The sequence below is a fragment of the Rhinopithecus roxellana genome, chromosome 10 (assembly GCF_007565055.1).
Source record: "Rhinopithecus roxellana isolate Shanxi Qingling chromosome 10, ASM756505v1, whole genome shotgun sequence".
NCBI classification, from domain to species: domain Eukaryota; kingdom Metazoa; phylum Chordata; class Mammalia; order Primates; family Cercopithecidae; genus Rhinopithecus; species Rhinopithecus roxellana.
This window is the reverse complement of record NC_044558.1, coordinates 59,058,261-59,198,800: the sequence shown is the minus strand read 5'-3', so window position 1 is coordinate 59,198,800 and position 140,540 is coordinate 59,058,261. Positions and strand designations below refer to the sequence as shown.

General features: G+C 49.8%; 3 protein-coding genes and 1 non-coding gene across 9 annotated transcripts; all 4 read left to right on the top strand.

Moving 5' to 3' along the window:
• Nucleotides 1-28,391: 28,391 nt before the first annotated feature.
• ACVR1B (activin A receptor type 1B) lies at nt 28,392-75,046 on the top strand. Its single transcript, XM_030939419.1, has 9 exons — nt 28,392-28,580; nt 52,616-52,855; nt 53,653-53,901; nt 58,315-58,545; nt 61,150-61,317; nt 62,653-62,809; nt 64,245-64,369; nt 69,840-69,970; nt 71,957-75,046. The coding sequence occupies exons 1-9, from the start codon at nt 28,490-28,492 to the stop codon at nt 72,080-72,082; spliced, it is 1,518 nt and encodes a 505-aa protein (XP_030795279.1). The 5' UTR covers nt 28,392-28,489; the 3' UTR covers nt 72,083-75,046.
• On the top strand, nt 65,087-65,193 carry LOC115900259. Its single transcript, XR_004059914.1, has one exon. It is a non-coding gene; the product is annotated as a U6 spliceosomal RNA (small nuclear RNA).
• A 10,156-nt stretch (nt 75,047-85,202) lies between the features above and the next one.
• Nucleotides 85,203-93,875, top strand: GRASP (general receptor for phosphoinositides 1 associated scaffold protein). Of its 2 annotated transcripts, XM_010373995.2 has the most exons (8): nt 85,203-85,521; nt 87,448-87,497; nt 89,139-89,193; nt 89,296-89,398; nt 91,667-91,760; nt 91,859-91,925; nt 92,117-92,183; nt 92,681-93,875. In XM_010373995.2, exons 1-8 carry the CDS (start codon nt 85,276-85,278, stop codon nt 93,184-93,186), a joined length of 1,188 nt encoding a protein of 395 aa, XP_010372297.1. In that variant the 5' UTR covers nt 85,203-85,275; the 3' UTR covers nt 93,187-93,875. The 2 variants fall into 2 exon arrangements, with proteins under 2 accessions (XP_010372297.1, XP_030795704.1); XM_030939844.1 differs by lacking the exon at nt 87,448-87,497 and having other exon boundaries at nt 85,410-85,521.
• A 21,426-nt stretch (nt 93,876-115,301) lies between these two features.
• Nucleotides 115,302-139,799, top strand: NR4A1 (nuclear receptor subfamily 4 group A member 1). Of its 5 annotated transcripts, none has more exons than XM_010373991.2 (8): nt 115,302-115,549; nt 120,198-120,317; nt 134,305-135,182; nt 136,002-136,131; nt 136,466-136,617; nt 137,029-137,231; nt 137,324-137,502; nt 138,985-139,799. In XM_010373991.2, exons 1-8 carry the CDS (start codon nt 115,456-115,458, stop codon nt 139,239-139,241), a joined length of 2,013 nt encoding a protein of 670 aa, XP_010372293.2. In that variant the 5' UTR covers nt 115,302-115,455; the 3' UTR covers nt 139,242-139,799. The 5 variants fall into 5 exon arrangements, with proteins under 5 accessions (XP_010372293.2, XP_030795054.1, XP_010372295.1 ...); XM_030939194.1 differs by lacking the exon at nt 115,302-115,549 and adding an exon at nt 122,178-122,287 and having other exon boundaries at nt 120,208-120,317; XM_010373993.2 differs by lacking the exons at nt 115,302-115,549; nt 120,198-120,317 and adding an exon at nt 121,807-122,287.
• The last annotated feature ends 741 nt before the right edge of the window (nt 139,800-140,540 follow it).

Here is a 140,540-nt window from a genome sequence, read left to right as displayed (position 1 = left end):
CCCCAAAGGCTGGAAAATCCCTAAGAGAAGGCCTGGGGCAGGAAGTGGAGTGACAGGAGACAGGTAGAGAGAAGGGGGCCCAATGGCCAGGGAGCGAAGGAGGTGGTGTTGCTGAGAGCAGTCTGTACATGCTTCTGTCTGAGTGCAGGAAGGTGTGGCAGGGTCGAAATTACACTTCTCCTACCTGGAGACACTGTTTGTGGGAGCACTGGGCTCATGCCTGGCACACAGTAGGTCTGCAATAAACCATGGTTAAATCCTGAGCTCCAGAGTCTTCCCAGGCCAATGCCTCTGCAGTGGCCCGTCCCAGAGGTCCAGATAGAACCAAAGGGATCGGGGGAGGAGAGGGGCCCAGGATACATGCCCAGCTTTGCCCTTACACAGGTCACAGTTTCCTCACGCCCCTGCTCAGACCCCCGCGGGGGCCCAAATCTCAGTTCCTACCCCAGATTGAGAGCAGCCTGATCGCCGCGCCTGCCACGTCGCCCTCTGCTGGCGGAGGGCTGCCCAGCGGCCGCCGCGGGTCTCCACACAGGGACAGCGGGCCTTTCCCGGCCGGGTGGGACAGCCTTCCCCGCCCCCGGGCGCCAGCATCCGTGTGCTCGCTGACCTGCTGTTCTGCAGGGACTGTCCCCCGAACAACACACCTAGCAAAGAGCTTTCTGCTTCCAAACCGGCAACTTGGACGCCCCCTCAATTCCTTGTTCTCACTTCCCTTCTCAAATGGGGTCCCCATCTTGCCAGGAGTCAGTCCCCATTCCCAGCATGGGAAGATCCCCTTCCCTGGGGACCTACCTTGTCCTGGGATCAGAAAGCACTTCACACACATCCCATTCTCACCCCCGGAAAATCGGGGCGGGGACATGCCGTGGGGGAGGCAGGTACTAAAAGAAGCTGAGAGGGTCCTGGCCTGTGGGACTGCCCAGCCTAGAAAATCTGTGCCTTTGTGCTGGATGTCCTCTTCAGGAAACACGGGGAGGGTACACCTTACACCACAGATGACCTTGTAGCCCCTTGCACCCCCAAGGCAGCCTCATGCCTGGAACCTCCTACCCTGGGTTCATGGATCCCCACACAACACAGTGTCTTCCCAGAGGATTGGGGCACCCGGCCTCAGACCAGCTTTGAGGAAATAGGAGCCTTGCTAGCATCCGGCAAAGGCAGCCTTTCCCCTCCCCCTGTGCCTGCCAGACTCTGTCCTTATGTCCTCCCCATGGTGTACAGACTATGGTTGGAGAGTTGGGAGAAGGGCAGTGGGGAAATTGCAGAGAAAGGGGTATGTGAACGCTGAGCAGGATCTGTGGCAATATTGGCTCACTGCTCTCCAGTTCTTGCGAAGAGCCCTTGGGAAGTCACCCTGTCTGAGCCCCTGCCTACAAGTAGACCTCAGGGAACCTGCCTGCCTTTGGAGGAAAAAAACCCACTGCTCCCTTTGCTTCTCTACAGCTTTGCCCTGACTTCCTCGGGGACCCCAGGCCCCAGTTTCCCTATCTAGACAAAGAGGGAGAGGACCATCTGTGTGGTATCACTCTGAGGGGTGATAGGTGCCATAGCATGCCACAGTGGGGCTGAGGGTAGCTCCTGGAGCATGAGCCTTGATGTGGAGGGCCACCCCTTCCCCTGCCAAGGCCTCACCAACAGTTCTCCTCTCCACCCTCCAAGACACCATCCTCCCTCAGTCCTGCCTTGCACCAGCCTCCAAGGAGGGTGCTGTTTCCTCCATATCCTCACCAACATTATGATCAACAGCCCAAGAGATGGCAAAGTCCTCACACCTAGAAGTCCCTGTCCTGGGGGTGGAGTAGGGGGTGCACGTCCTGTGTCCAGTCTCCCAGGGCTGGGACTGATGCTAGCTGTGCAATCGTCACTCTGGGTGGGCGACTCTTGGAATGAGCTGCTTCCACCAGGGCCACATTCAGTTTGCTCGAAATAGAGACAGAGGGCTTCTTGACTTTGCATATGATTTGCATAATGTCATAGACACACAGTCTATTTTCAGGCAGTTTTCAGGTTAAAGTGTTGTCACTGCTGCCCTGCAGGGTGTCATGTCTGGATGAGTCTCTTCTCTGTTCTTTCTCACCCACCCACTCTTACTGACCTACATCCCCAGCTGCAGGAGCGAATGGTGAGGCAGGGGGAGAGTGGGGTTGTCCAGGGAGACACATGGGTAGGGAAATAAAGGGAATTTCCTTATTACCAGCATCACCAGAAACAGAATCTGGTTGCTCAAGGGCAACTAATAGGCAGAGGGTAAGGAACAGGAAGCCAGGTAACCCATCTTCTGTTCTGCACAAACCCTTCCCACCTCTCCTACCAGGAGAACAGCCAGTTCCTGTTTCTCTATTCAGTCTTCTGCTGGTTTGAAGAAAGATGTCTAGATAGATAAACCTGTTTCTTTCAGCCACCCATAAAGCCTTGCTTGGCCCAGACATCCCTCATGGGCATTTATTTTCAGTGCTAAGATGAGATCTTCACCTCTTGGGAAATCTGACCTGCAGTCTATTCCTCTCCTGGGAGCCTTATCTCAAAGATAAGGATCCTAGTCTCATGATCAATATTTTTGGAGCACCTGGCACACAGTAGGAGGTCAGTCAGTGCTGCAGTCCCCTCCTCTTCTTCATCTAGAGGTCTGTACCAAGTACCTCATTGTCCCAGACCTGGATGCTCGATCACACACCAGCCTCTGAAGGCTCAGATGCAGAAACAGACTTACAAGGGCCAGTTGAGGTGACTGTCACTAAGTTATCTGGGACCTTGGCCAGTTGCGTGGCCTCTTCATCTGGAAAGGAGGGGGACTGGTGATTGGTGGAGACTAGGGGCAAAGACAATTCCCATATTATAGCTTGAGCTGTTTGGCGACCTTCCTTGATCACAGAGGGTCAGGGCTGGAGCCCCACCCAGGGCTCCCTCCTGTAGACCCTCTGGCTTTGGGGTATGTCTGGTGTGCTGTCTTCCTGTGTATATCAAAGGATCCACCAGATGCCATGGCAAGGAGCCTGAGAACCTTATTGGGTCCTGGGAAAGGAGAGACCACTCAGTCTGGCTGCCTAGCCACCACGCATTACCCAGAATTCCCTGTCCCATGTCCAGCCCCCAGGACCTGCCTCATCCCCTCAGGCAGGCGTTTCCTGTTGATAAGAAGCTTAGTCACAAACACTGATAAAGACATGAAAAAAGGAAATCGACAGGCTTGGGTATAATGGGCATTTTGTCTGCCTTTTCTACCCCTCTTCCTTCTCCCAGCACTGCCCACTCCACACCCCCACCTCATACTGCTTCCCAGAACTGAAGAGAAGGCATTCCCCTACCTCCATGTGGGCCCTATTTTATAGTCTCCAGGAATTTGGCCTGAAGGCTTACACAGGTCTCAGAAGGGGGGCCCAGCTTGGCTTGGGTCGGGATGGGAGCCCTGAGGCAGGAAGCACTGGGTGCTGGGAGGCCTCAGGCCAGGGAAATGGGCAGCAGCACCTAGAGGAAGGACAGTCCAGCACAGGTCTCATCGAGGACTGTCCTCTTCCCTCCTCCTCTCCTCCCAGAGGCTTGGATCCAAGTGGTGGTTAGGTGGCTAGATAGTCTATAATTAGTGCACTTTCCATAATTTTAGTCTCAAGCTTGTTACTGGAAAATCTCATTAATTTTGAGTCTACTAATTTGGAATCTATGATCCTTCAGGCCAAGAGGCTGAACCGATGTTTAGAAAAATAAACAAAGCAAACAAGTTTTTGAGGCAGGCCCTACCACCCTTCTTGGGTTCCAATTTCTAAGTTCAGCTTGACAAAGGTAGTAGTCCGAAAGCACTGGGCCTGCAGTTGAGATAACCTGCCACCAGGTGGGTGATGAGGCTTTGCCTACCACTGGTGTTTTAAGTAGTCATTGCTCACGGACAGATGTTTTAAAGATTTTATGTTCAATGATTCTTCCCCCTCTTCTCTAGAGACGCAACTCCTTAATAAAACAGTAAGGCAAACATAGAAAAAAGTGGAATAGATGGTTCTAAGTGGCCAGTGTTTAAAAGAAAACCAACAGCCAGCATATACAACTTGGAGATTTTCTTGATTTAACTGTTTTCCAGTCCTGGTTGCCACCCAACTAGGGCCTTATCCTGGCTTCAGGCCCTCATATCTCTCATTGCATTTTTGACACTTGATGGAAGGAGCAGAGGAGTCAAGAGCAAAGAGTTTTATCCAAGTCAAAATTCTAGCTGTTGTAGCCGAGCCCAGTGGTTCACTCCTGTAATCCCAGCACTTTGGGAGGCTAAGGTGGGCAGATCACTTGAGGTCAGGAGTTTGAGACCAGCCTGGCCAACATGGTGAAACCTCATGTCTACTAAAGATATAAAAAATTAGCCGGGCGTGGTGGTGGGCACTTGTCATCCCAGCTACTCTGGAGGCTGGGGCAGGAGAATCGCTTGAACCCGGGAGGCGGAGGTTGCAGTGAGCTGAGATCATGCCACTGTACTCTAGCCTGGGAGACAGGGTGAGATTCTGTCTCAAAAAATAAAACAAAACAAAACAAAAACAAAATTCCAGCTGTTTTGTTGGATTTTACTTATTTATTTTGAGGTGGGGTCCTGCTATATCACCTTGACTGGTCACAGACTCCTAGGCTCAAGCAATCCTCCTGAGACAGCCTCCTGGGTAGCTGAGACTACAGGTGCATGTCACCATCCTGGCTAATTTTTTTACTTTTAATTTTTTTTAGAGATAGAAGTCTTACTCAGATGTTGCTCAGACTGGCCTCAAACTCCCAGCCTCAACTCATCCTCCCACCTGGGCCTCCCGAGTAGCTGGGATTACAGGTGCAAGCTACCACACCTAGCCCACCTGTTGTTTTAGTAATTCAACAAATTTATTCTAAATTTATATGGAAGAGTATAAGTTCATGAATAGCTAAGTCAATTTTCTTTATTTTAAGTTATTTTCTGACTATGTTATGCATTCACATGATTCAAAAGCCAATGCATCTACATTGTAGTAGTGTGGGAACAAAAAAAATAAAAAAGAACTAAAGGCCGGGTGTGGTAGCTCACGCCTATAATCCCAGCCCTTTGGGATTGGGAGGCCGAGGTGTTTGAGTCCAACCTGGGCAACAAAGAAAGAATTAGTCTCTACAGAAAATTAAAACAGTGTAGTATTCCACTCTTTGAATGTACCAGTCCCCTATTTTTGGAAGTTTTGTTTTTTTCCAGTTTGGGGCCATTACAACCAAGGCTGCAGTGAATAAACTTGTGTATACATCACTTTTCTTTATTCAAGTATTTCTGTAAGGTACATTCTAAAAAGTGGAATTCCTAGGTCAAAGTATATGTGAATTTGGCCAAGTCAGTTGTGAAGAAGTGCAAAGGGGGAGACTTACCCCAGAAGACAATAAGACAAGTTACAGAAAAATAGAATAGTACCAGACAAGTAGACAAATAGACAAGTAGAACATGATAAACCACCCAGGAACAGACCAGGCCTGGTGGCTCACGCCTGTAATCCTAGCACTTTGGGAGGCCGAGGCAGGTGGATCACCTGAGGTCAGGAGTTTGAGACCAGCCTGGCCAACATGGTGAAACCTTGTCTCTACTAAAAATACAAAAATTAGCCAGGCATGGAGGCGAGTGCCTATAATCCCAGCTACTCGGGAGGCTGAGGCAGGAGAATCGCTTGAACCTGGAGGGTGGAGGTTGCAGTGAGCCGAGATCACGCTACTTCACTTCAGCCTGGGTGAAAGAGTGAAACTCCCTCTGAAAAACCAAAAAAAAAAACAAAAAAAAAAAACCAGAACCCAGGAACAGCCAGGCACAGTGGCTCATGCCTGTAATCTCAGTACTTTGGGAGACTGAGGCAGGAGGATTGCTTGAGCTCAGGAGTTCGAGACCAGCCTGGGTAACATCACAAGACCCTGTCTCTACAAAAAATAAAAAATTACCCAGGCATGGTGGCACATGCCTGTGGTCCCAGCTTCTCAGGAGGCTGAAACGGGAGGATTGCTTGAGCCCGCTGGTCTATGGGTGGGAGTCTAGGGCTCCAGTTAGCCGTGATCACACCACTTCACTCCAGCCTGAGTGACAGTGAGATCCTATTTTAAAAACAAAACAAAACAAAAACCCAAAAAACAAAGAACTCAAAAACAAATCCATATGCATCTGAAAACTGATATGTGATAAAGGTTGCATCAGAAATTAGTGAAGGCTGGGGGCGGTGGCTCACACCTGTAATCCCAGCACTTTGGGAGGCTAAGGCACGCAGATCACCTGAGGTCAGGAGTTTGAGACCAGCCTGGTCAACATGGTGAAACCCTGTCTCTACTGAAAATGTAAAAATTAGCCAGGCGTGGTGGCGCACACCTGTAACCCTAGCTACTCAGGAGGCTGAGGCACAAGAATTGCCTGAACCTGGGAGGCAGAAGTTGCAGAGAGCTGAGATCACACCACTGTACTCCAGCCTGGGCTATGGAGTGAGACCCTGTCTCAAAAAAAAAGAAAAAAAAAGTGAAGATGATGGCTAAAAAATACAGGGTTTTGTGAGGGGTGATGAAAATGTTCTAAAATGGACTGTGATAATGGTTTTACAGTTCTGTTAATACATTGAAAATCATTGAATTATGTGCTTTAAATGGATGAATTGTATGGTATGTAAATTATATCTCAATAAAGCTGTTAAAATATGAGTGAAGAAAGGCTAGATTGTTTAGATAGTGTTGGAAATACTGGATCACTGTTCAGATAGAAAATGCAGTTGGGACTCTCCCTTACATCATCTACAAAGATGGACTCCACATGGATTAAGGACCAAAGTGTAAAAGGCCACACTATAAGGCTAGTAAAAGAAAATGTAAGAGAACATCCATGTGACCTAGGGTTGGGGAAAGACTTAAAGAAGACCCTTGGCTAGGCGCGGTGGCTCACGCCTGTAATCCCAGCACTTTAGGAGGCTGAGGCGGGTGGATCATGAGGTCAGGAGATGGAGACCATCCTGGCTAACACAGTGAAACCTCGTCTCTACTAAAAATACAAAAAATTAACCGGGCGTGGTGGCGGGTGCCTGTAGTCCCAGCTACTCGGGAGCCTGAGGCAGGAGAATCGCTTGAACCCAGGAGGCAGAGGTTGCAGTGAGCCGAGATCACGCCACTGCCCTCCAGCCTGGGAGACACAGCAGGACTCTGTCTCAAAAAAAAAAAAAAAAAGACCCTTGAAGTGCAAACTGTAAAACAAAATATGAATATTACTATATCAGTTCACTCTTCAATTATACACTATAGATATATTTAACATTGAAAAATTAATAAAACTCATAGATAGATGGTAGACTGGAAGGAGATATTTACAGTCCTTAAAACTGTTGAGGCATTGGCCGGGCGCGGTGGCTCAAGCCTGTAATCCCAGCACTTTGGGAGGCCGAGACGGGCGGATCACGAGGTCAGGAGATCGAGACCATCCTGGCTAACACGGTGAAACCCCGTCTCTACTAAAAATACAAAAAACTAGCCGGGCGTGGTGGCGGGCGCCTGTAGTCCCAGCTACTCGGGAGGCTGAGGCAGGAGAATGGCGGGAACCCGGGAGATGGAGCTTGCAGTGAGCCGAGATTGCGCCACTGCACTCCAGCCTGGGCAACAGAGCCAGACTCCGTCTCAAAAAAAAAAAAAAAAACTGTTGAGGCATTAATATCTACAATATATAAAAAAAACTCCTGCAAATCAGTAAGACCCAAGAGAAAAACAGGCGAAAGACATGCAGGGTTAATTTACAAAAGAGGAAGCCCAAATGGCTAACTAGTATAGAAAGGAATGCTCAAACTCGCTAGTAATCAGAGAAATGTACATATAAATGACATACCAACTAACATCCATCACAATGGCAAAATGAGAAAAGTGGATAATGCTAAGAGTTGTCAAGGGTGTGGGGAAATAAGAACTCTTGTGCAGTTCTTGTAGAAGTATAAACTGACATAGACTTTTTAGCATTACTTAGTAAAAATGGGTATTCCTATGCCATTTGACCTCATGATACCATTCCTGGGTATACAGTTGACCCTTGAACAACACAAGTTTGAACTACATGCATCCACTTACATGCAGATTTCCATCCTCCTTTGTCACTACTGAGACAGCAAGACTAACCCCTTCTCTTCCTCTTTCTTCTCAGCTTACTCAACATGAAGACAAGATGAAGATTATTATAATCCACTTCCACCTACTGGATAGTAAATATATTTTCTCTTCTGGCCAGGCACGGTGGCTCATGACTGTAATCCCAGCGCTTTGGGAGGCCGAGGTGGGTGGATTGCCTGAGGTCAGGAGTTCAAGACCAGTCTGGCCAACATGGTGAAAACCCGTCTCTACTAAAAATACAAAAAAAATTAGCCAGGCGTGGTGGCATGTGCCTGTAATCCTGGCTACTCAGGAAGCTGAGGCAGGGGAATTGCTTGAACCAGGGAAGTGGAGGTTGCAATTAGCCGAGATTGTGCCACTGCACTCCAGCCTGGGTGACAGAGCGAGACTCCATCTCAAAAAAAAATATATATATATACACATATATACACACACACACACATATATATATATATATTCTCTTCCTTATGATTTTCTTAACATTTTCTTTTCTCCAGTTTACTTTAAGAATACAGTACATAATGCATATAACATACATATGTGTTAATTGACTGTTATCAGTAAGATTTCCAGCCAACAATAGACTATTATTAGTTAAATTGTGGGGGAGTCAAAAGTCATACACAGATTTTTGATCTCATGGGAGATCAGCACCCCAAACCTCACCTTGTTCAAGGGTCAACCATATATCTCCTAGAAATTCTCATACAAGTCCACAAATAGAGATACACGAGGAAGTTCAACACACTGTTGCTTGTGGTAGCAGGGAACTGGAACCAACCTTGGTGTCCATTCCCAGGGGAACAGAGAAGCAAAATGTTCAGAATACGATGTCATCCATTGGAAGCAATTAACCAGACATATATGCAGCAACATAGATAGACCTTAAAAATATGGAATTGATTGGCAAATAAAGAGAATGAGGGTTATAACACAATGCCTTTTATATAAGTTTAGGATGCATACATATTCAAAACAACATTATATCCTTAGCAAGGATATGCATACATTTTAGGACATGGAGCAAGCTCACTAGAGTGCCTGGGGATGACGGGAACAAGATAGATGGAGATGGAAAGGGGGATTGGAGAAGGAGCTGGAAAATAAAATCTAAGAGAGGCCTTGCTACCTTGCACAGGATAAGGATGATAACATGTTACTCCGCGAATAACCTAAAGACCATAGAGGGAGAAAAAAGAAAAAAAAGAATTAACAACTGCAGAGCCCGAGATCCTGGGCATGAAACATAACAGAACCTCCAGGGACTCAGTTTCCTCCTATTCAGAATGGGGATAATATGTAAGGTGGTTGTGAGGACTGTGATCATGTTGGGCAAGAGGCCTGGCCAGAATTGTTGTTCAATAATAAAAATAATGCTGATGATAGTACGCTATCCTTGCCGATAGTGTTCGCAGGTTCAGTTGTGCAGAGCTGCAGACCAGCTTGGTGTCAACACCTCTTGGTTTGCTCCCCAGCTCCTGGCTCTCTTATCTCCCTGGCCTCCTCATCTGGGCTGCAGCTTAATAGGAGAGATTTGCAAGGCAAGGTGAAAAGGTGAAAACCTGTGATGACATATATGTATATTTCTATGTTTATATTTATTTATTTCAATTAGAAAAAGGCTCTTCATCCTGTATTCACTGGCTGCTCCCTTTGGATCAATACTTTAGTTAGGTCTTTAGAGAAATGAAATTTATATTCATGCCCCGCTGTTCCCTTAGTAACAATCTCCGGCAATCAGATCTGCTCTCTGGTGGAAATGGCCTTTGGAAAGCGCTTATGCAGTGTGCAGTTGCACAATCTTACCTTTGCCAGAAACTGTTTTCTGATGTAGCCAGTATCTTTTCCAGAAAAAAAAATTAACTACATTTAAGCAGACTTAACAAGGTCTTAAAATAGATATAAAGTGGTTTCACCCCACAAGGGGAATTCTTAAAATACTAAAGTACTGTTTTTAAGCATAGTCAAGTACTTCAGAAACACTCATTTACATTGCAAACAATTTCTATGCTAATTACAAATGATTCTTTCCCAACCACTAGGTAATATTTTGTATTACTGTATGTACCTGAAACGAATAATATTACTTCTCTTTCTTCTTCTTTTATTTTTTTGATCAATATTCATTATTCAAACTGGTATTTCCACAATTCTTCCAGATTTGCACTTTTATTGTATTTCAGGTGTGAATTTGAGAATCTAATCCCCATAGTATTGAGGTAACACCACAAAAACAGATTTATCACAATCACTCCTCTAAAAAGAGACTTATTGGAGAATCAGAGAGTCTCAACCCTCTTTGTGGCTCTCAGATCCTCCAGTAAGTCTCTTTCAAACATTCTATACTTCTCCAACAACTGAAACTCTCCATGCTGACTTTGCTTCTTCATAAAGAAAATGGAAGCCCTAGGCTGGGCGCGGTAGCTCACACCTGTAATCCCAGCACTTTGGGAGGCCGAGGCAGGCGGGTCATCTGAGGCCAGGAGTTCAAGACCAGCCTGGACAACATTGTGAAACCCTGTCTCTACTAAAAATAGAAAAATTAGCCAGGTGGGGTGGCGGGTGCCTGTAATCCTAGCTACTTGGGAGGCTGAGGCATGAGAATCGCTTGAACCCGGGAGGTGGAGGCTGCAGTGAGCTGAGATCGTGCCATTGCACTCCAGCCTGGGTGACAGAGCAAGACTCCATCAGAAAAGAAAAAAAGAAAAGAGAAGAGAAGCCCTAAGATGCTCTCAATGGCAGACACTAAACTTATGAACTCATCTGCGTCTCTATTGCTTCCTCCTTCTACCTTTCCAGCCCCCTACCTTTCCAGCCCCCGTTTCAGGTTCCTCACTCTTTTTTTTTTGAGATGGAGTTTCGCTCTTATTGCCCAGGCTAGAGTGCAATGGTGCAATCTCAGCTCACTGCAACCTCCGCCCCCGGGGTTCAAGCAATTCTCCTACCTCAGCCTCCCAAGTAGCTGGGATTACAGGCATGTGCCACCACACCTGGCTAATTTTGTATTTTTAGTAGAGCTAGGGTTTCTCCATGTTGGTCAGGCTAGTCTTGAACTTCTGACCTCAGGTGATCCATCCACGTTGGCCTCCCAAAGTGCTGGGATTACAGGCGTGAGCCACCATGCCCAGCCTCAGTTTCTTCACTCTTAATGACCTTTCACTCTTCTGAATGAATTCTCAACTTGCTCTTCTCCATCAGGTCCTTCCCACAAGGCATCAATTGGCTGCCAAGAGAAACCCTCAAGCCCACACTCCTCCAGCCACTCTGGACTCCCTCCTCCTCCCCTTCTTGCTCACATTTATTGGAAAATCCAGCTTCTCATCTCCCACTCACTCCTTAGCCCAGCCCCCTGACTTTGCCATGGAAACGGATCATTTGGAGGTCACCACTGGTCTTGTTGCTAAATCCAGTGGACCCTCCCAGTCATTCCTTATTCCAGTGACCACTCTGCCTCTTGGTTTTCCTACCCTACTCAGCTCATCTCCCTCCTACCTCTCTGCAGGATTCCTCAGATTTCTTTGTAGGTTTCTCTTTGCTTCTCCTTTAAATGCTGGTGTTCCTAGCCCCCAGGTCCTCTGCTCCCTCTGCTTACATCTCCTGGGTGAGCACATCATGCCTTACCTTTAGTGCTCATTGATCACTTTGAGATCTGTGTCTGCAGCTCATGCCTCCCTCCTGAGCTCCAGACCTCAAGGCCCAGCTCCTTCTGGATGGCTCCTTGCATGGCTCCCAGGCCTCTCAAACTCACAGAACTCCCTAAACCTCTTCTGTCCTCAATATTCCGAGACTCGTATAACTAGCCAATAAACACATGAGATTTGTTAGGGTTTCCTTCTCTCTTATCACCAAAGGCCCCATCCCCAGTCAATCAATGAACACAAAGTCTTGTCCATCCTACCTTCTGTTATATCTTAACTCCGTCCACCTCTCTTCATCCCTACCCTGGTCCTAGCTGCCATCATTCTCATCTAGGGTGGGGGGACCTCCTCCTGGTTTCCTGCATCCATCCTGACCCCTCCAGTCCGTCTTTCACACTGTAGCTGGAGAAGTTCCTCTAAAATACACATTGTTGGCCAGGCGTGGTGGCTCATGCCTGTAATCCCAGAATTTTGGGAGCCTGAGGCAGGTGGATTGCCTGAGCTCAGGAGTTTGAGACCAGCCTGAGCAACATGGTGAAACCCCATCTCTACTAAAACACAAAAAATTAGATGGGCATGGTGGCGCATGCCTGAGGTCCCAGCTACTCAGGAGGCTAAGGCATGAGAATTGCTTGAACCAGGGAGGCAGAGGTTGAAGTGAGACAAGATCGTGCCACTGCACTCCAGCCTGGACAACAGAGTGAGATTCTGTCTCTAAAATAAAATAAAATAAAATGCAAATTGTTATTCCGTAATGCTCTCTGCTGAGTGTCACTGCCTTCAGGTTAAAGTGCAAACTCCCTATTAATAAGCCCTTATTGCTCGATCTGACCTGGCCTACAGCTCTGGCCACATCTCCCTGCATAGTCCTCTTCTCTCTTCATGTCCCTTTCAGTTCCTTAGACCCACAGTTTCTTTTTGCCATCAGGCCTCTACACATACTATCCCCTCTTGGACGTTCTTAGCCTGGCCAACTTGCATTTATCAGCACATGTGTGGATGGTGTGATGGAGTGGACTGTGGAGAGAGGCAGGCATGGGTTTGAATTCCAGCTCTGTTCTTTTCAAGCTGTAAAAACTTAAGGATGTCAGCCAACCTCTCTGAGCCTCAGAGTCCTCATCTGCAGACAGAGGCATCATAATATTCACCACGTCTCCATATGTTGATTTCTCTTTTCAATTATCTGACCCATCTCCACCCACCCACTCTCACGTGCTTTTTCTGGGAACTGACCCTTCTTCCCTATGCACACAGAGACCATGGTGGTTCCTGGCTGCCATATTAGTCCAAAAGGATGCAGCCCACTCCCCACAGATGATTGGGCCAGAGGTTGGCACCATCAGCTGCTACATTCCCAGTTAGGAATTGGAACCCAGAGAGAGTCACACTGGACTCTTTTCTCATAAGGCTAGACTGTCTGTAGACCCAATGGCTCTATATCAGTAGCCATAAGTTCCCGTGTGGCTGGGAAGCAGAAAAAGCTGGTCTACATAAGAGTACATGGAAGCCAATGCGCAAAGAAAGCAAAGGCCCAGAAAGGAAGAGAGGGTGGAAACAGAGAAAGGGTCTTGTACATTTAATGTCCTGGTTTCACTGACCGATTGAGGCCAGCTGCACTGAGCCTGTGAGAAACTCGCACCCTTAAAACAAAACAAAACAAAAAAAATCTCCTTAAGGCCAGGCGTGGTGGCTCACTCCTGTAATCCCAGCACTTTGGGAGTTCAGAGGCTGGCTAATCACTTGAGCCCAGCAGTTCAAGACCAGGCTGGGCAACATGGGAAACCCTGTCTCTACAAAAAATACAAAAAAGTAGCCAGGTGCAGTGGCTGATGCCTATAATCCCAGCACTTTGGGAGGTTCAGGCGGGTGGATCACGAGGTCAGGAGTTAGAGACCAGCCTGACCAACATGGTGAAACCCCCTCTCTACTAAAAATACAAAAATTAGCCAGGTGTGGTGGCGGGCGCCTGTAATCCCAGCTACTCAGGAGGCTGAGACAGGAGAATCTCTTGAACCCGGGAGACAGAGGTTGCAGTGAGCCCAGATGGTGCCACTGCACTCCAGCCTGGGTGACAGAGTGAGACTCCATCTCAAATAATAATAATACTAAAATAAAAATAAAAATAATTAGGAGGGTGTGGTAGAGCATGCTTATAGTTCCAGATACTCTGGAACTGAGGTGGGAGCCCAGAAGGCAGAGGTTGCAGCGAGCCAAGATTGCACCACTGCACTCTGCATCCAGCATGGGTGACAGAGTAAGACCCTGTATCAAAAAAAAAAAAAAAAAAAAAAACCTTAAAATAGCTAGCATGGACTTTTATTACATGAAACCAACAAAGTCCTAATTTACCTATTTTGTGAAACAATTATTGTGAAAATTAGAAATTTCACATACACATACACATGTACGTACACATACAGTAGATTTCAATAAAAATATTAGTCTTAATATGTACTCAATGCATGAATGAGGCAAGGACTGAGGGAGGGATGTTGGAACTCTCTGCGCCCATTTCTTTACAATAGTTCCAGAAACAGGGGCCAGTGCTTATCATCCCATATCATCCCATGAGATTTTTGTTTTGTTTTGTTTTACTTGAAAAGGCAAATTATTATATTTTGGTAACTTTGAAAAGAGGAAAAAATTACACATAATCTCACCCCATCAAATTGAAGCAGATATTTTTATTGCATACATACTTTGCATACTTATAATCATGGTGCACATTCCATTTTGTGTCTAGTATTTTTTACTTGACGTATAAACATTTTAATATCTCTACACAGACTTTGCAATCATTTTAATGACTGTATAATATTTAATAGTATATTATCTAATTTATTAAGCTATCCCCTACAGAGATGTGATTTCTGTTTTTTTCTATCATAAATCATGCTGCAATGTACATCTCTATGGATAGGTCATTTTTTTTTTTTTTTTTTTTTTTGAGGTGGAGATCCCAGGCATTTGGGGGTAATGACAAAGATCCAAACACTTGGGTTCCAGGTCTTGGTTCCACATTTCACCAGCTAAATGACTCAGGTGGTTACTTGGGTACCTGAGACCTCAGTGTCCCCATCGGTTAATGAAGCGAATTGTCTCTGCTCTGGAGATGCACATTTGTCTTGAAGGTGAAGAGGAGCAGTAAATCAATTCTAAAGCTCTATTCTAAGCCATGATTCTGTTTAGCCCTATAAGGAAACAATAATGCTCAGTACCGGCTCCATTTTTGCAAAGGAGCTAGAGGAATGGTGGCGGAGAGTGTTGAATCATAGGGTCTTACCCACTCAGCCGGTGCTAAATGATTAGGGACCCACTCAACATCAGATGAGGCCAAGGCAGGAGTGAGCCTCCAGATAAAATCGCCTTCTGGCCCCCCACCATCTGGCTCTATTCTGGAGGGCTAGAATGGTGGCTATCCCACTATTGCAGTGGCTGCAATAGTAGTGGCAGGATTCTTTGGCTTTAATCCACAACCCCTTTCTCCCCTAAACCCAGGCGGCCTCTGTAGGTTCCCATGACAACAGCATGCCTGGGAAGGACCAGCTTGAGGAAAAACCAGATTTTACTGTAAGAAAAAACTGGCCAGAAGCCACAGGCCGGGCAGGCTGGGACAGGGGCTCTGCAGTGGGGCTGGGTCCTGGGACACGAACCAGAGAGAGGAGTGAGCACCAGCTCTGTGCTAGGAGCTGACACTTTTTGAGCACTTACAATAGCCAGATACTATTAAATGTGCTGTGTATGTATTGACTTATTTGATCCTCGTGACAATGAAGTAGGCACCATAGCTGTTATCCCTGTTTTACAGGTGAGGTGACAGAGGTATGGTGAGGTTCAAACCTGGCAGTCTGATGTCAGTGCCTGCATATGGACCCCTTGGAAATCAACTCTCATCTCTACAGCCTCCAGCAATTGATAAATGACAGTTTCATTCTATCCTCACAACATTTTTCCAAGATTAAAGATTATTATTCCCATGAGGAACCCATCTGTCAGAGAGGTTAAGCAATGTGTCCCAAATCACACAGCTAGCAAGTAATAGAGCTGGGATTTGAACTCAGATGTGTCTGAACCCAAAGCCCATGGTTGCTACTAAGATGCCAGGAAATAGATCTGAGCCTTCCTATCCTCCCATAAGCCTGGGAAAAGGGTCACGTAGCGTAGGCTAGCTTTAGAGATATGAGTGGGGTACATTTCTGTGTCCTCAGTGCCGTGCCAACCCTCTCCCAACACATACACACTCACACATGCACACACATATGCATGCACGCATGGGCGTGAACACAGGCCCTGGCAGGTAGACGCTGCCCTCCTCTCAGCCAGGAATGGGCCCGCCTACTCACAACAGGCTTCCCAGGCTGGTGAGCCTGCCCACACCTGATTGCCTCACCTGGGAGAGGCTGCCGGAAGGCATGGAAGGCGTATCTCCCCATCCCAACTCATTCTGTGTAACCAGGCTGGGGCTTCCCAAGGAAGTGAGAGAATTCCTGAAGTCTCTGAGACCCCTGGGATGTTTTGGGTTTTTTATTTCTAAACCAAGTGGGAGCCTAAACTTCAGAGCCTGGAGGACTCTTCCTATTGTTCTTCCAGTGTTTTTTTTTTTTTTTTTTTTTTGAGAGAATCCCGCTCTGTCACCCAGGCTGGAGTACAGTGACGTGATCACAGCTCACTGCAGCCTCAAATTCCTTGGCTCAAGTGATCCTCCTGCCTCAGCCTCCTGAGTAGCTGGGACTACAGGCACACAGCACCATGCCTGGCTAAGTTTTCAATGTTTTTTGGTAGGGTCAGGATCTCACTATGTTGCTCAGGCTCCACTGTTAATTTTTTACTTAATGTATTGCATTACCTTTCCCCTGACTTGATTATTTTCTAGGCGGTGGCCTTTGAGGTTTTTTTTTTTTTTTTTTTTTTTTTGAGACGGAGTCTTGCTCCGTCGCCTAGGCTGGAGTGCAGTGGAGCGATCTCGGCTCACTGCCACCTCTGCCTCCTGATGTTCAAGTGATTCTCCTGCCTCAGCCTCCCAAGTAGCTGGGATTACAGGTGCCCGCCACCATGTCCGGCTAATTTTTGTATTTTTAGTACAGACGGGGTTTCACCATGTTGGCCAGGCTGGTCTCGAACCCCTGACCTCAAGTGATCTGCCCACCTCGGCCTCCCAAAGTGTTTGGATTACAGATGTGAGCCACTGCGCCCAGCCACCTTTGATTTTTAAAAGTCCCCCATTTCCTGTGGTAAGTGCAGTGGCCCTCTGTCTATGTCTTTCTATCTTATCTCTGATAGACTAGTCCATATTTTCCACTGGGAGCTTACCTCTAAAATCACATTTGCATAAGATCAGTCATTCCACAGATATTGATCATATGACTGCCCCTCAAAGGTAGGATGTACATGGGAAACTAAAGACACATTCAGATCCACCCCTTCCCACCCCTACTGAATGAAAGAGAGGCAACAGAAGCCTCAAGTCCTGCCAGGTTCTCCTGGAGATGGTGGGTTAGATAAGGGGAAGAGACCTGTTGACCTGTCTTGCTGCAGAAAGCTCTACACATTTGATTCCTGGAAGCAGAGCAAAGGTTCTATCCCCAACATCATCAGTCTGACCAGACTGGGGACCATCTAGTTTCCAGTGAAGCATCCACCTAAAGTCCTTGGGGGGAGGAAATGGAAATTATCTTAAGAGGCTTGGACACCCCAGCTTTCTCCAGCCTCCGCAGACCCTGCCACGCCTGCACATAAACCCCATTTCTTCTCCATGCCAGACTGCAAAGAATTGGAGTAGCATACCGAGCACACTACAGTTTCTCCCTGGTGTAGATGTTACCCTTGAAACCCTTCTTTGGAAGACCCACACATCCATCCACAGGACAGCATGGACTCCAACGTGGGGTGGGTAAGAGAGAGAGAGGCTACAGACTCAGAGAGAAGGAGAGCAAGGAAGTGAGGAGATGGGGCTGCTGGGAGAGAGAGCAGGGAGGTCAGAGTTGGGGACCATGCCCAAAATATGTCAATACCGTGTCTGGTTTTTTTACTCTGGGGAGAGGAGACATCCCTGCTGCCTGCAGTACTGAGCACCTGCGCTCCCCACAAGCCCCCTCCACCTGGCCCAGGCACGCAGTGGGCATTTAGTAAGTGCACACTAGAGCTGGTGGTTATGTTGATAAGATGACGGCACACCACTCAGTCTGCAAAGTCCAGACTTCTGTCTCTCTCACCCCCTGGGAATTTCATAAATAAATCCCTGGACCTGTTCCAAGAAGAATTTCAAGGCTTCTCTGTGTGTGTATGTGTTTCCAGAAACACAACAATTTTACATGATGCCTGGTGTGCAAACTCCTAAGCAAACCATGGAGAGGAATGAGGACTTGGGCATGGCAAAGAGGAGGTGGACGGATCGGGTCAGGCTGGGCTGGCGCGGGCCAGGAAACCAGCAGTCGACGGCGGTGGTTTGAGCCCAGGCTTTGCAGCTGGCAGCTGCTAACCTGGCTCCCCAGACGCCCAGTCTGCCCCAGGCTCAGATTGCCCAGCCTCCCCTCCCCCACCCTTGGGCTTTGGCAGGATTCTCCATCAGGTTTTTGCAAAGTGCTGGGGTCTTAAAATAGCATAAAGGCCCGCGCGCGCACACACACACACACACATGCATGCACACGCACACACACATTTAGACTATAGTGTCAATTCCCATACCACAGAATGAGGATCAAAAAGGAGGGAGAGTAGAGGGTGGAGCGAGGACTTCAGGGCATCTTCCAGAGCTGAGAGCAGTGAGAGACCAGGCAGGAAACAGGGGTGGCACTCAGTGTGAAGAAGGGGAACAGGGAGGAGAAAACAAGATAGAGCCTGTTTTTGGGTGTGTGTGACAACGTGACAAGGCTAATAGTCATGTCTGGAGTATGTGTTTATGTGTAGCTGGGATCATGAAAGCAAAGGCTATGTTGGTGTGACCAGTTTGGCAAGGGGAAGGTGGATTTCCCTCCTGGACTGTGAACTCCTATGGTCCAAAAACTAAGAACTTTATCCTCATCATTCCCAGGGCCTAGCCCACTGCCTGACACAGACACTAAATACATGTTCCAAGAATAAATAGATGATGGATGGATACATGGATTTGCTAGAACATTAAGTGGTAACCATAAGGACAGTACAATTTCAAAGGGCAAAATTGGAAACGGGCACTGCAAACTTAGAAGATGTGGCCAATCCACAAGTACGTGCTGGATGTTGAGAAGGAAAGGGAAGTGACCGCCGCTGTGGTAGGGTTTGGGATCTCTCTGGGGAAGATGAGACGAACACAGAGAGGTAGGCAGAAGGCTTCCCAGAGGAGTCAGGCCCTGAGCTGGTCGAATTACTTGAGCTGATGTTGTAGCCAGGGCTCACAGGCTATGAGGACAAACATGCTCAAACCAGTGGAAGCGAAAACAGGATTTCCTGGGAAGATAGATGGGAATCTCAGCAAACTCAGCAGTGGAAAATACAGTCAGATCTCATGGGATCTGAGAAGATGCTGGGCTGGTTGTATGTTGGGGACTCTGTTAGAGTGGGCGAGGCCAGAGGGTGTGTGTGCATGGACACATTCCCAGCACACTTGGGGTAAACACCAGGGGTCTCTGGTCTCTCCTTTCCCTGGGCCTCTGCTCCACTCTCCTCTCCTAGCTCACCCTGGCCCACGGTAGCGTCCAGCTAGTCTCCATTGCCCGCCACCACCTAAGTAACTTGGTTTTCATAACTCCTTAGTTCAAATGCTCATGAGAAAGGACTTGCATGGCTCAACCAGTTTATTTCTTGCTTTCCCTTGGTTCAATGCCCAGCCCTGGTGCGATCACCTATGGCCAGAGGGCAGACCATGCAAACTCCCCTAGGAGAAGTGGGTGTAGCAGGTGACAGCGACAGACTCTGGTGATCCAGATAGGAGGAAAACTACATGAGGCACTTGGTTGTGTAGTGTGTGTGTGTGAAGGGGTGGATGGGGGAAGCCAGGGCAAAAGAGGAGCTGTCAGGACGGAGGTGAGCCAGGTGACCTTGGGCAAATTACTTAATCCCTCTATGCCTCAGTTCCTTGTCTCTACTATGGGGTGAATAATACTACTCTCATGTGGTTGCTGTGAAGATTGAGTAAATAATCTGTGTCAAGTTCTCAGGAGTCAATGTTCTCTACAGCCTTTAGCAATTGATAAACAACAGTTTCATTCTATCCTCACAACATTTTCCCCAAATTAAAGATTATTATTCCCATGTTATACAGATGAGGAACCCAAATGTCAGAGAAGTTAAGCATGCACATGCAGTCTGTGCATGTATTGTGATGTGCAGGAGAGTTAGGATGGATAGTAAGTTCTCATCACGTAGAGGCCTCACTACAGTTTTGGCTCCGTCCTGGGCAAGTCATGTATCTTTTCTGAGAGTCAGATTCTTCATCTGTGAAACAAGGGAGTCCAGCTGAATCATTTCTCAGATCCCCTCTTAGTTTAGAAAGCCATGCTTTTGGCTTGGCCATAAGGAGCCTGTGGATTCTGAAGAAGGCAGATGACAGACAAAATGAAGGAGGCTTTCTTAGAATATAGTTATGTCGCAGGGTGCCTTGTAGACTGGAAGGAGGGTGACCAGGAGGCAGGGAGGTTACAGCACCAGTAGTCCCAGAGATGTGTTGTGTAAGGTTCTGGACTGTAGCATCGCAGGAGGGGACCAGCCAGATAGGCAAAAGCTGTGAGGTCCACAACAAAAGGAAAATGATCAGGAGAGCAATCCTGTTTGGCCACTGGGCATTCCAGATAGATAGAAACTGATGTATTAATCATCAAGGCTGAGGGCACAGGGCCTATTTCCAAGGAGGCACTGGGGGATGGATGGGGTAGGGAGAGAATGAGGTCAGTGTGAGGGTTAAAAGAACAAAAGAAGGCTTGCTTCTAAAAATCATGCAGTTGCCTCTGGAGTAGAAAGTGAGCAATACCTTAAAGCCTGGGAGGGTTTTCTCCAAGTACATCACAGCTCCGCACCATCTCATGGGACTGCTAAGCACAGACTACAGGCTGCTGACCACAGCAAGACCCTAACATTGACTCTGGCCTCTGGGCTTCTCGGGCCCAGAGCAATCCCTCTAATTAGCCCCCATCCTCAGCCACCAGGCATATCCCATCCAAGTTCTTTCCATTGCCTAACCTGCCCTCCCTCTGCTTCCCTCACCATCCTGGCTCATTTGTCCCTTCACCAGCTGCTATGGCCCCACCCCTACACCTTCAACCTCCAAATGGCCCCTCTTCTGCTCCCAGCCTGGACTGCTAAGCATTTCCCAAGGAAATGGTAGAGGCTTGTTATGACCTTAACTTTATGTTCTGTAATCCTGCCTGGGCCCCAGTACCACTCTGACAATCCCTTTCTGCTTTTCTATGTTCCTGGACACCACACCCATTCTCCACAGTGGCTTTTTATAAATCCTTACCACCTTCCTCAAGCACATCTACCATCATATGCCACCATGCCCCCTTAGCATACTGTACCAAAACAGAGGGCCTGACTGAGAACATCAGGATGACCCTTCACGCCTATAAACTTTCTCTTGGTTTACCTCATTCCTTCAGCTCTAGCAATCTCCTCCAGGCCAAGGCTAATCACTGTACCTCTGGATCTTTATCCTGTGCTTCTCATCTACCCTGGGTACTGGCTCGATTACTTACTACTTCTTCTTCCTGTATCTTTGAACTCTTCTTGGCTCTTTTATTGCAGTCTAAGCTGCAGTCTTTCTGTTCTTACTAAAACAACAAAAGGGAGTAAACACTCCCTTCACCTTGTGTATCCTTCTGAAATCCTTTGAAATCCAATAAATTGGATTATTTAGTCCATTTACATTTATTGTTATCACAGATATATTTGGATTTATTTTTACCATCTTATTTTCTTCTTTCTATTTATCCCACTTTACCATAGATTCAGTATCACTTGTCTTGAGACCAGAGTGTTTGGATTTCAGAGTTTTTAAGATTTTGAAATATTTGCATGGTACTCACCTGTTAAGCATTCATAATCCAAAAATAAAAAATCTGAAATGCTGCAATGAGCATTTCCTTTGAGCATCATGTCAGTGCTCAGAAGGTTTCAGATTTTGGAGCATTTTGGATTGTGGATTTTTGGATTAGGAATGCTCAACCTATATTGTCCTTTTTATTTCCTTTATCAGTTCCTTTTGGATTATTTTGTATAATTCTATTTCTTTATTCTCTTAACCTATAAGTTATACACTCTGTTTCTCTTCTATTAGTGAATACCTGTTAGTAAAGTATGCATGAATTCATACATAACATATATTTTTTATTTAGCCCTTGATCTTTAAAGCCATTTCTTTGAGTATACAATTTTAAGTTGACTGTTATTTTTCTCTTGGGCCTATTTTGGACTTTTGTCTATGTAGATTATTTCTCTTAAAATTTGGTCTGTGAGAATTCCCTGTAGCCTGAATTGAATTTGGGTTCCTCTATAGATGATTTGCTCTTATTTCTTCCACGTACTACCAGGAAGTACAACGGGCCTCAGACCACTTGAATCTAAATAGTGTGTAGTTTTTCAGACAGCCTAGATTGGGTGAATTTTGAATAAAATCATATCATGAAGGCCAGCTTGCCGTTATGAATTCTCAGGGGATATTTTCTCCCATTCTCACTCAGAGCCAAGGTTTTGTTTTTTGTTTTCTTTTGAGACAGAGTCTCACTCTGTCGCCCAGGCTGGAGTGCAGTGGTGCGATCTCAAGAGCCAAGGTTTAAGTCAGACAGTTTTCCTTGCAGTCTCCTGGAGGAGTGAATTATTTCTTTTTCTTTTTCTTTTTTCTTTTCTTTTTTTTTTTGAGACAGAGTTTTGCTCTTGTTGCCCAGGCTGGAGTGCAATGGTGCGATTTCAGCTCACTGCAACTTCCACCTCCCAGGTTCAAGTGATTCTCCTGCCTCAGTTTCCCCAGCAGCTGGGACTACAGCCACACGCCACCACGCCTGGCCAATTTTTGTATTTTTTTTTTTTTTTTTTTTTTTTTGGTAGAGACGGGGTTTCGTCATGTTGGCCACGCTGGTGTCGAACTCCTGACCTCAGGTGATCCACCTGCCTTGGCCTCCCACAGTGCTGAGATTACAGGTGTGAGCCACCATGCCCAATCTGAGGAGTGAATTATTTCTAGTACTTCCTTAGATGAAGTGTATTACCCTTTGTGGGTCACAGCCTTGTGCACAGGATCTGTTATTAGACACCCCACTTTGGATGAGCTTGAGCTCTGTCTCCTGTCCCCTATATCCTGCTTGCCTGTGAAAACCAAAGTTCAAGCTCGCCCGTATGCAAAGGCTCTGAACAGAAAAGCCAGCTTTGGTGATCAGCTTTCCTCTTTGATTTTTAGTTTTTCACTTGAGTATTCACTTTCTTGCTAGTTTACTGAGCATTTTGAGTTGTTTTCAGCAGAAGATTTGCTCAAGGAACCTGGTTTACCATTCCAAAGGAAATCCAAATTTCCCCCTCCCATCACAGCCAAGTTATTTGAAATAATCGATGATACTCAGTGTTTCTAAGCCTTCACCCCCACTTGTAGCCTCCTGAAGTTAGGCCTTCACCCCATCCTCCACTGAGCCTGCTCAGGCAAACGTCACCAATCAGAAGTTACCAAAACCCTAAGAGACTTGTTCCTCATCTTACTTGACCTCTTCTCAACATTACAAACTATGGACCTCTTGAAAGCTTCTCTTGCCTTGGTTTCTATTATTCTATTTTTCCCAGGTTCTCTTCCTACTTCCATCACTGTTCCTTCTGTCTTCCTTTTTCCTGGTATTGCTGTATTTCCAGATTCTCTTGCTCCCTTGAGCTGTTTGAATAATTATGATATGCTGCTAACTTCCAAATCCACATCTCTGTGGCTCCAGGTACCTTCAAACTCAGTATGCCTGACAAGGAACTCATTTTTTACATTTTTAAATTTTTTAATTTTTTGGAGACGGAGTCTTTGTTGCCTAGGCTGGAGTGCAGTGGTGCAATCTCAGCTCACTGCAACCTCTGCATCCTGAGTTCAAGTGATTCTCCCGCCTCAGCCTCCCGAGTAGCTGGGATTATAGGTGCCCACGACCATGCCCAGCTAATTTTTGTATTTTTAGGGGTTTCGCCATGTTGGCCAGGCTGGTCTTGAACTCCTGACCTCAGATGATCCACCTGCCTTGGCCTCCCAAAGCGCTGGGGTTACAGGTGCGAGTCACCGTGCCCAGCCAAGGAACTCATTTTCTTTTTCCCAAACCTGCCCATTCTAGTCTGCTGAATGAAACTGCCAGGCAGCTAGTCACCTAAGATTATCCTGGAGTCATATGGGGCCATCCCCTTTCCTCATTTCCCGTATCTAATCAATCTTGTCATTTCTACCTCTTTGAACTCTTGAATCTGTTTCTCTTTTCCACCTTCACATTGTGGCTGCCTGGGGTCGGGTCCACCTCCTATCTTGCCCGGGCTATGGGCTTTGCCTCCTCTTTGGTTTCCTTACAACCATTCTTGTCCTCCTCCAACCAGCCTCTATAAAAAGTTCAAATTCACTTGGTTCAGCAAAGTGATCTTCCTAAAACACAATATGATCAGTTTACAAATATGATCAGTTTAGCCTTTCCTAAAACACAAACATTATCAATTTACACTTAGAGGTTCAAGTGTACTGAAGAAGGTCTCTTATTAGACTCCCGATCCAGTGTGCTCCATTTCCAAGTAGACTTCCACGTCTGCCTAGCTCACCAACATTACCTTTCCACTCTCTACCATCTTCAACCTGCATCTTCCTGGGTGTGCCGCTAGGCTGCTCACAGTTCTAAACGCCAGGCAAAACAGTCTCCTGCCATCTCCTGCCCTCCCGACACAGGCCTATCTGGGGAGGACTCTTTGATCTTCCAAGAATCAGCGTAGCCTCTTTGTGAAACCTTTCTCAACTCCTCAGCCTGTCCCCTCACAGCTGAATCATTCGTGTCCCCTGAGTGGCCTCCATTGGCTCTTTACAGGCTTGTGTCCTCGCAGAGATAACCTGTTGCTGCTCTTTTTATCATGCTTTTCTCTATTAGATTTTAAGTTCCATGAAGGCAAGGACTATGACTTATCCATGTCCATAGGTTGTGACTGGTATACTGTAGGTGCTCAGTAAGTGCTTGTGGTATGGATGAGTGAAGATGAGCTATTGCCTTCTTGGAATGAATGACCCTGATGCTCAGCAAGGCAAATGATCCCCTAGGTAGTGGTGTTTCTGTGCGTTGTGACCAATGTGGCAGCTGTCACACTGACTTGTCACTCTAGTCAGTGGGACTAAGGTGTAAGACTTTCTCCTAGAGAAGTGGCTCCTGCTAGCTCTAGGGACTCTCATGACAAAGAGAGCAGAGGGGAAAAGCAATTCATACTATGATGTGGCTCCAGCCCTAAGATTAAGAAGGTTTACAAGGCCAGGCACGGTGCCTCACGCCTGTAATCCCAACACTTTGAGAGGCTGAGGCAGGCGGATCACAAGATCAGGAGTTCGAGACCAGCCTGGCCAATGCGGTGAAACCCTGTCTCTACTAAAAATACAAAAATTAGCCAGGCATGGTGGCAAGTGCCTGTAGTCCCAGCTACTTGGGAGGCTGAGGCAGAAGAATTGCTTGAGCCCAGGAGGCGGAGGTTGCAGTGAGCTGAGATCATGCCGCTATACTCCAGCCAGGGTGACCCAGTGAGACTCCATCTCAAAAAAAAAAAAAAGAAAAGAAAAGAAATTAAAAAAAAGAAAAAGAAAAAGAAAAAAAAAAAAGGAGGCTTATAAAAATGGACACTTACTGAGGCCTTCAGGGATGGTGAGGAGAGCTAGGAGGAAGCATCCTTGGGCCAGGCTGTGGGAAGGAGCGAAGGGCACAGGTAGGAATTAGGCAGTCTCTATGTAGCGCAGGACCTAAAAGGAAGGTAGACACATCACCTAGGAAAGCTCTAGTTTGGAGATGCCCCAAACTCTCACAAATGGGGTGTGAGGCATATTATTCACCCCTCCCCCGCTCCACCTCATTTCCCACCTTCAGCTGGGTCCTGAAGACTAGTCCCTAGAAAAGCAGGAGATGCTATGGTGTTGAAGAAAGCACAGGACCAGTAGGCCGGGGCTTTAATGATGGATTGTATGTGAGCCTGGGTAAATCACTTACCTTCTCTAAGTCTCAGTTGCTTCATCAGGGCACACTCTGACATGCCTCAACCACTTCCTAGGATTGTAGTGAAGGTCAACTCATAATGATGATGATAGCTATTCTTTTTAGATCACTTCCTATGTGTCAGAGATTATGCTAAACGCTTTACCATATTTTATCAATACTAACAACATCTCTATGATATAGAACTATTATTAGCTGCATTTCACAAGATGTGTAAATTGAGGTTTAGCGAGGTAAAGTATCTTGCCCAAAGTCCAATGCTATCAAGTGAGTTGATGGAGCTGACAGAGGCGGCATTTTGTCTGTAGAGACAGCATTCTGGTTCCCTGATCTGTATATTTAGCTGTGTGGCTGACTCTATTGTCTAGGAGTGAAGCAACCACAGGTCCCCCCTGGGACCCCTGGCCTCGCAGCCACAGTGGCAGCACTTAGCAAAGAATAAGGAAAGACACTTCTTCCCCCTTGGCTTCAGAGATGTGCTCCTGAGGAGCTGACTTTCCCTTCCTAACTTCAGGGGTTGGTGACTGTACTGGGTTGAATAGTGTCCACCCAAAATTCGTATCTACCAGGAACCTGTGCATGTAATCTTACTTGGAAGGAGGATCTTAGCAGATGTAACCAATTAAGATCATTTGCACTCATACTGGATTAGGGTGGGCCCTAATCCAATGACTGGTATCCTTATAAGAAGAGAGAAATGTGGACTGAGATGTAGACATAGAGGAAAGATAACCATGTGAAGACATGGGGTTATGCTTCCACAAACCAAACACCACCAAGGATCCTGGGAATCACCAGAAGCTACAAGAGGCAAGGAAGGATTCTTCCCTAGAGCATTCAGAGAGCACATGGCCCTGCCAACACCATGGTTTCAGATTTCTAGCCTCCAGAACAGTGAGAGAATACATTTGTTATTTTAAGCTACCCAGTTTGGTAGTAGGAAACTAACACAGTAACCTAGCACTGTGTGCACCACAGCTGGGTGGATAGAGCATGGATTGGAAACCATGTAGATGGACTAGGTGGGGTGTGCCTATTTGTGGCAGATGAGGGAGAGGAGAATAAGTTATTTACTCTTTCAGCTACACTGACCAACTTGTAGACAATGCCTCCCCATGACTTTATGTGATTGTGTGTACACTGTGTCTGGCAAGTGTGTTTTCAGCTTTATTTTTTCCGGATATGATAATGGGAGTTCTTCAGGTTGGTGAAACTTAGAAGGTGAGAATTCCATTTAATAAACTGTTCCCCCTACCTCTTGGCTGTCCTTACCACCCCTAGATCTCAGATGGTGAAATTGTGCTTAAAGAGGTTCAAACCTTGCCCAAGTTTTCAGTTAGTTAGTAAGAAGCAGAATTCAGATCCAGAATTACCTGACTGCAAAAATTCTGCCCTTTCCATTATATCAAGTTCTTTCTCAAGCTAAAGAAACTGACCTCTTTTCAGAAAGATATGGAGTGATTTGTTTACTTTCTTAAGCATTTTTTTTCTAGATTTGAAAGTAACATTTATTTGAAAAATATTTAAAAATTATTGAAATGGTAAAATAAAAAGTAAAAAAAAATGGCAATAACTACTGTTACTATTGGGTAAATATACTTCCAGTCTTTTTTTCCGATAAATACATATTATCAATACAATTTGAATAATACTGTGAACAGTTTTGCATTTTATTTTAATTTAACATTATCTTGTAAGCATTTTCTCATGTCATAAGTTTTTGTAGACAGGATTTTAAATTACTAAATAATGTTTCATCATATGGATGGGCCATAATTTAACATTTTCTATGATTGTCTACTTAGTTTCCACCTTTTTACAATAATAAATATACAAGTTAACATTTTTAATAAACATCTGTCCCCTTATTATTTCTTGAAGACAGGGGATCATACTGGGTAAATGGATATGAATATTCTAAGGCATTTGATGCATAATGACAATTGTTTACCAAAAGGGTTCTACCTACCCGCCCAATCAGAGTGCCTGACACGGCACCCTTACCCATACTGTCATCAGTAAAGAGCTTTGCTATGTTCTGAAAAGGAGCATGCCGCAATTCCATCACACAGGCTGCCGCGTCCAGAGGATGGCAGGGGGCAAGACCAAGCAGGGAAACCAGTTAGGAGACCGCGGCGATGATCCCAGGGGACGCGCTGGGGGCTTGAAGCTAGGCGCAGGGATGGAGGAACTGGAACACGCACGGGATTCGTAGAATATTCGACGGGGGCGGGGGATCGACTCTGATAAGATAATTCTGCGTTGCGTGGGGTGCAGGAGAGGGAGGAGACTGCACGTTCGGCTCCGGCCTCCTCCGCGCCGGTCTCAGCACCGATCCGCGAGGTTGGCCGAGGCGTGAGCCCCGCCCACTCCTTTAACAGGGACACTCCCCTTTAAGGCGGGCGCCCGCGCGCGCCCCGGCCCCGCCCTTCGGGGGCGCGCGCGGCGGCCTCGGCGCCGGCTCCGCCGGGAGTGCACGTGCCGGCGCCGGGCGGAGGAGAGGGAGGCGGGAGCCGGGCAGCGGGAGGAGGGGAGGCGCCGGGGGCGCGCGCGCGCGCTGGGCGCTGCTGGGCTGCGGCGGCGGCGGCGGCGGCGGCGGCGGTTACTATGGCGGAGTCGGCCGGAGCCTCCTCCTTCTTCCCCCTTGTTGTCCTCCTGCTCGCCGGCAGCGGCGGGTCCGGGCCCCGGGGGATCCAGGGTGAGTCCTGGGGCGGGGGGCGGGGGCCGGGATGGAGAGGGCTGGGCGAGGGCGAGGCCTCGAGCCGCGGCCGCTGGGATACAGCGCGCCCCCTCCCCACGCGCACAATATGGCCGGGTGGGGGGCGCGGAGGAGTCGGGGTGATCCCCAGTCAGCTTCCCAGACCTCGGAGGCGCGGCTGCCCTTCGGCGGCGGAGCTCACGCCGGGCCCCTTGGGACCTGAGCCCTGTTCCAGGCGGAACTGGATTCGGGCAGCTCTCGGGGGTCGCGCTCCCAGCGCCCTCATGTTCCATAGAAGGGAGCCTGAGCCCCCAGCCTCAAGATTTGGAGGTCCATGGTTTCTGTCCTTCACCGTGTCCAGGGGCGGGGGGCTTTCTTCCCTCCCTTCAGATGCTCCTGGGGGGCGTCTTTCTCCCGCCAAGATTGTGGGGTTCGGGCGGTGGGGTCTTAGCCTCTCCGAGGGATCCTGATGTTGAGAGCCCGCGCACCTCAAGACTGCAGGGGAAGGGGTCTCTAACCTTTCCTTCAGGTCCTGCACTTGGCGTGTTTCTTCCCCTCCCTCCCCTGCCTCCCTAATGTTCTGGGAAAGGGAGTCACATTTCCCCTTCACTCAATCCCCTGAGTTCAGTGGGGCAATCCTCCCCTCCGCCCTCCGGCACACATGCCCCGTGGAGGCTATTTGGAGGAAGTGGGACGAACAGGCCCCTAAACCTTTTTGGAGCCTAGCTTTGGAATCCCTAACCCTATGGAACCGAGTTCCCCAAGGGTTGATCTGAATCTAGGTGTATTTGCTTTCCTCCTCGCTTCCCCCACCCTACTCCGGGGGGCCCATTCAGTTAATCACTTTGTGGATGCCTTTCAGGTGAAATCTTAGAACGTGTCTCCAACCCCCCAAGATTATTTAAAGATCCCACCACCGGACTGTATCCCCGGCCCTTGGTCAGTACTTATTTACCTTCCTACACGATGCCTCTTCCCAGCCCGCCCACCCTCACACACCCCTTACCTTCCGATCCCCACAGTCTGCGCCTCGCCTTATACCACCCCCACTCTCCCCTCTGTAGAAGCGGGTACCTTTTTGCGGGACACTCCGCTGGCTGTGTTGTTTTTGAGGCTTTGGGGGCTGAGAAAAGCAGATGAAACCCTAAAATATTTCATTTAAGACAGTCCTGACGAATGTGTTTTGGCCTTGAGGTAGTAGATGAAGGTTATATTTGGCAGTTATATTGAAGCGATTATTGACCGACAGATGGATCTGGGAGAGATGATCGGGATTGTATTCGCTCCCAATGTACAAAGCCTGCTGCTTTGACTTCTCAGCAGCCCCTAACCTTCCAGCAATGGGAGATCAAGTGTGTTCTGTGGCTCTCTTCTCCCCTAAAAATAATGATTCTCAGGTGGGTTCAGTCGTCTTTAATAAACCAGACAGTCAAGAAAAGACACCATGCCACTTTGGAGTCTCAAAAACAAGTTCATTATCTCCGGCTTTGGTATTTGTTCCCAGTGGTGGAGCCTGTGCAGCGGGGTCTTTGTTCACGGGCTGATGCTTCTGCTAAGCACCTCGTGTGTGTTCTTCGGCCTCACTGCTCTGTGGCTGAGGGGTTTGAGAAACATGGTGAAGGTGTATGAACCGAGCTTGACATTTGTGGTGAGATAATGATTTGCATGAATAAGGATGTTCATCGGGCCTTATTAAGGACCGTTTTTTGGAATGTGTAACATAATGTTCTCTACTGGGTAGTAAAAAAAAAAAAAAGGGGGGAGATTGAACCTCTAGGTTTGTCATGTTATTTGTGTATGTATAAATCTTTAAATTCCTCATATAGGAATTTTTATCCTGCCCCTAATATATCCAGGATTTTTAACAGTCATTTCCCTGCTGATTTGATACGGTGTTTGTGGGGTTTTTCTGGTTGTGAGCCTGGTTAAGAATGTTTGATAATCCAATTGGTTCTGATTGGGACAGAGTTCATTTTTTTGTAATCTTCCTAAAATGGATGTTTGTGGGGGTTAAGGTGGGTGGGTAAAATACGGAGTTCGTTTCTTTTTTTGGTAAATTGGAAATTAGGTTGTGTGTCCAGCAAACATTCTCCAGGGCCTTTAAACTTCTTGGCCAGACACTACAGTTTTTTCCGGGACACGTATAGTTGCCAGTAGTGCATGCTATGGAGACCACTGCTGCAAAAGGCTTAAAGTAAAACGTCAGTTCTGGGAAAATAGAGGCTGTGGGATAACAAGAAGTTGATTTTTTTCCCCTCCCCTGCATTTCCTATATAGTGCTCCCCTACGTGGGCTGGAGGAGTGACAGAGCCAGGCAGCTCTGATGCCTGAAGATGCCTGATACTTGGACATGATGTGAGGGCAGTAAGGGATAGGCATTTCTGTTAATGAATTAACTAGGACTTAGTAAAAGGCCAGTGATAAGGAGAATGAGTTTCGGTTAGAAATAGCATCCGTTTGATAGGTGTACATGTTTTAAGGCCTGGCTTTGGAATTTTCACATTTAAAAATGTAAAATTGAGTTAGTAGCAGGAGAACATGACATTCATTTCTTAAGACAAAAGCAACAAGAGAGATATTTGACATTCTCTTAGGAACATTTTGAAATTCTGTGAGCGGACTAAAAATCTAATTTCAAGCTAACCCTTGTAATTTTGTTGAGTGGACATGGATTTTAAGTACAGTGGAAGTGCAGTCTTGTAGAGGACCTCTGATTAGTTTTGTTTAAACAGCTCCTGGAACAGATGTGATAAAACATATTAAAATGGCTACTCTGGTTAAAGGTTAAAGCCAGATGGAGGGAGGAGGCTGGTTTTCAGCCCTAGAACTTAGCTCTCTTACAAGTTGTCCTTGAACAAGTAACTTAACCTTTCTGTGACTGGCTCAGTTTTCCCTCTGTAAAATAAGGAAATATTTTGTGTCACTCTTATTGGGACATTTGTGAGTCTGACTTACTGATAGCCAGTTGGTGGGGAGGTATTTTTAGACACCGTTTCTGACTTCAGTGAATAAGCAATGCTGGGTTACTTTTTTATCTTATGGAGCAGAAAAACATACTCTGTGATTGATAGACGTACAGCATGTCACAGTGTGGTTAATTTCTTTTTGTGCTTTTTTGTAGACCCCTTTCAGATTTCCTCAAGTTAATTTCTGTCTCTGGCAGGCTCTTACATCGTCGACTAGGCAGCATACCTGTGCTAATCAAAGACAGTCTGGAGGGAGTGACCTGCTTTAGGCTTTATTGGTTTGGCAACGTTTTAATTCTTACGCAACTCTGGGTATGTTTATGGCACTATGTAAATGTTACATAAGAACATGGAGGCTGAGAAGTGGCCAGAATGGTGACTGTGAACACAGGAAGGTTAGACTGAGGACTTTATCCAAAAGGACCTTGGAAATCTGCAATCAGTACAGGAAGAACCTGCACTTTATTTTCCTCTAAGAATCTTTTTAGATGATTATGTCTTTCAGGTGGACTGCTGTGTTATAAATAGGTTTATTCTCCACCGGTGAGCTAATTGTAACCTTGCTACCAAAATATGAATCAGTAAACGATGAGACGTGCTGCTTCTTCCAGCATGTCCTGTTGAAGCTGCTTGTTGCATTTTCTAACATGAGTTGAATTGGGTTGCAGTCTGTTCTCATAATAACTGAGGAGTACAGGGTGTTGAGGTGGAATGGAATTCTCAGTTCGTGGTGCTTTAGGTCATCTTCATTTTTGAAGGTTAAATGCAGAATACTGAAGTGGCTCTTTATAATTTTGAAATCTTTGTTGTTTACTGTTCAATTTTTGCTCAGAGTAGCAGTGAACATTAATTCTGGGATCTCGCCTCTTTGTCTTCAGTTCTTGTGTTAGCTGTTGTTGTAGGAGTTGGTGTAAGAGGGTCTTAATCTCGTTTTCCTCTCTGTATTCATAAAAAGGAAATTCTAGAGTCCTTTCTCACCAGTACTTCTGATGCTGGACATACTGCAGGCAGCTACAGCCCATCAGTTCCACCTGGACTGGGAATGCGGGAACCTTTTAAGTCCAACTTGCATTTCTTTAACTCTGCAGGCACTGTCTCATGACCAGGTTCAGATACCTGCTCTGAGTTTCTGTTCTCAGTTTTTCACTCTCATGCATGGTTTAACTTGAGCTTTGGCTTCAGAGGCACCATTTCTGTCCATGTCTGTTCTCTCTCCTCTATTATGGAGAAATGGTGTGCTAAGCAAAAATACGATTTCAGAGAGTGTCTTTCTTTCCTTTACTCTGTAGAGTTGCCAGAGTTTGGTTTAGCTGTGAAGTTTCCATCCCAGGCAATCTTTATCTGCTCTCTAGGGTTCAGAGACAGTGCCACTTTAGGCAACTCTGGGCTTTTTGGTTTTCTTTAGTCTCCACCCAATCTTAAGCCTGCATTTGTCTCCCTAAATATTTTGAATTTAGCATAATGAAAGTAACTGCCTTTCCCTTTAAACCATCACATCCCCCCTAATATTTACACAATTAACATATAGGAGATTTCTTTATTCATTGGGTTGGGTATGTGCCTGGAACAGGTTTTGGCATGGGGATTTAAATAACAACAAGATGAACAAAAGACCCCTAAATCTCTGCTACTATGGAACTTGCAATGGCTTAGACTGAAAATAAATAAGTAGACTCAATTAATCAGTCCATGAGTGCTGTGAAGAAAATAAAACAGGATGCTGTGCCATGGTGTGCCTGGAGCTGCCATTTTACCTCTCTCTCAGCTTCATTGTTTTATCTGTAAAATGGGGCTAATACAGTCTTGTTACTCGTGATAGTTCTATAAAGTTGAATTGTAGAACTGAATTACCAAATCTTCAACCATTGCTCCTAGGGGAAATACAGGGTTAGGTTCCTGCAAGCCTCTGGTCACTTTTTCAACCTGTCAATACATAACCTTATTTTATGTGTTTCTTTTTTTTTTTTTTTGAGACAGGGTCTCGCTCTGTTGCCCAGGTTAGAATGCAGTGATATGATCTCACTTACTGCAGTTTCTGCCTCCTGGGCTCAAGCAATCCTCCCACCTCAGCCTCCTGAGTAGCTGGGACCTCAAGTGTACACCACCTCACCTAGCTAATTTGTGTATTTATTTACTTTTTGGTAGAGACAGGGTTTCAACATGTTGCCCAGGCTGGTCTTGAACTCCTGGGCTCAAGCAGTCCACTCACCTGGGCCTCGCCTGCTGAGAATGCAGGTATGAGCCACTGAACCTAGCCTATTTTATGTGTTTCTGTTTATTTTTAATTTTAATTTTAATTTTTTTGAGACAGTGTCCTGCTCTGTCACCCAGGCTGTATAGTACAACAGTGCATCACAGGTCGGGCACAGTGGCTCACGCCTGTAATGCCAACACTTTGGGAGGCCAAGGCAGGTAGATCATGAGGTCAGGAGTTTGAGACCAGCCTGACTAACATGGTGAAACCCCGTCTCTATTAAAAATACAAAAATTGGCCAGGCACGGTGGCTCAAGCCTGTAATCCCAGCACTTTGGGAGGCCAAGACGGGCAGATCACGAGGTCAGGAGATCGAGACCATCCTGGCCAACACGGTGAAACCCCGTCTCTACTAGAAAATACAAAAACTAGCCGGGCGAGGTGGCGGGCACCTGTAGTCCCAGTTACTTGGGAGGCTGAGGCAGGAGAATGGTGGGAACCCGGGAGGCGGAGCTTGCAGTGAGCTGAGATCCGGCCACTACACTCCAGCCTGGGCGACAGAGCGAGTCTCAAAAAACAAAAACAAAACAATACAAAAATTAGCCAGGCGTGGTGGTATGTGCCTGTAATCCCAGCTACTCAGGAGGCTGAGGCAGGAAAATCGCTTGAACCCGGTAGGCAGAGGTTGCAGTGAGCAGAGACTGCGCCACTACACTCCAGCGTGGGTGACAGAGTGAGACTCCATCTCAAAAAAAAATGCATCATAGTTCACTGCAGCCTGGAACTCCTGGGCTCAAGCAGTCCTCCTATGTCAGCCTCCCAAGTGGCTAGGATCACACGCACATGCCAGCATACCCGGCCAATTTTTAAATTTTTTGTAGAGATAGGGTCTCACTCATTGCCCAGGCTGGTCTCAAATTCCTGGGCTCAAATGATCCTCCTGCCTTGGCCTCCCAAAGGGCTAGGATTACCGACGTGAGATACCCTGCCTGGCTTTGTTTCTGTTTAAAGACATCTTATTTAATACATATTGTTGGTTCATTAACATTGAACTTTACTGACAATAGCACTATTAACTCATGCCTGAACCAAGCGTCTCTAACATGTATTTTCTCCATGAGGCATATCACTATCTTCTTGCGCCTAGGAACACTAGACAGCACCTCAGCACTCCTTGTGGGGGACCATTTTATACAGCAAAATCATCAATGAAAAGCCTGACACTAAATATGCTGCGGAAAGGATAACTTGTTTACAGTATGCCAGCTGAAACAAGAAGGCAGGGTTGCCTTGTTTACCTCAGTTGGGAATGCATGTGGTGGGTGTTTCAAATGTTTCGCTATTCTGTGCATGGCTGTCAGTGAGCAGGAAGGTACCATAAATGTTGATATTGGGGTTACACATAAATTTGCATTAACCGTATTTTGTTAGAACTGTATACAAAAGTGGTAGAAATAAAATTGTAGAATTTCACTGAACCAGAGTTTTAATTTTAATACATGTAGTTAGAAGTCCCATTTCCAGACTGCAAACTAAACATATGCATGTTGAGTACCTACCATGGTGATCTAGCGTGGTGGTCCCCAACCTTTTTGACATCAGGGACTGGTTTCGTGGAAAATAATTTTTCCACATGGGAAGTGGGGGAGATATGGTTTCGGAATGAAACTATTCCACCTCAGATCATCAGGCACATCAAGCCGAGGTGGGTGGATCACCTGAAGTCAGGAGTTCAAGACCAGCCTGGCCAACATGGTGAAACCCCATCTCTACTGAAAATACAAAACTAGCCAGGCATGGTGGTGGCAGCACATGCCTGTAGTCCCAGCTACTCGGGAGGCTGAGGCAGGAGAATCGCTTGAATCCAGGAGGCGGAGGTTGCAGTCAGCTGAGATCACGCCACTGCACTCCAGCCTGGGGAACAGAGTGAGACTCCTCAAAAAAAAAAAAAAAACAGGATCATCAGGCACGTCAAGCATGTTAGATTCTCATAAGGTGCATGCAAGCTAGATGCCTCGCATGCGTGGCTCACAGTAGGTTTCCCACTTCTATGAGAATCTAATGCTGCCGCTGATGTGACAGGAGGCAGAGCTCAAGTATGTGCCTGCCACTTACCTCCTGCTGTGTGGCCTGGTTCCTAACAGGCGGTGGACCAGTACCAGTCTGTGGCCCCAGGGGTTGTGGACCCCTGATCCAAAGGGTCCCTTGACATGTATTTCTTGAGCACTTGTCATATACTAGGCATTGTCACAGGTGTTAGGAATACAGCAGTAAACCAAAGGAGACAAAATTGCCTTCTCTCAGCTTACCTTCTGCCAGGTGAGGTGGACAATAAACAAAAATATGAAATGTAAGGCAGTTGTGCCTACCACAGTCCACCTTCTGCTCCTCCCTCGCCCAAGATTCCCCATCTTTGGTGTCCACACACCTGCTTCAGGTATTCAGTCAAATGCTAGTCTTTGTTGATAGAATTAAGGTCTTAGTCAGTTGACCTTTAGCCGTCTAAAGGAGGTTATCATGGTGGGTCTGTCCTGATTGAACTAGCCCTTTCAAAGCAGAGAGATTTCTCAGCTGATTGCACAAGAGGAAATCAGATGTTCCAGCTGGCTTGGAAGCAAGCAGACATCCATGTTTTGAACTGCCGATCCCAACAGCCACATGGCAAGGAACTGCAGGCAAACTCTAGCAGCTGAGAGTGGTTCCCAGCTGACAGCTAGGAGGAACATGGGGACCTCAGTCCTTTATCTGCAAGGCCGTGGATCTTGCCAACAACCAGTAGGCTTGGGAGAGGACCCAATCCTAGATGAGAAGGCAGCCCTAACTGGAACTGTCCATGCTGTGCCTGGACTTCTGACCTGTAGGAACTGTGAAATAGTAACTAGGTGGTGGTTTAAAAAATGTATGCATTGGGTGGGGGTGAGTCAAATGGTGATGGTGAAAATAGGTAAAGCAAGAGAGGGGAATAATGAGAAATACCTCAAAATAGTCATAGGGGTACTTGAGACCTAGTGCCCAGCCATCCCATTGCTCACATATAAAAATAAATCCTTTGATCACAGGTGGCTTTCATCTGCCTATAACTGTTTTCTAGATATTTGTGAGTGGAGGGGAGAGGAATTGTGGATGCTTTGGAAATAAGTTTTTTAGGTGCTTGGGATATTTGAGTTGAGGAATCTGGGAATTGAAGTATTTTCTGGGTTTTTTTTTTTTTTTTGGTTTTTTTTGTTTGTTTTTTTTGGTAGTAGAGGACTCACCTTGCCCCACATCCTCATATATTGTCTTGGTGTATGTTTGCATGTTACCTTTTATACCTGTAGAAGATAAGATTGAATTGTAATCAATCAGTGTTCGTGCCTAGCACTAAGCTGAATGCTGAGAGGGATCCTGAGGAAAGAGTCTGTCCTTGCCCTTTACAAGTTTACACACACAGACTGACCACAGTGGCTCACGCCTATAATCCCAACACTTTGGAGACTGAGGTGTGGGGGATCGCTTCAGTCCAGAAGTTTGAGACTAGCCTGGGCAACATAGCGAGACCTCGTCTCTACAAAACATTTTTAAAAATTACACGGGCATGGTGGCACGTGCCTGTGGTCCCAGCTACTTGGGAGGCTGAGGTGGGAGGATGGCTTGAGCCCAGGAAATTGAGGCTACAGCAAACCATGATTGTACCACTGCACTTCAGCCTGGGTGACAGAGTGAGATCCTGTCTCAAAAAAAAGTTTATACACAAATGGACTTTTTTTCTGCTTGTAGAAACTACCACAAACTATGAGGAGTTCAGGTGACAATTGTAATAAAAGCATCTGATTTGCTGAATGTTTACTATATATAAAGTATTATGCTACGCACCGTGTTGTATCGTTTATGTAGTTATTCTTTGAGGGGCTAGGGGCTTTTATTCCCAATTTACAGATGAGAAAACTAGGGCATAGAGAAGTTAAGCAGTGGGTCCAAAGTCTATCCAAGTCCAAAACATGTGGTCTAAATATTGTACTGTACTATAAACTGTGAGTACTGTAAAAGTGACCTTCTAACCAGGCTCTCTGCCTTCAATCTCCTATTTGTTTTCCATCCTACTGCTGGATTTAACTTTGGAAATGCACCCTATCTGTCTGACCTATAGGTTTTGTGGCTTCTAGGATCAACTCTAGACCCCTTAGCTTAGCATTGCAATCAGTTTCATCTGGTCTTAGTCTTCCTGACTGTTCTTGTCTTTGGCTGGAACCTTGGCATTGTTGGAACTGTCAATTTACTGTGAACCCAATATAGCTAATATTTTTTCACAGCCCTTTGCCTTCCCCTTTCTTTTTCTCTGGAATGCTTCTCCCCACTTCTCCTCCTGGCCAAACCCAGTGTCCTCCAGTGTGGACCTTCATCCTCTTGTGTTCTCTGGGTCAGTGATTCCATCCTCTCTGCTTTTCCCCTTGGCCTGTATTGGTAGTTGGAGTTGCACTGTTTATAGTTGTCTTCTCCTCCCACTCTCTATGCCCAAAGAGTTGGTGCGGGGAGCTGGCTTATTCATTATATGGCTTTGGCCTACACAGAGCCCTGCATGTTTTAAGTACTTAATAAGTTTGTTTAATTTAATTCATTCATTTCCATCCTCTCAGTAAAATCCTAGGTAATTCCAATTCTGTTTTGCTCTAATTTTATTATCATATTGTGTATATAGAATTTTAATCCTACTCAAAAAATGCCACAAACATTTGTGAGTTACTTGGAACATCGTAATCTCTCTTTCTATCTCACCTCTTTCATCTCTTATTTATCCTACGCCTACCCATTTTATTCCAGCCAAATGAACTTGATCTCTCAACCTCATTAGTTTTATTCTCAGTTTGTCTGATGTCTTTTTTCCTTTTTCATTGTCCCAGTTGCCTGAAACAATCATTCCTATCCCTCTTCTCACTCAAAACTGTGACATACACTGTCTCCTCTCCATTCGTCCATATTATAATAAATAGGTCAGGAAGAAAATACCAGAGATAAATATCCTTCCCTGCTCTATTGAGCCAGAAGTATGTTTATTCAGACTCAACAAAGAAAACAGTGGTTTTACATGTTCATCATAAACTGAAATCAAGGGAGAAATGCAATTTCCTGATTGTCTAAATATGACAACTGAGTCTGTACACATAGGTCCCAGGAACATTGGACACACTCCTCATAATGATGCTCGCTCATTTCAGTTTTACCTTGACATTCTCCTGAGCAGCAGGTGGGCCCTTGCTAGATGTTCAGGTATTTACAGTCAGCCATAAATTAAGTTGCAATGACAGGTCTCCTTAGCATAAACATCAAACGTCTCTTTTGAGTGAGAACAAAGCTTTCATTCTCTAACAGAAACTTAAGGTTGAACTTGTTTAAACAGCTCTCTAGGGCTGGGTTTGTCTCCAAGTAGAATGTCAGAAAGGCAGCTTGTAGAATGGATATAGTGTGGACCTGGCTTTCCAAACACCTTTCTCTTATGCAAACCCCATTCCAAGACTTCTTCCCAGATTGGAATTAAATACCAAGCTTATCAAGTGTCTTATTGTTAAATCTGTGGTTCTCCCCACCCCCCACCATACAAATAGCTTCCTTTATTAAGTCAGTTATATTTTTTTTTGTAAGTGCTTTTTACCAGTACATTTTGTTTTTGTTTTTTTCTATATACCACCATTGGCACCTGTAAAATTTGACTTTATTATGGCTCTTGGGTACTTGAAAGCTTTTTGTTTTAATGTATTTTTAAAATCTAATTTTGATGATTGTAAAAGGTGAAAATGTAACTTGGGTCTTGTTTTCTTTTAACCAAATAGCATGTGATTGCTTTACTGCTGCAAGATTTTTCTATTTAGGCTAGTTAGAACCTTGCTAGTACAGTATCAGTTCCTAGTTATTGCCTTCCCGCCCCCCAAGAAAGCCAAACATTGCCTCTATTTTGTGAACAGTTTAGTGCCAGATATTTTTTAACCTGATTCAGATTTTCATAAACATTTTGGCAGTTGTCTAGATCAGTAGCTATTAACAGTTGTCTTTCTTTTTAAGACAGTGGAACTCTTAAAAATGAAAACGTAGAAATGTATATAAAGTTATAAAGTGAGTAAAAGCTGAGCAACTCTGGCAGAGGCCCCCTCTGCCCCTGAAATTATTAGGCTGAGATCTGTTGAGTGACATTTATTGGGCACAGTGCTATTTGCCAGGTGCTTGTACTAGATACTGGTGAGAAACTGGTGAAAAGGACACTGGTTTCCTCTTTGTGAGTTCAGAGATTCCTGGACATGGTGGAGAGTCTAGAGATTCAGGAAGAAGACAGTTTGAAAAACACTGTAAGTTTTTTGTTTTTGTTATTGAGATTATATTGTGTATGTTGTTTGGCAAATAGGGATATATGGTAGTTTAAATTGTGGCAAAATACGTGTAACAGAAAATGTCCTATTTTAATTGTACAATTCAGTAGTGTTAAGTACCTTCATAATGTTGTGCACACCGTCAGCACTATTTTTAAATTTTGATATTTATTTAATTTTTATTTATTTATTTATTTATTTATTTATTTATTTATTTTTGAGATGAAGTCTTGCTCCGTCACCCAGGCTGGAGTGCCATAGCATGATCTCGGCTCACTGCAACCTCTGCCTCCCAGGTTGAAGCAATTCTCCTGTCTCAGGCTTCTGAGTAGCCGGGATTACAGGCATGAGCCACCACACCCAGTTAATTTTTTGTATTTTTAGTAGAGACGGGGTTTCACCATATTGGCCAGACTGGTCTCAAACTCCCAACTGTAAGTAATCCACCCACCTCGGCCTCCGTAAGTGCTGGGATTATAGGCATGAGCCACCACGCCCGGCCAACATTTCGTATATATATAGAATCTTAATATGTGGCTTCTTTCATGTAATATAATGCTTTCAAGTTTCATCTATATTAGAGCATGTATCAATAGTTTCTTTTTATGGCTGAATAATATTCCATAATAAATATACCAGATTTTGTTCATTCATCGTTTGATGGACATTTGGGTGGTTTCCACCTTTTGGCTATTGTGAATCATACTGTTGAGAATAATTCATGTACAAGTTTGTGTTTAAACATTTGTTTCAGTTATTTTGTGCGTATGCCTTAGAGTAGAATTGCTGAGTTATAGGGTAGTTCTAGGTTTAACTTAATAAGGAAACATCAAACTTTTTTTCACAGCAGTTGTACCCTTTCGTGCATTCGTCCCAGCAATGCACGAAAGGTTCCAGTTTCTCTAAATCTTCACCAACACTTACTAAATTTCTTTTTCATATTCTTATGGCCTTCCTAGTGGGTATGAAGTGGTATCTCATTGTGGTTTTGGTTTTCATTTGAATTTGCAATACATTAGAGTCGATGTTGAACATCTTTTCATGTGTTTGCAGGCCATTTGTATATCTTCGGAGAAATGTCTGGTTCAGGTCTTTTGTCCAGTTTTGTTGGTTTTTTAAAAATTATTATGTTTTTTAGAGAATGGGTCTTTGTCTGTCACCCAGGCTGAAGTGCAATGGTGTATTCATAGCTCATCGCAGCCTTGGAACTCCTGGGCTTAAATGATCTTCTTGCCTCAGACTCCTGAATAGTTGGGACCTCAGGCATGCACCACCATGCATGGCTCCTGTTCAGTTTTTAATCTGGTTGTTGTTGAGTTTGAAAAGTTCTTTATATATTCTGGATTCTAGGCCATTTTCAGATATAAGATTTGCATATATTTTCTCCTGTCCATTTTCTTTTTACTCTTTTGATATTGCCCTTTATGCACAAAGGTTTTTAATTTTGATGAAGTCCAGTTTATCCATTTTACTTTTGTTGCTTGTGCTTTGGTGTCGTATCTGACAGACCATTGCCAAATCCAAGGTCATGATGTTTTACCCCTCTTCTGAGTTTTAGAAATTTTAAGTTTTAGCTGATATATTTAGGTCTTTGATCTATTTTGAGTTAATTTTTGCACGTGGTGTTAGGTAAGGGTCTGACTTCATTCTTTGCATGTGGTTATCCATTTGTTCATCACCATTTTTTGAAGAGACTTTTCCTTTCTCCTGTATGTTTTAAGCACTCTTGTTGAAAATCAGTTAACCATAGATATATGGGTTTATTTCTGGATTCTCAATTCTGTTCTGTTGATTTGTGTGTCTATACTTAGCACCATTCTGTTTGATAACTGTAGCTTTGTTGTAAGCTTGAAATCAAGAAGTATGAGTCCTCCAACTTTGTTATTTTTTTTTTTCTCCCAAGATTGAACTCTTCAGGGTCACTTGCAATTCCATATGAATTTTGGGATCGGCTTTTTCATTTCCGGAAAAAAAAAAAAAAAGGCCACTGAGATTCTGAAATGGATTGCATTGAGTCTCATCTGATGTATATAATTTACATATATAGGCCACTGAGATTCTGATAGGGATTGTATTGAATCTCATCTGATGTATATAATTTACATATAATATGTGATCATATATTCACATTTTTAGTGTAATTTATGTTGGTGAACAAGTTCAGTTCTCAGTTTTTCAGTATCAATTTGCAAAAAAAATTCCTCTTGAAATATAGTATTCCTAAGAAACTACATCAAACATGTAGTAGTAATTATCTCTGGGGCAGGAATTAAAGGGGCGCTCAACCTCTACATTATGTATTTCTGTGGTGGTTGAAATTCTTGTTAAACAAGGAAACACGGGTTAGTTACTTTGGTAAGCAGGGAAAAAAAGGTAGTAAAGATAAAATATATTTTTAAAAATCCTGATATATGATATTCATAGTAGCACAACTAACATTTATAGTTTTGGACCCCCCTACCAAGTAGAATTCCTCCAAATGAAATATTAGAATTGAAATGCTTAGTAGCAAGTAAGAGCTTTTGATGTATTTGATTCAGTGTCAGCAGCTGGGTGGAAAGACAACCAGTAGGTTGGAGATATTAGAGTACAGGCCTGTGGGGAGGATGCGGCCGCATCAAAGCACAATGGGAGGTAGAAGCTTTACTAGATAAAGACAGTACCATGTGACACCGCTCAGGGTCCTTTCCTTATATGGATGGTATAGTTGGGCTAGGAGAGATATGATGCAGACCACCTGACTGGGATAATGAGCTTGGAGAAACCACAGAATTAGGCCAGACGTCAGTGATTACAGACTGATTATCCAAACACGAACAAGAGAGGGATATAGCAGTTTTGGTTAAGAACCCATCCTTAGGATAGGCAGTCTTAGAACTACTTAAGGAAATACACTGAATTTAATCTTGCATATTGGATGAAATCGATTATAGAGTAAATTTCAAGTAGTCTGGAACGTAGTCTTTTCTAGACTTAAAATGTGTGTGTGCCAAAATCTGTGTAGCCAATGTTGTTGGGGTTGGAGGAGGGGAGTGTGGAGGTAGGGGAATGCCTACACAGGACCTGGAAAAGTAGAAGAGGAAAACACTACTAAAAAAAAAAAAAAAGAAGAAATAATTAACATCATGAAAAGACAGCTGGAAGTTCTGTGCCTTGCGAGGTATGGTAGGGATGGTATTCATCATTTGTTAGTATTCTAGCCAGAAATTTGCACCTGAATCAGATCAAACCTCTACATCTAGCTAATAGCTTATAGAAAATACAGAGGAGAGAGGAACATGTTAAATGACACCTTGGAGAGTCAACCCAAAAAATCCAGAATGTGGGACAAATGGCCTAGATTCTTCAACAGATAACTTGCAAGGAAAAATAACAGCACCTGTAATCTAAGGGGGAACCTATAGATTAAGAAAGGTTTTAGGAGATCTCTCACCCAAGTGCAGTGAAAGAACCTCATTTAGATCTGGATTTTCATTTTATTTTATTTTATTTTTGAGGCAGAGTCTAGCTCTGTCACCCAGGCTGGAGTGCAGTGATACAGTCACAGCTCACTTCAGCTTCCATCTTCTGGGCTCAAGCAATCCTTCCACCTCAGCCTCCTGAATAGCTGGGATGACAGGCATGTGCCATCACACCTAGCTGATTTTTTTACTTTTTGTAGAGATGGTCTCACTATGTTGCCCAGGCTGATCTTGAACTCCTGAGTTTAAGAGATCCTCCCACTTCAGCCTCCCAAAGTGCTGGGATTACAGGTGTGAGCCACCGTTCCCTTCCCGGATCTGGATTTGAGCCAGCTGTTAATTTTTTCAAGATAATAAAGGATTTTTGAGCACTGACTGGATATTTGATTACATTAAGGTTATTATCAGTTATTTTAGGTATGATAATGATGTTGTGGGAAACTGCAATTTAAAATATAACTTGCAGAAGATTCCAATATCAATGACAAAATATTAAAGGCACTTAAAAACATTAAAGGTGGCCAGGCACGGTGGCTCACGCCTGTAATCCCAGCACTTTTGGGAGGCTGAGGCCAGTGGATCACCTGAGGTCAGGAGTTTGAGACCAGCCTGGCCAACGTGGTGAAACCCTCTCTCTACTAAAAATACAAAAATTAGCTGGGTGTGGTGGTGGGCGCCTGTAATCCCAGATACTCGGGAGGCTGAGACAGGAGAATATCTTGAACCCAGGAGGCAACGGTTGCAGTGAGCCAAAATCGTACCATTGCACTCCAGCCTGAGTGACAAGAGCAAGACTCCATCTTAAAAACTGAAACAAACCCAGCACTTTTGGGGGTCGAGGCAGGCCGATCACGAGGTCAGGAGATTGAGACCATCCTGGCTAACACAGTGAAACCCCATCTCTACTGAAAATACAAAAAATTAGCCGGGCGTGGTGGTGGGCGCCTGTAGTCCCAGCTACTCGGGAGGCTGAGGCAGGAGAATGGTGTGAACCTGGGAGGTGGAGCTTGCAGTGAGCCGAGATCTCGCCACTGTACTCTAGCCTGGGCGACGGAGCAAGACTCTGTCTCAAAAACAAACAAACAAAAAAATGTTAAAGGTTGGGGGAAACCTGCTAGAGAATCGGTGGCTGGTGCTAGTGGGAATGTCTAGCATTTGCTTGTACACTTAACTGTATAGGCACTTGGCTAAGAGCTTTATATACTGATTATCTTATTCCGCAGAGCCATCCTATGAAGTTGATTCTCTTAGTTTTCTCCATTTTCTAATTGGGCAGCCCGAGTCCTGTGAGCCTAAGAAACTTGCCTAGTGTTGCTCAGCTAACAAGTGAACCAGGATTTAAGCTTAGGCTGTCTGACCTCAGAGCCCAGGCTGTTAATCCCTATGTAATTATGTCTCCCTGAAGGTGCTCTCAGTGATAGAGGAGGTAGCAGAGAAACTAAAAGAATAATTTCTGGTTGGGCATGGTGGCTCACGCCTGTAATCCCAGCACTTTGGGAGGCCAAGGTGGGTGGATCAGCTGAAGTCAGGAGTTCGAGACCAGCCTGGCCAACATGGCGAAACCCCATCTCTACTACAAATACAAAAAATTAGCCAGACGCCGTGGCAGGGTCTTGTAGTCCCAGCAACTTGGGAGGTTGAGGCAGGAGAATTGCTTGAACCTAGGAAGCAAAGGTTGCAGTGAGCCGAGATCGCGCCATTGCTTTCCAGCCTGGGCAACAAGAGCAAAACTCCATCTCAAAAAAAGAGAATGATTTCTTCCATTTGTACTGAGAAGCATGCTATGGAAACACACAAGCCCAAATTATTTTGAAGTGGACAAGTTGTAGATGTTAGATACCTCTCAAGGTAAAGGTTTAAAACCAATCTTACATTCATAGTTGGTTTGTAATAAATGTTATTTTATTCTGAATTTAAGTAGTGATAAATATATGGGATGTTTTAGACCTAATTGAAGAAGTGGGTCTTTGTGGCAAATTGTATTTCCTAAATGACTTCAACTATATTTCCCATCCGACATGTTTTTCTTACAATGTGACTTTGACACTCCTTCCAACAGGCGGGGTCTACCCATGTCCCTTCCTTGAATTTGAGGGGAGGTTTGACTGCTTTGATCTATGGTCTATGGTGGATGTGATGCTCTGTGGCATCTAAGGCTAGGCTGCTAGAATAATACAGTTTCCGCCAGGTTCATTTCCTTTTGGGATCTTGCTCTGGGGAAGGGCAGCTATCAGGCTTTGAGGAGCCTAAGCTAACCCACACAAAGGGATTACAGGTTGAACATCCTTAATCCAAAATGCTCCAAAATCCAAAAATTTTTGAGCACCAACATGCTCAAAGGAAATGCTCGTTGGAGCATGTTGGATTTCAGATTTTCAGATTAGGGATGCCCAGTCAGATGTATATGAAAATATTCTAAAATCCCCCAAAATCAGAAATCTGCAATACTTTCTGGTCCGAACATTTTGGATAAAGGATGCTCATCCTGTTGTTGAAGAGGACCACATCAAGAAGAACAAAGGCCCCCAGCCAACAGCCAGCATCGTGCGCCAGATGTAAGCGTGAATAAACCTTCAGAGGGTTCTAGCCCCCGGCCTTGGAGTCTTCCACCTGAAGGCCCAGATATTGTGGAGTAGAGATAAGCTGTTCCTGCTGCCCTGCCCAAGTTGCTGGCTTATAGAATCCATGCATAGATTAAATGGTTATTTGATGCCACAAGTTTTTGGGGTGATTTGTTATATGGCCATAGTAACTGGGACAATGTTATTTTTCCTCCCATCTCAAAGGACTTTAATGTTGTCATCATATATGGCCATTTTTGAGCAGATGTTTAGTGTGGACCTACTAGAATTCAGCCCTGGAGATGCAAAGGTGAATGGAACATAGTCTATTTCTTTAAATGGCACCACAGCCAGAAGACTGTTAAATTGACCTGTTACTCTTATATGTGTAAAGATATTTCCAAAGAGACCCTCGTTGCTATGCTGGTGAGACCTAATAAAAGTTAGGGCCACTGAATCTAAGAAAACATTATATTACCCACTTGAGAGAAGGTGGCAGTATGGTTTCTCTAAAGCCCAGGCAGACTAATAATTGGAAATTTTTTATGGAGGTAAGCATGCATGTGAATAAAGAGAAAGAGTTTATCTGGACTTTCAACGACCCTAATAAAAGTCTGTACAGGTAGTTATTTTAAAGTCACAAAGGAATTAAAGGAATTTACACTGTGTATGAAGAACTATCTTAGCCAGTGTGGTGGGGTACACTTGTAGTCCTAACTACTGAGGAGGCTGAGGCGGAAGGAATCGTGTGTGGCCGTGAATTTGAGGCTACAGTGAGCTATGACTGCAGCTCTAAGTAGCCACTGCACTTCCAGCCTGGACGACATAGCAAGACCCTGTCTCTAAGAAAATTTTAAAAACAAACAAAAAAAAAAACTGTCTTAAAAAATAAAGTAGGGGTAAAGCACCACTTCTATAATATTGGTAGAGTCACCAATAAGAAGTAAGGAATTCATGGTGAAACCTTGAGGTTTCCAGTGGCATTGTTATCCCAGGCTGTAACACACTAAATCCCTGGAGATGAACTGCAGGAAGACATGGTGTGGCTCTTTGGTCAGAAAACCAACAGTGCATTTGATACAGGAGGGTAAGAATGTGTTCAGAGTGATGTGAATGATATTTGCAGGGTGCTGAATCTGATCACATGAAGGTGTTCCTGGTGTGGCCATGGCCGTGCCGACTCTGTGTGCCGAGTGTTGTCAGAGTGTGGTAGAATGCTGTGTGGTATTGTGGGGAAAAGATGGGACTTAGACCCTAGAGACCTGAGTTGGCGATGTGCCCCATCGTTTTACTGGTTTACCACTTGTGAGCCCCTTAACTTCTCCGAGGCTTTATTATCCATAAAATGAGGCAGCTCCTGAGTTCCTGTGGGGATCACAAGAGAGGATGAAAGTGAAAACTCTTGATACAATAACACGGCGTAGCTCTACACAGTGTTTTCTTACGGGAAACAAACTGAAAACACCCTACCTGAACATAAAGCTGGTGTCTCTGATCCTGCGATCATAGTTGTGTGGAGTTGTGGTCTTTGTTCTATGCCAAAGAAACTGGAGGGGATTGGGATAAGGGCCAGGGAAGAATAATTAAAGTAATCATGGTTGTATTAGGCTATTCTTATCGCTTTGGCCTATCTGGTGAATTTCTCATCTGGAAAGAGTGCTGAGAATCAGTTTATGATCAAGTCATAAAATCACAAAGAGAAAGGGCAGAACTAGAAGGTTGCCTGGTGAAATTTGAAAGAGTCAAGTCTAGGGTACCTAAACAGGACAGTGCTCCACAACCAGTACTAAATTTATGAAATTAATTATCCACAAGTAGTAATTAAGTTAAAATTCATAATTACTGTAGCTTCAAAAGAGTTTTAGGTGCGCTCCTGGACCTTCATCTGTTAGGACAAACTTAGATGTTGTGTGCCATGCCTCTTCCCTTTCACAGGGGGCACCGTCACACTGCACTCTCCCACACTGCTCCTGGTGAGGGTCTGAGGCGGGATCTTGGGCTAAATGGCTGTGAGTCTGACCCTGTGTGGCGGTTTTTGAGAATTCTTAGCTGGGCTATGGTGTCACTGAGTGGCCTGTCTTTTCTGAGGCCCAGCTGTGTTAGGCGCCTCTGTAACACGGAGCTAGACGGTCTGCCCAGGTTGGAACTTGTCAGCCTTACTCGAAACACAGCCTGCCTCATGAATCAAATTTGCATTTACATCCTGCCACAAACCACCTTCCAATCATACTTTGGAACCATGTAAAACCCTGCCAAGGTGGTTTTGTCTTTAGTTTAAATTTGACTAACTTGTTAATGACAAAAGTCTATGCTGGTAGGGCTTTTGTTCTGACCACTTTCTAACTGGTTTATGTGTGGAGTGATTTTGTTACTCCTGTGATTTGAATCATTTTCTGATTGGTGTTATTTCTTTTTTTTTTTTTTTTTTTTTTTTGAGACGGAGTCTCCCTCTGTCGCCCAGGCTGGAGTGCAGTGGCTGGATCTCAGCTCACTACAAGCTCCCCCTCCCGGGTTTACGCCATTCTCCTGCCTCAGCCTCCCGAGTAGCTGGGACCACAGGCGCCCGCCACCTCGCCCGGCTAGTTTTTTGTATTTTTAGTAGAGACGGGGTTTCACTGTGTTAGCCAGGATGGTCTCAATCTCCTGACCTCGTGATCCGCCTGTCTCGGCCTCCCAAAGTGCTGGGATTACAGGCTTGAGCCACCGCGCCCGGCCAATTTGTGTTATTTCTACTACGTAATTCTTCTGTCTTGGAATAAGGAGAGTTTTAGGTATGTATTGTTTACATACACGGTGTGTAAAATTTTTAACCTGATGAGTCACTATGAAACAGATTCTAAGGGGCTGTTATCATTAGTCCAGATTTAGCTTTTCAGAGAGAATTTAATTTAGTGTGTGTGATTTAATGAACTAAGATTTACAGTAAATTTAGATGCTTTTATAATTGTCACTTTTGTTTCAGTGGAAAATGAATGTTAACAGAAGGCTAGCCAAAATGTCTGTATTTAAAAGATGTTTAGGAAAAGGCATATAAAACAAAACAGAATTGTCCAGTGTTGGGTCAGTGATCAAACAATGTAAACTTAAAAACAAAACTAGATTCAAACGTAGCTGGAAAGGATTTTAGAGGTCATATAGTTCAGTCCCTTCTTTCTGGTTAATCACGAGAAAAGTGAGGTTCAAAGAGGTTAAATGACTTGCCCAAAGCCACGCAACTAGTTCCTGACAGAGCTGAAACTTGAACAGCAGTTTCTTACTGAAACTTGCCACTTCCTAATTAGTGGTTAAGGAGACACATTTTTACTTGGGTGGTGTTTTTTTGTTTTGTTTTTAGGTTTTACATTGAGAGGGGGGATTAATATTTATTGAATCTCTACTAGTTGTTAAGTACTTTAAAAAATATATTAGCTGGGCACACATGCTTGTAGTTCCATCTCCTTAGGAAACTGAGGCTGGAGGTTCCCTTGAGCCCAGGAGTTCGAGTCCAACTTGGGCAACATAAGAACTTTGTCTCTAAAAAATAGATATATATTTCTTCATATAATTCTTACATAGTCCTATGAAATAGTCATGTGCCGCATAATAGCATTTTGGTCAGTGATGGACCGCACTGTTATATGATGGTAGTCCCGTAAGATAATACTGTATTTTTACTTCACCTTTTCTGTGTTAGATACAAATACTTACTGTGTTACAATTGCCTACAGTATCCAGTAAAGTTACATACTGTATAGTTTTCTAGCCTAGGAGCAAAAGGCTACAGCACTTGGACTATGCCATCTAGGTTTGTGTAAGTACATGCTGTGAGGTTCACACAGCAACAAAATTGCCTAACGCTGCATATTAACAGCCCCACTTTACAGATTAGGAAACAGAGTGCAAGAAGGTTAATACCTCGCTCAAGGTCATGTGGTTAATATTAAAGCTGGCATTTGAGCCTTTCTGACCTGTTCCTGCTATGATTCCCACTGTGACTCCTAGTGATGGTAATTCTGATCTTTTCAGGGATATGGGCAGTGGTGGTAGTTATCTTTGAAATATATCGTTTTCAGACTTCTCACTCTGTAAAATATGTAATTAGACACAGATATGTGTAGAGGGGCCTTTCTCAGAAGACCCATAGCTCTTAGCAGTTGCTTGGCTAATCTTCATACCATCTCTGCAAGATAAACAGTGTTTTCTGGTTGGGTAGTTGAGGCCCAGATAAGCTCAGGGACTCACTCAGTGCCTTATCACAAACCCACATGGCCCAGCCCCCAGTTCCGTTCTTCGTCCTGTCTAGCATAGATTTCACCACTTTTGTTCTTTCCTGTCTTACACCAAGATTGTTTAAGTACTTCCCAAAAATAATGAGCCACGTGTGGGTGTGTTCGTTCTCCAGAATGAATCACTGTGAAAGAGGTTGTGAACTAAGGAAAGGAGCATAAGTATCTGGAAGCAGAGGCTCCTGACTGTTCAGTCCCTCTAATTGGTGGGCTCTGGAGTGAGTGCTTTTCTAAAAGGCAACTGTGGGTTTGGGCTTGTGTCTCACTGTGCTCAGAATAGTCCTCTCTTGAAGTTACTTTTCCCTTCTTGCTTCCCAAAATAGAGCCAATGTTGTTCTCTTTGTTGGACACCACAACACAAATATTGAGAGGTATGCTTTCCATAGGGAACCCCTCTTAAAGTGCCTGAATGTCCCCACTGCCACAGAGGGGAATGGGAGTTAGCTTTCTTGAGTTAACAAGATTCCAGCGTGAGTAAAAGAGGTTTGGATCAAGTATTCTGAGAGTTTCAGAAGTAAATGTAAAAGCAGAAAGAATAAGAGAGGGAGCAAACAAAGGTATTTGGAAGAGAAAATGAAGAGATTCCTTAGTCTTTTTTGTGTCTAAGCGGGTTAGAATAAAAATTCAGGAGAAATTTACTTTTAAAAATCCCTTTTATGATTTGGATCCTAGTCTAATGGGCACCTACTTTAAATGTTCTGACTTTAAGAAATACCACTACCCAAACTCTTAAGCAAGAGGCTGCATGTTTTGGAATTTCTCCCAGAAGAAAGGGATCTGATGAAACATGAAAAAATACAACAGGCCATAAGTGAAGATGTGCACTGTCTACACTGTCTACACTGTCTGTCCACCTGCCAGGACTGCCTCCTTGGTTTCCTTGGGTGGGACTAGCAAGGAATCGGCTCATTTATAGAAAGCCTGAGGAAGGAGGGGTTGGGCACTGAGATATTTAGAATCTGTCTTTGGATTTGAAAAGCCAAGAGATGACTTTCAGAATATTGGAGGAAGAGACGAAGATAGCCTAAATCGGTGAGTTATGACAGGGTAGCTTTTCGTGGGACCGCGCATAAGTGTCTCATCTCCAGGGGACACAGTGTGAATGCATTGCCACTTGTTATCCAGATAGTATTGACTGAGTGTGTGATCTGGGACTCGCTTGGGCCCCCACCACGTCCACCCCTCAATGTGTGAGTGCCTCCTTCAGCACTTCCGAGCCCCGACCTCAGTGTTCTAGTGGGCAAAGCAACACTCCTGCCCATGCCAAGAGGTCAGAGCTAGGTTAGTCTCATGGGAGACAGTGTTGGGGAGAACCAACTGCTGCTGTCTGTGCTATTCTTGTTAGTTGAATAAATAAAGGATTTCAGATTCCAGGGCTGCTGAAGAGCTTTCAGAGGCGCCAAATTCATTTGCAGTAATTTCCTGTCAAATGGGACACACTTATGTGTGATACTTAACCAGCAAAACTCATTAATCCCAGAGGTGATTGTGTACACTGCCTGTTTGAAAAAAATTGTGTGTGTGCACACACTCGCATACATGAACGCATGTGCATGCTATCCAGGAGCCTTTCAGGATGGGTTAAATGTATTGGGCACTTTTAATGCATTATCTCACTTAGTTGTCACAATACCTTCACAAGGGAAGCACTCAAGTTCTTCTCTTTAGAGGATATCCTTTGTGCCCCTCGTGAATGAGAGGGGCACCTGACTTGGACTACTAAAGGCAGGAGGGCGATAATGGAGTGGTCAGGGAAAGCTTTTCAAAAGAAGTGACATTTGAGTTGAATTTTGAAGGATATGTAAGAATTAGGCAGGAAAAAAGCATTGCAGCAAAAGAATGTGTGAGAGCATGCATGCTGCAGGAAGCCGTGGGCGTGCTTGGTTCCTGCTGGGGGAGATAGGGCTGGTGATAGCTCCAGGAACCCTAGGTGGCTCTGCATGAAGTGGGGGGCAGCCCTACATTCTCCAAAAGGAAGATGCTTTCCTCTTGTCAGGCATCTCAATTTGAAGAAAAGGTAGTTCCTCTGTCTCTCACAGGCATAAAGTAGAGCACTTAGAGGATAATAGTGGAGCCTCAAAAGCTCAATAAACAGGTGAAGTTGTGCTCAGTTAAGGATATCTGTTTGGCCCCATCTCTATAAAAACTGTTTTGGAACATCAAGTATGCTAAGGGGTTATATTCTAAGTTTGGAAAAGGACCCGCAAAGGATCTCACCATTGATGTCAATGTCTGCTCCCCAATTTCCTACAGCTTTGCTGTGTGCGTGCACCAGCTGCCTCCAGGCCAACTACACGTGTGAGACAGATGGGGCCTGCATGGTTTCCATTTTCAATCTGGATGGGATGGAGCACCATGTGCGCACCTGCATCCCCAAAGTGGAGCTGGTCCCTGCCGGGAAGCCCTTTTACTGCCTGAGCTCAGAGGACCTGCGCAACACCCACTGCTGCTACACTGACTACTGCAACAGGATCGACTTGAGGGTGCCCAGTGGTGAGTGCATGCCCCTGTTGGACTAGTGGCTCAGCTTGGAGGTAGGGCACCCCGTCGCTTCATTTTTTTCTACTCTTGCCCACTCGCTTGGTTTGACGATAAAGATGCCTTTTGGATGCTCCCCAAGGTGACAAAGGCTGGGGTTTCTCAGGAGTTGCTTTTGTAGATTAGAGGGGGAGGAAGCAGATTTTCAAGTTAGTCCCAGAGGTGCCAGCAGTGTTTTGAGTAGTGGCTGAGCAGCCATAGGCAGTGGTGAGGAATGGAAGAACCAGGCAGGGATCCCCGCGGGAGGATGTGGGACTGATCCGGAAAGAGATGGCCCCAGAGCTGAGCAAAGGTGACTCCTCAAGGGAGGATGATGGTCAGATGTGAGAAGGGACCAGAATAGAAAAAGGCCAGTAACCAAAGCTGAGAAGCAGCACATACCACCCTTTTGCAAGTCTTCCATTCAGGAGAAGGAGAGAAACTAGAGTGGAGCTTAGAGGAGCTGTGGGAAGTTAAAGAGCAGAAACAGGCATCTGTGTAGGGGCCTGAGGCAGGTATAGTATCATGAAATGCATGAGATTACAAAGTGGGTTGTGGGTTTGACTGGAAAGAGGTGCCTTAACTAAAGAAGTTGGGTATTTGAGAGCATCTAGGCAGACAGACTAGCCCAGGAAGATCAGAGAGATCAAGGGAGCCTGAACATGTCGACAGGGAAAGGGTTCTTTTTCACTCTTCACTTTGTGGGAGGTGTTTTTACTCTTTCTCTTGTTTTTACTTCTCATTCTTTCCCTCTCCTCTCTCACTTGACCCAGGTCACCTCAAGGAGCCTGAGCACCCATCCATGTGGGGCCCGGTGGAGCTGGTAGGCATCATCGCCGGCCCGGTGTTCCTCCTGTTCCTCATCATCATCATTGTTTTCCTTGTCATTAACTATCATCAGCGTGTCTACCACAACCGCCAGAGACTGGACATGGAAGATCCCTCATGTGAGATGTGTCTCTCTAAAGACAAGACGCTCCAGGATCTTGTCTACGATCTCTCCACCTCAGGGTCTGGCTCAGGTACTGAGTTCTCCAGGGCATCGTGTCTGTGGTTGACTTTAATCAGTTTCCCAGAAGGATAGCGTGCTTATAGAGAAGGCTGGGGGCACTGCATTTGTTTCTGCCAGCATTGAGTCATTTGGTTTCCTAGTTCCCCTTCCTTTGGAGTCGACGTGTAATAAGATAAGATAATGGATTCACAGAAAATCTCTCATTCCCTGGGATTCCCAAGTTCTAGTACACAATTATCCACTACAGAAGTTCTGCCTCTCTAAGCTTTGCAACTGTACGTACATCTATTAAAATTTAGCTGGTTCCACCTGAGCAGTAGAGTGCTCAATTTCGGGGCTCCTTTTGAGAAACAGGAGTGTGCGAGATTCCTGTGAGGTGGTGACAGCTAATCATTGATCTCTGAGCAACCACAAGGGAGTTTAAGGACGTCCAGTAAAGCTTAGAGTTGGAATTTGGTGAATCATTGACTTGTACCAGTTGCCCAAGGGTTTTTGGTGGGGGTGAAAATAAAGGCAATGTGGGCCTCCAGCATAGCATCAGCACTATTTCCTGTACTGCCTTTTGTTGACCAAGTCTTTCTCAGATGAGGGAAATGAACCAAATACTAGACCTTGGCATAAGACGAGAATTGAGGATGAAAGGGCTTGTTGTTTAGGTCTCAGGGTATATAGCTCAGCTAGCTATTAAATGTGAACATGAATGCAGAAGAATTTTTTTACTTACTTACTTACTTATTTATTTAGAAACAGCGTCTTGCTCTGTTTCCCAGGCAGCAGTGCAGTGGCACAGTCTCCGCTAACTGAAACCTCTGCCTGCCAGGTTCAAGTGATTCTCCTGCCTCAGCCTCCTGAGTAGCTGGGATTACAGGCATGCACCACTACACCAGCTAATTTTTGTATTTTTAGCAGAGACAAGGTTTCGCCACGTCGGCCAGGCTGGTCATGTGTTCTTGACCTCAAGTGATCCACCTGCTTCGCAAATAATTTTTTTAATGAAGATAAACCATTATTTTTGTGACAGTGGTATTGCATTCCTTTTTTTTATTTTTTATTTTTTATTTTTTAGATAATGGTCTCACTCTGTTGTTGCCCAGGCTGCAGTGCCATGGTGCAATCACAGCTCACTGCAGCCTCAACCTCCTGGGCTCAAGAGATCCTCCACCTTAGTCTCCTGAGTAGCTGAGATGTCAGGCATGTGCCACCAAGCCTGGCAATTTTTTTTTTTTTTTTTCATTTTTGTGGACGGTCTCACTTTGTTGCCCAGGCTAGTCTCAAATTCTTGACTTCAAGTCCGTTCTTATAAAAGAAAAAAACATCCACAAACATCACTGTTGCCATTCTAGCTAAAACACAGAGGATCTTATTTGTGAGAACTTTTGCATGTTTTTATATATGTTTCCTTGACGTGGGACAAGACTGTTGTTCTATGGGAAAATTATGCCGTCAGTCATGCCCAGACATTCTGCTTGACACGGGAGTACTTTGAGCTGTGACATCTCCTGAATTTCAGTGGCTTTGCTTTTATTAAGCTCTGCAGTAGAGAGCACCAAAATGATGGATGTATTTAAAAGCTGCATATTTTTAGAAACAGTAAAAATCTAGGGCTCGTTCCTTGTTGAAAGAGGTAGGGCAGTGGTTAGAACCTCCTGGCTGACTGTGGGAATTGATTTGCTGCTAGAGGAGGGTAGATTGGGTTTTCCAAAGTATTTTTAAGACCCGGACCAGCTGAAACAAGGGAAGGGCCATGGTAGTTGTTTAGTCATCTGTAGCAAAATAACTATTTCCCTCTGAGTGGTTTAGTATATTCTTCATTCAGAATATGCAGAACTTCCAAGGTGTTAGGTTTCTGATGATGTGGTTTTTAAAGTAGTAAGTCCATGCTGCTCATATGACTTTCAATTCATTTAAATAAGTATATACTGAATACCTTCTGGGTGATATAGTTTTAGACAGATTAGAAAGAGGCTGACCCGGCTGGGTGCAGTGGCTCACACCTGTAATCCCAACACTTTGGGATGCCGAGGCAGGCGGATCACGAGGTCAGGAGATCCAGACCATCCTGGCTAACACGGTGAAACCCCATCTCTACTAAAAATACAAAAAATTAGCCGGGCGTGGTGACGGGCGCCTGTAGTCCCAGCTACTTGGGAGGCTGAGGAGAATGGTGTGAACCTGGGAGGCGGAGCTTGCAGTGAGCCGAGATCACGCCACTACACTCCAGCCTGGGCGACAGAGCGAGACTCTGTCTCAGAAAAAAAAAAGTCTGACTCCAGGATTGGATCAGAGATACAGGAATTGTTGGGAACCCGAGTCTCACAGAGGAGGGCACATTTAAAGGTGTCTTGAGGCTGGGCAGCCACACCTAAAATCCCAGCACTTTGGGAGGCCAGGGTGGGCAGATCACATGAGGTCAAAAGTTCGAGACCAGCCTGACTAACATGGTGAAACCTCGTCTCTACTAAATACAAAATATTAACCGGGTGTGGTGGTGCATGCCTATAATTCCAGCTACTCGGGAAACTGGGGCAGGAGAATTGCTTGAACCCGGGGGGCAGAGGCTTCAGTGAGCCCAGATCATGCCATTGCACTCCAGCCTGGCAACAAGAGCAAAGCTCCGTCTCAAAAAAAAAAAAAAAAGTCTGGTCACGGTGACTCACACCTGTAATCCCAGCACTTTGGGAGGCCAAGGTGGGTAGATCACCTCAGGTCAGGAGTTCGAGACCAGCCTGAGCAACATGATGAAACCCCCATCTCTACTAAAAATACAAAAATCAGCTGGGTGTGGCGGCGGGCGCCTGTGATCCCAGCTACTTGGAAGGCTGAGGCAGGAGAATTGCATGAACCTAGGAGGTGGAGGTTGCAGTGAGCCGAAATCATACCATTGCATTCCAGCCTGAGTGACAGAGCGCGACTCCATCTCAAAAAAAATAAAATAAAAAAGGAGTCTTAAAGAATGAGTTGGAATTTTTAAGAGAGACGAGGGCAAAGAACATTCCAGGCCAATGAAAATAGCTTCAGTAAAAAGACAAAGACATGAAGGTCCACTGTATGTTTAAAGAACCTTTATGATAAGGAGACCAGCATGATGTGCTTATGCTAGGGAAGCAGGGGGAAGTCAGGCTGGCCCTGGTGTAGAGGACCTTGAGGGCTGACCTTTATCTTATAGGTAAGGGGCTTCTACTGAAAGTTTCCGTGTGGGAAACGAATGTTCATTTTTTCGTTTGGAAGGAATTCTGGCAGTGGTGTGGAGGATGAATTCATTCACTACCAGCCTTCTTTTGGGAAGGGTGGGGTGAGGCGGGGTGTGTGTGGGTGCACAGGGCAAGAGCAGGCTGAGATGGGAGGCAGAAGACCTGTTGGAAGTCTTTTAGAGAAGGTCCAAAAGTAGGACAGGCGGACAGAGATGGAGAGGCGGGGGCTAATTTGAGAAACATTTTGGTGGTTCTATACTGTTGTCATTAAAAGCATAGATTATAGAGTCAGACAGTCCTAGATTTTAAGCCCTGCTTTGCCACTTAACTGCTTGTATGAATTTGAATATTACATAACCTCCTGTATGAGCCTTAGTTTTCTTGTTTATAAAATGGGGATGATAACAGTGCCTTACCTTCCAGGTGGTTTGGGGAAGTGAGATAATTTATGTAAAGCCCTTAGCATGGAGCCTAATGCATAGTAAGCATGCAGTAAATGGTAGTTCCCATCTACCAGACCTAGGGATTAATAATGTATTTATTAATTTGATTGGGAGTGGGAGTAAGAGAGTTAAGAGTCAGTTGTGATGGTAAGGGTGATTAGATACATACAGATACATTGAATGAGTCAAATGAAGCAATGTTGAGTTTTATAAAGACAGTAAAATTAATCTTAGACTAAACATAGATAGTCCTCCATTCTACCTCTGGAGTTGTGCTTGGGAGCAGAGCTTTGCTCTCTTTGGAGGTGGGAACCCATGGGCCTCACAGCACTGCCCTCTAGTGACTAATAAGCAGAACAGCCAGAAGGTGGCCCCCAGCACATGAGCCTCCACTTTCATGTTCTCTGCCCTCTTTCCTTCCTCCACCAAAATAAAGCAGATGTGGGTGGATCGGCCCACAGGTGGCTGGCTGAAGAGTCGGTAAATCTGGTCAAACATTTACGTTCATCTATCATCCATGCTTACTGAGAGGAGAAATTGCGTAGATAAGGAGTAGCTAATCATACACGTTTCCCATTTGTGTTCACTCTTTGCCCCTCTCTGCCTGGCTCAGGCCTCTGGTAGATTACCTAGAAACGTGCAGGAGCAGCAGCAGCTCTCCATGGTTAATGCACCAGTGTAGGATGAAGACACCATGTTAAGGGTCTTTCCATTGTGCCAATTAGTGTGGGAGTTGGAAAATTTGTCAGATTTGCAGTGTCAGATTTCTTCCCATTCTTTGGTCCACAGGGTTACCTCTCTTTGTCCAGCGCACAGTGGCCCGAACCATCGTTTTACAAGAGATTATTGGCAAGGGTCGGTTTGGGGAAGTATGGCGCGGCCGCTGGAGGGGTGGTGATGTGGCTGTGAAAATATTCTCTTCTCGTGAAGAACGGTCTTGGTTCCGGGAAGCAGAGATATACCAGACGGTCATGCTGCGCCATGAAAACATCCTTGGATTTATTGCCGCTGACAACAAAGGTAAGGGCTGGGCTTGGATACAGCATTCCCAGATGGAGGATGCCAGAGAAAGTGCATAGCTATGGGATGCACAGCTCTGTTTGCCTTCATCATTGTAACCCATAGAAAGAGAACTTGAATAAGGTCAAGGTTTCCACACTTTTCTTAAGGTGTGGAGCCTTTTATTCCATGAAAAGCTTATACAGAAATCCAGGTTATCAAACAAATAAACAAGGAGTTCTTACTCAGATAAACAAGATACATCCCCTTGCCCTATGTGCTTAATTTCTCTTTCTCCACTCACCCAAACCCACGTCCAGTGTAGTTCCTGCAGGGAGTTCCGTAAGCTTATTTTGAAAATCACTGTGATGGGCTGGGCACGGTGGTTCACACATGTAATCCCAGCACTGTGGGAGGCCGAGGCAGGCAGATCTCTTGAGGTCAGGAGTTCGTGACCAGCCTGGCCAACGTGTTGAAACCCCATCTCTACTAAAAATACAAAAATGAGCTGGGCAGTGGTGACACGCACCTGTAATCCCAGTTACTCAGGAGGCTGAGGCAGGCCAATTGCTTGAACCCGGGAGGCAGAGGTTGCAGTGAACTGGAGGTTGCAGTGAGCTGAGGTCGCGCCACTGCACTCCAGCCTGTGTGACAGAGCGAGACTCTGTCTCAAAAAAGAAAGAAAAAAGAAAGAAAATCACTAGGATGAGGAATTGTGGCCTCAACCCTGGCGGGGAAGGATAACGACAGAAAAGACTGTAGTCCACAAAGTGTCACCTAGTGGCCTTCAGACTCTGCTCTTGGTCAGTCCTGTCCCTGAGGATTCTTCTTTCCTTCTTCCTCTCCTTTTTATTGCTTTAGTTTTTGAGTCTCTTATGTGCCAGGCACCTCCCTATGTTTGAGGACATCATTAGCAAAGCACGACGAGTAAGGGTGATTAGAGGAGGTAAACATGAGTTGTTCTGTTGAGCACAAATTGGGGCTGACTCACACCTGAGCCCGATGGAGACAAAGGTGGCAAGAGTTCAGGAAGGAAAACCTTCCTTGCAGGGAAGGGCACTGCAGACCTGTGCAAAAGTGAGGTGTTTGGGGCCCTGCAAGTAACTTGGATGGCTGTGGGTGGAGAGACAGGCAGAGGCCAGATTGTGAGGGGCCTTTTTGAGAGGATTGTATTCCATTCTGAAGATAGTGGGTAGTAATTACAATTTCTTTCATTAATTCTATAACATTTATTGATTGCTGTGGGCCAGACCTCTGCTGGCTGCTTGGACCATCACACATAAGAGCAAGACACAGTCTCTCCCCTCACAGAGCTCCCAGGAAGAAGGGGAAGTGGCACCCGGAGTGTAGAGAGGACGCCATGAGTGGCTGGTTCGCATTGTGGAAGGGTCTGTCTAGCAGTTGTGACATGGCTTGCTCCTGTGGCACAGTGCAATTTAGAAGTTAGTGTCTAAAACGCTATCGCCTTTTGGTAAAGTTTAAATCTTACATGTTTTAAAAGGATCAAATCATGTCTTCTCTTCAAACGTATTGGGAGGGTGCTCAGGACTTTGGGACTGGTTAGAGTGCGAGAAGCAGTGTGTTGGGTGGGCCCCTTGTTTGTGATAAGAGAAGCCAAGATGTGTGCGTTTCCAGGATCCATTCCCTTTATTGATTCTGGCAGCTTGTGTGGGTAGGGATCTGGCTTTCAAAACCCACATTAAGGCCAGGGAAGGGGAACAATCGGACTCCCTCGTTCTTTCCTTTTTAACATGATGTGTATATAGTATGGTGCCCTGGAATCAGTGCCAGCCTGGAATTTTGGAGATTTCAACTCAATTTCCAATTCTCCTATTGACAATGGTGTGGCTTAATTCGATTCCTGGCTTTGGTGTTTTCTTTTTCTCCCTCTCCTGCTCTCCTCCTTGCTATCCCTAGTATAAAAGAGAAAATAAAGTGTATGCACTCTACCTTCCATTGCTCCTCTGAAGGATGAGATGCCTCTCTGGGAATACTTGGAAGTGGGCTGTTCATGCACTGAAAAGCATTTTTTGGCCTGGAATCCAGTAATGCATAAAGGAGATCTTTCCTACTCACAGAAATACCATAGCCTGGTAAGAACAACAGACTGAAAAGAAACATTACAGATGAGACATGTGCTGTGTTTGGTCTGTGTTCAGAGGATCGCTGGGACACAGGAGGCCCTCCAAGGCTTTCCTGCTTGGTGGTGGTGGATCCAGCTCATTGTGGTTCTCCTGTGCCCATGAGCAAGTCTTGGTCAGGATCAAAGCAGTGCTGCAGACAAAGCTGGTGATAGCTGTTACTTTCCCTAGGCATATGCCTCCTTTTTCCTGAGTATTTCATATTTCAAATTTGACATAATATTCAGAATCTTACAGCTCACCTAAAAGAAATCAGGAGCCGTCCTAAGAAAGACATGGTGTTCCCCTGTCCTTACTGAGGTCCCAAACTGGTAGACCACTATAAATGAAAGGACGCTAGATGGGGCATTAGGGGGCGTGGGGGTGGGAAATGTGAATTCAGGAGTCTAACTGGATTTTGTATTGTACATACTCATCCTTACCAACTTTCACCGTTTTGCTGATAGTTACGCATTTTCTGGAACTCATGTGTGGTTCTCTGCAGATAATGGCACCTGGACACAGCTGTGGCTTGTTTCTGACTATCATGAGCACGGGTCCCTGTTTGATTATCTGAACCGGTACACAGTGACAATTGAGGGGATGATTAAGCTGGCCTTGTCTGCTGCTAGTGGGCTGGCACACCTGCACATGGAGATTGTGGGCACCCAAGGTGAGTGGACTAGCGCAGGAGCGGCAAAGTGACATAGGCATGAAAGGTCCGCACCATCCTGATTTAGTTCCTAGAATACCTTTTCACTGAGGAAGTTGGGGCTGGACCTCAGGAACTCTAGTTTAATTTAAAGGAAAGGAGGTTTGAGCTTCACTTAAGTGAGGTATCTACAGGGTGTTCCCTTCACCTCTGTCTTTAGAACTCCCTCAGGAACCCTATAATATCAATATTCAGCTACTTGTCAATCAATGGCTTGACGTAGTCATTTGTTATGAAGGAGTAATCATCTTAGAATCCCACAATAGACATGAGAAAAAGTGGAAGTAAAAAGATAAACCAGTGTACTGGGAACATGAGTTTAGTGATTTCCATGTTCATTGATGGGGACAGCTGGCTTAAAGGCCACTTGGTGGATTAGATGCTGGGCCTTACTAATCTGGGAAGGTTTTCCTGGAGGAAGAAGACCTGAAGCTCTGCTGCTTGTTGACTGTCATGTCAGCCCTTTGGGAGATCCTGGATCTTGTCCAATGGCAGGTGTGATCCCTGACGCCTGGTTGACCAGTGCCACAACAGAAAATCACCCATGGGGCCGGGCGCGGTGGCTCAAGCCTGTAATCCCAGCACTTTGGGAGGCCGAGACGGGCGGATCACGAGGTCAGGAGATCGAGACCATCCTGGCTAATACGGTGAAACCCTGTCTCTACTTAAAAATACAAAAAACTAGCCGGGCGAGGTGGCGGATGCCTGTAGTCCCAGCTACTCGGGAGGCTGAGGCAGGAGAATGGCGTAAACCCGGGAGGCGGAGCTTGCAGTGAGCTGAGATCCGGCCACTGCACTCCAGCCTGGGTGGCAGAGCAAGACTCCGTCTCAAAAAAAAAAAAAAAAGAAAATCACCCATGAAAGTTGGGTCCTATTCCTATAGCCTGTGCAATGCCAGTTCTCATCATCGGGCCTGTTTCCTTCTGAGAACTAGGAGGCATTGTAGCAACTTGCCTTCAGTCCCTCAGCACTTCTATACCTGAGCATATTTGCTCAGGGAAGACGAGTAGTAGTACTAAATATTAATACAAATATTAGCTAAATACACATGTCCTTTTGTGGTCTCAGCTACATGAATGCATTTAATCCTCACAACAGTCCCATGAAATAAGTACTGTCATTCTGATTTTATGGATGAGAAGACTGAGGTACAGAGGGGTAAAGTCACTTTTCCAGGGTCACTGGATTAGCAGGAGGCAAAGCCAGGACTCAAAACTATACAGTCTGGCTGGAAAGTCTATGCTTTTAACATTTATATCATCTCTCTGTAAAGATCCCTGTTTTTTTCTCTGCCAGGGAAGCCTGGAATTGCTCATCGAGACTTAAAGTCAAAGAACATTCTGGTGAAGAAAAATGGCATGTGTGCCATAGCAGACCTGGGCCTGGCTGTCCGTCACGATGCAGTCACTGACACCATCGACATTGCCCCAAATCAGAGGGTGGGGACCAAACGGTAGGAGAGCCTGGGCCTCTGCCCTTGCTAAGCAGCTTCTACTGAGTATCCCATGTGTGCCGTTTCCCATATGCACAGGAGAAGGAGGTGTTGAAAAAGGAGGCGAGGACCTTGTTCTCAGCCCACTGAAAGTTGAACATGCACTCCCCACATTGGAAAGTTACACCACTGCATCTAACAGATACAAGTACTGAGAGCACAGCTCCATGAACTGTATGCACATTGGTGTTGGTGGTATTAAGGTCAGAGAGAAGGACAATCTGGAGCAGGATTTAGAAGGATAGCAGGCAACAGGTGTGGCTCGGGAAAGAGGGAAAACACTGCCATCTCCTGTGCAGAGAGCTGTGAAGGAGGCGGGGAGCATGTTGTGCTTAGGGACTGGAGAGCAGATTTGCCAAACTATAGCAGAGGTAACCTAGGATGGGCTTGCTTCCCACTTCCTGCAGAAGTGAGGTAAGAAGTAAGGAGCTGTGATTGCAAATTGACTTCATGAGTTGGAAATGGGACCGCCTTTTAATAGAGTGGAAGAGGTGGAAATCTGTTTGCTGAATCTAAATGAATTTCATTAAGATGATCCCCTGATTTATTGTGGGGGCTGGGGTGGCTGGAATCCTAGTAATTACTCATAATTACTACTCAGAGTCATTAAGGGTGCTGCTGACCACCTCTAGAATTAATTTTGACATATCTATAGTCAGGTAAGATAACAAAAGTAGTTCAGAATGAAACTTAAGCCCAACCCATCACTGTGACTACATTCAATAAAGTGAAAGACTCTGGTATCAACCAAATATTATGTACTGTTACTGCCTCTGTGACCCACGTTACAAGTAGTTCTGCCAAGAAGTCAGAACATGCTTCAAATAAACAAATCTTTTCTCTCTGTTTTTTTTGAAATGGAGTTTCACTCTTGTTGCCCAAGCTGGAGTGCAGTGGCACAATTGCAGCCCACTGCAGCCTGCACCTCCTGGGTCCAAGTGATTCTCCTGCCTCAGCCTCCCGAGTAGCTGGGATTACAGGTGCCCGCCACCACGCCTGGCTAATTTTTTGTATTTTTAATAGAGATGGGGTTTCACGATGTTGGCCAGGCTGGTCTCCAACTCCTGCCCTCAGGTGATCCACCCACCTCAGCCTCCCAAAGTGCTGGGTTTACAGGCGTGAGCCACTGCACCTGGCCAAATAAACAAATCTTAATGGTTAAAAATAGAGATACACATCAGAGTAGCCTGGTATTGCCAAATCTGTGCTGAAGTGTTTAGAATCAAATCTAAAACATGGGAGTTTGCAATGAAGAGATGTGTACACTTCTTCTCCCCCAAGGGACTTTATCAGGATGATATTCTTCCACATTCAGAGGGCCCCTGAATCAATACTTTGATTTAAAGAGAGCAGTCATCATTTTCTGTGCGTGACCATGTTTGTTTTGCTATTGCAGATACATGGCCCCTGAAGTACTTGATGAAACCATTAATATGAAACACTTTGACTCCTTTAAATGTGCTGATATTTATGCCCTCGGGCTTGTATATTGGGAGATTGCTCGAAGATGCAATTCTGGAGGTACCTTTCTTTATTGCCTTTGCTCCTACCTCCCATTCCAGGACGCTGGATCACCCAAAGCTGTTTTACTGCCCCCTTTCTTTTTACAACTTGTTGGATGCCTGTTGCCAGAGCCTGAATCATCGTTTAAGGTTGCCATCAAAGGTGTGGAACCTTGGAGGCAGCTGTGCTTAGGATGTGTTTATTATTCGGGGATCAGCTTGTTGAATAGTGTTGTGTGTTAGGGTAACCATTCTGAAGGCTCGTTTGGCTTTATAAACAAACAAACATTGTTTTATTAGTCTGTGGCAGGGAGTGCCCCAGGTGCAAATAGCACAGGATTCGTGCAGGGGTCTCTCATGTCAGAAGCAGTATGTTCTAATCATTGGCTCCCAAGCCACATTCATGGGAAACCCTGCTGTTTCATTGTTAAAATAATAGTGCTAGTTTCTAAATTTGTAAAAGTGCATAGATTTTTCTTAAAGTGAGTTTTTTCTCCCATGGTTAAAAATCGTTGGCATTTGCAACTTCTTATTCATGACAGAATCCAGTAAGAAATAGTATCAGATTTAGCAGAAACACTTTTTATTGTCAACTTAGTATATCAGTGTTTTATGATAATTTCCACATATTCTGCCACATGATCAAGTTCCAGGATCTCTAGAGCCCTACCTTCAGCCATTTATCTGTGATATAAGAGATTCCAGGGCAGTGAAAGTGGTTGGAAAAAAACTAGTAGTGCTCACTTCGCCAGCACATATACTAAAATTGGAACGATACAGAGAAGGTTAGCATGGCCCCTGCACAAGGATGATATGCAAATTCCTAAAGTGTTCCATATTTTTTAAAGACCTACTATTTGATAGCACCACAGGGTGACTATAGTCAATAATTTAATTGTACATTTTTAAATAACTGAAATAATATAATTGGATTGTTTGTAACACAAAGTGTAAATGCTTGAAGGGATGGATATCCCATTTTCCATTATGTGATTATTATGCATTGCATGCCTGTATCAAAACATCTCATGTTATACCCCATAAGTATATACATCTGTGTACCCACAAAAATTAAAAAAATCTAATCTAGAAAACATCTGGCAAGTCTTCCAGCAAAACTGTTTTGTATATTAATACCCTTTCCTAGCTTCCGTTTATGACATGTTTGGTAAAATCCAAATTATGGAAATAGTGCCCAGGTAGTATTCATGGAATTGGACCTCTTAAATTTTGATCAGTATATGCAGATAAAACAGACTAAGAGACCAGGCAACAGTGGCTCACGCTTGTAATCCCCAGCACTTTGGGAGGCCAAGGCGGGCAGATCATGAGGTCAAGAGATCGAGACCATCCTGGCCAACATGGTGAAACCCTGTCTGTACTAAAAATACAAAAATTAGCAGGGCATGGTGGCACACGCCTGTAGTCCCAGCTACTCAGGAGGCTGAGGCAGGAGAACTCTTAAACCCTGGAGGTGGAGGTTGCAGTCAGCCGAGATCGAGCCACTGCACTCCACCTTTGCAACAGAGCGAGACTCCATCTCAAAGAAAAAAAGAAAACAACAAATAAAACAGACTAAGAAAAATCTGGTCACACAGGTCTTAAACTGTTAATAAGTTTATTTCTTCTTATGACATCCAGAGATTGAGGCTAAATATATAATACTAACATTTATTCACCATTTGCTATGTATAAGCTCATTTAATCTTTACTACTACAAGTAAGTAATAAGTAGGTGCTATTATCATCGCTATTTTACAAATGAAGAAAATGAGTCACAGAGAAATTAGGAAATTTGTCCAAGGTCACGTAACTATTTTAGTAACTCGGACTTAAGCCTGTAACTACCCCTTAGATAATTACCAAGTCCAATTCTCTATTTAAAAATATTTCCCAGGCTGGGCACCACTGTGTCACACCTGTAATCCCAGCACTTTGGGAGACCAAGGTGGGCTGATTGTCTGAGGCCAGGAGTTTGAGACCTGCTTGGGCTACATGGCGAAACTCTTATCTCTACAAAAATAAAAAAATTAGCCAGACACAAAGGCCAGGCATAGTGGCTCACGCCTGTAATCCCAGCACTTTGGGAGGCCAAGGTGGGCGGATCACCTGAGGTCAGGAATTCGAAGCCAGGCTGGCCAATGTGGTGGAACCCCGTCTCTACTAAAAATACAAAAATTAGCCGGGTGTAGTGGCAGGCACCTGTAATCTCAGCTACTCAGGAGGCTGAGGCAAGAGAGACTCCATCTCTACTTAAAAAAAATCTTATTAGCTCAAGACAGCAGGTTTTGTTTGTTTGCTTGCTTGCTTTTCTTTTTCTGGAAAAGGGCTTGAGAAAAATTAATTGGCTTTTTATTTTTATTTTTTTTGAGACAGGATCTCTCTTTGTCACCCAGGCTGTAGTGCTGTGGAGCAATCTTAGCTCACTGCAACCTCCACCTCCTGGGTTCAAGCCAGTCTCCTGCCTCAGTCTCCTGAGTCGCTGGGATTACAGGTGCCCACCACCACTCCCAGCTGATTTTTATATTTTTAGTAGAGATGGGGTTTCACTGTATTGGCCAGGCTGGTCTCGAACTCCTGACCTCAGGTGGTCCACCTGCCTTAGCCTCCCAAAGTGCTAGGTTTGTAGGCGTGAGCCACTGTGCCTGGCCTAAATTGGCTTTTTAAAAGTATCTTTTTATTATGGAAAATCTTTTAAGTTTGTAGCTTTAAAAGATGAGGACTGGCTGGGCGCGGTGGCTCAAGCCTGTAATTCCAGCACTTTGGGAGGCCGAGACGGGCGGATCACGAGGTCAGGAGATCAAGACCATCCTGGCTAACACGGTGAAACCCCGTCTCTACTAAAAAAATACAAAAAACTAGCCAGGAGAGGTGGCAGGCGCCTGTAGTCCCAGCTACTCCGGAGGCTGAGGCAGGAGAATGGCGTAAACCCGGGAGGTGGAGCTTGCAGTGAGCTGAGATCCGGCCACTGCACTTCCAGCCTGGGCGACAGAGCCAGACTCTGGCTCAAAAAAAAAAAAAAAAAGAGGACTTTAAAAAATGCAATGCTATTACCACACTTTTAAAAAATGAACATTAGGCCAGGCGCAGTGGCTCATGCCTGTAATCCCAGCACTTTGGGAGGCCAAGGTGGGCGGATCACGAGGTCAGGAGTTTGCGACCAGTCTAGCCAACATAATGAAACCCCGTCTCTACTAAAAATACAAAAAAATTGCCAGGTGCGGTAGTGTGTACCTGTAGTCCCAGCTACGTGGGAGGCTGAGGAAGGAGAATCGCATGAACCCAGGAGGTGGAGGCTGCAGCAAGCCGAGATCGCGCCACTGCACTCCAGTCTGTGCAACAGTGGAGACTCTGTCTTTAAAAAAAAAAAAAAGGCTGGGCACAGTGGCTCAAGCCTGTAATCCCAGCACTTTGGGAGGCCGAGGCGGGCAGATCACGAGGTCAGGAGATCGAGACCGTCCTGGCTAACACGGTGAAACCCCGTCTCTACTAAAAATACAAAAAATTAGCCGGGCGTGGTGGCGGACACCTGTAGTCCCAGCTACTCAGAGGCTGAGGCGGGAGAATGGCATGAACCCGGGAGGCGGAGCTTGCAGTGAGCCGAGATCGCGCCACAGCCAGACTCCGTCTCAAAAAAAAAAGAACGTTAGGGGCCAGGTGCCATGGCTCACTCCTGTAATCCCAGCACTTTGGGAGGCTGAGGTGGGCAGATCACCTGAGGTCAGGAGTTCAAGACCAGCCTGGCTGATATGGTGAAACCCCATCTCTACTAAAAATACAAAAATTAACCGGGCGTGGTGGTGGGCACCTGTAATCCCAGCTACTCAGAGGCTGAGGTAGAAGAATCGCTTGAACCTGGGAGGTGGAAGTTGCATTGAGCTGAGATCGTGCCACTGCACTCCAGCCTGGGTGATGAGTGAAACACTCAAAAAAAAAAAAATTTCTTTTTTTTTTTTTGAGACAAGAGTCTTACTCTGTCATCCAGACTGGAGTGCATTGGCACGATCTCAGCTCACTGTAGCCTCCACCTTTCCAGGCTTAGGTGAACCTGCCACTCCAGCCTCCCGAGTAGCCTGGGACTACAGGTGCACCACCCTTCCCTGCTAATTTTTGTATTTTTTGTGGCGACAGGGTTTTGCCGTGTTGCCCGGGCTGGTCTTGAACTCCTGTGTTCAAGCAGTCCTTCCACCTCGGCCTCCAAGAGTGCTAGGATTACAGGCGTGAGCCGTTGTGCCTGGCAAACACTAATATCACTTAACATCTAGTCAGTGTTGAGATTTCCCCTGTCTCCTAATTTTTTAAAGCAGTTTGTTCAAATCAGGGTTCCAGTAAGTTTTATCCCCTGCAGTTGATGAATGCAGCTCTTACATCTTTTCTTGTCTACATGTTCCCCCTCATTTTTTCTTCCCACTCTGTTTTTTTTGGAGAATCCAGGTCATTTGTCCTGTAGAGTTTCCCAGGCTAGATTTTGCAGATTGCCTAGGTAGAATTCACATATTCTACTCTTCCTGGTATTTCCTATGAATTGGTAGGTAGTTCTGGCAGCTAGAATCATTTCTGGGGGTTCGGGGAGAGGGTTCCCTCTGTCCTTCCGTCCGTGACAAGTTGCGTAGTGTTGGTTCTCTATTTTTGTGTTGTTAACGTGCCATGGTGATATTGTCCAAAACTAAGAGAATGATTACTTCCCCTGCATATCTATTTGGTTCCCATGATATATAGTTGGAATAGGAGAGGCAGAAAAAATACTTGATTCTTTCCACTTATTTACCATTTTTCAAAATAATGAGGTGGTTCTTAGCCTCCCACAGAGGTGACTGAGGTTTCCTTTTTTAGACTTTAAACATGTTTGTTCCATTGAAGTTACTCATCTTATTGTCACTTAAAGGTCCCCATCTTTGGCCAGTTGGGAGCTTATCAAATTGGTATCTTTTGTTGTGACCCCAGTAGTCTTTGATAGAGTCCTTGCTTTGGCTATGAAAGAGATGTTCCTGGCTACTCTTGTGTATTTCTTTTTGTTGTTTTGTTTTGTTTGTTTTGTTTTGTTTGTGACAGAGTCTTGCACTGTTGCCCAGGCTGGAGTGCAATGGCACGATCTCTGCTTACTGCAACCTCTGCCTCCAGGGTTCAAGCGATTCTCCTGCCTCAGCCTCCTTAGTAGCTGGGACTACAGGTGTTCGCCACCATGCTTGGTTAATTTTTGTATTTTTAGTAGAGACGGGATTTTACCGTGTTGGCGAGGCTGGTTTCAAACTCCTGACCTCAGGTGATCTGCTTGCCTCAGCCTCCCAAAGTGCTGGGATTATAGGCATGAGCCACCACGCCCGGCCCCTCTTGTGTATTTATTTTTCCATACTTAGAATTAACTGACTTTTCTAAGGAACCTTAGGGGATAGTGGTATTTACAGAGCACAATGTAGGTTTTGTCACTGGCTTCTGAGTAATCTCTTCCTGCTCTTGATAACTCAGGTAGATATTTTCTTTTCTCCCAGGAGTCCATGAAGAATATCAGCTGCCATATTACGACTTAGTGCCCTCTGACCCTTCCATTGAGGAAATGCGAAAGGTCGTATGTGATCAGAAGCTGCGTCCCAACATCCCCAACTGGTGGCAGAGTTATGAGGTAAGCAGCTGGCCTCCTGTGGCTTTCCCATCAGCCTGATTTCTCCACCTTAGAAAAGGATTTCTTGACAATGGGGTCAGGCTCCAGAGGGGTCCCCTGAGAGTGTCAGTTATTATTTACTATTAGGTGCTACTATACATATACCAAGCCCTTTGGAGCTACAGTCTCTTTCCCTGGACCCTGTAGGGTGCCATTTGGAGTTCACAGCCTAGTAGAAGAAAAGGCTTTGGGCCTGGTGTGGTGGCATAGGCCTGTAATACTAGCACTTTGAGAGGCTGAGGCAGGAAGGTAGCTTGAGCTCAGGAGTTCGAGACAAACCTGGGCAGTGTGGGGAGACCCCATCCCTATAAGAAATAAAAAATTAGGCTTGGTGGCACACCACCTGTAGTCCCAGGTACTTGGGAAGCTGAGGTGGGAGGATTGCTTGAGCCCAGGAGGTCAAGGCTGCAGTGAGCCATGATTGGGCCACTGCATTTCAGCCTGGGCAACAGAGCAAGACCCTGTCTCATAAAAGAAAAAGGAAAAGGCTTTGTCCCCAAGACACAGATGAGGGAGGTGGTCAACAAGTGAGTTGTTAGCTAATTCTAAGTATGGAAAAATAAATACACAACTGAACCCAGAGCTGTTAGACACCAAGCTGGGAAAGGCAGTGCTGGAGCCCTAGCTGAGCTGAGCTTCATGGAAGAGTGAGGAGGAGGTGTCCATAAGAGAAGCCCGGAGACCAGACAGAGGAGGAGGACATGCCTGTGAGGAAAGTGGTCTTTCCAGAAACTCAGAAGGGAGGAGGTGATGTGTTTGACAGGGTTGGGATTGGGATGGAGAATGTGAATTTGGGAGAGATGGCAGATGAAATCCAGGGTGTGGGGGAAACAACATTTGATGGGAATAATTGGTATGAGGACATGTTTGTGACATACGTCCTAATAAACATGGAATTCTAGGGTCTTAAGAGTGGTCAGGGGAACAGGCTTTGCCTAGCTGAGTGCTCATGGACCTCCTTTTCATTTGTGGCTCTGCATTTCCTTTTATTTTTTTCCCAACTTTATTGAGGTGTGATTGACAAATGAAATTGTAACAAAGGTGCTGAATTGATACATGTATGTATTGTGACACGATTACCACACTCAAGTTAATGAGCACATCTGTCACCTCACGTTGTTGCCTGTGTGTGTAGTGACAGCAGTTGAGACCTACTGTTAGCACATTTCAGGTGTACAGTATTGTTGACTCTAGTCACCTTGCTGTCCATTAGAGCCCCAGAACTTACCTGGTGAAGTAGAGGTTGGTCCTGCCTTTAAAGGGTCTAACCACTAGAGGGCATTTCTGCATTTCAGAACAGAATGGCATCTTAGCTGATGCATTCGTGTTGCATCATAGAGCAGCATTTCTCACCGCACTCCTTGGAACCTTCAGGGCAGGGTTTGCTTCAGAGGGCAGGTGAGACCAGAAGAGCTGGCCTTTAGCTGCAGCGTTTGCCTTTCACTTGTGCAAGCTGTCCCTTAAAAAGGAAGAGCCGCCGGGCGCGGTGGCTCATGCCTGTAATCCCAGCACTTTGGGAGGCCGAGGCGGGCGGATCACGAGGTCAAGAGAGCGAGACCATCCTGGTCAACCAACATGGTGAAACCCCGTCTGTACTAAAAATACAAAAATTAGCTGGATGTGGTGGCCCATGCCTGTAGTCCCAGCTACTGGGGAGACTGAGGCAGGAGAATCGCTTGAACCCGGGAGGCGGAGGTTGCAGTGAGCCAAAATCGCACCCCTGCACTCCAGCCCAGGCGACAGAGCGAGACTCCTCCTCAAAAAAGAAAAAAAAGAAGAGCCAAGGAGACAAGGGAGCCTTGCAGAGCATTTCCCTAAGGTCAGCCGGTGGATCTGCCAGACTCTGCACTGAGCGGGAGGTGGCAGGGAAATGAATGAGAGCCTAGGGACCAGAAAGGCTTCTCCAGGGCATGGCCAAGCTGATGGCTCCTGGGTCTTTCTGCACAGGCGCTGCGGGTGATGGGGAAGATGATGCGAGAGTGTTGGTATGCCAACGGCGCCGCCCGCCTGACGGCCCTGCGCATCAAGAAGACACTCTCCCAGCTCAGCGTGCAGGAAGACGTGAAGATCTAACTGCTCCCTCTCTTCACACGGAGCTCCTGGCAGCGAGAACTACGTACAGCTGCCGCGTCGAGCGTATGATGGAGGCCTACCTCTCGTTTCTGCCCAGCCCTCTGTGGCCAGGAGCCCTGGCCCGCAAGAGGGACAGAGCCCGGGAGACTCGCTCACTCCCATGTTGGGTTTGAGACAGACACCTTTTCTATTTACCTCCTAATGGCATGGAGACTCTTGAGAGCGAATTGTGTGGAGAACTCAATGCCACAACTCGAACTGGTTGTAGTGGGAAGTCCGCAAAACCCGGTGCATCTGGCACATGGCCAGGAGCAGTGACGGGGCCTGAGAGGGGCCGGAGGAGCCGAGGTGTTGCCAGTGCTAAACTGCACTGAGGGTTTCCTTCAGGAATTAGCCCACAGCACACCAAGGTGGCCCGGAAGAACCAGAAGTGCAGCCCCTCTCACAGGCAGCTCTGAGCCGCGCGTTCCTCTCCTCCCTGGGATGGATGCTGGGGGGGACTGCCAGTGGAGACGGAATCTGCCGCTTGTCTGTCCAGCCGTGTGTGCATGTGCCGAGGTGCGTCCCCCGTTGTGCCTGGTTCGTGCCATGCCCTTACACGTGCGCGTGAGTGTGTGTGTGTCTGTAGGTGCGCACTTACCTGCTTGAGCTTTCTGTGCATGTGCAGGTCAGGGGTGTGGTCGTCATGCTGTCAGTGCGTGCTGGTGCCTCTTTTCAGTAGTGAGCAGCATCTAGTTTCCCTGGTGCCCTTCCCTGGAGGTCTCTCCCTCCCGCAGAGTCCCTCATGCCACAGTGGTACTGTGTTCAGCAGGCTGCTCTGCCCACCCCAGCGTCAGCACAGCTCTTCTCCTCCATCTCAGACTGTGGAACCAAAGCTGGCCCAGTTGTCCATGACAAAAGAGGCTTTTGGGCCAAAATGTGAGGGAGGTGGGTGGGATGGGCAGGGAAGGAATCCTGGCAGAAGTCTTGGGTGTTAGTGTCAGCCGTGGGAAATGAGCCAGCCCAAGGGCATCATCCTCAGCAGCATCGAGGAAGGGCCGAGGAATGTGAAGCCAGATCTCGGGACTCAGATTGGAATGTCACATCTGTCTTTCATCTCCCAGATCCTGGAAACAGCAGTGTATATTTTTGGTGGTGGTAGGTTTGGGGTGGGGAAGGGAAGGGTGGGCAAGGAGTGGGGAGGGAGGCTGGGGTGGGAGGGAGGCATCTGCATGGGCCTTCTTTTACTGGACTGTCTTCTGATCAGGGTGGAGGGAAGGTGAGAGGTTTGCATCCACTTCAGGAGCCCTACTGAAGGGAACAGCCTGAGCCAAACATGTTATTTAATCTGAGTATAGTATTTAACGAAGCCTGGAAGCACGGCTGTGGGTGGTGATTTGGTCAGCATATCTTAGGTATATAATAACTTTGAAGCCATAACTTTTAACTGGAGCGGTTTGATTTCTTTTTTTAATTTTATTGGGAGGGTTTGGATTTTAACTTTTTTTAATGTTGTTAAATATTAAGTTTTTGTAAAAGGAAAACCATCTCTGTGATTACCTCTCAATCTATTTGTTTTTAAAGAAATCCCTAAAAAAAAAAAAAAAAAAAAAAAAAATTCTCCAATTGAACGCACATAGCTCAATCACACTGGAAATATTTGTCCTTGCACCTGAGCCTGTTCCACTCAGCAGTGAGAGTTCCTCTGCCCTGGGGCTCAGTCTCTCTCGCATTTTGTCCCCACCCTCAATTCCATGAGTGGTTTTTGCTCTAAGGCCCTTTCATGCACTGTCCAGCTGGTTGCACGCTCTCCAGGCATTTATTCGACAAATGTGTATGAAGTGCCTGCTGGGTGCCAGGTGCTGGGAATACATCTGTGAACAAGACATGCTTGGGTCCTACTCCTGGAGCACTGTAAAAAGAGCTGATTCAAGTAAGTAGATGCCTGTTGTGAGACCAGGTTTCATAATTGGTTCTACGCCCCTTTTGAGCCTAGAATTACTGTTCTTACAGAAGATCACTGAAGAAAGAGGAACCACCACAACCCCCTCCACAAAGAGACCAGAGGGTGATGAGACCTGGGGTTTAGAACCCAGGTGAGACCCCAAATCACTGCATTCATTCTGAGCCCCCTTCCTGTCCCCAGGGGAGGTGTATTGTGTATGCAGCCTTGGAGCATCTCTGCCTCCAACCCAGCAGTTCTCTGCCAAAGCCTGTAGAGGAGGGAGAGCCTTGTCCCTGCCCTCAGGCTCCCCAGTGCTCCTGGCCCTTCTATTTATTTGCCTGATCATTGCTTCTTTCCTTGCATTAAAGGAGATCTTCCCCTAACATTTGGGCCAATTTACTGGCCACTAATTTCATTTAAATACCATGGTGTCATTGGGGGGACCGTCTTTACCCCTGCTGACCTCCCACCTACCCGCCCTGCAGCAGAACCTTGGCGGTTTGTAGGTGATGATGGAACTTAGACTCCTCTGCCCAGAGTCACAAGTAGCCTCTGGGATCTGCCAACACATGTCCACTCCCAAGCCACTAGCCCACTCCCCAGGTGGCCCTTCTGCCCTGACCCCATACACAGTCCAACTCTTCCACCTCTGGGGAAGACGGAGCAGGTCTTTGTGAAGCTCCCACACCCACCCCTGCCACTTTTAACACTAAGCGAGAACTGGGGAGAAACCGAAGCCGTGTTTTTGGCCCCCGAGGCTGACCCTGATCCATAGTGCTACCTGCACCTCTGGATTCCGGATTCACAGACCAAGTCCAAGCCCGTTCTCACAGTCGCCGTAAAGGCCCCCGAACGGCATTCTCGGTACTTCTGTTGTTTTTGTACATTTTATTAGAAAGGACTGTAAAATAGCCACTTAGACACTTTACCTCTTCAGTATGCAAATGTAAATAAATTGTAATATAGGAAATCTTTTGTTTTAATATAAGAATGAGCCTGTCCAATTTCTGCTGTACATTATTAAAAGTTTTATTCACAGAGCTTTTCTGGTGCCATCTGTCCCACATACGCAGTGCGGCCACCCAGCTTTTGTCAGGGGAATTGGGAATGGGGTGGATGTTCTAAGATCGGGGTCTAGTGCTCACAGCAGCTGTAGCAGACCCCAGCAAGAGGAATGCTGATCCCAACGTCCTGGGTCTTCCTGAGACTGTTGCTTTGTGTTCCTAGAGGGCGGGTCTGGCGTGTAAGGGACAGAAGACACCAAGCACCCTTTTATTGGGCTTTGTGTGAATTTGTCTTCTCACATTTTTTCCTGTTTACAAAAGAGGGTCATGCTCCTGGTAAGTCACACTCTCTCATGTCTCAGAGGCATGAGTCCTCCTCCTAAGCTGAAGTGAAATTGTGAATTCTGGGATCCTTAGGTGACTTTGAGGAGGAAGTCTTCGGTGGTTCCTCTGGGATTCTCAGCGTGTGGTGGGTGTGAATGTCCTCTCTCTCTCTCTAGGCTGAGGGGATCTAAAATAACAAATCCTAGAATCATAGTCTCCAGTTTAGATGAGACCCGCAAGATCCCCTGGTTCACCATCAGGCACTCGACTTCCCTGCTATGCCCCTGTCAGGTGCCTGTGTGGCCTCCTGCTAATGCTGGACCACAGCTCCATCTGTAGGCTCCATGGCTCAGTGGAAAACCCTTCCTTCTGTAGAGCTGGGCAACTTCCATGAGACTTCTACAGGGTTTTCAAAGCAGTTACTCTCTCTTCCCTTATAAGGTCCCTTAAAATATGTAAAGGCAGCTGTCATGAATCTTCTAGCAAAGCTTCGAGTTTCATCAGTTAATATTAGCGAATACTTATTGAAAACTCACTGCGTGCTAAGCAATGTGCCAAAATTTGCTTTACATATATTAACTGTTTTAATCCTCAGAGCAACCATATGAGATGGGCACTATTACCTTCTCTTTATGGATTAGGAAACAGGATAGGAGAAGTCAAATAAGTTGCCCAAGATCACGTAGCTCACGGATGGAAAAGACCTTGGGTCCAGGATGTTGACCACAGAGCACAGCCCTTCCCCCACTGCACTGTCCTGCTCTGGTTCTATGTTCCTCACCCAGGCTGGCCGCTCTCTTCTGAACCTAGCTAGAGTCTGGGACCACAAAGGATGTGTACATAATGTTGCATCCAGGTATTAACAGATATCACAGACTAGAAGAAGAACCCCACAGACTGTGTGCTTGATGCCACAGATCACATCCCAGGACTGCATCTCATCTCTTGATTGAGTAAAATCCAGCTACCCTCTCCTTCCTGTATAAGGGAAGTTGGTGTTCTGAACTCAAGTGCAGGACCTTATAGTTTTATTAAGTTTCACTATAGACCATGCCCATTGCTCCAGCCTGTCACTACTTTTAAATCCTGATTATTACCCAGAGTTTTCCATTGTCCTGAGTTTTCCCAGTCTGAGACTCTGCTGGGCTGAGAAAATCAAGTAACTTACTCCTAAAAGTTTGCTTTAAGTTTGGCATCTATGCCAATAACCTAATCAGCTGCTATATTAAATTGTCCTTGTGTCCTGGCCATAATTTTTTATTTTTTGTTTATTTATTTATTGGGACAGAGTCTCTGTCGCCCTGGCTGGAGTACAGTGGTGCGATCTTGGCTCACTGCAACCTCCAGGGTTAAAGCGATTCTCCTGCCTCAGCCTCCCAAAAAGTTGAGATTACAGGCACCCGCCACCACACCCAGCTAATTTTTGTATTTTTAGTGGAGACGGGGTTTCACCATGTTGGCCAGGCAGGTCTTGAACTCCTGACCTCAGGTGATCTGCCCACCTCCTCCTGACCTCAGGTGGTGATCTGCCCACCTCGGCCTTCCAAAGTGTTGGGATTACAGGCGTGAGCCACTGCTCCCTGCCTATTATTTTAAATAGAGACAGGGTCTCCCTTTGTTGCCCAGGCTGGTTTTGAACTCTTGGCATCAGGGAATACCTCCTCCTCAGCCTGTCAAGTTGCTGGGATTACAGTCATGAACCACTTCACTTGGCCCATAATTTTTAGATGGACAGAAATAGCAGAAGAAGCCCAAGTACTTTGTTAAAGTATCATTGTGGCCCTTTTTGATCGATCTGCCTGTTCATTGGAAGGAAAGACAGTAGTTTGTAGTGAATCTCGGCCTGGTTCAAATGAAGGCTCCTTACAGGCCATCCTGTGAATAGTCAGTCAGCTTTCCAGGCATGGACCTAAAATTCACTAGGCTGTGATTGCAGGTTCAACTCTTACCATTTTGAAAATTGGAATGGCAACCATTCTAGTGCCTCTTCCTGTGCCTTTGAAGGTTGCCAACAATGTGTCATCTTAGTGAGGCCTGTGACGCAGGAGGCTTGACTTCATTTGAATGTTGTGTCACTTGGGTTATTGTTTCACATAGCTTAAATCTCCGTCCCCCAGCCCGTATGTCTTCTGACCTCTACAGGCCTTAGAACGTGCTTGCTAAACACAACCAAACGAGAATGAGGAGTGGTGGAGTTCAAGAGACTCAGGAACATAAGAGGAATGCACAGCACAGGTGAGGGAAGTAGGAGAAGCCCTGGCTCAGGCCAAGAACGGCGTTACTAGTCGGGGTTCTCCAGAGAAACAGAATCGATAGGATGGATGGACAGATAGACTAGAAAGAGAGATGACTCATGGTTGTGTGGGCTGCAAGTCAGGGTAGCAGGCTCAGAGACCCAGGGAAGAATTGGTGTTGCAGTCCTGAGGGCAGAATCCTTTCTCAGGACACCTCAGCCTTTTCTCTTAAGGCCTTCAATTGGTTGGATGAAATCCACCCACATTATGGAGGGTAATATGCTTTACTCAAAGTCTACTGATTTAAATGTTAATCACGTCTAAAATACCTTCACAGCAACATCTGGAATGGCATATGACGAAACAACTGGACAACTGTGGCATGAAAGTTATTGGGGATTCCATGGTCAGAGGATGGGATTTAAGGAATATGGAAGATATCCCTGGGTCCTTCTGAGAATTCCCCCTTGGAAGCCAAAATGGGGATTAATGGGGGCTTAGGGTGCTTTAAGGAACAATTGGTTAGCTTGGGCTCTTTTAAGAAGTATTTGTAAAGCAACCTTAATGAATGGAGTGGTAGGTAGAATAGAAAGCTATGGGGAAACCCCATCTCTACTGAAAATACAAAAATTAGGTGTGGTGGCACACACCTGTAATCCCGGTTACTTAGGAGGCTGAGGCATGAGAACCACTTGAACCTGGGAGGTGGAGGTTGCAGGTTGCAGTGAGCCAAGATTGCACCACTGCACTCCAGCCTAGGCAACAGAGGAAGAATTTGTCTTAAGAAAGAAAAGAGACCGGGCGCGGTGGCTCAAGCCTGTAATCCCAGCACTTTGGGAGGCCGAGACGGGCGGATCACGAGGTCAGGAGATCGAGACCATCCTGGCTAACATGGTGAAACCCCGTCTCTACTAAAAACTACAAAAAACTAGCCGGGCGACGTGGCGGCGCCTGTAGTCCCAGCTACCCGGGAGGCTGAGACAGGAGAATGGCGTGAACCCGGGAGGCGGAGCTTGCAGTGAGCTGAGATCCGGCCACTGCACTCCAGCCTGGGTGACAGAGCGAGACTCCGTCTCAAAAAAAAAAAAAAAAAAAAAAAAAAAAAAAAAAAAAAAAAAAAGAAAGAAAAGAAAAAGAAAAAAAGAAAAGAAAGCTAAACAATCCATGGTCCCTGCCCTTCAAGGAGTTTATAATCTAGACAGATAGGATTTGTACAGGCAACAATAAGGCAGATTTGGGCAAATCTCATTACAGAGCAGTATGCAAAGTACCATGGGATCACAGATGAGGTGTCTCGGGAAAGAAGTAACATATCCCTGCCCTCCAGCGGCTCCCTACCTGGTGGAATGGGTGAGTAAACAGCTAGGATGGAATGAGATCAGTACTACCATAGGGATAGAATACTGTGGGAACACAGGCCAGGCGCGGTGGCTCAAGCCTGTAATCCCAGCACTTTGGGAGGCCGAGACGGGTGGATCACGAGGTCAGGAGATCGAGACCATCCTGGCTAACACGGTGAATCTCTACTAAAAAATACAAAAAACTAGCCGGGCAAGGTGGCGGGCACCTGTAGTCCCAGCTACTCGGGAGGCTGAGGCAGGAGAATGGCGTAAACCTGGGAGGCGGAGCTTGCAGTGAGCTGAGATCCGGCCACTGCACTCCAGCCCGGGAGACAGAACGAGACTCCGTCTCAAAAAAAAAAAAGAATACTGTGGGAACGCAAGAGAGTCAGGAGGTTGGGGTCAAGAGAGAGACATCTATTTTGGCCTGCTGACTGAGGAGAGGAGGGGGTTTTAGTAAAAAATAATTGCCATTCAAGAACCACAGATGTTCAATATGGCTGCAGAACCGGAGGCGGAGGTGTGATGAGGTAGCCTGCTGGAGCTGTTCCCATTGCTGAGTTCTGAAAGGTCAGGAATTCATCCTGGGGCCAGAAATGGCAAATAGGTAGCACCAATGCCATCACTTGCCCTGTGACAGCTACCTCAGACTGTACTAATCTATCAGTAATTTGTCCTCTTGAGTTGGTCTCTCTCCACATTTTTCTCAACAGCGTGCTTACTGTCCCATAAGTTAAAACACATTTGTCATTCTTGATGTAGGGAATAGGCCATTGGAGGGTGTCTTGGTCAGCTCTGGCTGCTGCTGCTAAGTACCTTAGATTGATGGCCGGGCATGGTGGCTCATGCCTGTAATCCCAGCACTTTGGGAGGCCAAGGTGGGCAGATCACTTGAGGTCAGGAGTTCGAGACCAGCCTGGCCAACATGGCGAAACCCCATTGCTGCTAAAAATACAAAAATTAGCCAGGCATGGTGGTGCACACCTGTAATCCCAGTTGCTCCAGAGGCTGAGGCAGGAGAATTGATTGAACCCGGGAGGTGGAGATTGCAGTGAGCCAAGATCATGCCACTGCACTCAAGCCTGGGTTACAGAGTGAGACACAATCTCAAAAAAAAAAAAAAAAAAAAAAAAAAAAAAAATCCTTGGATTGGGTAATTTATAAACAATATAAATGTAATGCTCCTAGTTCTTGAGGCTAGGAAGTCCCAGATCGAGGGATCAACAGGTTCAGTGTCTGGTGAGGGCCTGTTCTCCTAGATGGCGCTTTCTGTGTCCTCACATGGTGGAAGGGGGAAACAGGCTCCCTCAAGCCTCTTTTATTGGGGCATTAATTCCATTCATGAGGGCAGAACCCTCATGACCTAATCAGCCCCTAAAGATTCCATGTCTCAATACTATATCACATTGGGTATTAGGTTCCAACCTAGGAATTTTGGAAGGACACCATCATTCAGACCATGATAGAGAGTTTTAAGAAAGGGAGTGATGTGATCCTGTTTGTCTTTTGGGAAAATCACAGTGCTGACTTGAGAAAGGAATTGCAGTGGTGGCAGAGTAAGAAAAGCTGGGAAGGGGCCGAGCACAGTGGCTCACGCCTGTAATCCCAGCATTGTCAGACGCAGAGGTGGGCGGATCACCCAAGGTCAAGAGTTCGAGACCAGCCTGACCAACATAGTGAAACCTCGTCTCAACTAAAAATACAAAATTAGCCAGGCACCTGCCTGTAATCCCAGCTACACGGGAGGCTGAGGCAGGAGAATCACTTGAAACCAGGAAGTGGAGGTTGCAGTGAGCCAAGATCACGCCATTGCACTCCAGCCTGGGCAACAAGAGCGAAACTCCGTCTCAAAAAAAAAGAAAGAAAGAAAAGCTGGGAAGAACAGCAGGAGGGACAGTGGGTAGAATACTCAGGTTTGTATTGAATAATCAGATATGAATGGTGAGGGAAAGAGGAAAGCTGACTTCAGTTTGGAGTAAAAGAGAGAATCTTAGCCTGGCAGTTTTGCATATGTGTTTGGGGGTTAGGGAAGTTGGTACACAACACTGTCCCCTGGGAGAGGGAACCAGGGATGAAACAGCTGAGCAAGTGGTTTGCCAAGTGGAAGAAGATGTGGGCAGTCTCGGGCTCTAAGAACTGCCATTTTCTTTCTTCACTATGTGCACCTGTTCTGAAATGAGGCGGGGTAAGATAACACATACCCTATGTCTTAGGAGTTGTGTGCAGATGCTGTAGGAAACCTGGAGACTTAACCTTCCTCCCTTCTGCCACTCCAACCCATTCATGCCAGAGATGCCCTGCCATTTTCATCCAAGAGGCCAGATGGTCCCTGGCCTTTGAACAGGACTAGACCCAGAGACCACCTACATTCAATGCAAATAAACTACCTTGATCCTACTGCAAGACCCCCCCAGGATCAGATCTTTGGACTGTGCCAGATTAACCATACTGCTAGATTCTCTCTTCTAGGCCCCCGAACACACACAGACACTGTCCCATGGAAATGGTCGGGCAATAGGAGCCATGAAGAAAAACAGCGACTCCCTGCCCAGTCAGCTGCCCACCAGCTGTCCACCACCCACAAGAGGTGATGTCATGCAACTGGGGGCCCAGCCCCTCATTCCTGACAGACCAAGAGCCAGGGCCCCAGGCCCTCTCCCTCCCACCTCCCCAGCTTAGAAGCAGTGACAGTACCCAGTGAGGAACTCCCAGTGAACTATTCCTTTCTGATAGTTCTGGGCCCCACTGATGGACAAGGCCCATGTTAGAGCTCTGAGACTTAGGTCAGACTCCAGAGGGGCCAGCACTAGCCCCAGGTGCTCTGACTTCCTCATGGTACCCTAGAGCTTAAGCTGCTCAGTGGAAGACTCAGCTCTCCCAATTTCCTCCATGGGGGCCGCTGACTGTTACATAGCCAGGCGAGGGGTTGTCCTGAAGAGAAGGGATGTTACCTAGGCCTTGTCCATTAGCTGGGCCCCCACTGTCTAAGCCCCCACCCCAGGCCAGCCAGGAGTGTCAGGAGCCAGGGCAGGCAGAGCAAAGGGAGGGATATGTGAGAGCTCATTCTGAGAGAGGCTGGCTTGGGAAGAAGGTACAGTTTGAGTGCAGATGTCTGAGGAGCCAGAGCGGTGGAGGTTTTGTGGGGAGGCTTCCTGGAGGGAGGAGGAGGGGATGTGTCCTGGTATGAAGCTGCAGGTGGTGTGCAGAATACTTCCCCCACCGCCCAAGCTTTAAAGGGCTGCAGAAGATAGGATGAGAACAGATGCTAGCCAAGAGACTTAGGCTTAGGAGAAAGCTGTGGAGAGTTAGTTGGAGAAGGCAAAGCTTTAGAGGCCTCATATATACTGCCTGGCATGCGAAGGTTAGTGCACCAAGAAGGCCTGCCAGCGGTCTGCCTTCTCCCTGCTGAATTTCACCTGCAGCAGAAGCAACTTTGATGCAAAAAACTTCCTAACTCACGCTGTGAGATTCCAGAACTCAGTGACCAAAGTGGAGCTTGGCATCCCAGTTGGCCCAGATCCTCTTGGGAGGAAGAAGAGCCGTGAGGGATCCTGAAACAGGGCTGGGATTCCAGGTGGAGTCTTCCAGCCTTTCCGCCTGGCTTGAAGATTTTCCGCCAAGAGACTCATGGCCACCAGAGGGCATCACCACTCCACAGTGTGGCATCCTGGGCTCCGGGGGCCCCTCCTTGGAGAAACTGGGGAGATTGGGAGGAGGAAGCAAGCAGGGATCTCTGAGCTCTCAGGGAGCTACCAGCAGCTGAATTAAACAGTCTTCGGAGTCAAGAGACCTGGGTTCTAGTGGGTTCTAGTCCCTGTTATGATTCTTTCTCTCCCTGGCTTCAGTTGCCTCTGTTAAATGAGGGCTTGGACCATACAGTATCCTTTCCAGAGCATAAGGCCATTTCTGGCTCTGAAATCCCAGGATTTAAGGAATCACACAAAGGACTTGATAAAAATTGCATTTCCTGGGCCCACCCTTACTCTGGGGTTCTCTAGGGCTTTCTGCCTAGCAAGAGGAGGAAACAAGGTGTAAATTCAGTCCTCTGGTGGTGTTTGCTCACTTGGAGGCCCGGAGGTGGACTGCCCTGCATTAACTGGGGAAGTCTGCCTCCACCTCAGCTGAAGGATGACTGGCTCCACAGGCTGTTAGACACAGGGGCCGTGCCACACCTGTGGCATCCAGTTCTCCAGGTTTCAGGCAAGGAGATGTGTCCAGTAGGTGACCCTCTGTGATAGCTGGAGTGGCTCCTTCACAGAGGAGGTTGTGCAAGGTGCCCTTTTGCTGGGTCCCTTTAGGGATAAGCAATGGAATGAATGGAATACATATCATTGCCTTTCCACTTTGCGCCTCCCCCTTCCCACCCCCGACAGATGCCGTCTGTCAGGAGCAGGCAACAGACGGTCCCGGGGTCCATCTGTGCTAATGCTTCACAATAGAGTCCCATGTTTCCCCACCGACACCCCCTCGGCCCCTCAGCTGATGGCCACTTGGTGGTGCCAAGGCGGGAGGTAGGAGGAGGGAGAAGAAGGCACTAAGAGAGCTACCTCTTAGCTCCTGGCAGTCCTCAATCCACCCCGGCCCCCCACCCAACAAGCATCCTGCCATCTGGACTTGTGCAATCACTAAGGGGCGGAAAAGCACCCTCTTCCACCCACACCTCTTGTAAGGGATGGGGGCCTAGAGGACTGGGGGTGGGGAGGAGAACATAGAGTCAAGGAGACTAGAGAAGAAGAAAGAAGACTGAGCCAGGCACGAGAACTGAGACAGGCAGGAGGCAGAAAGCCTTTCCTGGCCTCGCAGGTGGACGTGGCCATTGCCCCTCTGTGCTCCTTATGCCACGTGTCTAACGCAGCACATGTGCAAGGTACCACTCCCTACCAGGCCAAGAGCCTCTGTAACCCCAGTGCCCAGCCAGTACCTGGCACAGAGAAGGGCTTAAACGTTGGACAACATCACAGAGTGGTTAGATTGCAGGCTCTGCAACCAGGCTGTCTGGCTTTGAATCTCAGCTCTGCCGCTGAGTGACTTAGGGCAAGTTACTTATCTTCTCCGGGCCTCCGTTTCCTCATCTGTAAGGGAGGATAATGGTGCTTATTTCGTAGGGTTGTTATGAAGACCAAGTGAGTTAATGCATGTATGTAAAAGGACACACAGAACAAACAGTGTGCATTGCACATGGTAAGTGCTCAATAAATGTTAACTGTGAAGGCATAACAGATTTGGGAAGACTGGGGGAGGAGGGGACAGACAGGGGCACTGCATTGCCGCCTCTGCTTCTTGGTCGATGGGTGCTGGGACATGGAGTCCCCAGCTTGTGCTGCTGACGCCCTGTGGTGGCTAGCCGCTCTTTAGACACCAGACGCTGCCTTCCACTTCCTCCTCTCACTTCTTATTCGGGCACCACTGACGACAGAGACTTCGGCTGGGCCATTCCCGCCTCTCCTACCGCCTGGCAGCCATGGTAACAGCCTGGGGGATGGTCCCTACGATGGGGTCAGAGAACGGCTGAGCATGGCCATCCCCCTCCAGCCCTAAACTCCCACTTGGCCTGGGCTCATCCCGGCCTCCTGAGTCAAGTCCATAGTAAGCGTCTGTCTGCTGGGAAGGGGGATGTGGTCCCGGCATCAGGAGCTGAGGAAAGGTGTGTTCAGCAGGGATCACTCAAGCCACTCGGAGGGGATAGGCAAGAATTAAGCCTACTACTTTCAGGGTTTCCACCTCTTCCCTTTCTCCTAGACGTGGGAACAGGGGGCAGCCTCTTTCAGCTCTTCTGGGGCAGCTGTGTCAAGGGAAAATCCTGGGCCCTCTCACTCCCTGGGGGCTTCTGCGCAGAGTTCAGGGAGTCGCCTCCCTCCTCTGTCCAGCCCCCACCCCTACTGCTGCGCAGAGCCGCTGCCTCTCTCCCTGGCCTAGAGTCTCCTGCAGCCCCCTGGATCTCCTTGACTCTCCCCACCTCCCCGACTCCCCGGGCTTCTTACAGTGACCTCTTACCGTGCCCCTCTCCATGAATCGCCAGAGCTATTCGTACCTAAATTTCAAACCTTGCTCAATGTTCCTTCACAGACCCCTCCAGGTATCACGCAGCCCCGAGCCCCGCCCCGGGGGTCTCATCCCGCCCCCTCGCGTCCGCTGCTCGGTTTACCCCACCGAGCGCCCGCAGTTTCCCTGGCCGTCGAGCGCCGTGGGCGGGGCTCCAGGGCGGCTGCGCCCCGTGGGGAGGGTCCTGCGTGCTGGGGGCGAGGCCACCCGAGGCCGCTCCCCCCCGCCCTCGGAGCCTATAAAGGGAGGTGACAGGCGGCCAGCCCGGCTGGCATCCCCGAGCCGCCGCCAGCGCCGTATCCACCGGGCGCCCGGGGCCGAAGCCATGACCCTCCGCCGACTCAGGAAGCTGCAGCAGAAGGAGGAGGCGGCAGCCACCCCGGACCCCGCCGCCCGGGCTCCCGACTCGGAAGTCGCGCCCGCCGCTCCAGCCCCGACCCCGGGACCCCCTGCAGCAGCCGCCACCCCTGGGCCCCCAGCGGACGAGCTGTACGCGGCGCTGGAGGACTACCACCCTGCCGAGCTGTACCGCGCGCTCGCCGTGTCCGGGGGCACCCTGCCTCGCCGAAAGGTGCGTCCCCCGCCCGCCTTCAGGACCTGCTTAGCCCCATTCCGTCCCCCTACAGGGCTTGCTGACCCCGCAGTGCCCTCTCCTCAGCGTCCGCGGAGTCCCCCACCCACCTTCTTCCCCGCTGGGTGCCTCGACTCCCCGCCTTCCCCGCTGCTCCGAAGGCCGTGGCCCTCGCCTGCACACCGTGCCCGGGCTCGGTGGCTCTCAACTCCGCGCCCCATGCGCGCCGCCCCATCGCGCCCCCTCTCTCCCTCCTTGACTCCTCCCGGCACCCCCCTTATCCTACTCGCTCCATCTGGCTTTCTGCTCCCCATGCCCCTCCTCCTCGTGGCCAGGTGTCCCGAATCCCCAGGATCCCCTCGCCCTAGGGGCAGAGACGTCCCTAGACAAGTTGGAGGTCTGAGAGCCCCCGGTGGGAGAGGTGGGCCGGTGGCCGCGCCGCGTGCGTTCTCACTCTGAGGAAGTGCGTGGGGCGCCGCTGACTCCGGAGAGCACACCCTTCCGAAGGGACTCCCCGATTCCTGGGCTCGGGGCCTGCCGCCTCGTCCCACGTCTGATGTGCGGGGCGCGAGGGCCACAGTTCCCTGGACTTCTGCCGGAACCGGACGTAGTGGGAGGGGTCGCAGGGAGCCCACGGGGCAGGAAGGATGCGGGCCGCGCCCACCTCAGAGTCTCCCCTCCGCCAGCCTCTTCCTCTGGCCCCAGGGAACCTGAGGCTCAGAACCTACACAACACCAGGTTAAGGAGAGGGGCCTGGTGGCCTTTCCTCACCCAGCCACCCTCCCTTGCCCCTGGCCCCCAGCTAGCCCCCACACAATGAACGGCTTGTTGAGAATTTGCATTTTATGAAAATCATGTTGAAAGACAAAGGGGTCTCTCTGTGCTGCCCAGTCCTTCCTCCCTGGCCATTTGGGAACTGTCCCCACCCCTGAGGCCAATCTGGTTCTGACCCTTCCCTTCCTTGCCTTGGACAGCTCGGGGGGAGGGTTAGCAAAGGCACAGACCAGAAAGGCCCTGGGCTGTGCAGGCTCCAAAGGAAAGGGCTGCTCTGGGACTGGACCTCCTCCAAGGACCAAAAAGTTAGGGAGGGTGAGAGACTAGTTTATCAAGGACCCTGAAGAGACAGGAACCATCATCTCTCATCCTTCCCCCACCCCCCTGCCCCAAAAGAACTCCCCATCTCGCTCCTTTAGTGAGACTTGCTGACAAGTTTGACATCTAAGATGTTTTGTCCCAGAAAGCACAAAATGTATGACAATGGAGAGAGACCCAGGTGTAGCTGGGCACAGCTGGTCACCTGCAGCTGGGATCCACAACTGGTCCCTGAAACGGCCTGTACCTTAGGAGACCTGGCACCTCTGTCCCCACATTCTGGCTGGGATTGCCAGCCCTTCAGGCCAGGGTCCCTGACCCTAGCCCTCCCAAGCCACTGTCTGTAGCTGAGAAATTAGATGGAGAGACCCAACTGGCGGAAGGTCCTCGGAGCACCTTGATAGGTGAGCCCAGGGGACACCTATCCTCTGAATCCCACTGGGGAAGAGCCCCTGCCTCAGTTTTGGGAGTCTGGATGGCCTGAGCCTCTACAGACATGGGCCCTAGGGGTGGAGACCGTTCTAGAATAATGATCTCTCCACCCGCTGCCAGTGTGGAAACCAGCAAGGGCTTAGAGGTTCATGGATCTGGAACCCAGGAGGATGGTTGTGTCCCTGCAGTCCCAGGTATGAAGGTAAGGCCTGTAGAGAAAGTTGAGGAGTGGTGCCAGTAGTGACACTTGGCAAATAGTTCTACCAGCACCAAAGCAGGTGTGGATGTGGAGTTGGCAAGAGGCAAACAGGAAGTGGGTCGCTGTGTCCAGGGTAGCACTCTCAGCATCTATTCAAGGACAGTCCTGCCTCACCTGCTCCTTCTGACCATCTTCCTGCCCAGGGCTCAGGATTCCACTGGAAGAATCTCAGCCAGAGTCCTGAACAGCAGCGGTGAGTCACCAGCACCCAGCCCCTGCCATGGTCCAAAGGGGTGAGGTGCTGGGTTGGGCGGTGCCAGGACAGCATCTCAATCTAGCGAGGGTAGTCATTCTCCTAGCCTTTAAACATGGCTCCCCCGCTGAGAGTGAGGGGCAGGTGGGGGTGTGGGCTGTGTGAAGGGGGTGGCAGAGAAAGGAGGTAGGGACTTTTGAGTCATTAGGTGCTCTTCAACCCACCCCCAGTCCCTGCCAGTTACCCCTCCCTGGGGAGATCTGGATGAACAGATGTGGGAGGTGGGAGGGGGTGTAGGCAAAGTCTATGGGGAATGTCCTAACCCAGGCCTCCTGGGCTCCCCTGAGCCCTCCCAACCTTGGCAAACTCCATGGGCCCAGACCTTAGCCAGGCTGTGTCCAGCTGCTTGGGGCTGGCTACCCCTGCCTCCAGAATGTCAGTCCTCTCTGGTCTCAGCCTGTGGCAGCCCTCTAAGGAGGGATCTGAGTGTGGGCAGAAGTAAGTGCTGACTCCAGGCCCTGGGACCCCACAGTTTCCCTTCTCTACTCATGTCCCATCCCTGATTTGGGCTTGACTTTCTCTAAAATGGATCAGCAACTGGCGGGCTGGCCAGATTGGCCTGTTTGGCCCTTGAGCTAATAATTTTTAAAGAGTTATAAAAATAAAAACAAAGAACAATATATGACAGAGATCATAAGGGGCCTGCAAAGAAAGCCTAAAGTATTTACCATCTGGCCCTTTGCGGAAAAAGTTTGCTGACCCTTCCAAAAAACCCTAGAACATTGGGGTAGACGCCGAACTCCCAGCCACCCTGCTCCCTGCCCCAGTAGTACAGAGAGAGGGGAAAGGCCTGCTGTTCAGAGCGAGAGGGGCTCGAGTTGGAGTCGGGAGGTGCTGCTCAGCATTTGGGGGAATATCTGGGTCAGGCTGGGAGCGGAGGAGCCTGGTCTCCAGGGCCTTTCTGAGGCTGAGCTACTTGAAGGGGCCTTTGGAGGCTGCTTTAACTGTGCCTCTGGCTGGGCGGGAAGGAAGGGGGTGGGAGTGGGCAGAGGAAACTCTGGGCTCCCCCAGCAGGCGAGGATCTGGAGCAGCTCCAGACCATTGTGTCCAGCGGGCAGGCCTTCAGTGCGGGAAGGGGCGGCCTCGAGGCTCCCCTCCCCCAGCCCCCACATCTGGTGGGCTGGCCCCAGCACAGCTGGGAGGAGCAGCTGTGGTCTTGCTGAGCCTCGTGACTGGCCTCTGGGGGTGGGGCCAGTCCTCTCCCCAAAGCTGTGGAACAGAGGAGGCTCCAGGCTGTGGCTGAATTTGGGGCCTTAGCTAGTCAGTAAGTGGTACTGTACGGGTCACTGGAAAGCTGGGGTGTGGCTAAAAAACTCAGCCAGCCCATCCTTCAGGGGACCAGCCCTTCTCTGTGCTTCCCTCCCACCACTAGAGGCTGGATTGGTTCTCTGTGGCTCCATGAGGCTGATTTCAGTTGGGTATGGGAAAGACATTCCAATAATCTGTGAGGAGACTGAGCTGTCACTGGAGACTGAGTCCTGCTGGAATTTCTAGACCAGTTGCCAATATCCAGGGAGGACCAAGCTATGGGACTGCTACACGTTTTAATCCTGATTGTCTTGACCCCTGTGTTTCTTGCAGGAAAGTGCTGACGTTGGAGAAGGAGGATAACCAGACCTTCGGCTTTGAGATCCAGGTGGGAGAAGCTGCACACAGGGGTCGGGGGGTTGAACGGCCAGCCTGAGGGATGCATGGACTTGTCCCAACCCTGGGCTGAGGGTCCCCTTGTCCATTACAGACTTATGGCCTTCACCACCGGGAGGAGCAGCGTGTGGAAATGGTGACCTTTGTCTGCCGAGTTCATGAGTCTAGCCCTGCCCAGCTGGCTGGGCTCACACCAGGTGGGGCCTGAGCCCAGGACACCCAGGTCTGGGAAGGGGATATGACCTTACTCCCAAACAGAGGGGGTGAGAAATCTCTCCTGAAATCAATTCCTCTTCCTTTTCCTTCTTTGAGAAGGCCAGAGAGAAGAACGGATAGAATCGGGGCTTTGGATCTAGGCAAATTTGCCATGTACTGTGTGATCTTATACAGCTCCATCTACAAAATGAGGGTAATAATGCATCCAAACATCACAGTGCGGCAAGGGGATTCCCTGGGCACAGAGCCAGGGCCTAATTAATGGTGGATGTTGCTGCTGCTGCTCTGATTCCTCCCAGCAACCTGGCAGTCAGCATGGGCAAGAGCTGGGGAAGAAGGAACATTCCATTAGGTCTGCTTGATATTGGCGATCAGGCCAGTCCTGCCCCCAAATGGACCCGACGCTGAGGAACTGATGTTACTCCCTTTAAAACAATTAACTTTTTTTTTTTTTTTTTTTTTTTTTTTTAAGAGACAGGGCCTCACTCTGTCACTCAGGCTGGAGTGCAGTGGCATGATCATAACTCACTATAACCTTGACCTCCTGGGCTCAAGCAATCCTCCTCTTGCCTCTGCCTCCCAAAGCAATATGTTACTTCCTCTAACAAGGAAATTATGCCTCAATAGGAGACCCCTGGATTGAGCAGATCTAGAGTCCCCAGGTTCCAGGAAGGGCAGCCTGAAACTGTATGAATCAATCCCCCCTCCACCATCCTTGCCCCTAAGCTCCTACATCCTTCCCACTTACCAGCAGCCCATGCTAGCTATCATAGTCCATTTTCTGTTACCATAACAGAATACCTGAGATTGGGTAATTATAAAGAAAATAGGTTTATTTAGCTCATGGTTCTGGAGGCTGGGAAGTTCAAGACTGGGTGGCCGCATCAGGCGAGGGCCTCATGTTGCACTCTGACATGATGGATGGCATCTAATGGCAGGAACACCTGCAAGAGTGGCGAGTAGGCACATGCAAAAGAGACAAAACATGGGTGATCTTGCTTTATAGCAACCCACTCGCCAGGTAGCTAAACCAGTCCTGCCAGAGCAAGAAGTCACTCCCCAAAAACAGCATGAATCCCTTGATTGGATGGATCCTTCATGGCCCAAATGCTGGAGTGCAATGGCATGATCTCGACTCACTGCAACCTCTGCCTCCCAGATTCAAGCAATTCTCCTGCCTTAGCCTCCTGAGTAGCTGGGATTACAGGCACCGGCCACCACACCCAGCTCATTTTTGTATTTTTAGTAGAGATGGGGTTTTGCCGTGTTGGCCAGGCTGGTCTCGAACTCCTGACCTCAGGTGATCCACCCACCTCAGCCTCCCAAATTGCTGGGATTACAGGAATGAGCCACCGCGCCTGGCCCCAGGTGATCCACCCGCCTCAGCCTCCCAAATTGCTGGGATTACAGGAATGAGCCACCGCACCTGGCCCCAAATGCCTCTTCAAGGTCCTACCATCTCTCAACACTGTTACATTGGGGATGAAGCCTCAACGTGAGTTTTGGGGACAAACCATATTTAAATGATAGCAGTAGCCAAGTACTATACTACAACTTGTCAAGGTAGTTTCACATCCACTCTCCTTCCCCATCATCCCTGAAGCAGCCACAGCAGGGATCCATACCCCTTTTTACAGATGGGAATGGAGCCCTCAGATGGGGCACGCCATGCTTGAGGTCAGGAGGCTCTGCAGTGGTGCAGGGTAGCAGAACTATCCCTCTAGGGGCCAGTCATTCCCTGTGCTTCTCTCCCACCACCAGAGGCTGGACTGATTCTCTGTGGATCCATGAGGCCCTGCCACGCCTGGGGCCAGGGTCGTTTCCTAGCCGGGTGCTGCTCACCTGCCCTTCCCTGAATTGACTGGGTCTTATGGCCAGCGTGGACTAGACAGAAATAACCAACTCTGAGGGCAGCCCAGGGTCCTGGGTTGGCTTAGCTTTGGGACAGAGCTTGAGAGTAGAGTGAGGGTGTTGGGTGTGTGAGGTCCCTGCCCTTTGGCTGGGGTGCTGAGCCTGGACAACTTGGTAGTCACTACAGGCCCAGAAGAATGGCTGTGGTTCTGTGTGTTTGGATCGAGTATGAGAGATGTCAGAGGAAGTCTACCGAGAACCATGAGAAGTTGGAGGAGGGAGTTCGGGAGTTTTCCTTGGAGTTACTACCCACTCCTCTCCCCTTTCTGGCTAAGGTAGGATGCTGGAATTCTAGCATGCCCCATGGAGCAAATCTAACCCCCTTGTCTGCCTGGCAGGGGACACCATCGCCAGTGTCAATGGCCTGAACGTGGAAGGCATCCGGCATCGAGAGATTGTGGACATCATAAAGGCATCAGGCAACGTTCTCAGGTATGTCTGGGAGCTGAGGTGCCCGAGGACTCCTGAGCTCAGCCTCTTGGTATTTCCTCAGCCTGTGGCTCACTCAGCCTTTGATTCCCCAACCTCAGACTGGAAACTCTATATGGGACATCAATCCGGAAGGCGGAACTGGAGGCTCGTCTGCAGTACCTGAAGGTAGGGAAACCCAGATAATGTCCAGCCTCCATCCTCCTCTTCCCAAGCCTCTGCCCTGTGGGGGGTCATTTATATCTGAATCTCCTTTGACTGAAGGTTTCTTCTGTCTACTCCCTGACCCCTTGTCTGTACCCACGTCCTGCTAGTTTCCTGCTAGCTTGTGACAGTGGGGTGGGGACTGTCTCTTGCAGCAAACCCTGTATGAGAAGTGGGGAGAGTACAGGTCCCTAATGGTGCAGGAGCAGCGGCTGGTGCATGGTGAGTAGATCCCGGGGTGTGAAGGGCCACATGTTCTGCTACAGACACCCCATCTGTGCTACCCCCTCAGAACTGGCAGGTTCTAGTAAAGAAAGGTTTACTAGTAAACCTCCACAGTAAAACAAGGTTTGTTGAGCTACTACTACTTTGGGTACTGCCGCACCCACATTTCTGGTTATTCTCACACTAGCCCTCTGCAGGTAGTGTCATCTTCACTTTACAGAGGGCTCAAAGAGTTGAACACCAGGGCTCAAAGAGTTTGTGTCAATTCTTTCCGAGGCCCTTTTGTGCTAAGCGGCCCCCATAAGGATCTAAGTGATAATTCCTGATTTGCGGGTGACGCAAGTAGGGTCTCAGGGTTGTGCCTGGCCAGGGCCACAGAGATAGATGGTCAGCAGGACGGAGTGGGGATGCCCCATCCATGCCCTCCGACCCTCTGCGGAGGACACTACGGCCCAGGCCTGACCCACCCCCCGACCTCTCCCGTCTCTGCGCAGGCCTGGTGGTGAAGGACCCCAGCATCTATGACACGCTGGAGTCGGTGCGCTCCTGCCTCTATGGCGCGGGCCTGCTCCCGGGCTCGCTGCCCTTCGGGCCTCTGCTCGCCGTGCCCGGGCGTCCCCGCGGAGGCGCCCGACGGGCCAGGGGCGACGCCGACGACGCCGTCTACCATACGTGCTTCTTCGGGGACTCCGAGCCGCCGGCGCTGCCGCCCCCGCCGCCCCCGGTCCGCGTCCTGGGTCCGGGCCCCGCTGAGACCCCTGCAGTGGGGCCGGGCCCTGGGCCGCGGGCCGCGTTAAGCCGCAGCGCCAGTGTGCGGTGCGCAGGCCCTGGCGGGGGCGGAGGCGGGGGCGCGCCGGGCGCGCTCTGGACTGAGGCCCGCGAGCAGGCCCTGTGCGGCCCCGGCCTGCGCAAAACTAAGTACCGCAGCTTCCGCCGACGGCTGCTCAAGTTCATCCCCGGACTCAACCGCTCCCTGGAGGAGGAGGAGAGCCAGCTGTAGGGGCGAGGGCGGGCAGGGAGGTATTTATTTATTTATTCGCAACAGACAGCGCTAAAAGAGGGGGAGGCCGAGCCAAGAGGACCCCAGGAGCCCAGAGCAGCGGGAGAGGGTCCTTGCTAGCCTCAGCCCACCGGGTCGGTTCCTGGCTGGTGTCTGCTGAGGGAGTGGGGGGCCCAGCCCCTTCTCTTCTCCCCCGCCAAACCACAGTGGGAGCTGGGGCAGGGGGAGAGCCAGGAAATCGGGGGCCAAAGATGGGGGTGCTCGCCTACAGTCTGTATCTGTAGTGCCTTGTGGGGTATCCAGGAACACCCTCCCAGCAGGGGATAGGGACCTTGTCCCATGAAGCCCTCTCCTCAGCTTTACTTGCTCCCCCGCCCTTAGCCTTGGGGAGAAATGGCCCGTGGTGGGCTGACCCCCCACCCTCCACACACAGTTCCACGACCCAGCGGGCCTCCAGGGGCATCGGGTGCTGGTCCTCCTCCCTCCTGGCCTCGACCCCTAAGGGGTTCGTCCCTCCCAGGGGCCTGTAACTAAGTCGGGTCCTGCCAGGCAGGGGGCCTGTGTTCTGTGCCCCTTGGGGGACAGGAACGGGCAAGTTCAGGTGGGGTGGGGACAGCACAGACTGTTCCACCGTTCTGCATATTGTTGCTTCTGAACCACAAACTGTATAAAATGGATGGTTTTTTGCATCTGTGTCAGTGTGGTGACTGCCTGAGGGGGAGGATTGGGCTGGGGCAAGCTCTGACTCCACCATCCCAGCCCCCGCCCAACGCACACACACGTCTTGTTTTCTTGCAGCCTGAAGCCAGGGAAATAGGCTGGGAGATTTAAACTTACATGTATGGGCCTGAGCTGGAGGCCTCACACTTCACAGCTTGAGCCTCCCTCCCCAGATACCCAAGCAGGTGGTGGCCAAGGCTTGCCTCAAGTCCTCACCATCCCTGTAGAAATACGTGTCCTTGGCACGCCTTTCTTCCCAGCTTCTGAGGTCTCCCTTGAGGGGCACAAGCCAGATCTGCAGGGACCTGAGGCATTACCACCTGGCCTGTGACGGACCCAATCACGGATCACCCTGTTGTTCTAGCAGTCTTCAGCGGTTTCCCATAATCCCAGGATGAGATTGATTTTTTTTTTTTTTTTTTTTTTTTTGAGATGGAGTCTCCCTCTGTCGCCCAGGCTGGAGTGCAGTGGCCCCATCTCGGTTCATTATAACCTCCATCTCCCGGGTTCAAGTGATTCTCCTGCCTCAGCCTCCCGAGTAGCTGAGATTACAGGCAGGCGCCACCACACCCAGCTAATTGTTGTATTTTTAGTAGAGACGGGGGTTTCACCATGTTGGCCAGGCTGGTCTGGAACTCCTGGCCTCAGGTGATCTGCCTGCCTTGGCCTCCCAAAGTGCTTAGATTACATGCGTGAGCCACCGCGCCCAGCCTCCCCGGATGATATTCTGACCCCTGCTGGCCTCTGCTTCTCACTCCCTGCTCTGGTTGCGCTGCCGGCTGTACTTGGCACACTTCAGACCCCTTCTATCAGGGTCTCTGCCCTTGCCCCTCCCACAGATGGCTCCTTCAGTCCTCAGCCTGCCTCCTGAAGGCCTTCCCACCCAGTGGGAAATACAGTCATACCCTCCTCTGCGACAGCTCTGTTTTATTCCCATCAGATTATGCATCGCCATCCGAGACTGTCTTGACTTTTATGGGTTTATCTTTGCCTGCCCTCCCCACCCAGGAGGATGCACGCTTCTTGCAGCAGTGCTCAGGAGGCTTTTCTGTCTTCACTGCTTTATTCTTGCCTGATGCTAGCACATGGTAGACCCTCAATACAGTGTGTGCCGACATAGTATGTGCTCAAACATCTCCAAGTGGTGGTCATGACCTCTTTGAAGTGACCTGTCTGGGATCATACAGCAAACTAGTGGCAGAGCAGGGCCTGGGACTTGAGGCCCCTGCTCCAGTGCTCCTCCCGGGGAGTAACCAGTGTGCAAGGGGTGGCTTTGAGTGAGGTCTGAGCAGACCCTCCCCACCTGTCCTGCACCATGGTTCTTGCTTTTTGAGTGGGTCCCGTTTCTGTTTCTTCTTTTGCTCCTTGAGCATCCCTTCTGCACACAGCAGTCAGCGTGATCTTTTCAAAAAGGAAACTGGATCACAACCCTCCTCTGCTTAAACCCATTATTATGCCTTTCCCTGGAATAAAAGAATAAGATCCAAACTCTTTACCATGGCCTATCCATAACACGTCCCTCTGGGGAGACAACAACACAGCATCCCTTTCTCCAGGCTGACAGCAACCAGACAGGCCCAACAGTTTGGTAATTGGGAGTCTTTTGTGCAGTACCTAACCTCTGCAACTATATCCTGATGCCCTGCATGAATTCCTCTAGAATTTGGTCTGTGCCTCTCCCTCTGATCTCAAATTGTTTCTCCTTCCAGGTCACTTGTTACATCTAAGCCACACTATCCTTTCTGCTCCTATTCCTCAAATATGCCAAGCTCTCTCCTGCCTTTGGCCTTCGCCCATGCTGTCTTCTCTGCCTGGAACACTCTTCTTTGCAAGAATGATTTCTCTATCCTCAAGCCTCAGCTGAAACATCACCTCCTCAGAGAGGTTTGCCTGATCAAATAGGAAGTAGTTCCCTGACCCCATTATTCTTTATTTTGAGTCATCTGGGGTTTTTGTTTGTTTGTTTGTCTGTTTTTTGAGACAGAGTTTCACCCTTGTCATCCAGGCTGGAGTGCGACCTCAGCCTCCTGAGTAGTTGGGATTACAGGCGCCTACCACCACACCCAGCTAATTTTTGTATTTTTAGTAGAAATAGGGTTTCACCATGTTGGCCAGGCTGGTCTCGAACTCCTGACCTCAGGTGATCCGCCCGTCTTGGCCTCCCAAAGTGCTAGGATTACAGGCATGAGCCACCGCACCGGTCTATTTTCTTTTTTACTTCATAGCACTTTCTCCCAATTGGGAATCGCACTGACTTCTTTTGTTTCTGTCTTGCCTTTGTGAGGGCAGGAGCCCAGCCTCGTTTGAAGTTGCACCTCCAGGGCCTAACAGAGCCTGGCACACAGGAGGGGCTCGGAGGGGCTCTATTAACTCATGCCGATGAGTGAGTGCCTCCTTGGGGCCAACCCTGCCTGGGGTAACCACCACCTCCCCACCTCTGAGCCCCAGGGGCTGGGTGAGATGTCCCCTCTTCTGCTCCATCTGTAGCTGGCATCTGTAGGCCCTTTTCTCAAAATCCCTTTGGGGTTGGGTGGCGGCCCCAGCAAAAGCACCTGCACCTGGCCACCCTGTCCTCCCCAGTCCCAGGAAGGGAGGACATTTGATTAAGAAAATGGAGCTGCCCCAAGCTCACTGTTTGAACAGCTGCTCTGTGGCGATGACAAACATTGGCTCCCAGAGGCTCAGGTCTAGGGGAGGGGGCCCCCTGACACCTTTGTTCCCAGATCCCAAGGCTGCCAGGAGACCAACTGCCTGGGCATAGCCTGGCACTTTACAGGGGGTGGAAGGCTGCAGGGGCCTCCCTAGATTCTCCTCCGAGTAGATTCCAAGTCCCTTGGCCATCAGTCTGTCCCTACCCCCTGCCATGTAGCTAGTCCCAGGAGTGATGTCGGTGCCCCCTCATCCAGGCTGATGGGGACTCCTGGCCAGCCGTGAGTTCGTAGGGGAGGGTGAGGGGTGCCCAGGGCGGGGCTAGATCCCACCTCTCAGCTGATGGGATGACGGCACCAGCACAGCAGCCTCCTGCCGTGTAGGTGGGTGACAGGGAGTGACTAATGTGCGAGCTGCGATGCTAAAAATTAACCCAGGGATCGTGTTTGGCGGAGGGGGTGGGGGTGGATGGGAAAAGGAGCAGGGACTCAGAATACTGTGTGGTCGGTATTCCCCCTGCCCTGCCACCCCTCCTTCACCTCCCACCAGCCTTCTGCTCCTTTAAGCCTCAGGGAACTCTGTGGGAGCCCCTCCCCCATGCTAGGCCAGAAGGGGCTCCCAACAATTCCAGGGGAGGACAGAGGCCTCCACTCCAGGCTTCATGCATGGTCAGGGGAGGGACATGGCCCTGCTGACAGGGTTCTGGTCTGAGGTCCCCACAGAGCCCTGCAGAAGCAGCAGTGCACCTAGCAAGGGCAGGTTCCCATCATCAGGCTGGGGGTGGGCAGTGGGGGTGGCAGCTGCACCACAAGAAAAGAATAGGTGGCGGGGCACAGTGGTTCATGCCTGTAATCCCAGCACTTTGGGAGGCTGAGGCAGGTGGATCACCTGAGGTCAAGAGTTCAAGATCAGCCTGGCCAACATGGCGAAACCCCATCTCTTCTAAAAATAAAAAAATTAGCCAGGTATGGTGGTAGGTGCCTGTAATCCCAGCTACTCGGGAGGCTGAGACAAAAGAATTGTGTGAACCTGGGAGGTGGAGGTTGTAGTGAGCCAAGATAGCACCGCTGCACTCCAGCCTGGGCAACAGAGAGAGACTCCGTCTCAAAAGAGAAAAAAAAAGAAAAGGATAGGTGACTTCTGTGTCGCTATGTGCTGGGCTAACACTTCCACATCCATTACCTTACTGAGACCTCACAGTACATCTGAAAGCTGTGTATCACTCTATTTGACAGATAAAGAGACTGAGAATTAGGTGAAGGCAGCATAGCTGGCGCCTGGCAAGGCCAGGATGCTCTCATGCCTGTTTGTCTCTATAGCTTAGGGTGGTGAGAAGGAAGTCTTCCTGGAGGAAGACGTGTGAGGACAGGGTGGAAGAGATGGTGAAGAATGAGCTGAGCCTCTCAGGCTAGGGGCCTCACCTGTGGAAAAAGAGGTGTTGGCGTGGTGGGTGTATGAGAGGTAGGACCTGAAAGAGTAGGTCCGAGGTTTGCCAGGGAGCAGTAGGAGGAGGGGCCAGCCCAGAGAGCTCCCGGTTCCACGCATGCGGGTGTTGTGCTGAAGGGAGGAAGAGCAGTCCCGCCTAACGGGAGCATAGCCGGGCTCTGGAGACGGTGGGGTGCACAAAACAGGGGAGGAGGGCTTGGAGAAGAGCTTTGCTAACACGTGGGAAAACTTATTAGAAGGAGTGAACCTCCGAACCCTCCCATTTCCCCTGGAAACCAAACCAGAGACCTTGCGCTGAATGGCAGCAGGAGAAGAAGGACAGCAGGAGGCCCTTTCTGCTGCCCAGCTGGAGCTCATGCGGCTGGGAAGTGAGGGAGGCTGTGGGATTCCCCAGCTCAGGAGAGACGTCAGGCTGGCTGGCTGGGAGGCTGCCTGGTCCTGCACTGACGGGTGGATGAAATGACGGTAACTGGGGAGTGATGGGCTCAGAGAAGTGAGACAGAAAGGAAGCCGGCGGCTGTGGAGGGGCCAGGGGAACCCAGGAGAGTTCCTCAAGAGAGTAAAACAGCCAGAGTGCAGCGATGTGCTGACCCCTGGTGGGGACCCCGGAACACTGCGCCTCTCGGAGCCCGGACCATACCAGGTGGAGAGGGAGACAGCAGAGCTCTCCCATCAGCCAACCGCGGGGAGCAGCCTCCCTCCCTCCTTAGAGCCCACTTCTTCAGCCCTTCCTCAGCCTGCTGCAGGCTCGTACAAAGTGGAGCCTCCCCTGAACCCCACAACCATTTATCTGAAGTGTTCAGACACCCTCCCAACGCTTCTGGTCCCCAGGGCCTCTCCTCACCCCACCACCCAGATTGTGGGCTCCCAAGGGAGTGAACCCCATCTCACGCCAGCACTGATCGAAGACAGGTACGTCTGCATGAATGAATGAATGAACAGTTGAGTTCACAACATCTAACTAAATAACCAAATGACTCCAACCAACAGATCTTCTCTGCACAGAGAACCCTGTGTGGTATGAAAGCTCATGGACTGGGGTTGATAGCGGAGAGGAAACATACTTTTCAACTGCAAGATGCAAGAGTGTTTTTATTATTTATTTATATTTTATTTTTATTTTTACAGATGGGTCTTGCATGCAATCAATATGGGGACCTCCCAGGAGCAGGAGACCACCAGGTTGCCTAAGACACATGAATTTTTGCTTTCAGGGACACCTCCTAAGCTTCAGTGATCCTTCCATCTTGCAGTTGGCCTTTGTGGGGAGAACACACAAATTTATGCAAAAAGTAAAAAATGCAAATACTGCCTCTGGGTCTCTTTCCCAGCTGCTCCCCTACAAAGTCACTTAGCCTTTAGTGTCTCACAGTTGATCTGGTCCACTCAGCAGCCCACAGAGTGACAGCCCACCTAGGTCCCAGCATACGTAGCTTCTTCTGGAGCCCCCCAAATCTCACTCTAGTTGAGGGCTTGGCACGAGCCACTGTCTCTGAGGAGTGTGGTCTCTGGGCAAATAAGGCAAGACCAGTGGTTGGCAGCTACAGCAGTCAGTAGGGTGGGGAACATTTAACAGCAGATAGGGCCATACTCCTACCCTTGCCATTCTTTTTTCCCTTCCCCTCCCCCTTGCAATTCTTTTCTGTTTTTTGTTTTTTGAAACAGGGTCAGCTGGGTGCGGTGGCTCACGCCTGTAATCCCAGCACTCTGGGAGGCTGGGATCACTTGAGGTCAGGAGTTCAAGACCAGCCTGACCAACACGGTGAAACCCAGTCTCTGCTAAAAATATATTAATTAGCCAGGTGTGGTGGCACATGCCTGTAAACCCAGCTACTGGGAAGGCTGAGACAGGAGAATCGCTTGAACCTGGGAGGTGGAAGTTGCAGCAAGCAGAGACTGGGACACTGCACTCCCGCCTGGGTAGGGCAACAGAGGGAGACTCTGTCTCAAAAAAAAAAAAAAAGAAGGGTCTTGATGTGTGGTCCAACCTGGAGTACAGTGGTGTAATCATAGCTCACCGCAGCCTCAATCTCCTGGGTTTAAGTGATCCTCCCACCTCAGCGTTCGGAGTAGCTGGGACTACAGGCCTGTGCCACCACGCCAGGCTAATTTTTGTATTTTTTGTAGAGAGAGGTTTTGCCATGTTGTCCAGGCTGGTCTCAAACTCCTGGGCTCAAGCAATTCTCCTAACTCGACCTCCCAAAGTGCTGGGATTACAGGTGTGAGGCACCGCTCCTGGCCCCCTTGAGATTCTGATCCAGGAGTTCTAGGGTGGGTTGGGGCGTTGGTATTTTTAAAGCACCCTAGGTGCTCAGTGAGCCTTTACTGAAAGGATGCTGACTCAGGATGATTCTGGAGACCTCTGAGCTTCCTCCCACACGGATCCTTAGGGCTCTAAATACTGGCCGAACTCGGCCCCCTGAGGCTGTGTCTTCTTGGGGAGCTAAGGACCTGTGCCTCCCACTAGCCTGGAACCACTTTCTGCTTCCTGGTGTAAGCTTTGGTATGGATGGTGGCCGTCTCCCTAGAGACTGAGAGCTGTAAGAGGACAGGGATCCTAGCTGACACATCTGCGTCCTCGCCTTGGTTGGAAGGGGTATGGGTGGGGGCGAGGGAGGAGATGGGGGCGGAGCTCAACACAGTGTCCAGCCCCTGCGGGCTGGCTGGGTGTCGCCAGTGCTCTGGGGGAGGTGGGGGGAGAGGAGGCGGGGCTGGGGCGCACAGCCGGCGGGGGATCCCTGCCGCAGGCTGCTCTTCACAGGTTCCCGTCTAGACCAGAGTTGGGGCTCAGCTCGGAGACATGGGACAGGTGGAAGTGCTGGGGGTTGGAGCCCCACGCGCTGCTCAAGAGGCTGCAGGCTGGCCTTCAAGGCCTGGGCTAGACTGCAGCGTTTGGGGGCTGGCGGTGCTGCTCGGGTGGAGTCCGCCGGGCGCGGCCCTCCCTCTCCACCCTCTCCCGCCCCGGGCCCGAGAGGCTGTGGGTTGAGCTGCAGAGGCGAGCTCCCTCCTGGGCGTGCCGCCGCCGCGATTCGGGTGGGAGCGCAGAGGGGGCCTCGGGGTTGTGCTTTGCTGGGATCTGGGAAGGAAGCAAGCGGCAGCGCCGGAGTGAGTAACCGCCTCCCGAGGCAGCTAGTCCCGCCGCCTCAGGAAGTCCCGGCGCCATAGCGCACCGCCGCCCGCCACGCCGGGACCTTCCCCTCGCACTAGCCCGCCCCCACCCCGCCTCCATCTCGTGCTCCCAGCCGCAGACGCGGGCGCTTCTGCACGCTCAACCCCTCACCCACGTAGACGCTCAACCTCTTACCCACGCAAACCCCGACCCGCCGGTGACCTCCCCTACGGCTCCTCCTTCTGCTCCAGCCCAGCCCATCCCCTGCTGCTGCTCCTCCTGCCCCGGCCCAGCCAGTCCACCGCCCTCCCATCCCCATGGCCTCGAACCCCAGCCCGCCGAACCGCTCCTCACTGGGCCCTGTGGTTCCCCGCTGCAAAGGGGCGGGTCCCGGTAGGGGGCGTGGCCCGGCCGACTTGCGGGGCGGCGGCGCCCTCTGTCGGCAGACTCGGGAACTGCCACACTCGTCACCCCGCCCCCGGCCCTGTTCCCAGACCCGCCTGGACCTTTCTGCCGGCTCTCCTCTCTCCTGGACATGCGCCTGCAGGACTCGGAACGTGCAGAGGTCCGTCCTGGCCCCAGCCATGCCACGGGCTGTCTGAGGGAGAGTCGCAGCCTCTCTGAGGCTTAGCTTCCTTTCCTGTGAAATGGCTGTGAGGAGTAAACGCTCAGCAGGGAAGAAGGACACTTTGTAACCGCAAAGGAGCCTGTGAGTGTGAGGTTGTTATCAACGCTAAGGGTAGTCTCTTGCCTTCTGCGGGGGTGACGACCATCCTTCTCTCTGCTCCAACCCCACAGTGGAAGGAGAGCATAAGTCACCTCCAGAGATTATCACATGCAGTGGATTACCTTCAGCCTTTTTTCTGGATATAAAATATGTATATATGTATTTTAATACAATCGTGGCCATTCTCTACGTGCTGTTCTGTACTGCCTTTTTTTCTATCTCTCCAAGTGCTTAACTTATGGTTAAAAGTCCGGATTCGGCCAGAGGGGTGGCTCACCAACACTTTGGGAGGCCAAGGCCAGAGGATCTCTTGAGCAGAAGTTCAAGACCATCCTAAGCAACATAGCAAGACCTCATCTCTACAAAAAAAAATTTTTTTAATGATTTGAATGTCGGTCGGGCGCAGTGGCTCACACCTGTAATCCCAGCACTTTGGGAGGCGGAGGCGGTCGGATCACGAGGTCAGGAGATAGAGACCATCCTGGCTAACACGGTGAAACCCTGTCTCTACTAAAAATACAAAAAATTAGCCGGGCGTGGTGGCGGGCGCCTGTAGTCCCAGCCACTCGGGAGGCTGAGGCAGGAGAATGGTGTGAACCCGGGAGGCAGAGCTTGCTGTGAGCCGAGATCTCACCACTGCACTCTAGCCTGGGCGACAGAGTGAGACTCCCTTTCAACAACAACAACAAAAATGATCTGAATGTCTCTAGTCCCAGCTGAGACTCGAGAGGCTGAGATGGGAGGCTCGCTTGAATCCTGGAGTTCCAGGCTGCAGTCAGCCGTGATTGTGCCACTGGCCACTGCACTCCAGCCTGGGTGACAGAGTGAGATCCTGTCACAAGAAAGAAAGAGAAAGAGAAAAGAAACAACCAAAAAATTAGAGACAGACAAATCTGGATTTAGGGCCTTGCTCTGTGACTTTGTATTTCCACCCTTGAGCAAACCACACAACCTCTACCTTCCTCAGCCTCAGTTTTCTCTTCTGCAAAATGGTGGTAATGACAGGAATACCCACTTCACAGGCAGTGGTGAGGCCCTGCACACAGCCCAGTGCAGGCTGGTTAGGGCTCTCCTTTTGCTTCCTGAGCCTGCAGGAGCTCTGCCTTCTTCATGCACCACGTGGTAAGGAAGGAGCTGGAGGCCTCCGCCTCTCGGACCTTGCTCACTGCTCGCTGCATTTTTTTTTTTTTTTTTTTTTTTTTTTTTTTTTTTGACAGTCTCGCTCTGCCCAGGCTGGAGTGCAGTGGCGCAACCTCAGCTCTCTGCAACTTCGGCCCCAGGTTCAAATGATTCTCTTGCCCCAGCCTCCCGAGTAGCTGGGATTACAGGCGCCTGCCACCACGCCCGGCTAATTTGTTATATTTTTAGTAGAAATGGGGTTTCGCCATGTTGGCCAGGCTGGTTTCGAACTCCTGACCTCAGGTGATCCACCTGCCTCGGCCTCCCAAACTGCTGGGATTACAGGTGTGAGCCACTGCGCCAGGCCTCTTTCGGCACTGCCCTTAACCACATGGGCCTCATTGTTCTTCCGGCGTACCCAGACTTTCCCCATCTCAGCGCCCTCCCACTCGTCCTGTGTTTCCATGGGCTTTCCCCGGGTAGGGGCCTTTCCCTAGCTTCGCTCAGGTCCCTGCTACATTGTCGCCTCCTCGGAGAAGCCCTGTCTGGCCGTTCCGAATCGCTAGCGCCCTCTATCGTTCTCTAGCAGCTCACTCGGTTCTGTTTTTCTTCATTTTACTTTTCGTTATGTGCCGATCTCTTATATATGTTTTTGTCTTTATCCCTCCCATGGAAGGCACCTCCATGAAAGGACGGGACTTCCCGAGATTCTTTTCCTCTGTGGTTCCTAGAAGAGGGCCTGGCACATAGCCGGCCTTGGCTAGCTTTTTGCATGAATGTGAAGAGATCCACCTTCCTCCCTTATAAGAGGTAGCAGTACCTCCTGTTACCAGCAGAGGGCACCACCGCACAGCACTTGGGGGCCGCAGGGGCTCCTGTTGGGACGGGAAGTATTTATAAAGCCCACAGGCCTCTCCTCCCATAATGTGGGCGCTCCACAACTGGGACCGGAAGCAGGAGGGCCCCCTGCGCTAATCTGCCCTGGCAGCCCCGAGCTGGCACGCCCTGGGTGCATCACCCGGTGTGCTCTGGCGCCCAACGTCGGAATACCCTCACTGGTGGCTTGGACACACCCCTGAGCAGCTGATGCTTCTGTACAGATCACACCCTGTCCCGGGCTCTCAAAATGAGGGCAATGACATGAGCCACACTGCTCGCTCACGGGTTTGCTGTGAGGTCGGGACAGGAGTGCAAATGTTTTATGAATGTAAACATGGGACAAATATAATTTATTGGTAGTACAGCAGATTGACAACAAAAGAGGAGAGAAGATAAAGTATTTAAAGGGAATGGCAAGGCTAAATGAAGGTGGGAATTAAGACAGTGAAGGAGAACGAAGAAGTTAAAAATAACAATTACCTTTCACCAAGAGCTTATTAGGAGCCAAGGCAGAGGAAAGTGATCTCCAAACATTGTCTAATTATAGCCAACACTTACATGGTGCTGACCTCATGCCAGGAACTCTTTAAGTGCTTTATGCATAAAAACTCACTAGATCCTCACAACAACTCAGGGAGGTAGGTCATATCGCTGTCCCGTTCTACACGAGGAAACTGAGGCCCAGACAGCTTAAGTGACTGGCCTAAGGCCACATAGATAGACAGGGCTGGGCAATCTGCCTCCTGGAATGTGCTCTTAAAGCCCCACAGTCACAGCCACACCAAAAGGGAGATATTATTATTTTCATCCCATTTCCCAAACAAGAAACTGAGCTCAGCAGATGTACAAAGCCTGCCTCAAGCCACACTGAGAATATGTGTATTTGAGCCCAGCTTCACCACCCCCCAGACTAGGCCTGCGGGAGCTAGGAGAGGGCTTCAGGAATGTGCATAGGTTCTCTCAGAGGGGCAGCAGCAGACATACCCACTCTGCCTCTGAAGGTGGAAGACAGGGTGAGGGCACAGAGGCTGGGCAGGGCTGATGGGGTTGAGGAAGAGGCTGCTTGGTGGCCTCAACTCCATGGAAGGAAGGTGGCCAGGCATCTTCTGGACAGGAAGTGAGGGGTGTGTTGATAGGCACAGTGGCTGTCCACAGGGATTCTAGCCAGAGCTGTGGGCTCCCCACAAATCTCCACAGGGAGACTAGGGACTGAGGGGCAGGCCTTACAGTGGGAGGTAGGAGCAGCCCCATCTCTACCACAAGTGCCCCTAAGCCCCGCCCCGACTTCCAGCCAGTTATATAAGCTGCTACATACCCAAGCCTGGAAATAGCCGAGGCTGTACCGGCTGGGCTGGGAGACGTGATGAATGGTCCCCAGGAGCATCAGCTGACCACTCTGTGCTCCTGAAGTGACCTGAGGGCCTGCCAGCAGCTCGGGTTACCCAGCTCTCCCTGGGAGGCAGCCCTGCCTGGTCTGCTGAGGATGGCTCTCATGTGATTCTGTGTCTGGACATTTATGGTTTGAGCGCCTGTGGAATGGTCCCTCTCCCAAGCCGGAGCAGCTAAGGCAGCTCCCAGCCATGCCGTGCCCACTGGCAGCCTCCAGATGCTGGCAGCCAGGGCCTTGCCCAGAGCAAGTACTTGGATCTCTGCAGACAGTCAGCACTGGGAGGGCTGAGAGCTTTGCTGCTCTGGGTCGTGTGCTAAGGGCCCCCAAGAAAAGAGGACGAGGAGCCTGAGAAACTCGGGGTGCACATGGGGACTGCAGGTGTCATTACAGGGCTGCACTCCACCCACATCCCCATGCCTCCTGTTTCACAGCCCACTCTGTCACTGAACTGGTGGCCCTGGACACAGGGGGGCACCCACACACTCTGATGCCCATTGCAGAGGGCAGAGCCACACACCGCTCCAGGGACTAGAATATATACCCTTACTTCTGAGAGTACCATGGCTAGGCTCAGGAGTATAGGAGGGCATTCTCCCAGCATATGGAGATCATATGTTAAGAATTACGATTATGTTGATCAGGTGCAGTGGCTCACACCTATAATTCTAGCACTTTTAGAGGCTGAGGTGGGAGGATCGCTTGAGTCCAGGAGTTTGAGACCAGCCTGGGCAACATGATGAAATCCTGTCTCTACAAAAAAATATGAAAATTAGCCAGGCGTGGTGGCATGTGCCTTTAGTCCCAGCTACTCGGGAGTCTGATGTGGGAGGATCACTTGAGTCCAAGAGGTTGAGGCTGCAGTGAGCCAAGATTTTGCTACTACACTCCAGCCCGGGTGACAAAGTGAGACCCTGTCTCAAAGAAAAAAAAAGAGAGAGAGAAGTATGAATGATTATGGCCATGCCAACTCGACACCGGCTTAAGGGGCCGGGCACAGTGGCTCACGCCTATAATCCCAGCACTTTGGGATTATGCAGGCTGATGCAGGTGGATCATGAGGTCAAGAGATCAAGACCATCCTAGCCAACATGGTGAAACCCTGTCTTTACTAAAAATACAAAAATTAGCTGGGCATGATGGTGCGTGCCTGTAGTCCCAGCAACTCGGGAGGCCGAGGCAGAAGAATTGCTTGAACCCAGGAGGCGGAGGTTGCAGTGAGCTGAGATCGAGCCACTGCACTCTAGCCTGGTGATAGAGCAAGACTCATCTCAAAAAAAAAAAAAAAAAAAAAAGATACCTGCTTAAAAAACAAAAAGACCAGGCCGGGTACAGTGGCTCGTGCATGTAATCCCAGCACTTTGGGAGGCCGAGACGAGTGGATCACGAGGTTAGGAGTTCAAGACCAGCCTGGCCAAGATGGTGAAACCCCATCTGTACTAAAAATACAAAAATTAGCTGGGTGTAGTGGTGGGCACTTGTAATCCTAGCCACTTGGGAGGCTGAGGCAGAGAATCGCTCATACCTGGGAGGCGGAGGTTGCAGTGGAGCCGAGATCATGCCACTGCACTCCAGCCTAGGCGACAGAGCAAGACTCCATCTCAAAAAAAAAAAAAAAAAAAAAGACCAAAAATCAAGTTCTCCCTAAAAAGATTAATGCTTTAAGTGAAATTATCTCTCTATTATTCCCCAAATCCTTTAGTGGAATAGGCACAATAGGCACTCCCAGGGAGCTAGGACCTGTTTATTTTGATTCCAGGACCCTCTGACAGGTCGGAAGTCCCCAGCTGGAGAAATGTGGGACATTTTCTAAAAAAGCAACGGAAAGTGAGTGAGTTGCCACCTGCCTGACCACTGATTGCCTGTCCAGTGACAGGAGGGACACACACATGCACACACACACACACACTCCACGTCTCTCCTTGGTGCTCAGATGTGGGGGCAGAACTCCCCTCCAAACTCCTGCAGCAGCATTCCCTGCAGACCCCTTGCCTTTGCCTTTGCACCCTCCTTGTGGGCCTGTAGGTCCTAGAATTCTGACCCCATGTCCAAGGCACAAGGGAAACGGCCCCCTAATGTACTCCAAAGATGGCCAGTGTGGTGGCCCACACCTGTAATCCAACATTCTGGGAGGCCGAGGTGGGCGGATCGCTTGAGCTCAGGAGTTTGAGACCAGTCTGGGTAACATAGTGAAACCCCGTCTCTACAAAACATACAAAAATTACCCAGGCATGGTGGCGTATGCCTGTAGTCAGAGCTACTTGGGAGGCAAAAGTGGGAAGATCACTTGAGCCGGGGAGGCTGAGGCTGCAATTACCTATGATTGCATCACTGCATTCAAGCCTGGGCAACAGAATGAGACCCTGTCTCAAAAAACAAAAACAAAAACAAAAACCACACACACACAACAGAACACCAGAGAGCTAAGGAATACCTACCCCTCTGCCAGATAAACCTGTGTGGGGAAGGGCTTGGCTTCCTTCAGTTCTCTCCTGCCTGCCTCATGTCTCTCCAGGCACTCTCCCTTGAGGGTTGTCACCGGTAACCAGAGCTGGCTCTGCTGGTGAGAGCAGGAGCAGCGTTACTTAGCAACAGGCACAGCACACAAAATCCAGCTAATCTGGGCTGCCCCAGTGGCCAGTCCTCCCACAGCCTTCAGGGCGGTGGCTGCTGGCCATCAGCACACCCCTAGAAGTGGACACTTATAAACTGCTGCATCTTTCTACCCCAGCAAACCCTAAGTTCCAGCTTGGGCAAGAAGGACTCTTCTTTTCTCCACCCTCCCTGTCCCTCTCCCCTTTCTTAGGCCCTGTCTTCCTTCACAGTATCTGCAGACCTCTCTGAGGCAGAGGTCCCAGCTCTGCAGCAAGCCACGAAATGAAGGGCAAATCCCACCTTCAGAAGAAGTTGGGAAGCTCAACTTCTTCTCTGGGAGGCAATAACATAGCAGCTCAGTGTAAAGACTTTGAGGCCACACTGGTCTGGATGCAAATCCATGCTCTGTTGCTTCTTAGCTGTGTGACACTGGACATATTTACTTAGCCTTTTATTTATTTTTTATTTTGTATTATTTTTTGAGATGGAGTCTTGCTCTGCTGCCCAGGTTGGAGTGCAGTGGTGCCACCTTGGCTAACTGGAACCTCCACCTCTCAGGTTCAAGTGATTCTCCTGCTTCAGCCTCCCAAGTAGCTGGGATTACAGGCATGGGCCACCATGCTGGGCTGATTTTTGTATTTTTAGTAGAGATAGGGTTTCATTATGTTGGCCAGTCTGGTCTCGAACTCCTGACCTCATGTGATCCGCCTGCCTTGGCCTCCCAAAGTGCTGGGATTACAGGCGCGAGCCACCACACCTGTCCTACTTAACCTTTTATAGCCTCATTTTCTTCAATACTAAAATAGTGCCCACCTTAGATGGCTGCTGAAAGAAGAGACAAAGGGAAGAAGTCATCAGCACAGAGCCTGGCACAAGGGCCTGTGGAATGGGCTGAGTGCTCCTCTTGCCGCATCCCCAGCTCTGTCCCCCTTAGTCACTGGGCTCCAGCCACTTGCTTTACTCTGTTGCTCTAACGAGCCAGCACTCTTTCACTACTGTTTCATCTCCCTGCAACTTATCCCTTTCCCCTAACTCTCCACTGACAAACTCCCCTCAGTTTATTTATTTTGAGACAGGGTCTCACTCTGTCGCCCAGGCTGGAGTGCAGTGGTGCTGTCACAGCTCGCTGTAGCCTCAGCCTCCTGGGCTCAAGTGATTTTCTCACCTCAGCCCTGAAGTAGCTGGGACCACTGTAACACCAAGCAGGCTTTTTTTTTTTTTTTTTTTTTTTTTTTTGAGGTGGAGTCTCGCTGTATTGCCCAGGCTGGAGTGCAGTGGCAAGATCTCGGCTCACTGCAAGCTCCGCCTCCCGGGTTCACACCATTCTCCTGCCTCAGCCTCCCGAGTAGCTAGGACTACAGGCGCCTGCCACTACGCCCGGCTAATTTTTTATATTTTTAGTAGAGACGGGGTTTCACCGTGTTAGCCAGGATGGTCTCGATCTCCTGACCTTGTGATCTGCCTGCCTCGGCCTCCCAAAGTGCTGGGAATACAGGTGTGAGCCACCGCGCCCGGCCAAGCAGGCTATTTTTAAATTATTATTATTATTTTTAGTAGAAACAAAGTCTCTTTATGTTGCCTAGGCTGGTCTCAAACTCCTGAGCTCAAACAATCCTCCCATCTCGGCCTCCCAAAGTGCTGAGATTACAGGCATGAGCCTCCAGTGGTGCCCAGCCTTCGCTCAGTTTAAAAGCTACTTCCTGCCAGGCACAGTGGCTCACGCCTATAATCTCAACACTTTGGGAGGCCAAGGCAGGCAGATCACATGAGGTCAGGAGTGTGAGACCATACTGGCCAACATGGTGAAACCCCGTCTCTACTAAAAATACAAAAAAAAATTAGCCAGATTTGGTGGCATGCACCTGTAATCCTAGCTACTCAAGAGGCTGAGGTACGAGAATGGCTTGAACCCGGGAGGCAGAGGTTGCAGTGAACCGAGATCGTGCCACTGCACTCCAGCCTGGGTGACAGAGTGAGATTCCGCCTCAAAACAAACAAACAAACAAACAAAAAAGCTACTTCCTTGGAGAAGCTTTCTCTTATCCATTCCTTGCCAAAATTATAGCTACCTGTTAAATATCTCACTGACATCCTCCATTTCATTTTCTGTTTATGGTTGTGATGGTTAATTTTTTTTTTTTTTTTTTTTTTTGAGACAGCATCTCGCTCTGTTGCCCAGGTTGGAGCACAGTGGTGCCATCTCTGCTCGCTGCAACCTCCGTCTTCTGGGTTCAAGCAATTCTCCTACCTCAGCCTCCAGAGTAGCTGGGATTACAGGCACCTGCCACCACGCCCAGCTAATTTTGTATTTTTAGTAGAGATGGGGTTTCACCATGTTGGTCAGGCAGGTCTGGAACTCCCGACCTCAAGTGATCTGCCCGCCTCTACCTCCCAAAGTGCTGGGATTACAGGCGTGAGCCACCGTGATGGTTAATTTTAAGTGTCAACTTGACTGGGCTAAGGGATGCTCAAATAGCTGGTAAAATGTTATTTCTAGGTGTATTTGTGAGGCTGTTTCTGGAAGAGATGAGCATTTGAATCCGTAGACTGAGTAAAGAAGATCGCCCTCACCACTATGGGCGGGCATAATTTAATCTGTTAAGGACCTGAATAGAACAAAAAGGCAGAGGAAGGGCGAATTTGCTCTTCTTTGAAGTGGGACATCATATTTTCCCTCCTTCAGACATCCATGCTCTGATTCTTGCACCTTCAGACGCGGACTGGAACTACTCCAGCTTGTGGAGGGCAGGTCCTGGGACTTCTCAGCGTCCATAATCACGGGAGCCAATGCCTCATAGTAAATCTTTTTCTATATCTCTGTATATCCATCCTATTGGTTCTGTTTCTCTGGAGAACGCTGACTAACACCATGGCACTTATTACTTATGTGCAAGATTGTTGAACATTCATCTCTCCTACTTGGCTGTCAGCCCGGGGACAGGAGCTGTGTCTGTTTTGTTCTGTGCTGTGTTTCCAGTGAGAGAGCTGGCCTAGGTGTTTCTCCGAAGTATGTTCCAGCTTTCCGTACCTCTTTATTTCTTATTTCTTCCTTCCCCTGCTCTCCAAGTTGACCTAAATAGTTTTTGCACCTTTTCTTAGGTTCACTGAATCTCTAAGCAGCGAGGTGTATCTGGAAAGACAGCTCAAGAATTAAGGGGGCTCACCCTTAATTACATGCCATTTTCCTCAGGACAGGCTGGAATAGATTTGGGGTAGCGAGCCCCCAAACCAGCACCCTACAGATTTCAGGACCCCTCTTAACTCATTTCCCCCATCCTCCCAATGACGTCTATTTGCCTACAACGGACCAGAAGGAAGCGTCGGCTCAATGGGTCATTTGCATGCGCCCGTGCTATTGGCCGGAGGGGCGGCACGGTAGCCAATGGTGTGCAGGGGTGTTGACCGAGCCGCCGCTCCGCGCTGCCGGGTGAGGTAATGGAATCCTGGCTGGACCTGCTGCGGCTCCCTCCGGACTGGCTAGTGACGTAGCGGCTTCCCCGGCCCCACCCCGCCCAGCCGGGCCTGGCGCAGCGCAGCGCGGCCGCCCCCGGGAGCGCAGCGGGGGCTCGGCCCTGTTCCTTCCGGCCCGGCGTTCCGGTCTCAGGCCCCTCAGGGAGGATCCGCCGGGCCAGATCCCATCTCTGGCGACGCGGAGAGAAATATGGAAGCCAGCGTCGGAGGATGACCACATCCTCGCTCCTCTGGGAGTGCGATTACGGGCCTCTCACTTCGTAAATCACTCAGGGTCGAAACGCTCACATTTGTTTACCACAAGCATGTTTGATTTTGTAATTTAACAAATAAAATTGCAGAGGATTTTTAAGAGCCCTGGCTTGGATTAGGGGAAATCTCACATTAATTCCAGCTCTGCCATTTCCGGTCTGGACCTCTGCCACTTTCTTTTGGGGCCCTGACGCCTTCCATGGCAACTAAGTAGAGCAAATGTGGAAGTGCTTCGAAAACACAAAGTGGGGTCTCCTCGTCCTTATGCAGTCTGGAGAGTGTAACCCCATCTGGGCGGTGTCTGGACAGCCCTTGAACCCTGAGACAGCCCCAGGAAAACACGTTTTTGTGTCTCTATTTTTTTGGCCCTTGAATTGCTCTTAAGCATGGGGAGAGGTCGGAGGACCCCGGCCAGGTAGTTCTTGATCCTCAAGAAGAGGAAGGAAACCATGAAGGGAATCCCTTCCATAGCCCCTCTCCTTATTCAGGGCCAGGACCTGAGCAGGGGAGCCCCTTCTTGGCCTAAATGCCCTAGGGAACCCCCTTGACATCCTTTTACCCCCGCCTCAGAGGGCCAGGGTGGAGGTGGAGTGGAAGGGTGTCTCCTAGGTGGGGTGGGATTTCAGATGCTGTGAGATGGAAGGGCACCTGGGGAGGGCCACTGAGAGTCTGGCTGATGGTCCTGCGTCCTGTGACTCACCTTGGCCCACTGCTTCCCACCCTCAGGATCTCAGCCCTGCCCTGCTGCATACCTAAGCTTTGGGGGCAGCCTCTGTCCTCCATGGAGTGCCTTTTCCCTATACCCTGCCTGGTCCTGTCTCTTCTTTCACACTGGGCCCTACATTCTCTTCCTCCAGGGAGGACTCTGAGACTAGTCCTCTAGATTCCACTCCAATGCCAGCTCAAGGCTTCTTGGAGGCCACTTCTTGGATGTCCTGGCAATGTTTCCATACCTATTCTTGTGTCCTGCCTCCCCATCAGACTAGGAGTCAGCTTTCTGTGTAGGAGCTTGTCCTCTAGGAACCTCCCACAATGTGGGGCGTCACTGGCCATGGGGCCTGTCTCCCCTCTGCTCCGACTCCCTGGGCCATGCACGTTGTTCACCTTTTCTCTCCTCACCTTTCCTATCTGCAATAGGGGCTGTGAAGCAGTGCCTGTAGAAAAAAGAGGAATCAGATATGAAGGAACAAGAGGCTGGGTAGAAAGAGCACTGGCCTGGGAGTCAGAAGACCTGGGCTATGGAGACAGAAGACCAGGGCTATGGTTCTGGCTAGGCCACTCACTAGCCAAGTGACCTGGATCAGGGAGACAACAATGGGGCTGATGTTTACTGGACACTTGTAATGACTAAGAAGTGACATTGCTCCTATCTGTGCAACCCCCCAAGACCCCCAGTATTCCCAATAAACATACCAGGTGAGCAAAGCTAGGGTAAGCAGCTTGGATGTACAGCTTTAAGACAAGGTCCCAAGTCCACCAAGTCCTCCTGTATGGAAATGGTAGATCTGCCACGATGTGCCAGACTCCACTTCATGCTTTATGTCTGCTATCAAAGAGACACTCTCATGGCAACCCTGTGAGATAGGTTTCTTATCTTTGTGTTTGAGGTGAGAAAACTGAAGCTCAGAGAGGGGAAGTATCTTCCCTGAAGTCACACAGCTGCTAAGAGGTAGAGCCTCTTGTGGGAAATCAGACTCCTAGGGCAGAGCAGGGAGGAGAACTAACTCTGAGTGCCTTCTGTGTACAAGGCACCTCCACAGCTGTTCAGTCCTCTGACAACGAGTGTCCATCCCAGACCCCTAGAGACTGCTTCTTCCACCATCTCACGCTGCCTCCACAGGCCACCCAAAGCGTGCGTGTTCTGGCATTCCACATTTTAGAATATGTTTTATTTGATTATAAATAGGAGAATATATAATAAAGACAAGTTATGCTGAAAGTATTTATGGAAAGGAGAGACCTCTGTGGGCTGGAAGCCTTCATGGAAAAACTGGTAACTGAGCCCTTTTTTTCCCTTCCTGTCTAAATAAATGTATTTCTCCCACACAGGCAAATATTTTAAAATGTATTTCAAAAGTTAGACTTCTGGAAAAAGAAAGGAAAAGAGGGGGTGGGGTAGCTGCTCCTCTAAGAAGCCCATCTGAAAGGAGCTGCTGGGGTAGGAAAGAGGAGGACACAGGGTGAGTGAGGAAAAGCCTGTCCTTTTCCCCCACCCCGACACTTTGTTATTTTTGAAGCCTCAGTTTCTTTATCTGTAAATTGACCTAATACTTGAACCTGGGAGAGAAATGTACAGGTTCTTGGGAGGTGATTTTGAGACAAACCAGAGGTTCTTGGGATCATTATGAAGAATGAGAGAAAGGGAATTCCGAGTTGCGCCAAGAGTTTAGGATTGGTCCAGCAAAGGATTTCTGGGGGTGGGCAGCGGGGTGGAGAGAGGAATGCAGCCCCTGGAATGAGGGCTGAGTGGAGGTGTGGGGCCTCTTTTGGAGAATTTTGAGCACAGAAGAGATTCTTTGCTGCGTGGGGCCTGGCCTGGGTGCTGGAGATTGTATAGCATGCTCATAATTTAAGGTGGCTCCAAAAAGGAGCAGGGACTAGTGGCTGGCACAGCAGAGCACATGACTGGATCCTCCCTAATGGGTGTTCCCCAGTGACCTTACCTGTATGGAGGTATAGGAGCAGAGATGGTAACCCCAAACCCCACCCACCCAGCCAGCCCCAACACCATTGCTCCAACCTTGGGGGAGAAGGATTTGCTCAGGACAGGATGGTTCTCCCATTTTCAAAGAGGGCTCCAGTCACATGGGAGAGAGAGACCTTCCAAGTGCCTGCACCCCCAGGAAGATTCTTACCGTGGAAGCCTGGGCCTGGAGACTCCGGTCAGAGGAGGGTGGGCCTTCCAGGGCTTCCTGGCCATGGTGGTGGGTCGCTGAGTGCATTAAACACTCCTGTGGATTGGGGAGAGCAGGGAGAACTAACCCTGAGGGTCTACTGTGTACAAGGCACCTCCACAGCTGTTATCATCCTGACAGCCAGATAGGGTGGATAATCTGATCATGTCATCTTTGTTTTAGAGATGATGAAGCTGAGGCTCAGAGAGGTCAAGTGACTGCCCTAGGTCACACGGTGGTATGGGAGCAGCCAGATCAGTGAATCCATCATCTGGGCTTTGCCGGGGCTTGCACCACCACCTCGGGCAGTGCCCTCTTCAGGAGGAAGTCCTATTTCTCTGTAAGCTGCCTTCTCGTGTGGAAGCTGGGTACTCTGCTACCTGGGTTCCTTGCCCTTGGGATGGCATGAATGCCGAGCGATGCAGGCGGGGCGCCCGCAGACTCAAAAGGCCAGGCCCTGCCTTCGCCAGCAGCCGAATCGCTGTGTGACTTTCGGCCGCCACCGAGTCTCTCTGGGCCTCTCTCTTTCCACCTCTTCCTGGGGAAGCCCCCGGTAAGTTTATTTATAACCTAGCCCCAGGTGCGCCGCCTCGGGAGGTGTGAGCGAGGCCTCGACACCCTCACCTGAGAACCAGCTCCCCGGCTCTGGCCGCGGGTTATGTAACCGGGTGTGCGGCGTAGGGGGAGCCGCGGGGCGGGGCGCTCGCGGCTATTCCGGGAGCAGCTATTTTTAGCCCCATTGATGAGTCTGCGTCGGCCGCCGCCGCCGGGATTCCGGAGACGTCAATGGGCACGCGTCACGGTCCCCGCCCCGCCCGCCGGGGGAGGCGCACCGGGGCTGGGACAGCGCGCGGGCGGCCGCGGGCGCGGGGGCGGGGGGCGCGGCGAGGCCGGAACTGCGGGCGGGGGGCTTCCCGGGGGCGGGGGGCGCCGAGCGGCGGCGGCGGTGCGGCTGCAGGAGCGCGAGGCGGCGGAACTGGCGGGGTCCCAGCGCGGCGCCCGCGACCCCCGGCCTCCAGGCATGGGCGCCCCTGCGGCGCAGAGCGGCTCAGGGCCTGCTGGTGCGCGACCCCGGAAAGCAGGAGTGGAGAGGCGAGAGGAGCCCGTGGGGCCAGGTGAGGGACCGCCGGTGTGGCGGGAGGTGGGCCCCGGAGAGGCCGGGCAATCACGCGTCTTTGGTGGATGCCTTGGGGCGGGCTCAGGGCCACGCCGGAGTCCCGCTTGGAAACTGGGGAGTCGGGGGAGGGACTGGATTCCCAGCGGAACCTGCTGGCTCAGAGTCAGCCCCCAAGGGCGACGGCCAAGGCTTTCTCTCCCCAGTCCGCCAAGGGTGGGGTTTGGCCCACGAGGGGCGCTGGAGGTGGCCAGGCCAGAGAAATTCCTTCCATTTCCCCGCCGGCTGCGGGAACCGGTTCCAGGAGCGCGGGAGCTTCCAGGAGTCTACTAGGAGACCCAGCCCGGAGGGACGGATGCTGCGCGACGCAACCCCTTCACGGGACTAAGTCAAGAAACCAAGGCTGGGGGTCTCGTGGAATCAGGCGGAGCTGGGGATTAGGACTTGGGGCTTGTGTCTCCCAGGCGTGTTTTTTTTGTTGTTGTTTTTTTTTTTTTTTTTGCCGCAACATCTTCCCTCCTTGTATTGGGAGGGGTGGGGGCGCGGGGGGGTCTGTATTTCCAGACCTCCTTACCATGGTGGTCTGTGTTGAGGACAGGACGCAGTTCCCTGACTTGGCTCATTCCCCTCCACAACCTCCCCCCCCCCTTTTTTTTTTTTTGAAATGAAGTCTGGCTCTGTTGCCCAGGCTGGAGTGCAGTGGTGCGATCTCGGCTCACTGCAACCTCCATCTCCCGGGTTCAAGTGAGTCTCCCGCCTCAGCCTCCCCAGTAGCTGGGACTACAGGCGCCCGCCACCACGCCGGCTAATTTTTGTATTTTTAGTAGAGACAGGGTTTCGCCATATTGGCTAGACTGGTCTCGAACTCCTGACCTTGTGATCCGCCCGCCTCGGCCTCCCAAGGTGCTAGGATTACAGGCGTGAGCCACCGCACCTGGCAGGCTCATTCCGTTTTTATGCCTTCGTTTTTGATAGATGACCTGGTGGACAGAGGTGGTTTACAGTGAATTGTTAATTTGGATGTGGGGCTAGTATTAGCGGCACATTGGGAAAGCGCAGGCTGGGCAGAGGTCGGTTTCACAACAGTTATGCCCAGTGGGTGCTGATGGATTTGGGGGCTTTTGTCAGCCTGGCCTGGGGCCCTAGTGGTGGGGCAACAAGACTTGCTCCTAGACCTACTCCAAGTGAACATTTAAGATCAGTGACTTGGATGAAGACTTAAAAAGGAAGTCAGCTGACTCCTTGTAGTCATCCAGAGCTGTGAGGAATAACAAGTGCATAGTATAAAATCAAGATTCTAATTGAAGGCAACTGGGCAGAAGGATGGGCCGAGATTAACAATGTGAATGTGACTGACGAGGCCTGTGCTGAGGCCTCTGCTGGACTTAAGAAAGTCAGCTGAGGAGTTCAGGCCCCGTGCCTGGCTCAAAGGCCCAGGAACCCAGGCCCTTAGCTTCTGAGCTGCTCTCTGGACGGAGGCTGTGGGATTGCTCTGTGCAGTGTGAAGCCTCCATCCACTATACAGCTCCAAGTGGGCGGTAGGGGGAGCAAGAATGCCTGATTCTGGACTCCTTGGTTAGGCTCCCTGGGTTCTAATCTCAGTTTTGCCAATTCCTAGCTGTGTGACCTTTGGCAAGTTGCTTAACATTTCTTTCTGGGCCTTAGTTTCCTCATTGGTAAAATGTGCATAATAATAATCCCTTCCTCATAGCATTGTGAGGCTGAAATGAGAAAATGCATGTAAAGTGCTTAATGTATCTGGCACATGTTGTTTAACAAATATTAGCGGCTGTTGTTATTGCTAATAGTAATATGCCCATTTCTGGGTAGGGATATTGGCCAATGTAGAGCTTGTACTCAGGAGGCCACCAGGGCCTGTCAGGCAGAGGGCCTGTCAGCAGTGTCCTGTTACAAGGGGCAGTTTAGCTAAGAAAAGACTAAAATACTTGCTAGGAAGGACTAGAATGAGGCTTCCTGTGGGCCAGTGCAGGGGACAGAGCTGGGATCCAGGGACTTTTAGAGTCAGGGATGTGATTCAACATAAAGAAGAACGCTGTGGCTCTTGGATCTGCCCCCAAATGGAAGGGACAGCTCTTGAGCTGGAATGCTGTCCCCACCTAGCTGACCTTCCTCCCAGCACAGCTCCAATGCAGGCATGTGCACCCCCTACCTTTCCACGCACGCTTACTGAGCACCTGCCAGTGCTGAGCAGAGTTTAGAGACTGCAGATTCTGCAGTGATTGAGATGGACAGCATCCTTACATTCTGGTTGGGTAGACAGGTGATAAACCAGGGAACAGATGTGAACATTAGACCTCTGATGAATAAAAATCAGGCTAGTGTGGTGGGGTGGGGGTGCAAGCTGTTCAGGGAGGTGACATGGGAACGGAAACCTGGTTGATCAGGAAGAGCCAGTTCTGGGCAGAGGGAACAGTGGATGCAGAGGCCCTGAGTGGGGAGAGAAGGCCCATGTGAGGGGACCACAGTGAGTGGCTGGGAAATGAAGTTGGTGGGGAGCAGGAACTGGGGACTGAAATCTGGCCTGATGGTCCACCCCATTTGGGGGTCACTTTCCCCTTCTCCAAGCCCACTCAGCCTTTGATGTGCCCTCTGCCCAGTGCAGATTGTCCTTGTCCTTGGTTCATCCCTTATCAGATCCTGGGGCTCTGGGATCTTGGTGTGCTCATTCTTGGCTCTCCTGTGGTTCGGGGCACACTGCCTGGCTTCCAGGGGGTCCTCAGTAAATGCTTGTGGTGTGACTATTGAGGGGGGCATTTTGATCTGGAACAGGCAGGGAAACAGATACCTGCTTGAAGATGCTAAAATCATTTGTGGGCACCACCAGGTGCCAGACTCTGGCCCCTGTTCTGAGAACCAGATGGGGAAGACCTGGGTGCTCAGGTTGGGCCTGATTATGGTAGGTGGTATTTGGCCCTCCCTACCCTTCCTCCTCAGCAGTGGGCTGGCAGGGAGAAAAGACAAGGCTGGGGGAAATTATAGACCAGTTTCCGGGGGATGGGAGGATGACACTGTCATCCTGGAAAGCAGGTGTAGTCCATGGGCTGGGGCAGATTGGAAGCCTCGTCTTGCTTTCTGTTTAGGGTTAAAGGTGCTTCAGATGTTCCAGTCTGCCCTGCCTTCCCTCCTCCTTTCCTGTGGCCTTTTCCTGCTCCCCATCATACCCACAGGATCGGGAGGGAGGGGTGCTGGCAGTGTCATAAGGGGAGAGCCTGGGTACTGTGGGCCAGAGGTCCTCCCCTTGGCCTGTAGACCTTGGGCAGAGGTCAGGAGGACGAGGAAGCCCATTGCCCACCCTCTGGGGTCCTCCTCCTCTTTGTCCCTCCAGCTCCCATCATCTCCTTCTCTTTTCCCAGACCTCATCTCGGTCTTAAGGGCAATCCAATAACCAGTTAAGGCCTGGTCCTGCCCTCACTCTGGAGCATAGTCGAGAGGAGAGAGCAGTGGAGTGGGTGGAGGAAGAGAAGGGGAGATGTGGGTCAAGGTACCCTAGCTGAACGAGGTTAGGGGAGAGCTGAAGAGGCTGGGGTGTGGGGTGAGGCACATAGTTGGCTTCCACCCTGGAAGGAGAGGCCAGGTGTCCAGGGTGCCTTGGACTAGGAACCAGGGTCTGTGGCTAGCTTTTATGTGTGTGTCCTCATTGAACTTGTCCTATTAATGATATGTAGCAGATAATGTGTATCTAGCACTGTCCTAAGTCTTTTTTTACACATTAGCTTTTTTTAGCCGGGTGTGGTGGCTCACGCCTGTAATCCCAGCACTTTGGGAGGCCGAGGCGGGCGGATCACGAGGTCAGGAGATCAAGACCATCCTGGCTAACACGGTGAAACCCCGTCTCTACCAAAAATACAAAAAATTAGCTGGGCGTGGTGGCGGGCGCCTGTAGTCCCAGCTACTCGGAGGCTGCGGCAGGAGAATGGTGTGAACCCGGGAGGCGGAGCTTGCAGTGAGCCAAGATCGTGCCACTGCACTCCAGCCTGGGTGACAAAGCGAGACTCTGTCTCAAAAAAAAAAAAAAAAAAAACTTTTAAAAAAGCCTGCTGATAACCCTGTGATTGTTAATTTTAGAGATGTCATCATTTTTACAGATGAGGAGCATGAGGTACAAAGAGATTATGTAATTTGCCCAAGGTGATAAGCAGTGGAGCTAGGATTTGAACCCAGACAGTCTGGGATCCCACATCCACTCTACTCTGAGTGGAGCCCCTGCCTTTTGGGGGCCTCTGAGGCTTTAGGAGCCAAACTGGAGCCCCTTAGGGAGAGAGGGGTATTCCGCTCTATCCTCACAATAGCGCCCTTCCTGTGCCTGCAACATGCCCTTTTGTGCATGTCAGAGAAGGGTATGAGGTGGAGGGACTAGATGCTGATGTGTTTATATGGCTCTGAAATGCCCCAGATGCTGTCAGCAGCCCCTGGCCACACCCTACACCCCTGGAAGCAGATTGCCTGGGGCTTAGGTCCCCAGGCTCTGATGCCTAACCCAGGGAGGTCCTTGGGCTGGCTTGTCCCCGTCTTGCGGCCTGGATCCTGCCACTGCTCCCATTCCTGTGTGTCCTGGCCATGCTGTCTCCAGGGAATGTGCTTGCTGGCTGGTTCACTTCTCTTCACTCACATCGACTCTCCCTCTGTAGGCCTCCACCATGGACAGAGGCCAGGCCCTGCCCCTCCCAGGCAGCCTGGTTCCTTCTCCTGGGCCCTGACGGCTGACAGGATAATGTGGTTGGCCAAGGCCTGTTGGTCCATCCAGAGTGGTAAGTGTTCTGCTATTGTCCTTTGTACACCCCTCCAGCAGGTGGGGTTGGGGGGCAGAGGTGGGGTGGAGCTGCCCAAAGCGGATGTGGTTAGGGGGATGGAGGGGAAACCCCGCGGAGGTGGCAGCCGAGGTGCTGTTCAGTGTGGAGGATCTGATTTCTTCAGAGGTGGGGGTAATGTGGGTGTGGGGACTGGGGAAGCCTTATTTTCTTGGCAGGATAGGCTGGAGGGCTCTGGGCCCAGGTGACATGGGCTGGTAGGAATAGGGGATGACAGCTGCTCCCAAGGCAGCATGTGCCTGGTTCCAGGAAGCAGATAGGGTGGAATAGGGTATCCGGGGACTGGGCTGGGAGCATCATGGGGCAGACGTGGCAGTGGGGAACTGGCCTGTCTCCCGGGTGTAGACACTTCTCCAGGTGAGTGCATGAAGGGAAGGCCGGGACCTCCACTCCCTCGTGGAAAGCATGGTGCCTGTCCCTCCTCACTGTGGCAGGCCTGAGGGCCTATGGAGTCTGTGGTGTGGGGGGCGGCCTCTGTGAATGGGAAGGCAAGGACAGCCCTTCCACTACTTGTGATCTAGCACATCTTCTCCACTTACAGAAGAGGAGACTGAGGTACAGAGGGGAGAAATGACTTTTCCAGGGGTCCTGCAGTAAGGATGTGTAGAGCCAAGCCCAGAACCATGCCTCCTGGGTAGCTGGCAAGCACTGGCGCCTGGTCTGACGGTGGAGGACATAACTTCCTTGACTGAGGGTGCTTCCAGAGAAGGCCCACACTGATCTGGGACTGAGAGCTGGAGGACGGGAATGGGATTTCCAGCAGGCCTTTCCTGGGGACATGAGATGGGGCCAAGGGCACTGTAGTCCTGGTTCTGTGCCTAAAGGAGCTGGAGCTCTGCCTTACACCCCAGACAGACAGGGGCCATGAGATTCCCTTCCTCTTTCCCTGGAAGAGGGCCATCTCTGAGCAGCAGCCCTCCCAGGCCATGAGAGATCTTGGATGAAGCAGGCGCTGGCTCTATCTCCCTCAGCTTCCCAAACACTGTTGCCTCACAGGGTGTCAGCGTTCAGGGTGCAGAGAGCCTTGGAGAGGTGGCTGGGGTGGGGAGGATGGGGTGTCTGGTCCCAGCCTGGAGGGAAGGGGGAAGTCCTGGGAAGCAGGGCCTCCTGTTCTGGGGGTGGGGCTGGGTGCACGCCTGGCCTCCCAGTGGCAGCAGGTGCTGTACCACCAACCTCGTGCTGAAGACGGAGAGGAATTACTGTAAGAGGCATGTGTTCTCTGGTCAGCTGGAGATCTGGACTTGGAAGGCACGTGAATGTAGATGACAGCAGTGGCCAGGTGTCCCTCCCTCAACTCGGCCCCCACATCCACCCCCAGTCCAGACCCAGCTTCCTAAGCACCCAGCTCTCCCTCTGGGTACACAGCAGCCTTGGTGGGCAGAATTCCTTGTGTTTACCTCGTCGTCTGGGTGATGGTGGTGATTGGGTGGAACTCCCATGCCAGATACACTGCCAAGGCCACCCTGAGGGGCTGCCAACCAGGGCCCCATGAGTGCTAGAGCTGCTGGTCTTGTGACGTGGGCACCTGTCTGCCAGGCCCGGGCATGGGCCCAGGGTCACGCTCATGTCGGGGCTCCCGTCAGCTGACTATTTTGGGTTCTTGCTGACCTGGGCCAAAGTCAGGCCCAGCCAAGAGGGCCCAAAGTGGCTCCCCCCATCCCCAGAGGCCGGCTCTGGTTTCTGCTATATAAACGGAGGACACACCGGCTTGGAGGCAGCACCACATCCAGAGCCTGCTCAGCTGCTGCCCGGCCTCGGCTGCGAGGATAGGCTGGCTGGGCAGCACGTCTCTCCCCACAGGGCTCCCTGAGGCTGCCAGAAAGAGCCCCCAACCAATATTGGGATTCTCCCTTCGTGCGGTTGTCCAGGACCTTTGTCCAGGGTCAAAGCAGATCGTGAGGAGGAAGCTGGTGAGTCTTGGGACGGGGACATTGAGGAATGGGAGCTGGGCTGTTTGGATTTTTTCCCATTGCGACTGTCATGCCAAACCCTTTGGCCTTGGGCTCTGCGGGGAGGAAGCAAGGGTGGCTGACAATTGGAGGCATGAGTGTGCAGCTTGACCACAGCTGGATGACAGTAGTTGGACTTGTGAACGCTATGACTGAGAACTGGGAGAGGTGGACAGAGACAGGTGATGCGGTCTAGCTCCTTCCTCAGAGCTTCCCCACAGGGTCCGTCTTCCTCTCCTGTCCGCCCTATCTGGATGAGGCACTGGTCACTGCGGCAAGTTTGGTGTCCATTGGGGTATCTCAGGATTGGCTTCTGAGTGGGGGCCCCTGAGCCCCCACTAGTTGGGACTGAGTGGCTGGGCCAGGGGCTTGGTGCCCTGCTGAGCCCTCAGCCCCTGGCCTGTCCCCCTTGTCGGGCCTCCCAGCTGCTTTGGGTGCCTGAGAAGCAGAGCTGGAGAGAAGTCTGGCAAGTCTGCCAACCAGCTTGCCACAAACACGCTCCGGGACCTGGGCCAGGGACTCTGGCCCAGCATGGAACAGGCAGCAGCTCCTTACGTGGGAGGCTCCTGTGCTCTCCTTCCCAGTTCTCAAAAAAATTTTTTCCCCTTTCTGAACGTGAGTCTCTAAACGAATCCAGAGCCTGTGACTAAAAATACTTTAACAATAGGAAAGTGCATCAGTCTTTCCGGCTGGGACTCGTTATCAGAGGGTTTTTATTTTGGAATTTGAAATTTTGCCCGCATGGGCTGGGTGGAGACCTTGGGCCGAGGCAAGGGAATTTGGTGGGTGTTGATGTTCTGCAAGGTGGTGGGAGACCCTCCAAGGTGAGAGGAGAAGAGAGCTGGCCAGGAGCTGAGCAGACTGAGGGGGAAGCCGAGGGAGGTTCAAGGCGTGGGCCAACCTTTCCCAAAGGAACTCCGTGATCTTGTCAGTGTTTTCCAGCCCCGTCTGGCTGTTGTTCCTGAAGTCTGATCTTATTCTTTTGTGCTGTATGTTAATTTCTTCTGGCCTGAGAGGGAGGGAGGGAGGGGTAGGGAAATCACTGGACTGAAGATAGCCTCTGCAGCCATACCCTGACCTCCTTCATTAACTGGCTCTCTTCAGAGTATTAATTGACCACTTGCTGCATACAGAGTCTGGAATTCTCCCAGTGCTGGGTAGAGCCACATCACTAGGTAGAGCCACATCGCTGGGCACACTCTCATTTCCTCTCACTCAGCCCAGGAATGGGAGAAGTAGAGATGGGGTTACTGTTTGTAGTTCCTGGAGCAGGAGGGCTGCTGGCTCCCCCGTCCAGCTGAGGACCTTGCTATCTCCTGCCCCTAGGATTCTGCTGGATTCCTAGGATTCTGCTGCAGGCCGCTGTGGTTGTCCCACTGCAGACACGAGTTCCACAGGGCCTAGTGCAGGACTTGAGTATGCATGGATTTTGGTATATGTCGGGGTCCTGGAACCCATCCCCCTGTAGCACTTCCCTGTGCCTTGGAGGTACTGCCTGCCTTCTGACTTCCACCCTCACTTGCCATTACAAGTTTCCCACAACAGTGGGGGAGCCAAGGCCCCAGGCAGTGCTACATTTGGATGTTGAACCTCTCCCTTCCGTTGTGAACTGAATTCTGCCAGCACTGGGACTGGTGATGTCTGCATTAGGCAGATGAGGAAGCAGTCTTGGAGAGGACAAGGGACTGGCTTCAGGTCACACATCAGGCTTGCTATCTCCTGGACAAAGATGCCTCTGATAGCTCTTCTATCTTTGGCCCCTGCTGAGAGCTGAGGGGAAGGGTGAGGGGAAGGGTGCAGGCCTGCCTGGTTCCCTGGGATGCTGGGTTTGGGGAGATAATGATACATGTGCTCATGGTAGGGCTTGGGCAAGGACCAGGAGAGCAGAGCCAGGGGTCTGGGCCTGACCCTTCCCCCCTGGTTCCCAGAGCTGCCCATGGGAAGCCCCCGGGGCAGTAGGCAGTGCTTCCCTGCCCACAGTGCAAATCCCCCTGCCCACTGCCAGAGCAGGAAGAGGAAGTGGCCAGGTCAGGGCTGGTGATAGACCCTGGGGCCGAGGGGAAGCTCCCAGGGCCACTTCTGAGCTGGAGAAAGCGAAGCTCACTCCTTCTGCCCACCCCAGGGGAAGGGTGTGGAGGCCCATGGGTGGGGACAGTCTCAGTGAAAGTAGGGCAAGTTCCTGACCTCTACTCAGTAGGGGCGGGGCCCAGCCCAAGGTGGAGGGGTAGCGTGGGAAAAGGGCTGTGTAATTCCACTTCCTTCATCTCCTGTTTACCCATCTCTACCCCCACCCTCTGGGCTGGGGAATGGTGATGGACATTGGCTGCTCATCTGGGGCCTGCACTGGGCTACTTACCACCGAGGATGTATAAAGGATCTTCCTAGCATGGGGTAGGAGACAGTGCCCTTCTCCTCATGGTGTTTACATCTTTGTGAGGGATGGGTCTAAGTACATGATAAATCCCTGGGCCCCATAAGATTTGACTAGGAGGGGTAAGGGCCTGGTGAACTGCTCAGAAAATAAACTGTGTTGTCAGCAGGAGGACCCCTTTCTACTATGAAATGTTGCATTCCCTGCTAACGGTACTTGTGCTCTATCTGTTGATAGAAATAATACATAATAAGAAACAGCCACTGTGGTTTCAGAAGCACACACTTGAAAGAATTGTTCTCAAATTCCATCTGCATCTGGATCCATATGAAGAAATATGTCTCTCTCATTCAGGCGTGGCTATTTAAAAATAAAATTTGGGCGGGGCGCAGTGGCTCACACCTGTAATCCTAGCACTTTGGGAGGCCAAGGCAGGCAGATCACAAGGTCAGGAGATCGAGACCATCCTGGCTAACACAGTGAAACCCCGTCTCTACTAAAAATACGAAAAACTAGCCGGGCGAGGTGGCCCATACCTGTAGTCCCAGCTACTCGGGAGGCTGAGGCAGGAGAATGGCGTAAACCCGGGAGGCGGAGCTTGCAGTGAGCCGAGATCGCTCCACTGCACTCCAGCCTGGGCAACAGAGCGAGACACCATCTCAAAAACAAACAAACAAACTTTGGGGGGAATATAACATAATACAGAAAAGTGCACACATCATAGGTGTACAATTATTATTATTATTATTTTTTTGAGACAGGGTCTCACTCTGTTGCCCAGGCTGGAGTATAATGGCATGATTATGGCTCATTGCAGCCTCAGACTCCTGGGCTCAAGCAATCCTCCCACCTCAGTCTCCAAGTAGCTGGGACTACAAGTGTGCACCACCACAAACTGGCTAATTTTAAAAATTTTATTGTAAGGAAAGCGTCTCATTGTGTTGCTCAGGCTGGTTTCAAACTCTGGGCTCAAGCAGTCCTCTTGCCTCAGCTTCCCAAAGTGCTGGGATTTCAGGCATGAGCCACAGTGCCTGGAGTACAGTCTTAAGAGTACAGTTTGGCCAGGCGCGGTGGCTCATAATCCCAGCACTTTGGGAGGCCAAGGCAAGTAAGGAGTTCACGAGGTCAGGAGTTCAAGACCAGCCTGGCCAACATGGTGAAACCCCGTCTCTACTAAAAATACAAAAATTAGCTGGGCGTGTTGGCGGGCACCTGTAATCCCAGCTACTCGGGAGGCTGAGGCAGAGAATTGCTTGAACGCAGGAGGCAGAGGTTGGAGTGAGCTGAGATTGTGCCACTACACTCCAGCCTGGGTGATAAAGCAAAACTCTGTCTCAAAAAAAAAAAAAAGTGCAATTTGATGACTCTTCCAGAGTGAACATGCTTGGGTGATTATCGTCCAGATGGGGAACTAGAATGCGTCCATTCCCACAAAGGCCCCCATTGTAGGCACCTCCATTTTCAGTTTATAGGTTGTGTGTGTACCTGGTTTTGTGGTTCACTTATAAGACTCAAGGCCCATGGGGCCAGAAGCCACAGCCTCTGGAGGTTAGAGTCTAGGGCCAACAGGTCCTGCACAAAACTGGGAGTTAGGGGACCTGAGTTTCAATCCTGCCCCTGAGCCTCTGTTTTTGTCTTTAAACAATGTAGATTGTAATTCCAAACCTGGAAGGGTTGGGGAGAGTGTTAAATGGAAGAATCCATGTGAAGTGCCCTGGCCAAGGTCTGACCCACTCCCAGTGAGAAGGAGCTTATTATAAATGAGTTAGTTGGATGTAGTGACTTAGAAAAAAAAAAAAAAAAAAAAGAGTTGGGCCGGTCCAGACTCTAAGCTGAGGTCTTGGAGGATCAGCATGATTATAATAGAAAGGAGGAAGGGAAACAGTGTGCCCAATGGGTGAAACAGTATGTGCAAAGTGGGTGATGGGAAGGTTTAGCTCAAGGTCCTTATATGGGGTCGGTGGGGAACTGGGGTGATGAGGGCAGATGGATAGGCTGGGCTGTGGTGTGGGGGCCTGACTACTGGGTGGGGCTGTCTCTTGTTTCCAGCATGACATCTTCTCTACCTACCCTTCTGTGTTGTCATGGCCTTGCCTTACCTTCAGGTCCCTGTCTCTAGTTTTGGATACCTCTCTCATTATTACCTGTTCCCTCCTACCCCATCTCCCTGACAATTAGCTGTTCACTCTGACCTTGTTCTTGAAGGTTAGACTTGCTGGGGGGGTGTCTCTGGCCAGTCTGGGACCAGCATTTGCTTTAGGCCTCCCAAAGTCCACATCAATTGTGCCTTTCTCCAAAGTTCCACTAGCTGGACTCCACTCTCTCAGAGGCCCAGGCCATCCTCCCTGGAGGGCCCACAAGGCTTGGGATCCCCAAGCCCCTTTCACCTCTCTCGCCTTTATCTTAGGCTAGGTGCTCCACACGGGAACCTGCATCAGTGGCCCCATCTGTGTTTCCACAGAGGGACTTTGCCTTTTTCTCCTTATTTACTTATTTTCAGAATGTGGTGTGTTGAGCACCCTTACCATTCCCCACCCCTGCAAGCATGGCCAGGTGGCAGCTGTAGTTTCTTATCCTCCTCCAGGCTTTGGGGCAGCAGGACTGCAACCTCCATAACCTGCAGCGGCTTGGGGAGGTGGGGCCTGGGCTGCAGGCCCAGATCTGGAGGCTAGATGCTGAGATTCAGACCAGGGACCTGGACAGTTCCTCACCACACTCAGTTTTCCTTGGGCTTGTGGGTGGGCCTACCTCACAGGATGGTCTGTGCCACTTTTTACAAATGCGAAGTTGTTAGGAGGAGAGGAGGGTGCCTGAGCTTGAGGCTGGTTCAACTCTCAAAGAGCTAGCAAGGCTGGGCTGGGGGGTGGTGGCTCACGCCTGTAATCCCAGCACTTTGGGAGGCTGAGGCAGGCGGATCACAAGGTCAGGAGATCGAGACCATCCTGGTTAACACAGTGAAACACTGTCTCTATTAAAAATACAAAAAATTAGCTGGGCTTGGTCCGGGGCGGGCACCTATAGTCCTAGCTACTCGGGAGGCTGAGGCAGGAGAATGGCAGGAACCCGGGAGGCGGAGCTTGCAGTGAACCGAGATCGCGCCACTGCACTCCAGCTTGGGCAACAGAGGGAGACTCCATCTCAAAAAAAACAAAAAACAAAACAAAACAAGAGCTAGCAAGGGTGGAGACTGAGCACAGACTGGTCAAGCCATAGACAACACACCTGTTCTTGCTGGTTAGCAGGAAGAACATTGGCTTGGCTGATTATCTTTTGCTACCTATTAAAATTGGTTTTATTTTGGCCAGGCACAGTGGCTCATGCCTGTAATCCCAGCACTTTGTGAGGCCGAGGCAGGCGGATCACGAGGTCAGGAGATCAAGACCATCCTGGCTAACACAGTGAAACCCCATCTCTACTAAAAATACAAAAAAATTAGGCGGCATGGTGGCGGGCACCTGTAGTCCTAGCTGCTCGGGAGGCTGAGGCAGGAGAATGGCGTGAACCCGGGAGACGGAGCTTGCAGTGAACTGAGATTATGCCACTGCACTCCAACCTGGGCGACAGAGTGAGACTCTGTCTCAAAAAAAAAAAGTTAGTTTTATTTTCTAGGGAAGGCCCTGCTAGGGTGGAGGGAGACATCCTGGGGCAAAGCAGGTGCTAGGTGAGGAAGCCAGCCTGTGACACAGCTGGGATAGGTTCCACCACCCAGCAAGACGCTGTGTGCTCCTGAGCAAGGTGCAGCTTCTATTGGAACCCTTGTCTCCTAATCTGCAAAATGGGAGGACTTGAATTCTTTTTTTTTTTTGAGACGGAGTCTCGCTGTGTCGCCCAGGCTGGAGTGCAGTGGCCGGATCTCAGCTCACTGCAAGCTCCGCCTCCCGGGTTTATGCCATTCTCCTGCCTCAGCCTCCTGAGTAGCTGGGACTACAGGTGCCCGCCACCTCGCCCAGCTAGTTTTTTTTGTATTTTTTAGTAGCGACGGAGTTTCACCGTGTTAGCCAGGATGGTCTCGATCTCCTGACCTTGTGATCCGCCCGTCTCGGCCCCCCAAAGTGCTGGGATTACAGGCTTGAGCCACCGCGCCCAGCCATTTTTTTTTTTTTTTTTTTTTTAAAGCTGTGGAGTCATTTTTCACAAAAGGATTCCACAAAATCCAAGCAAAATCTTATGGAAAAGCCTAAGAGAAAGAAAAGCAAAACTTTGGCTGAAATGAGGTAGGGATCCTGGATGGGTCCAATTGGCAGCATCCTGCCCACACTTCATGTTCAACCAGTGGCCTTGAAGGAAGATGGTTTGGGGCAACCCAGAGCTCTCTGCAGACGCATTCACGTTGAGACTATGCTGGGATGGAGGGTTCTGTCAGGTTCTGACCAGATCACTGAAGGCCATCAGTATTACAGTCACCCCTCGGTATATGAAGGGAGTTGGCTCCAGGACCCCAACTTGTACTGTGAATACTCAAGCCCCACTGTTGGCTCTGTGGAACCTGCAGATACTAAAAGTCGGCCCTCTGTATATGTGAGTTTTTGGATCCATGTTGGATTGAAAAAATCCCCAAATCCCTGTATAAGTGGACTTACACAATTCAAACGTGTTGTTCAAGGGTCAGCTGTATGAAGACTGCTCCATCTGTGGTGGACAGTGAGGCTTTAGAAAGAGAAGATAGGCAGGCTACTGGATAGTCTTCATGGGTGTGGGCAAGGAGTGGTCACTGCACGCAGGCAGTTGGTCTGTGGGACCAGTGAGGCATGGGCTGTGGCTGGCAGTAGGAAAGTGGGAGAGGCTGAGTGCAGTGGCTCATGCCTGTAATCCCAGCACTTTGGGAAGCCAAGGCAAGAGGCTTGAGCCTGGGAGGTCGAGGCTGCAGTAAGCCATAATCGTGCCACTGCACTCCAGGCTGGGCGACAGAACAAGACCTTATCTCAAAAACAACAAAACAAAAATGGGGAGAGGAAAGGACCCAAGAGATGTTCCAAAAAGGAATTTCAGGAAACAATGAAGAGTTGCAAATGGGGCATCAGGAGCAGAGATTAGGTGGCAGGCAGGGGGTGCAGAAATGATAGGCTCTGTCTGAAACAGCTGAAATTTGAGGTGCTTGTGGGACCTTTGAGTGGGCAGAAGCGGGGGCTGGAGACGAGGGTGTGGGAAACCTGTGATGGGGGTTGAGGGCGGAAATCAGGAGCAGGCAGAGCCTCCGGGGCAGAGGAAGTCCTGTGGGGTGACCAGATGAGGTGAGAACAGGCTGGGTGGGTGCAGGCTCAGTGGAAGCAGAAACTCATGGATATTGACTTACATGGGAAGAAGGGGAATGGTTGGGGGTCGCAGTGGGGTGGCAGGGCTCTCTTTTCCTTGTGGGTTTTTTTTTTTTTTTTTTTTTTTTTTTGCCCTTCCCTCTCCTCTTACCTTGCCATGAGGGCTCCCCAGGTTCAGGAGAGATCAGGGTGGACGGGTGACGGCCAAACCAGGAAAAGCTCCAGGTGGCTGCAGCCTGGTCTGTGCCCAGCAGCGCCCTGGCGGGCTGTTCCGCACTCCACCGGGCAGGTGATTGATTACTGGTCAGAGCTGCCTCCTCAGAGGTGCTGGAGGTGGGGTGGGAGGGTCGGTGCTCCCTGATGTGGACAGGGGGAGGGGGATTGATAAGAGGCGTGGAGAGATCCCTAGAAGTGCAGTCTGTGCCCTGGGTTCCACCCGTGTGCCACCACTTGGCTGTGTGACCTTCAGCAAGTGCCATTATTTCTCTGAGCCTGTTTATTTATAAAATGGGGAAGAGTTGACACAAGTTTGAAAAGATTTCTCAGGCTCCACCCGGTTCTGAAATTCGGTAATTTCCCAACTAGGGTGCACTCCCCCTGTAAGGGACTGGGGAGGGGACGGTGCGAAACCAAGTTCAGTTTGTGGAGCCAGAGCTGTTGGCCGAGCTTGGGCCTGGCCAACCCCTGCCCTCTGGAAGGTCCTGTGTAGGGAGACTGCCTGGAGGGACTAAGAGGGGGCTTTGATGTCTCAGGGGCAGCCTCTCAGCCTGAGATCCTGCTGGGGAAGCCGCGTCCTGTGCACTACCTGCGCCTAGGGCTGAGGTGAGGGCGCAGGCTCCCCAGGGTGTGTCCAAGTTGCCTATCCCAGCCCACGGCCTGTCCTGACCGCCCAGCAGCGGCAGCAGCGACACCCTAGGGCTCCAGAAAGGTGCAAAGGTGGGGCGGGGCTCGGAGGGAGCCAGAGGGGCCGGGCGCGGTTGGCTCCCAGGAGCAGCTGGAGGGTGAGGAGATCCTCGTCCGGGGAAGCCCCACGGCCGCGTCTCTACAGCGCCCCTTCTCGGGCTCTGGCCCTCCCGCTGGTTATTTTGGACCTGGGGGCCCCCAGCTGGGACCCGGGTCCGGTGCGGGGAGCCTAGTGGGCCTGGGAGTTGCTATTTTTAGCGGGCGCGGCGGGCGCGAGGAGCCTATTTATAGATCAAACAATCCGCGCTCCCTGCGTCAATGGAACCCCGCGTGCGTCACGCGCGCAGACATTCCAGGCCCCCCCTACTCGCCCCGCCCCCTCGGGCTCCCCGGGCCGCGCCTCCCCCTGGCCGCCTCCCGCCGGAACCGCACCGCCCCCCGCGCCCTTGTATGGCCAAAGCTCGCCGGGCGGCCTGCGTCAGTGGCGCCCCCGCCCCTCCCCGTGCGTCACGGAGCACTTAAGAGGAGGGTCGGGCTCGCCCGGGGAGTCCCAGTGGCAGAGGCTGCGAAAGTTGGGGGAGTGCACAGAAGAACTTCGGGAGCGCACGCGGGACCAGGGACCAGGCTGCGACTCGGGGCGCCGGTCCGGGCAGAGGCAGCGGGAGCCGGCCGGGTAGGTTCCCTTCGGGGAATGTGCATCTGTTTTTAGGGGTGGTGCATGAGGGAGATGGGTGTACACGCGGGCAGAAAGGATGTTGTAGGGCCAGCATGTAGGAGGGTGGGTGTAGTGTGCAGCTCTAGTGCAGCGGGATGAGAACGCAGGTCAAACTGGAAACTACTGGGTGCGGAGTAGGAGGTAGGGGAGATTAATGCCTGCAAGGTGGAAGCCACAGGGAGTTGGGGTTGGTGCCAGGAGTAGGGACTTGTCCAGCAGGCGGCTGGCTTTTCTCCTAGGGTGCCCAACTGGGCGCACGGTGCTCTGAACTTGGGTGGGTGTGGATGGGGATCACAACACCGTGGGGGAACAGGTACACAGAGCTTTGGTGCTGCTGGGGATCCATACGAGTCCAACTGGGACTGGGTTTCCAAAAGGCTCTTCTTCCTCCCAGCCTGTCAGCCCCCTCCCAGTGCCCCAGTTTTTCTTAACAGTTTAGAGGCTGTGGCTGAGTTGGCAGGGGTTCCCCACCCTGAACTTTCTGTCTGAGGTGCGTTAGGAAGCCTCCGGATCACTGAAGGAAGTGACTGGCTTGGTAACTGAGCTGTGGAGGGCTGCTTGCTCTGTATTGAATAAAGGAGGCTTCTTGGGGTCAGGGGCAGGGTCTCTGGAAACACAGGGAGGATTGATTTCGCTGGGGCTTGGATCACGTGTGTATGTGTGTGTGTGTGTGTGTGTATGTATGTATGTGTGAGAGAGACAGACAGACAAAGAGAGGTGGAAACCCTTGTCCTTGGGGATCCTGGATAGAGGTTGCCAGTGTTGGAGTCTTGGGGCGGTGCTGCCTAGAGGATACCTTCCAACCATTCCAGCTCCAGATGCGGATCATCCCTATGCCCCCTCCCTCAGTAGTCCCTGTTGGATCTTACAGGTAGGGTGCAGCCTGAGGCTTGTTCAGCAGAACAGGTGCAAGCCACATTGTTGCCAGGACCTGCCTGAAGCCGGATTCTCCCCACTCCCTCCTTCAACCCCGCCTCTTCCTCCTCCTGTGGGACTGCTCCCCCTTCCCATGAGGCTAGATGTAGGTCGTATCTTGTGTTGTTAAGAACCTGCATGAAGGGGGAGGGATTGATGGGGGTTGATCCGGATGTGGGACGTCCAGGTGGAGAAACAGGATTTGAATAAGGCAGGAACGAACGCCCAGTTCTGCCCAACTGCTGTCTTTCCTTCTTCACCCCCAGCCCATCCGTGCCCAGGCTGTCCTAGTGCAGGCAGATGTGGCCACCCTCACCTCTTGCAGGGTGCTGCATGCCTGTGGACTGGTGCCACTGGGTGGGTGGGGCCCAAGCTACAAGGGTCTCTGTTGTCTTGATTGGTTATGTGAATGTCAGGCTAGGGGTGGAGGTGCCCTGTTCGGTCCCGTGGAGTTAGAAGAAAGGCTAGGACCAGAGAGGACTTCCTGGGCTCTTGGCCAGGAGGTGGTGACAGCCTTTACCCCCATCACTGCACCCCTCGATTATGGTACTCTCTGTTCCTGCTTGATTTCTTCTCCAGCTTCCCTCCTTGACTGGTGAGGCCGGAGTTATGCAGAGCCCAGACATGGAGGTTGGGAGGGAGACTGTCCTGGAGCCTCCTCTGCATTATTTTTTGACCATTCTGTGAATGTGAGGATCTGCCTGAATGATGCTATCTCTGTTCAGGCTCTCTTCAGGCTCCTCGGGACTGGAGGTGTGTAACCCCCTTTGCCTGAGCCCCTGGATTCTTCAGGGCACAGACCCCGATTTAGTGGAGGGGCAGAATGTCTTCCACCCACCCACCAGCAGGCTTCTCCTTCCTGCATAGCCACCTTAAGTCTTCTCCTGGTCTCTCTCAGTTCTCTTATTAAAATAACTGGGGGCAGCAGAACATTCTTTTCAGGTACTGTTGTCCATTCTCCTGGGAGTCCAGGGGGCTGTGGTCTCCTTCCTCCCCCTTCCCCTGTCCCCAGCAAATGGCCTTTAAAGGTCTGGAGCCAGGTTACCGATGAGGAGGCCTGGGCTGCCTTCCTCTTTGCTTCTGGGAGCATCTTGGGCAGTGCAGAGTGGCTTCCCAGCCCCAGATGGCAGGATTGGGGTGGGCTTGGAATCTGCTGCCTTTGCTCAGTGTACAGGGTTAGGGTGGAAATGGGGGACAGGCTAAGGCCTCTGCGTTAGGCTGCCTTCTTAGGCAGCTGGGCTTTCACTCCCAGCTCCTCTTCCATCTCCACGACATCCTTCTTCCTAGGCACCATGAGGGGAGGAGAAAAGGGGCTTTGCAGAGGCTGGGATGTGCCTGGGAGTATTCCCAGGACGTGCCTGTTTGGCGAAACAACCCAGGGAGCTGCTCCTGAGAGCTGGGCTGAGGCTTTGCTGAGCTGCCTCTCCCACTCACCCTTTTCCCAGCCCCCACCACGCCTTCCCCAGGGCAGGGGGGCAGGAGGGTCAGGGGGCTGGAGGAACACAGCTTCCCCCTGTTCCAGCAGAGAAATGCTGGCTGGATGCCTCCCCTAGGGTTCCCAGGCTGACTAGGGTGTGGCTGGCCTTCTGACGGAGCCCACTCATGCTGGGCCGCTGCCCAGGGGCTTTGTGGCATCTAAGTCGAGACGGTACTCAGGCCAGGGGTCAGGATTCCTGGGTGCTCTGGTCCTGGTGCCTCTGTCCCATCTTTAGGCTGGGATTCCTGCCACCTTGCTGCTCTGGGGCCCACATACTTTGAGACTAGGCTATAGGCTTCTCTCACTGACTCTCCTTTCCCTCCCTGGGGTTTCCTCTCTCTCCAGAGATGCCCTGTATCCAAGCCCAATATGGGACACCAGCACCGAGTCCAGGACCCCGTGACCACCTGGCAAGCGACCCCCTGACCCCTGAGTTCATCAAGCCCACCATGGACCTAGCCAGCCCTGAGGCGGCCCCTGCTGCCCCCACTGCCCTGCCCAGCTTCAGCACCTTCATGGACGGCTACACAGGAGAGTTTGACACCTTCCTCTACCAGCTGCCGGGAACAGTCCAGCCATGCTCCTCAGCCTCCTCCTCGGCCTCCTCCACATCCTCGTCCTCAGCCACCTCCCCTGCCTCTGCCTCCTTCAAATTCGAGGACTTCCAGGTGTACGGCTGCTACCCTGGCCCCCTGAGCGGCCCAGTGGATGAGGCCCTGTCCTCCAGTGGCTCTGACTACTATGGTAGCCCCTGCTCGGCCCCATCGCCGTCCACGCCCAGCTTCCAGCCGCCCCAGCTCTCTCCCTGGGATGGCTCATTCGGCCACTTCTCGCCCAGCCAGACTTATGAAGGCCTGCGGGCATGGACAGAGCAGCTGCCCAAAGCCTCTGGGCCCCCACAGCCTCCAGCCTTCTTTTCCTTCAGTACTCCCACCGGTCCCAGCCCCAGCCTGGCCCAGAGCCCCCTGAAGTTGTTCCCGTCACAGGCCACCCACCAGCTGGGGGAGGGAGAGAGCTATTCCATGCCGACCGCCTTCCCAGGTTTGGCACCCACTTCTCCACACCTTGAGGGCTCGGGGATACTGGATGCACCCGTGACCTCAACCAAGACCCGGAGCGGGGCCCCAGGTGGAAGTGAAGGCCGCTGTGCTGTGTGTGGGGACAACGCGTCATGCCAGCATTATGGTGTCCGCACCTGTGAGGGCTGCAAGGGCTTCTTCAAGGTACTGCGTGGCCCCGGGTGGGGCTTTTTGTTGGAAATGGAGAGAGGCTGGCCTCTCATCCCGTTGGGACCTGTGGTCACCCCCTGGATTCTCCTCCCAGCTAAGTTCTGTCCTGCAGGACGGGGTCAGCCCTGCCAGGTGGGCCGCCTTCCTGGAGACCCATAGATGCCAGGGCTGGAAGCTTTCATTCGACAGGACACTCAGGGGCCCGTGGGATTGCACAGAGCTGGAGGGAGGGGTGAGATACGGGCAGATATGGGCTACAGGGGTGCCTGGCCAGCCTCTGGTTTTTCTCTGCCTGTCCTCCCCCAACTCAAGGTTCTAGTGGGAAGGGGTGCCCCCATGCTCTCACGTTCCTGGCGTGAGATGAAAGGATCCTGGCGGAGGGTTTGGTTCCTGAGGACCAGGGGTGGACTTGGGAACAGGCTGTGTGTTTGTCCCAGAGATGGTGCCTGCTTAACTTCCCGTCCCCACCCCCAGCCCTTTGGCCCTCTCCTGTCTGCCCTAGGGAGAGGGCAGGCGGACAAGAGCCCATGAAAAAATACAGGTGTCTGGACTGCCGGAGAGACCCTGGTCCCCGATATTGTGTCCTGGGGTCTTCCTCAGAGGGAGAAACCTCCCCCATTGTCTTCAAGACTTTTCTCTCCCCCCCAACCCCCTATCTCTCCCTCCCTTGCCACCCAAATGTTAGAAAAATAGCTGTGAACAGAGAGTGCTTTTGTCTGCAGTGGCAGCAGGATCTGGACAGTCCTCTCCCCTAGGCTCCCCCCTCCCCACCCCACACTCTGACAGCCTGTTCCGTGTTGCCCCCCCACCCAGCGCACAGTGCAGAAAAACGCCAAGTACATCTGCCTGGCTAACAAGGACTGCCCTGTGGACAAGAGGCGGCGAAACCGCTGCCAGTTCTGCCGCTTCCAGAAGTGCCTGGCAGTGGGCATGGTGAAGGAAGGTGTGTGGCTGGGGTGCAGCCCAGCGGGGCAAGGGTAGGCTTGATTGGAGTGGGACCAGCAGGGTCCCCAGGCTTCTGCCCTGGATGACCCGGGGGAGGGCACGTCTTATTTCCATCCCACCTCTGAACCCCAGGCCTTGGAGGGAGGCAGCCTACACCTGCCTGGATTGTGAGGGTGGTGGCAGGGGGAGGTCCCTGTAGGGTACCTTGGATCTCAGGGGCTCTGGGTCCTAGGGACTCGGTGGGGCGCATCTCAGCAGTGGTGTGCACGGCTTGGGCTGAGGGGCCCTTCCTCACATCTCTTCCTTCCTCACCCCTACCCGTTCCTTTGCAGTTGTCCGAACAGACAGCCTGAAGGGGCGGCGGGGCCGGCTACCTTCAAAACCCAAGCAGCCTCCGGATGCCTCCCCTGCCAATCTCCTCACTTCCCTGGTCCGTGCACACCTGGACTCAGGGCCCAGCACTGCCAAACTGGACTACTCCAAGGTGAGGTCCCACCCCATGCCTGCCTCGGAGAGGGCTATGAGTACACGCAGTGCCTTTGTGCATGTTAGGAGAGCTGTCCTCTCCAGAAGGATAGAATGAGAAAGGAAGTTTTAAAAAGAAAGAAAGAAAAGCTACCCCCTCCAGTTTGACAGATCAAAGAGAGGATCCCCCTCTGGGCTGACCAGATGGGAAAATGCACCCCCTCAGGCAGGTGGCCAATTAGAACAATGTGTCCTGTTGGCAGCTGCAGCCCTGGGTTAATATGTGAGACTTGGCAAGCGAGAGCCTGGGCAGGATCTCACATCCACTCCCACTCCCAGGATCTGGCATCCAAGTGTCTGACACAGCCGTATGTGGCAGTGGGTGCAGGACCCTGCCTGGGGTGCTGACCCCACTGGACCATCCTCCTAGTTCCAGGAGCTGATGCTGCCCTGCTTTGGGAAGGAAGATGCTGGGGATGTACAGCAGTTCTACGACCTGCTCTCCGGTTCTCTGGAGGTCATCCGCAAGTGGGCAGAGAAGATCCCTGGCTTTGCCGAGCTGTCACCAGCTGACCAGGACCTGTTGCTAGAGTCAGCCTTCCTGGAGCTCTTCATCCTCCGCCTGGCATACAGGTGAGAGCTGCCGACTGTCTGCCCAGCCCCTTTCCCTGATACACCTGCCTGTGAACCACCCTGATCGCTCTTCGTGCCCATCTGCCTGCCAGGTCTAAGCCAGGAGAGGGCAAGCTCATCTTCTGCTCAGGCCTGGTGCTACACCGGCTGCAGTGTGCTCGTGGCTTCGGCGACTGGATTGACAGCATCCTGGCCTTCTCAAGGTCCCTGCACAGCTTGGTTGTCGATGTCCCTGCCTTCGCCTGCCTCTCTGCTCTTGTCCTCATCACCGGTGAGTGACCAGTACCACACCAGGTCCAAGGGAGTGGGTGTCAGGGAGTTGACTGGTTCTCAGGAGGGCACTGTCCCAGGGAGTTTGGTGAGCTGGGATCTAGCACTTTCTGGGCCCCTGCACTGCCCCGGGCTCATACCAACAGTAAAGTAGGGACCATAGGAATTGGAGATGGGCTCAGCTGCATCCAGCTCCAAAGCCCAAGACAGCCATTGGTCCCAGACTGCCAGGATCTAGACTGCAGGTGTCATGTATGTGGCCTAGGGTATTGGCTTGTTTTTTGTTGTTGTTGTTGTTGTTGGTTTTTTTTTGAGACGGAGTCTCGCTCTGTCACCCAGGCTGGAGTGCAGTGGCGTGATCTCGGCTCACTGCAAGCTCCGCCTCCCAGGTTCACACCATTCTCCTGCCTCAGCCTCCCGAGTAGCTGGGACTACAGGCGCCCACCACCATGCCCGGCTAATTTTTTGTATTTTTAGTAGAGATAGGGTTTCACCATGTTGGCCAGGATGGTCTCGATCTCCTGACCTCATAATCCTCCCACTTCTGCCTCCCAAAGTGCTGGGATTACAGTTGTGAACCACTGCGCCCGGCCAAGGGTATTGGCTTTTTTTTTTTAAATCTTGTCAATTTTGCTGCATATAGAAAAGTACACAAATGGTAAATTTTTATAAACCGCACTTACCCAACCAGCGCCTTGGTCAAGAAAGAGCACATAACTGCCCCCCAGAACCCATTATTATGCCCCTTCCAGTCATTTGCCCACCCCAAGGGTAACCACTACTTTTTATTTAAAAAATTTAAAAAATAAGATAGTACCTCACTATGTTGCCCAGGCTGGTCTCAAACTCCTGGGCTCAAGTTCTCCTCCTGCCTCAGCCTCCGAAAGTGTTGGGATTACAGGCATGAGCCACCACGCCCAGCCCTTCACTGTGACTTCTGACAGTGCAGATCAGATTGGCTGTCCCTGTTTTAAACTTTATGTAAATGTAGTTCTGCAGGATGGAATCTGGTGTTGAATGCAGAGGTTTTCAGATCTCTGTTTTTTAAAGGAAAGAATCCACCCTCGTTCCTTTTTTCGCTTAAATTGCACAGGGGACCCAACTATATAGAACACAATCAGAGGTACTCCGGGCTGAGGAACGTTGAGTTCTGAGGCTGGGTTTCTCAGAACAGTGTAGATTTTAAAAACCCAATGATCTAGCCGGAAAACCTCAGTTAGGATTTTATTTCCCATTTGTGACCCTGGGCAAGTCATTAGCCTCCTGGGCCTTGGGTTCTCACTTGGAGTATGAGGATAATGAGCGTTACTGCCTCTCAGACTTGTGACGATGCTTACTAATGGCCAACATGTGAACGCGCTTTTGTGAAGTGCCAGCAGAGCGTGAGGGGTGGTCAGGGCAGCAGTTTTAGGGGCCTGCGGGAGGCTGGGGCTTTGGGGGCCTGGTTGTCAGATGTGCAGCTAATCCTGTACACTCCCCGCAGACCGGCATGGGCTGCAGGAGCCGCGGCGGGTGGAGGAGCTGCAGAACCGCATCGCCAGCTGCTTGAAGGAGCACGTGGCAGCTGTGGCGGGCGAGCCCCAGCCAGCCAGCTGCCTGTCACGTCTGTTGGGCAAACTGCCCGAGCTGCGGACCCTGTGCACCCAGGGCCTGCAGCGTATATTCTACCTCAAGTTGGAGGACTTGGTGCCCCCTCCACCCATCATCGACAAGATCTTCATGGACACGCTGCCCTTCTGACCCCCGCCTGGGAACACGTGTGCACATGTGCACTCTCATATGCCACCCCACGTGCCTTTAGTCCACGGACCCCCAGAGCACCCCCAAGCCCGGGCCTGCGCTGCAGAATGACTCCACCTTCTCACCTGCTCCAGGAGGTTCGCAGGGAGCTCAAGCCCTTGGGGAGGGGGATGCATTCATGGGGGTGACCCCACGATTTGTCTTATTCCCCCAGCCTGGCCCTGGCCTTTATGTTTTTTGTAAGATAAACCGTTTTTAACACATAGCGCCGTGCTGTAAATAAGCCCAGTGCTGCTGTAAATACAGGAAGAAAGAGCTTGAGGTGGGAGTGGGGTTGGGAGGAAGGGATGGGCCCCACCCACCTGGGCAGCCTTTCCAGCCTCTTGCTGGCTCTCTCTTCCTACCCTCCTTCCACATGTACATAAACTGTCACTGTAGGAAGAAGACAAATGACAGATTCTGACATTTATATTTGTGTATTTTCCTGGATTTATAGTATGTGACTTTTCTGATTAATATATTTAATATATTGAATAAAAAATAGACATGTAGCTGGAACTGGGATTCAGTCTGTCTCTGATGCTCACTCCCCACTCCCCCACCAGACACACCTCATCATTACATAAGAGATGGGTCGCTCAAGATGAAACTTGGATGTTACCAGCCTGAGCTGTCAGGCCTCAGTGTACTTATTTGTAAAAGGTGGATAATAATGACACCTGCTCCATGAGGTTGTTATGCAAAGCACTTAGACTAATTTCTGACACATGGGAAGCCTCCACTAGATGTGCCTGGCTCATTGCAGGGGCCTGCAGTGGCCGACTAGCCCAGGTATTGCAGGACCCTAGCAATATACTTAGCCGCAGATCTCAGGGTTGTCACAATTCCTAATCTGGACACATTATTCTCTGATTATTGATTTCCACATCCATAAAACAGGAATAGACCCAGCCTCAGAGCTTTTAGGATCAGAGGAGTGTGTGTAATGTTTAGCATGGGCTGGGTTTAAGTAAGCCCAAATTGGTAGTAACTGTTGTATTCAGTGTTTTTTTTTTGTTTGTTTTTTGTTTTTTGAGATGGAGTCTCGCTCTGTCACCCAGGCTGGAGTACAGTGGCGTGATCTCGGCTCACTGCAAGCTCCGCCTCCCAGGTTCACACCATTCTCCTGCCTCAGCCTCCGGAGTAGCTGGGACTACAGGCGCCCGCCACCACGCCCAGCTAATTTTTTGTATTTTTAATAGAGAGGGGGTTTCACCGTGTTTGCCAGGATGGTCTCGATCTCCTGACCTCGTGATCCGC

What these genes read in the sequence shown, in the direction of transcription:
- ACVR1B (XM_030939419.1), top strand. Translation starts at nt 28,490, where the DNA reads ATGGCGGAGTCGGCCGGAGCCTCCTCCTTCTTCCCCCTTGTTGTCCTC. An exon ending in CGACTTGAGGGTGCCCAGTG is followed by an intron (nt 52,856 to 53,652) that starts GTGAGTGCATGC and finishes CACTTGACCCAG; the next exon opens with GTCACCTCAAGGAGCCTGAG. An exon ending in CAGAGGGTGGGGACCAAACG is followed by an intron (nt 62,810 to 64,244) that starts GTAGGAGAGCCT and finishes TTGCTATTGCAG; the next exon opens with ATACATGGCCCCTGAAGTAC.
- GRASP (XM_010373995.2), top strand. Translation starts at nt 85,276, where the DNA reads ATGACCCTCCGCCGACTCAGGAAGCTGCAGCAGAAGGAGGAGGCGGCA. An exon ending in GCATCAGGCAACGTTCTCAG is followed by an intron (nt 91,761 to 91,858) that starts GTATGTCTGGGA and finishes CCCCAACCTCAG; the next exon opens with ACTGGAAACTCTATATGGGA. An exon ending in CTCGTCTGCAGTACCTGAAG is followed by an intron (nt 91,926 to 92,116) that starts GTAGGGAAACCC and finishes TGTCTCTTGCAG; the next exon opens with CAAACCCTGTATGAGAAGTG.
- NR4A1 (XM_010373991.2), top strand. Translation starts at nt 115,456, where the DNA reads ATGGGCGCCCCTGCGGCGCAGAGCGGCTCAGGGCCTGCTGGTGCGCGA. An exon ending in AGTGGGCATGGTGAAGGAAG is followed by an intron (nt 136,132 to 136,465) that starts GTGTGTGGCTGG and finishes GTTCCTTTGCAG; the next exon opens with TTGTCCGAACAGACAGCCTG. An exon ending in CCAAACTGGACTACTCCAAG is followed by an intron (nt 136,618 to 137,028) that starts GTGAGGTCCCAC and finishes CCATCCTCCTAG; the next exon opens with TTCCAGGAGCTGATGCTGCC.